Source organism: Schistocerca nitens, chromosome 4 (assembly GCF_023898315.1).
Source record: "Schistocerca nitens isolate TAMUIC-IGC-003100 chromosome 4, iqSchNite1.1, whole genome shotgun sequence".
NCBI lineage: Eukaryota > Metazoa > Arthropoda > Insecta > Orthoptera > Acrididae > Schistocerca > Schistocerca nitens.
Window position 1 is genome coordinate 50859254 of NC_064617.1, and position 144179 is coordinate 51003432.

The following is a 144179-nucleotide window of genomic DNA, read 5'->3' on the forward strand; positions in this document are numbered from 1 at the left end:
GTCTGAATTGTTCCGAATTTAGCCTAGCCAGTTTGTGTAGTATCTTTCTGCTTTGTTTGTGCATATACGCATGTGTTCGTGGAAGTTCAATCGTTCATCAATGTATACTCCTAGATAGCGTGTGACTGCTAGTCTTTTTATGTTTGTGTCCCCGATTTTGACTATTGGGTTCATGCGCAGGATACCCTTTAGCAATGTATAAGTTGTTTTGTTTCCTGCTATCTTTAATTTATTATCTGTGCACCATTGGGTTATTGTCCTAAGTGTTCCATTGGCTCTTTCTTCTAGCTGGGCACGGTTATTTGCTGAAACTACGACGAGTAGATCATCAGCATAAGCGACAGCTCCATCTGTCAAGATGTGCTCCTCTAGTAACTGTAGGAGCGGTTCTATAACTATGTCCCAGAAGATGGGGCCGCAGATCGACCCTTGTGGACAGCCTTTTGTAATTCGTTTAATCACTTTCTGGTTGTCCATTTGCCAAACGACCGTTCTGTCTCTGCAGTAGTCCATGAAACTATTATGCGAGGTACAACGGTATAACGCATGCTAGTAACTGTGTGTTGCTGGGCAGGTGGAATATGCTGCAGGCGACTTCATGTCCACAATCACAGCTACAGCCATCCACCTCTAGAGCTGGAAACATCCAGGCACCTTTTCAGCAAGCCAGAATAGAGGATGTGGTCACACTCTAAAATAATTTTTTTTTCTTAGCTTTCCATTTTACTTAGTCTATTTCTTATCTCTGGGTGACACAAGTTAAAAAACGCTTGCATACTGTTTATTAATTTTGTAGTTGTTCGAACACTAATTGCTCTAATTAAATGTTCTGGAATTATTTTGGTTTATGTGCAATGTGATACTCGAGTGCTGTTTAGTAGTATAGAGTTGCTGTCTCCTATATCAAGAAATCGCAGTGTCACAGTTTGCGTGTCTTCTGCACGTATAGCATTTCTCAAGAGAGTATTCTGCTTTGTAATATGAGAAGCCACTTTACTGAGCAGAAACTGAAATACGCTCTCATCCACTCGTAAGTAATTTATATATTAAGATCTGACTTCCTCCACTTGCAGCTCTAGAAACAAATTTTGCTGAATGCTTTTACTATCTTGACGTAATACCTATGGCTTCACCCAAGTATGCTTCCTTTTTTTCCGTCGCTTTTCTTTCAAATACACCCAATGCAGTTGTGGTATTAACAACAGCAGCGCATGATAACAAGTTGTTGTCCACCATCTTGAAATTTGACGAAAAATATGACGACAGAGTAATACCCCTTATCAGCGCCACGTCGAAGATTTTTGTCAAAAAAATTTGACGAATGTTTGATCATATTTCTTTTTCAAGGAAATATGATATGTGATACCGGCCTTGGAGCTGTGGTGTTCCGTAGTATGCCACTGGATTTCGTCAGCATAGTACTTCACACACTAGCACACTTCCACCACACGCCGACAAGGTGTCGGTTGAGACGTAACGTCTACCTGATAAATGAAAATGATTTGTGTAAGACCGCTGCAATTGAAACTCGACGAAACATAGACAGTTGAGATAGCTAGTGTAGCTCTGGTACTTCGCTTTTTATTACACGGTACCTGGAATTCATCACAAGACTTGGATTTGGATGTATAATCTATTCAGAGTGCTGAGTGAGTTGAGTAAAAGGTACGCCATTATACTTTTTATAACATTATATATCTCGAAGTCAATACAGGTTGTCCGCCGCAAACATCAGATCGACATTGAACCCCCATCCCCACAGCTCGCACGCTTACACGGAGTGTCCCAAAAAGAGCACCGTCAAACTTCAGGGAATGGTTCCTTGAACGAAAACAAGAAAAAAAAGGTCTGGTGAACAAGGGTTCTAAAGCGCACACCTTAAGAGATAAGGGCACTAGTTCATCTTCAATACTATGAAACACATCTGAGTTTCGTGGTTTGCTAGGAGGTGGTATGGACCAAAACAGCAACACAATCCCTAATAACATGGGCTCTGAAATACACTCCTGGAAATGGAAAAAAGAACACATTGACACCGGTGTGTCAGACCCACCATACTTGCTCCGGACACTGCGAGAGGGCTGTACAAGCAATGATCACACGCACGGCACAGCGGACACACCAGGAACCGCGGTGTTGGCCGTCGAATGGCGCTAGCTGCGCAGCATTTGTGCACCGCCGCCGTCAGTGTCAGCCAGTTTGCCGTGGCATACGGAGCTCCATCGCAGTCTTTAACACTGGTAGCATGCCGCGACAGCGTGGACGTGAACCGTATGTGCAGTTGACGGACTTTGAGCGAGGGCGTATAGTGGGCATGCGGGAGGCCGGGTGGACGTACCGCCGAATTGCTCAACACGTGGGGCGTGAGGTCTCCACAGTACATCGATGTTGTCGCCAGTGGTCGGCGGAAGGTGCACGTGCCCGTCGACCTGGGACCGGACCGCAGCGACGCACGGATGCACGCCAAGACCGTAGGATCCTACGCAGTGCCGTAGGGGACCGCACCGCCACTTCCCAGCAAATTAGGGACACTGTTGCTCCTGGGGTATCGGCGAGGACCATTCGCAACCGTCTCCATGAAGCTGGGCTACGGTCCCGCACACCGTTAGGCCGTCTTCCGCTCACGCCCCAACATCGTGCAGCCCGCCTCCAGTGGTGTCGTGACAGGCGTGAATGGAGGGACGAATGGAGACGTGTCGTCTTCAGCGATGAGAGTCGCTTCTGCCTTGGTGCCAATGATGGTCGTATGCGTGTTTGGCGCCGTGCAGGTGAGCGCCACAATCAGGACTGCATACGACCGAGGCACACAGGGCCAACACCCGGCATCATGGTGTGGGGAACGATCTCCTACACTGGCCGTACACCACTGGTGATCGTCGAGGGGACACTGAATAGTGCACGGTACATCCAAACCGTCATCGAACCCATCGTTCTACCATTCCTAGACCGGCAAGGGAACTTGCTGTTCCAACAGGACAATGCACGTCCGCATGTATCCCGTGCCATCCAACGTGCTCTAGAAGGTGTAAGTCAACTACCCTGGCCAGCAAGATGTCCGGATCTGTCCCCCATTGAGCATGTTTTGGACTGGATGAAGCGTCGTCTCACGCGGTCTGCACGTCCAGCACGAACGCTGGTCCAACTGAGGCGCCAGGTGGAAATGGCATGGCAAGCCGTTCCACAGGACTACATCCAGCATCTCTACGATCGTCTCCATGGGAGAATAGCAGCCTGCATTGCTGCGAAAGGTGGATATACACTGTACTAGTGCCGACATTGTGCATGCTCTGTTGCCTGTGTCTATGTGCCTGTGGTTCTGTCAGTGTGATCATGTGATGTATCTGACCCCAGGAATGTGTCAATAAAGTTTCCCCTTCCTGGGACAATGAATTCACGGTGTTCTTATTTCAATTTCCAGGAGTGTATATACCTTGAGAGCTATGACTACCTGTTCGGTGGAACAGATGTGTTTCACGCAAGCGAAGCTGAATAAGATGAGTAGTAATTCTGTCGTTTCCACAGAAAGTATCTTTTGGTGATTTGTTTACATAATTGGGTTCGTTGTTCACAGAGTTTTACAGTTATTTCGAAAATTAGTGATTTTAGTTACATACTTAGATTATACGGATGAATAACAGCTCTACATTTGCTAATTCAAACTTTGTTTGTTGTATTTTGGCTGACAAACGAAAACGAGTACATGGCATAACACGACTTTATTACCAGCTAATGAGAACAGAATGACATTGCTAATCCTTATTTTGTACATGTCATAACACGATTTCATTACCAGCTAATTAGAACAGAATGACATGCTTTTAGATGTTGTTACCAATTGTCCGATTTTAATAGGTCAGTTTTCTATAATAATTTACATATTATATTAAATGAAAAGCTCTAGTTTACTTTTTTCTGCAGTGTAATTTATGTATTAACCGGTTTTCCACTTACAAGGCCATCATCAGATGTTTACTTACTGACTATTGTCCCCAAAGAAGTTACAATCTTTGTGAACGACACTGGAAAAGAAGCACAAACGCACACCTAGTGACATCTTTGACAGCGTGGTGGCAAGCAATGTAAAAAGTAAAAAGTTGAACAATAAATAAATCCGAAGCGAGTAAACAGGTAAAAACTTTGACACAAAACTGTAAAAGCGTTCCTACATAGGTTTATATTAATAAACGAAATCAATAAAATAAAATAAAATTACTACTTAACAAGGCTACTTCAAGTGGTATAAAATGGAGAGTGATACACAAACTAATTAAAAGAAAGAACTGCAGAATGTGTGAAGAACTTAAGCAATAGCAATAAGAGAAACAGGAGTGAATAAACAGAAAAATACAGGAATGCGGAGCAATGTACGGTAAATACAACCTTTGAAAGTGTGGTGGTACCGCATTTTCAAAGTAAAAAGTTGAACAATATACAAACACAAAGGGAGCAAACAGGAAAAACATTAACACTATACTCTAAAACTATGCCTATATAACAATTTGCATCAAATAAATGAACCAAGCAAAATGAAAACAGTACTTGATGAGACAACGTCAACAGATATTAAACATGGAAAGTAATACAAGTACCAATTAAAAAATAACTTAACAGTTGTAACTACAGACTGTACGGATATGGATTACATAGACAATTTCAGTAAAATAAAAGAACTCCATGAATACAGGAAAATGGAGGAATATGAAGGAACAGACAACGTGGGAACGAATTACAAACTGAATTATGTGAAGATTAGAAGAGGGGGAACTGTTGAGCTATGTCTGGTCAATTAAGATTAGATCTTGGACGTGAGCTAGATGTTTGTTGATTTCCAGAGCTTCTAACAGATTGAGTTTTTGGCCTTTGTTTGCTAAGTGAACGACATGAGACTCTGGCTAGTTGTGGCCCTCACTCAGTACGTGTTTAGCAAATACTGAGTCAGAATTCTACAACCCCCAGCTGTGTTCATGTTCAGCCAACCTAGTTGCTATGACCAATGATGTTAAACAGACATTCTATATAAATATGAACTTGGCCCTCTAAGGCGTCTAATATCATGTGCAGAACGTAACAAAACCATTAGAAATGCTGCTGTCACTTAATGAACTAATAAAAGTCAAAGTTTGGGGTCTATTCTACAAAGACAAAACAGCTATTCCCTTTTTTTCTACATATAATTTGTCAACTGTGCTTTCAGGGGTCAAGTGATACACAAAAATCATGTTCAGTTACTTTTGACACTCAATAACAAAATATTTAACTCTTGGACATTCTGAATTGACGATTATTAAAATCTTTATTTCTATATAGATGAAAAATTTCTTATTACATGAAAGAATGATTAAAAATCTTCATCAACTCATTTACATCTGCATTGTCATAGCTGGTCAATGCACTGAGTTGGTGGAGAGTAAATTTACTTTTTAAAACAATGAAAAACTCTCATATACTCAATGTGAGGGTAGGTTAGTATCCTAGCTTTTGATATTCAATGGTCAAAGCGTACACAAGTTGGCGTGAGTAAAATCTTGACCTAACATTTACTGTGGCCTAATGCATGATGGTACTTAACCAAGTAGCATCTGCAACTGCGTTGTCTCCATGCTGGATTTGAAACGCTAATTCCCTACTTTGGCCTTAACAGAATTCACTCAGTCCCAACTTTCGTGCATTCCATAGAATATTAATTTTTCCCAGGATGAAATAGTGGCTATTGTACACTCGCTAAGGGTTGGAGCAATGTGCACAATTTCTTTGCCTGCAAGAATAATTGACTACCTCTTTGTTATCTGTCGCCACGATAAGTGAAGCGTATCGTCCACTCTTTGCAGAAAGCAAAACTCTCAACGCCCACGCTATTTTCCACATGTTTATGCGGTCTGCCACGAGATGGGAGAGAGATCTAGAAATTTTAGTTCTAAAAATGCTTTTATATAATGGGGATCTTCCCACTGTGTAGCGTCTGTGTCACCCAGTATGGCTTCAGCCAATCGCTGTCTCGTTAGTGGTGAATTTTATTTTTCTTGTCAGGTCTCAACCTAGCCCTGTTAAAGCCGTCCAGCCACTTACCCTTGGTCCCAGCTGTATTTACGTTGAAAGGAATAGTTATTGTTATGGCCTTATCCCTTTCTGTGGTGAAGCTCGCCATCCTCTTGTCAAGTGGGGTTTTCCGATGCCATTAACCACCTGCTTGGTTCGTCTCCAAAATGAGTTTCACTTTAACTTGTTTATTCGTGCCCAGTCCATATATTGGTAGATATTGTTTTGTTAGTTTTCGGTACATGAGATTACTGCAATTGCCTTTTGTTGATATAATGTAATTATTATTTTCTGGGGATCTCATACTGTATCGTACTGTCGTTATGGATCAAGCTCACGTAAGGTCCATAAAATCCGGTCACCTTACAACCCCAGTGTTGGCTTATAAATGGGTCTCATCTTTGCTACTGAAAATACACTGAGCTGTGGTGTTCTTCACATACTATGTTTAGTAAATTTGTTGATCAAGTGATGCTTTAATATTCAAATTAGTTGTAAATAAGCGGCACATTCCTGTGGCAATGGTTTGTATAAATTTAAACGAACCTTTTTATCAATCTTGTAATAAAGTGAACTAATATTTCGTATGTTGTATTCTCATTTCACCATCTCCTAGAGCAGTCAAAGAACCGCCAGTTACACAGGACGACTGTAGTGTCGTCAGCTCATAACATTTTGGGCGCACCCAAAGCTACTTCTGTGTTTGTCGATGATTTTCCATGCAAGGTAACATGCAGCGTCCTCATTACTCAGAAATTTTCACACAGGTTACAAATTTCGCTTGATATTCCATACGATCGCACTCAATAATATGCATACATGTGGTACTCTGCGAAGTGCTTTTCGGGAATTCAAGAAATATTTCCTCCATATAACTGTGTAATCGGGTAGCCTCTTGAAATAAGAAAATAATGACGAACAGATTAACAGAGTAGGGTCGTCGTTGAATGACTGTATGAGCTTAATAAGGTGACTATACAAGATTTCTGCTTGGTATGATGAATCGCAGCTGGTTCGAAATGTACAAAAATTTAAGTTAATGCAGATGAGTCGGGAAGAGAAACCCATAATGTTCGAGTACAGCATTAGTATTGTTCTGTTTGACACAGTCGCGTCATTTAAATACGTTGGCGTGACGTTGCAAAGCGATATGAAATGGAACAATCATGTGAGGATGGTTCAAATGGCTCTCAGCAATATGGGACTTAACATCTGAGGTCATCAGTCCCCTAGAACTAAGAACTACTTAAACCTAACTAACCTAAGGACATCACACACATCTATGCCCGAGGCAGGATTCGAACCTGCGACCGTAGCGGTCGCGCAGTTCCAGACTGAAGCGCCTAGAACCGCTCGGCCACACAGGCCGGCAATCATGTAAGGATTGTGATAGTGAGGGCTAATGGTCGACATCGGTTTATTGGAAGGATTTTGGGAGTGTAGTTCATCTATAAAAGAGCCGACATAAAGGACGCTAGTGCGATCTGTTCTTAAGAACTGATTGAGTATTTGGGACTCGCGCCGGGTCGGATTAAAGGAAGACATCGAAGCATTTCAGAGGCGGGCTGTTCGATTTGTTACCAACTGGTTTGAACAACACGCAAGTATTCGAGAGATGCATCGGGAACTGAAATGAGAATCCCTGGAGGGAAGGTGCCGATCTTTTCGAGGAACGCTATTGGGAAAATGTAGAGATCGGGCATTTGAAGCTGACTGCAGAACGATTCTCCTGCCGCCAACATACATTTCACATTTCACGTAAGCCCTATGAAGATACGATAAATTGGGGCTCACACGGAGGCATATAGAGTCACTTTTCACTCGCTCTGTTTGTGAGTGGAACAGGAATGGAAACGACTAGTAATGGTACAGGGCGCCTTCCGCATACTCCGTACTGTGGCTAGCGGACTGAGAATGTAGATGTACAAGGTCTGTTCAAAAAATTCCGAAACATCTGTAAAATTGCGCCAATGGTGTGTTGGAGCGAAATGGTGTTGGTACCCCTACACACGCTTGTGTTAAATGTGTAACTACCGGAAGTTTTATTGTTGTATGTCTGCTCTTGTTCAGTGCTGTACTGAGTGGAACGTTGTTTCGCACAGTTTGCGAATTTCGAGATGGAAGATTTAGAGGAGCAACATGTCTGCATTAAATTTTGTGTGAAACTCAAGAAGACCTTTGCAGAGGCAAACGAAATGACGCAGGAAGTCTACGGTGATGAGTTCTTAAGCTGTACTTAGTGTCACGAATGGTTCACACGGCTTAAAAATGGCCGAACTGAAGTTGAAGATGACCCTCGTTCAGGACAGCCTTCGACGTCTACCGACGACTCACATGTCAGAAACGTCAGCGAAACTTTGCGTGCCAATCGAAGACTGATTGTCCGAGAGATTGCACAAGAATGTGACATTTCAGTTGGATCCCGTCACGAAATCCTAACACAGCACCTGGGAATGAATCGTGTTGCCGCCAAGTTCGTCCCCAAATCATGAGTAAAGCCCAGAAAGACCTTCGTCTCGCAATCTGTGAAGAGCTTTTGGATCACGTAATTGAGAATGAGATGTTCCTTAAGAGAATCGTAACTGGTGATGAGACATGGGTTTGCCCTTATGATGAAGAGACCAAGGTTCAGTCTTCACAGTGGGTCGGGAAAGATTCTCGAAGACCAAAGAAAGATCGTCAGGTCAGGTCAAACGTCAAAGCCATGCTGATAGTTTTCTTTGACTTTGAAGCATTAGTTCGTCATTAATTCGTACCACAGGGCAAACTGTTAATCCATGGTACTATCGGGACGTGTTGCGACGCGTGCGAGAAAATGTGAGAAGGAATCAGCCTGACATGTGGCTAAACAAGTCACGGCTCTCGCATCACGACAACGCACCCGCACATTCGTCCCTGTTGGTGCGAGACTATTGCACAAAAAACGAATTACTGTGCTGCCTCATCGTCCGAACTCTACACACCTGACCCTGCGGACTTACGTTGAAAACTTCTTTAGAAGGACGAAGATTTGCAACGATGGCGAGATAAAAGAAAATTCGCGGACGACGCTTCGCCCTATCCAGCAAGAAGTGTACCGAAAATGTTTCGGGAGGTGCAAACGGCATTGGGAGCGGTGTATCAGTTGTGGAGGAGAGTATTTCGAAAGAGACAGTGCACAATAAGTAAAAGGTAAACGTAGAAAAAAATTTGTGGACGAAGTTCCTGAATGTTTTGAACGGACCTCGTAGATGATGGTGGGCTTTGTAAACATCTGGCAGCTGAGGAGTGCAGAATAGAACGTAGCGGCAGACGGGATAAAGGCCGGTGTGCGGCCGCGGCTGGCGCCTGGCGCTCGATAGCGCATGCGCTTGGCGGCCTGCGGCGCCACTTGCTCACCTGCTCGCGCCCAGCGCACAACAATGGAACGCCAGAGTCGCCGCGGGCTGCGACGCCACAAGCCGGACACGCGACCGGACCACGGTGAGTCGGCCCGCCTCCGTCTGCCTCTCACCTCCCCCCTCCCCCTCCCCCTCCCACTCTCACTCTGTCTCCTTACATACTGTGAGCTGACTAGGTCGGACAAAATATTCTCCTCAAAAATTCCCAACAGGACGGAATGATTTCCTTGGGTACTCGCTCGTCTACGTATGGTTTGGTTGTCGCAAGGGATGTGCGCTGTTGACATATCATCGGTGCTGATTTCGATTTCATCATCGACGTGGAAAAATTGTTATTTTTAACAAAATGTTTCTTCATTGCTAAATACACAACTATTTAACATTACATTTCTTATTGTTGTTGTTGTTCTTCTGCTTCAGCATTCGTCCCACAACGTGGCGGTAACCGCTCCTTTGACCCGCTGTCTCCACTTGGCGCGAACTTGTGTTTCGTCATGTTGGGGGACCGCTACTTTGAAGTCTATACGGAGGTTATCTAGCCAACGTTGCCTTTATCTCTCAAAAGGTCGTTCACCATTTATCGTTTCAACGTAAAGCGACGTGTTGCTATTATATCTTGGTGTGCTCGAAGTACGTGTCCATACCATTGTAGGCGATGTTTTCTCATCTTGTTAGCGAGAGGTACCATTCCGTACCGCATGCGTGTTCGTCATTGGTCCATGATCATGAAGCGGCTGGCCAGATGTCAACCGAAGCATTTGGTTTCCATGTCAAGTCGCTACCCTGTATCGTTTGTTATCATCCAGCATTTTGCATCCCGTCCACATTTTGTGGTCTAGTGATTTCTGTAATTATGTCAGTTTCTTGTGATTTCGCCTTGTACATCAAACGAAGGGCTTAACAGTAGCAGAAAAAGCCTGTACGATAGTTCAGCGTGTTCGATCAGGAGACTAGCCCCCCACCCTCCCATCATCTCCTACCCTCTGCGATGATTGAGTTTCTCATCTACATAATTTGTACATGTCATGCGACATCCGCATAGAACCAGTGACGAAGAAACGACGAAGATACAGGTCGACAAAAAAATACTGTTTAGCGTTGCTGCCTCTAGAGCGCGGAGTCCCGGATTCGATTCCCGACCGGCTCGGAGGTTTTATTCGCTCGGTGACTGGGTGTTTTGTGTTATCCTATTCATTTCATCCTATCTTCATCGAAGCGCAAGTCGTCGAAGTGGCGTCAAATAGGAAAGTCTTGTACCATGAGAGATCTCCCAGGCAATAATGCCAATCATTTCATTCTGCACCGTGCAAGGCAATTGGCAGGATTGGAAAGTGGTATATTTCGACTTGTGTCGGTGCGAGATTTAATTATCACAGAGCACGCCAGTCGTCGTCCGCCATTTAAGTCATACACTGCGAACACAGTGATTTCAGGAAAGAGTGAGCCTTTGGCAGTGTTTCTTGAGCCAAAATACTTGAAGATGTTTCTGTTTGGTACATCGGTACCGTCGGTCGTAATTGTGTCCGTATTATTTGTATTAACGGTTTTCAGTTTTCTTTATATTGAAGCGTAGTCCGGAGTGTTCAAGCTGCTGAAGGTTGTTCTCTTCAATAGCCAGTAGAACATCGTGAGCATGCGGCAGAGTCCAAGCTAATTTCTGAAGATAACTGGCGGCCGTGTTCATTATTATGATGAACAGAAAGGGAGAAAATTAACGCCAGCTTTTGCCAGCTTTTAGCTGCGAAGCGCCAACGGCCGCAGGAGAAAACAATATTCGGCTATACGGTTGTGACAACACTGTGACTTTAACATAGACGTTTACAAAATCGTACTGTGTGGTTGGCTGACGTAGGCGCACGAAGCTGTAGCGCCCAGGCCAGTGCAACTGTCAAGTTTCAACTTATGACGACTCGACAATAGTTTTTGTCAACAGACGAAAAGTAAAGATTTGGAGAGAAGTTTCCCCTTCAGTCTATTGCACTGTTAACAGAGAACATAATCTTGCTTTAGGAAACAATCTTTCACATGCTGTAGCTCTCAAATACTTCAGTCCCTTTTATTTTGTAGATTTGGATGGGTAGTATCGATGATGTGATTCCGTACTTCTATGGATCTTGCTTAAGATATAGAAGACCAGCTTTCAAATAATAACTGAAGTGTGCTGTTAGGTCAGATTCTGTACCAGTCAGACAATTTTTGTTTCTTGCGCTATTTTATATTGTTCACGCCACAAATCGTAACGATGTTTCCATTTTCCTGTGGTGCATCATCGTGCTGACCATCTTTACTGACAGTCGTTTCAACAGCAGCAAGCAAGTCCTTGATGACAGTTCTGATTGCCATCGACCGTGCTGAAGCATCTTGAAAGTGTACGTTCTTGAATACTGGACCGAACAACCTCGATATCACCAATACGTTAACAAGTTCAGTTAGTAGTAAGCGCTTTTTTTAAAATTTCTGTTATGATGGTACTCCTCAGATTGTTTCCAATGCCCGTATTTGTTGCATGCCAGGTTTATGGATATGCCAATTATTGGGATTAATTTCACATGTTCTTTTAACTTAGAACGACATTTTCTACACAAATGTCCGAGTATTCACTTCTTTAGACTGCCAGATCTACAACATCTGCCAGTGTTAACATGAGCGATGCTCTAGCAAGCCAGCTCGTGGTATTATTAACCAATGGACGCACCTGCAGAAATCTGTCAATCATGTAGGACCTTAATTCTATCCAGTGGACACTTCTTGAATTAGTTTGAGGTCTGCCTCTTTTCGTAGGTTTTCAGTTGCTATTACATTTTGTTTGGACGACAATACAATCTTTTTACAGCAGCAATGAACTCCGAGAGTTGACAGAATTTTCAGTAATTTTTTTTTTTTTTTTTTTTTTTTTTGCTGATAAGCTGTGTAAGTTGGTAAAACGCAGTATATGACTTCTTCTTCCAACTGCTATTTTTATTACTTTGACGACTGCATTGATGCCGTTATCATACATGGAGAACATCCATCAATCTGATACTGCATTATTTTGACACATTATAAGAGGCAGAACGGTTCAAGTACGGAACAGCTCAAAAAGGGGCTAAACTATCCTCCTTTAGAAGTGTCATCAATGAAATATGGGCCAATGATATTTTTTCATACAATACCACACCATACATTAACACTCCAATGACGGAATACGTCAATAACAACACGATTACCGACAGCGTGAGGTGCACACTTGAGTCTCAGGACGTGCACTTCATTTATTTCAAGCGTCAACTTCGCTTCGAAATTTCTCGGGATGTAATTGACGTATTGCGATGCAACCGACGCCATTATTTTTTCCATTTTTCATGCTACTGATATCATACGAAATAATAGGAGGTGTCCATTTAAAAATACACAAGTTTGTATTGAAAATAGTATTTGTTTACGTTTTAAAATTTCGCATAGTATTTGGTTACCTAAGCCCCTGCCGTACGTTCATGGTGATGAAAACCGTTTTTGAATATGTATTGTTGTTCCAGAGATATTTGAGGTGGCAGAGTAAGGTGAGACACCGTATATATATATATATATATATATATATATATATATATATATGTGTGTGTGTGTGTGTGTGTGTGTGTGTGGTGGTAAATCTCTCACGAAATAAGCATCAAACGAAAAAACTACAAAGAAGAAAACTCGTCTAGCATGAAGGGGGAAACCAGATGCCGCTATGGTAGGCCAGCTAGATGGCGCTGCCATAGGTCAAACGAATATAAACTGCGTTTTTTTAAATAGGAACCCCAATTTTTATTACATATTCGTGTAGTACTTAAAGAAATATAAATGTTTTAGTTGGACCACTTTTTTCGCTTTATGATAGATGGCGCTGTAATACTCACAAACGTGTAAGTGCGTGGTATCACGCAACATTCCGCCAGTGCGGACGGTATTTGATTCGTGATACATTACTCGTGTTAAAAAGGACCGTCTACGAATTGCGGAAAAGATCGATATCGTGTTGATGTATGGCTATTGTGATCAAAATGCCCAAAGGGCGTGTGCTATGTATGCTGCTCGGTATTCTGGACGTCATCATCCAAGTGTCCGGACCGTTCGCCGGACAGTTACTTTATTTAAGGAAACAGGAAGTGTTCAGCCACATGTGAAACGTCAACCACGACCTGCAACAAATGATGATGCCCAAGTAGGTGTTTTAACTGCTGTTGCGGCTAATTCGCTCATCAGTACCAGACAAATTGCGCGAGAATCGACAATCTCAAAAACTTCGGTGTTGAGAATGCTACATCAACATCGATTGCACCCGTACCATATTTCTATGCACCAGAAATTGCATGGCGATGACTTTGAACGTCGTGTACAATTCTGCCACTGGGCACAAGAGAAATTGCGGAACGATGACAGATTTTTGCATGCGTTCTATTTAGCGACGAAGCGTCATTCACCAACAGCGGTAACGCAAACCAGCATAATATGCACTATAGGGCAACATCAACGACCTTGGCGGGTTAATGTACGGTGCGGCATTATGGGAGGAAGGCTAATTGGCCCCCATTTTATCGATGTTAATCTAAATGGTGCATTGTATTCTGATTTCCTACGTAATGTTCTACCGATGTTACTACAAGATGTTCCACTGCATGACATAATGGCGATGTACTTCCAACAAGATGAATGTCTGGCTCATAGCTGGCGTGCGGTTGAAGCGGTATTGAATAGCATATTGTATGTCAAGTAGATTGGTAGTCGCAGCACCATACCATGGCCCGCACGTCCACCGGCTCTAACGTCCCCGGATTTCTTTCTGTGGGGAAAGTTGAAGGATATTTGCTTTCGTGATCCATCGACAACGCCTGACAACATGCGTAAGCGCATTGTCAATGCATGTGCGAACATTACGGAAGGCGAACTACTCGCTGTTGAGAGGAATGTCGTTACACGTATTGTGAAATGCATTGAGGTTGACGGACATCATTTTGAGCATTTATTGCATTAATGTGGTATTCACAGGTAATCACGCTGTAACAGCATGCGTTCTCAGAAATGATAAGTTCACAAAGGTACATGTATCACATTGGAACTACCGAAATAAAATGTTCAAACGTACCTACGTTAGGTATTTTAATTTAAAAAGCTTATCTGTTACCAACTGTTCGTCTAAATTTGTGAGCCATGTGTTTGTGACTATTACAGCGCCATCTATCACAAAGCGAAAAAAGTGGTCGAACTAAAACATTCATATTTCTTTACGTACTACAGGAATATGTAATAAAAAATGAGGGTTCCTATTTTAAAAAACGCAGTTGATATCCGTTTCACCTATGGCAGCGCCATCTAGGGGGCCAACCATAGCGCCATCTGGTTTCCCCCTTCAAGCTACACAAGTTTCGTTCTTTGTAGTTTTTTTCGTTTGACGCTTATTTCGAAGATATTTGGCCCGGTCACGATCAAGGGACCACCCTGTATATGCCAACTAGCTCCGCAGATGACGAAGAGATTGAAGAAATGTATGATGATGATGAGATAAAAGACATAATTCCGATAGTGAAGGGAGACGAAAATTTAGTTGTCATGGGGGACTGGAATTCGATAGTAGGAGAAGGAAAAGTAGTAAGTGAATATCGAATGGGGGTAAGGAGTGAAAGAGGAAGCCGCGTAGTAGAATTTTGCACAGAGCACACCTTAACCATAGATAACACTTACTTAAGAATCATGAAAAACGCGACACTGGAAGGTTTCAGATAGATTATATAATGGTAAGGCAGAGATTTAGGAACCAGGCTTCAAATTTTAAGACATTTCCATGGGCATATGTGGACACTCACCACAATCTATTGGTTATGAACTGTAGATTAAAACTGAAGCAACTGCAAAAGGGCGGGAATTCAAGAAGATGGGACCTGGATCAACTGAGAAAACCAGAGGTTATAGAGAGTTTTACAGAGAGTAGTAGGGAACGATTGACAAGAACGGGTGAAAGAAATACAGAAGGAGAAGAATGGGTAGCTTTCAGATATGAAATAGGGAAGGCAGCAGAAGATCAAGTAGATAAAACAACGAGAGCTAGTAGAAATCCTTGGGTAACAGAAGAGATATTGAATTTAATTGATGAAAGGAGAAAATATAAAAATGCAGTAAATGAAGCAGGGAAAAAAGGAATACAAACGTCTCAAAAATTAGATCGAATGGCTAAGCATGGATGGCTATAGGATAAATGTAAGGATGTAGAGGCATGTTTCATTAGAGGTAAGATAGATACTGCCTACAGGAAAATTAGAGAGACCTTTGGAGAAAATAGAACCACTTGTATGAATATCAAGAGCTCAGATGGAAAACCAGTACTAAGCAAAGAAGGGAAAGTAGAATGGTGGGAGGAGTATATAGAGGGGTCTATACAAGGACGATGAACTTGAGGGCAATATTATGGAGATGGAAGAGGACGTAGATGAAGATGACATGGGAGATATGATACTGCGTGAAGAGTTTGACGGAGCACTGAAAGATCTAAGTCGAAGTAAGGCCCCGGAAGTAGACAACATTCCATTAGAACTACTAACGGCCTCGGGAGAGCCAGTCCCGACAAAACTCTACCATCTTGTGAGCAAGATGTATGAGACAGGCGAAATACTCTCAGACTTCAAGAAGGATATAATAATTTCAATCCTAAAGAAAGCAAGTGCTGACAGGTGTGAAAATTACTGAACTATCAGTTTAGTAAGTCACGGCTGCAAAATACTAACACGAATTCCTTACAGACGAATGGAAAAACCGGTAGATTCCGACATCGGGGAAGAACAATTTGGATTCCGTAGAAATGTTGGAACACGTGAGGCAGTACTGGCCCTCCGACTTATCTTAGAAGATAGATTAAGGAAAGGCAAACCTACGTTTCTAGCATTTGTAGACTTAGAGAAAGCTTTTGACGATGTTGACTGGAATACTCTCTTTCAAATTCTGAAGGTGGCAGGGGAAAATACAGGCAGCGAAAGGCTTTTTACAATGTTTTTACAATTTGTACATAAACCAGATGTCAGTTACAAGATTCGAGGGGCATGTAAGGAAAACAGTGGTTGGGAAGGGAGTGAGACAGGGTTGACGCCTATCCCCGATATTATTCAATCAATGTATTGAGCAAGCAGTAAAAGAAACAGAAGAAAAATCTGGAGTAGAAATAAAACCCATGGAGACGAAATAAAAACTTTGAGGGTTGCCGATTACATTGTAATTCTGTCAGAGACAGCAAAGGACCTGGAAGAGCAGTTGAACGGAATGGACAGTGTCTTGAAAGGAACATATAAGTTGAAGATCAACAAAATCAAGATCAGGATAATGGAACGTAGTCGAATAAAATCAGATGATGCTGAGGGAGTTAGATTAAGAAATGAGACACTTAAAGTAGTAGATAAGTTTCCTATTTGGAAAGCAAAATAACTGATGATGGACGAAATAGAGATGATATAAGATGTAGACTGACAATGGCAAGGAAAGTGTTTCTGAAGAACAGAAGTTTGTTAACATCGAGTATAGATGTAAGTGTCAAGAAATCTTTTCTGAAAGTATTTGTATGGAATGTAGCCAATGTGGATGCACTGAACGTAATTTGGGAGAAGAGAAATTTGTGGCACAACTTGATTAGAAGAAGGGATCGGTTGGTAGGACATGTTCTGAGGCATCAAGGGATCACCAAATTAGTATTGTAGGGTAAAAATCGTAGTGGGAGACCAAGAGATGAATACACTAAGCAGATTCGGAAGGATGTAGGTTGCAGTAGGTACTTGGAGATGAAGAAGCCTGCACAGGATAGAGTAGCATGGAGAGCTGCATCGAACCAGTCTCTGGACTGAAGACCACAACACCCACAAATACCTTTGCTGCATTGTCTTGTATGAGTACTATCGAGACAAGAGAAATTTAGTTAGAATCTCAGGCATGTGCTAGAAATCAGAACAATATTGGCGAAAACCCGCCTCAGGGAAATGAAGATAAATTTCTACAGCGCAACTGTAGTCCCAGTTCTTCTATGAATGATGAGCGTAAGGAACCGAATTCAGGACACAGGAATGAAGATTTTAGGAGGAGATAAAGGCTGCAGCAGATCAAATCACGTCCACAATGAAGACGAAAGGAGAGAATGGAGAATCTTCTCAACAACACAAAAAAACTGAAGAATAAAGGCAAACTATGCCTAGCCATGTCCCTCGAAAAGGCAACAAGGAACTGCCAAAACAAGCCCCCTCAGCATCAACCAATAGGGAACAGTAGTATGAGAAGACCAAAGACGGACTGATGGACGGCCATTGGCCCAAGGATCGGTGAAGTAGCTGACGATGATGATGATGATGATGATGATGATGAATAGCGGAGGAAAAATGATTACACCGTAACTTTCCGTAGACGTCGATGAAGTGATGGGCAGAAGGTCGAACTCGAAAAAGGAAAACGAAGATAGGCGTTCAACGCCATGGTTACTGGTGTCAGGGAACATGCTCGGTTTGGACAAGGATGGGAATGGCAAGAGGTCATATCCTTTTCAGAGGGACTAACAAACCATCACGGAAGTCGCCAGAGCCGATTTGGAGGAACCATGGACAACCTGCACCTAGGTAGCACGATAGGTATTTGAACAGCACTTCTTTAACGTAAGACAGTTCAGTATATTACTACAGCATAATAAACTAGGCGCATCTTGGGAGCAACGAATCATTTTTTGTTTAAATGCTTAACAAATTAGTATTTTCACATGGTAGATGGCGAAAAAGTGCCTGGCAACCCCTAAGAAATCGCTTGTTTCTAAAGGAGGAAATACGATTCGCCTTAGATTCGGAGGTATTTTGTTTCAGGCCTTAAGAACTTTGTACAAAAACGTAATATTTTTACATGATACAAGATTGATTACGAGATGCTTGGGGAAAGAAGGAAATCAATGTTAGGCTATGTAATGCCAAATTAAAAAAACAAAGTGATGTAAGTTCCTTTAGGAGCAGTTACTAAATGGCCTGCGATGTGGTCACAGGAGGCAGGACATCGAACAGAAGACGTTCTGAAAATATCGACTTGCGACATCAGTTGAAATCCGGAGTGTCGGTCATCAAGCTAATACTATTCGTAAAACTATGCAGCAATCACAGATGAAAGAAATGTGTGCAGAAACTGGGCCAGCCTTAATGACGCACCTAAGATATTCTAGAAGCACCACGTCAGTAACTAAGATGAGAACAGACCACGTCACGATAACAGCTGATCTTCGAAAAGCATCTGGAGGACTGTTAAGAAGCGATGTGAGTGTTACATTGCGTTAATCCTCCTGGAGAATCAAAGAACGTGTTATGGGGTCCACGAAAGAAGTCCCCTGACTCCTGGCAGCGCCGTTGACAGCTTTCAACTGCGAGGAGCAAACGGCTAAATAAATTTTTCACTTGGCTTTTTTTCTTTTTTAATGTTGCGATGTAAGAAACGACTATTCAGAACTAAGCGTAACTACACTCATTGATATAAGTAGATACGCATTTTGAAGCAATATTTCGGTGTAGCTGAAAAATGCTCCTGTAAACGATAAGAATTGCAATCATCCTAGACAGTTTGAACGATCGTTTGAGTGTGTTATTATGGTCACCATGTGGTGATGTTGTCATGTCTTACAGAGTGTACACTGATGAGCCAAAACATTATGATTACTTACTTAATAGCTTGTTTGTCCGTCCTTGGAACGGAATACATTGATTCTGTGTACTGCGGATCCGACAGTTTGTTGGTAGGTTTGTAGGGGTATGTTGCGCTCGATAGCGGCCAGATGGATTCTGTACGATTTACATCAGGCGAATTTGGTTGCCGAGACATCAACATACCTTCACTATAACGCTCCTCAAACCACTGTAGCACGGTTCTGGCTCCGAGACGTGGGCAATTATATTGCTGAAAGATGACATCACCGTCGGGCAAGACATTAAGAATAAAGTGATGTCGGTGTGTTCGGTTACTATGACACGCAAGCGCGGGAGAATGTCTCACATTCAATAATACTGTCCTCACCATGTAAGCCGGCCGCTGTGGCCGAGCGGTTCTTGGCGCTTCAGTCCGGAACCACGCTGCTGCTGCGGTCGCAGGTTCAAATCCTGCCTGGGGCATGGCTGTGTGTGATGTCATGAGGTTAGTTAGGTTTAAGTAGTTCTACGTCTAGGGGACTGATGACCTCAGATGTTAAGTCACATAGTGCTTAGAGCCATTTGAACCATTTGAATCAAAAACATTACCTTGAATTGGACGTGTTACGTGTTTATTATTGTGGATTGTGCACACCTTCCCATTGTGTGAGCCCCTGACACAGGCAGCGTGAGGTGCACGCTTGAGTCTCAGGACGTGCGATAGCTGTGCACTCCATTTATTTCAAGCGTCAACTTCGCTTCGCCATTTCTCAGGGTGTAATTGACGTATTTCGATCCAACCAACGCCATTATTTTTGGGATTTTTCATACGGGGTGTCCATTTAAAAATACACAAGTTTGTGTTGAAAATAGTATTTGTTTGCGTTTTAAAATTTCGCATAGTATTTGGTTTCCTAAATCCATGCCATACGTTCATCCTGCTGAAAACCCTTGTTGAATATCTATTGTTGTTCCAGAGATATTTGAGGTGGCAGAGTTAGGTGAGACACCCTTCATATATAGGATAGTTTTATTATGGGCCTAAGAATATACCGCTAATCCGCTTCGTTAAGGAAGACACCTGATCTTAACAATCAGTATGCCGTATTGACGTATAACATTCCAACTTCATTTACAAGATGTGGTAAAACTTCGTCACCACGGACGAACGAAAAATAACAATAACCAGGAAGATGCAGTCTGGACAGTACTGTCCGCTGGCGAGAATTATTATGATGACCATAGGAGCAGTGCTAAAGGGTACGACTATAGCGGACAGCAGAGCATGCAACGCGACTGTTTCTTAAACTCCCTCCTAGCCCTTAACTTCGCTAGGTATTGTTCCTTCCGTGCCATTCACAGGACACAGAGAATACGAGGCAGTGTCATTCTGTGCGCAACACGTCCCGTGAGAGCGAACGGCGCTTGATTTGTGGGATTAAGGCCGCGAGAATGTGTATGCCATTTCATTCGCGTGATGGCCCAGCATTCTTCATTGTCTGTAGAGCTCGGACTGCTCCACGGGGACTGCCGTTGTCGATCTTGGAAATGAGAAGTCGTGGCCTGGTATACTACGGGCGAGACGAAAATATCTCTTATCGCTCTCCTTTCTCCTTCGAATTATTTCCCTTAGATCGACCACGCCGTGCACATTTTTTATGTAAATCGTGACAGCAGCTGCGATAATTGTCTAACGTCCATCCTAATGATAACTTCCAGGATGTCTCGAGCGTGCTGATGGGTTCATCCTAGTCACACGCCAGTGTCTAGAATAACGCGTAAGAGGCGCGATTCATTGATCAATATCACGATACTACAGTCTGCAATGTGTTATATTTTTACTTCACGAAATTTGTCGCTCTGCAGCGGCTTTGAGGATCGTATCTATCACTATAGAATATACAGTGAGGTGACCAAAGTCACGGGGTAGCGATATGGGCATACACAGATGGCGGTGCCGGTCGGGGTGGCCGAGCGGTTCTAGGCGCTACAGTCTGGAATCGCGAGACCGCTACGGTCGCAGGTTCGAATCCAGCCTCGGGCATGGATGTGTGTGATGTCCTTAGGTTAGTTAGGTTTAAGTAGTTCTAAGTTCTAGGGTACTGATGACTTCAGAAGTTAAGTCCCATAGTGCTCAGAGCCATTTGAACAGATGGCGGTAGAATCGTGTACATAAGGTGTAAAAGGGAAGTGCAATGTTGGAGCTGTTATTTGTATTTCGGTGATTCATGTGAATGGGTTTCCATCGTGATTATGACCGCACGACGAGAATTAACAGACTTTGAACGTGGAGTGGTAGTTTGAACTAGACACATGGGGCATTGTATTTCGGAAATCGTTCAGGAATTCAATATTCTTCGATCCATAGTGTCTAGAGTGTACTGAGAACAGCACAATTCAGGCATTACCTCTCACCATGGACAACGCACTGGCCGACAGCCTTCATTCGATGAGCGACGGCAGCGGCGTTTGCGTAGACTTGTCAGCACTAACAGACAAGCAAAACTGCGTGAAATAAGTGCAGAAATCAATGTGGGACGTACGGCGAACGTGTACGTTAGGGCAGTGTGGCGAATTTTGCCGTTAATGGAGTATAATAGCAGACGACCGAACGAATGCCTTTGCTAACAGCACAACGTCGCTTGCAGTACCCATATCGATTGGACCCTAGACACTGGAAAACCGTGGCCTGGTCAGATGAGTCCCACTTGCTATTGGTAAGAGCTGATGGTGGGGTTCGAGTATGGGGCGGACCCCACGAAGCTATGGACCCAAGTTGTCAACGAGGCACTGCGCAAGCTGTTGGTGGTCCATAATGGTGTGGGTTGTGTTTACATGGAATGGAATGGGTTGCTCTAATCCATCGGAACCAATCATTAAGTGGAAGTCTTTTATGTTCGGCTACTTCTAGACAGTTTGCAGTCGTTCATAGACTTCATGTTCCCAAACAACGAGGTCATGTCACTGGGCCACAATTGTTAGCGACAGATTTGAAGAACAGTCTGCACAATTCCATCGAATGATTTGTCCACCCAGACCGCCCGACACGAATCTCGTCGAGCATTTAGGAGACATAATCGAGAGGTCAGTTGGTGCACAACATCATGCACCGGCAACATTTTCGCAATTATGGGTGGCTGTACAGTCAGCATAGCTCAACATTTCTGCAGCGGACTTCCAACGACCTGTTGAGTCCATGCCACGTCGAATTGCTGCACCAAGCCGGGCGGAAGGAGATCCGACACGATATTGGGAAGTGTCCCACGACTTTTGTCACCTTCGTGTTTCTACGTATTTGGTTTTCAGTCACTGTCCTTAGCCATCGCCATATTCATTATTATTCATTTTCATATTTCTTATTAGCTTATTTTGAATTAGGACCTCTACACAGCGATGATGACCGTAACATTATGATTACGATCACCGTGAGCTCGGATGCTGCCTGTTGGCGTTAAGGGCTCGTGACGCTGTAAGGAAAATACAAGGTGACTCAAAAGTCCCGTATCATTTGAAAATTCACTGATTCGTGGAGAAAAGCAGACAATTGGTGAAAACAGACACACATGGTCGAAATCAGATGAGGTTTTACTGAAATCAAAAACGACTGCAAAATCTGGCCAACGGATGGCGCTGGACAGCGACACGCCAGTGACGCTGCATGAGAAACGTGTATAAATTGATCTGGTTGATAAACACCTGCTGGAATGTGCGACTTCTATGCAGGATGGCGCTCCACCCCACATTGCTGCACGTGGAAAACATGTCTTGCGCACACCTTTTGGTGAGGATCGCGTGCTGAACCGCCACTCCGTCCCGCTTGTCCTCCCAGGTGCCCAGACTTCAGCTCGCGTGATTGTTTGTTGGGGGGTCCCAAGTCTGCCACGAATGTCCGGCCTCATTAGCGATGCTAAAGGACAATAACCGACGGCTGTTTTTCACTATATCTACTGATATCCTGTACAGTGCTGCTCACAACATTGTCCTTCGACAATGAATGACGGCCAACATGTTGAGCATTTGTTATAAAGAACACTGTCTTTGCAGAAAATAAGTTGTTACGCTAATTGTTGCTTTTTAAATCATATGAAGCCCCATCTCTTATTTTGTACACGTTTTTGGTTCTGTAAAACCCCTTGTCATTTCAAGGATGTTTTTCAATTTTTACCTCTCTATCTACATTATTGCGTGAAGTATCGAATATTCAGATGTTAACGATCTGTATATAAGCGGAGCAGACACGAGCGGGAAATTATTGAAGGGACGTTACGGGCCGCAAAGGTGAAATCCACTGACTAGAGCGACTTCGACAAACAGCAAGTTGTTGTGGCCCGGCACCTGGGAATAAACTCCCCAGAAATGGCAAAGCTGATCGGCTGTTGGCGTGCTACTATCGTGAGCATGTACGTGAAGTAGCTGAGGAACGATGAAATCACGTTAGGCGAAAAGGTGCATGTCCAAAGAAACAGGCACTGCGGTGACTGCAGCCGTTACGAAATACATGAAATGAATTCGCAATTGCGAATATGGACCACACTCAGCTGTATAATGGAATAACGACAATGAACATTTGTACCGGACCGGGACATGCATGTATGTCCATAGGAACATTCCATCGTAATTCAGAATTACACGGGCACTACAATACTGCATTTATCTGCGGACACCAGGGAAGCGACTTTCAAATAAAATGTCTCCCCTGTGGGGGAATATAAATAATGGATGTACGAGTATTAGTTGCAGACTTGTGGTTGACGACATATGGAAGTTTGGCTCTGACCATGAGTCGTGCTCGGATAGCCTCATAGTAAGGCGAAAGCTCGCGATAAGCGGGAAATCCAGGTTCGAGTCCCTGTTCGGCACAAATTTTCACTGTCGCCATTCCATTATGCAGCTGATGGTTGTTCATATTTGTAACTGTGAATACATTTCATGAGTACAATGCTGGTGGAGACCAAGTGATTGCGAGCACAACCCTGAGATCACATTGTCGAGCGTGGGGCACCACAACAGACGACTCCAAAGTTTTCTTAGCTTGACTGTACGACATCGTCAGTTACGATTGCGAAGGGCACGGGATCACCTGGGTTGGACAATAGATCAATGGAAACGTATCGAATATTCGTTGAATCATATTTGTGGCTACACGCAGTCGATGGTCACGTCCGGAAACATCGTCATCCAGGCGAACGGTTGATGCAGGCGGGTGTTGGTAGTATTATAGTATAGAGGTAATTTACCTGAGCTTCTCTGGAATCAGTGGAATTAATTGAATGTACGATGACAGCTACGGACTACGTGCTTAATATCTTCCACGACGACAATGACATCGTCAAGGAGGATAACTGTCCATGTCATAAGGCCAGAATCGTACTACACTGGTTTGCGGTATACGATAGGGAGACCAGAGTGAAGTCTTGGCTGTCAAATTCGTCTGATCTGAGCCCGATTGAACACGTCTGGAACGCTGTAGGGCCCCAGCTCCACGTTCTCAAACTACCGGCCCGTAGTTAACGGGACTTGGACGAACCTCACGCAGACATCTGGTGTCACATGCCTCCGGAAGCGTACCAAGGTCTTGACGAATCTAGTCCACGCAGAATCGCTGCTGTATTGCGCCCAAATGCGGACAACAGGCTATTAAGTACGGGAGAACCAAGTAAGTTACACTTTATTTTGGCAGGCCAAGTAACTTTTGTTGAAATGCTTCAAAATGGCTCTGAGCACTATGGGACTTAACATCTGAGGTCATCAGTCCCCTAGAACTTAGAACTACTTAAACCTAACCAACCTAAGGACATCTCACGCATACATGCCCGAGGCAGGATTCGAACCGGCGACCGGAGGGTTCCCGCGGTTCCAGACTGAAGCGCCTAGAACCGCTCGGCCACACCGGCCGGCAGATGTGTTAACACCTTACAGCTGATAGAGCTCACTACGAAAAGGGAATTAGGGTCAACTCATAAAAAATCGCCAATATGTCAAGCTGTTTTAATTTAAACGTCTTTGAAACTACCACGTAAGTCGAAAAGCTAGCTCCCTTTTTCACGTCACGTACTCCGCTATGGACCTATTCGCCTTTTTTGTTATGACAGGAACATTTTTCATTTTGCTTTCCAACTTTTCATTAAACTACCATAGTTTGGCAACCACTGTAGATTCTTGTTGAGTCGGGCGACGATTCATCCAGTATATGCTTTTTATTGTCTTTCGAACGATGTTGCTTACATAGTGGCAACAGATAAAGCTTTTTTTTCGTACAAATAATCAACTGTTTGTCGTACTGCGACACAGCTGGCATTGTCATAATGTAGAAAATGCGACGTTTTACGTTGTTTTTCATGGTTTTATCTGGAGGGATCGCCCGCTCCCGTGCTGTAAAACCCTACTGTTCCTCATGATGAAGATTGAGGAACCAGACGCAATAAAACAGTATTAAATAGTACTTCATTTATTTCTCTGAATACATCTCGTCGCCGTATCTTCGGCGGCCGTTGGTGGCTTAGCAAGCCGGCGAGGAATCGGATAAACCCAGAGCTGTTTGGTTCAGCCCTGTGATCAGGCCGGTGACTTCCAAGCGGGTTGCTGCCCTTGGTGTGGAAGGTACGCCCTGTCGGAAGCTTTGCACGGAAATGGAAACGACGACAGCGCATGTGTGTTGTGACCCACACGCCATTCTGGGATACATTTCACACTGCCCGTGTTGTCCCATTAGATGGACCGCGATGTTGGATGCCGTGAATTCGTGTTGAATTCTGATCCTGGCCCGCCAGTTCGGTAGGCCGTCTGACACAAGCGATTCTGGAGTTTAGGGGAGTTTGTGCCCCAAGCTGGAACGATGTTGGTAGGCCTCTGGACTGCGCATCTGTGACTGTTGGTACTGGAACATGGCTTCCATCATACGTGGCTAAGGATCGGTGGTTATCTCATAACGATCTGCGGTATGACCTCCAGAAAACTGATGAATGATGCAGCCTCTGGCAGTTGACCCTGAACGTAAACAAATGGAACATATTGCACACACATCGTGTATAGCTACACAGTTGATGACAAACAGCTGGAAACAATATCTGCCGTAAAATATCTGGAGTGACCTTAAGTGGAATGACCATATAAAATAAATAGTAGAAAAAGCAGGTGTCATACTCAGATTCATAAGAAGAATCTTAAGGAAATCATGCACGAAGGAGGTGACTGTTAAGGCGCTTGTTGGACCCATTCTTGAGAACTGTTCATCTATCTGCGATCCCTACCAGATAGGACTGATAGAAGAGATAGAGAAGATCCAACGAGAGGGGCACGTTTCGTCACGGGATCGTTTAGTCGGCACGAGAGCGTTACGGAGATGCTCAGTAAAACCCATTGGCAGACGTTGCAAGAGAGGCGTTTTGTATCACGGAGATATTTACCATCGAAATTCCGAGGGAGCACTTTCCGAGAAGATTCGGACATCATATTACTTCCCCCTGCGTACGCCACACGCAATGATCATGAGGAGAAAATTCGAGAAATTAGAGCCAGTACCGACAATCATACTTCTCGCGCGCTCTTCGCGAGTGGAACAATGTTGGAGGGCTTAGTTAGTGATACAAAAAGTACCCTCCGCCACACACCAGTAGGTGGCTTGTGAAATGTGGTAAGGTGGCAGGAGTATGACCGGTATTGAAACAGTCTCATAGACACGATGTTACAGTACAATAATTAGAGAGTCGAGTCTGGACGACATTAACGCCATCGATCCTACTGATAGACTGCCTCTAGCCTAGTAGGGTGCAGTGTTTATGGCGTCGAGGAGAGGCACCATTCTTTTATGTCATTCATCATCAGCGAATCATTTCTTCTCTTTACGAGTTTCAAAGGTCTTCCTTTCTGCTACATTTCCTTAACCAATCTGTTTCAGATTACATAAATAGAAAATCTTCTACGGAACAGGCGCTGTCAAGGACAGACATTTAGAGTTTTCGAATTTAAGTTTGCTGTTTGTCAGACAGTTTATAGCATGGGGTAGGTGGTAAGAATTTTTGATTACATCACTGTGCACCTTTTCTGTGATACAGAAAAACTGTTGGTACTGGAGGATGGGTTCCATAGTACGTGGCTAAGGATCGGTGGTCATCTCATAACGATCTGCGGAATGACCTCCAGAAAACTGATGAATGGTGCAACCTCTGGCAGTTGACCCTGAACGTATACAAATGGAACATATGCACACACATAGGAAAAGAAATCCTGTGATGAAGGTCATTTTTTCTTATTGTATTGTAATTATGTACATCATAGTTGGTTTTAACTGTAGCGAGTTATTTAGAACAATAGCGAGTTATTTGGAACAATAGCGAGTTATTTAGAACAAACTTCATAGTGGAATAAATATACTGCGAAGGAGTAGTCAAAATGCCTAACCCTTTAAATACATATCTACAAGATTATCGTGAGTACACGCCACACGTTATTCCTACAGTGCGTTTTTGAACAAAGGAAATTCCTTTCCTCATAGATGGGTTAATATTCGTTTGTAGTACACTGTTCTAAAAATGCAAATAGCTACCTTTGTAGTTGAACGCGTAGTCTGTAGAGGAGCCTAGAGGAAGGTGGTACGTAACAGTGTATGTCAAATGGCTGCTGATAATTTTGTCTTCCCGTGAAAGCCAAGCGAATGTACTTTTGGACGCTTAGTCTCCAGCGATCGCGCCAATATCGGTCACATGAGCGTAGCGTGTTGCACAAAGTACAGTACGTTGCTACGCTTCAATTATTGGTCTTCTTTTAAATTAAATGTGTTAAACAACATATTTTAACCATTTTATTCGCAAAATAGAAGCTGTTTTGCGTATATACACACTATGACAAAAATAAAAGAATCACGACGAACGAATTATCCGAACGGGATAGATATGGTAGATATGCTGCACATGTACAGGCAAACGAATGATTACAATTGCAGAAAGATTGGATGTTTTATTCGAGAGGAACAGCTTCGCAAATTGAACAAATCAATAGCCTGTTGCTCAACTTATGGCTCTTATGCAAGCAGTTATTAGGCTTGGCATCGACTGATACTGTTGTTGGATGTTCTTCTGGGGGGATATGGGGTCACATTCTGTCCAATTGATGCATTAGTGGTCGGTGTGGCCGAGCGGTTCTAGGTGCTTCAGTCTGGAACCGCGAGACCACTACGGTCGCAGGTTCGAATCCTGCCTCGGGCATGGATGTGTGTGATGTCCTTAGGTTAGTTTGGTTTATGTAGTTCTAAGTTCTAGGGGACTGATGACCTCAGATCTTAAGTCCCATAGTGCTCAGAGCCATCTGAACAATTTTTTCGATGCATTAGATCCATAAAATCCCGAGCTGATAAGAAGACCCTGCCAATAATGGTCCCCACTTTCTCAATTAGGGCGAGATGCGGCAGCTTTGTTGGCAAAGGTAGGGTTTGGCAAGCACGAAGACAAGCAGTCGAAACTTAAGCCGTGTGCGGGAGGGCATTATGTTGCTGAAATACCGCAACAAAGGGGTCAGAAGGAGCAGACAGGAAGAAGAATATTGTCACGAGGAGTAGCTGGCGTCAGTATTCCGAGAAGTTGACCAGAAGCGATGAGCAGGTAAAAGAAGCCAGGTGTTGTACGACGCACGACGCAACCGGTAAAAGGAAAAACGAATGCTGCACGCGTGTTTAGAAAGCGGCACGAAAAATCTATTTCGTTCTTATTGTTTCGCAACTGCAGGGAAAACCGCATTTGCTCCGGTTTCTCCGTAACTGCTGCGAAAACAAGCGCACAGTGGGACGTTTGTGGGGCGCGCGGCAATGATACCGCCACACGACTCCGCGAAGGCCAGCAGAGGTAAACACGGCGCCGGTGTGTGCGGGCTGTCCGGCAGCACAGAACAGAGCGGTGTCAGCGCCACGGAAAGGTTTCAGTCTGCCGCCGTGATCCGCCGCTCGACGTCGCTAGATCGCTGCGGGACTCGTCCATCCGAATTCTTCCGTCATAGATCTTATCGTCAATCCCATCGAACACACAGCGCAGATTCTAAAGCACCTCGCGAAGCACGCCGTATTTGCTTTCCGTCCTGGTTCGTGCACGCCCAGAAACGAGCTCTCCTGCGGCAGTTGTTCGCTGTACAGTCTGCTTACGAAAATGGTCGTCAAGTCGCTACGTTAGCTCCAATAAAGCGCACATTTCTACCCTAGTCTGCATACTAGCTATGCTCTCTCTGTCGTATATATAAGTTTAAAAAATGATACAATGCAAAAAAATGGTTCAAATGGCTCTGAGCACTATGGGACTCAACTGCTGTGGTCATAAGTCCCCTAGAACTCAGAACTACTTAAACCTAACTAACCTAAGGACAGCACACAACACCCAGCCATCACGAGGCAGAGAAAATCCCTGACCCCGCCGGGAATCGAACCCGGGAACCCGGGCGTGGGAAGCGAGAACGCTACCGCACGACCACGAGATGCGGGCACAATGCAAAAATAATAACACAAATTTACAATAATGTTCCACATAAATTAACAATTATTTCATTAATTTACCCCGCGTGTTTGTGCACACATTTGTAACAGTAGTTTTTATAAAGGAGTGGGTAGCCTACAGTTTCTTAGATGTTTCCATTAAGACTGTTGATATTTTGAAAAATATCGGGAATCCGATACATCAATATTTGAAAAAAATACCGTCTTCGGCTCCCGATATATCTGAAAAATGTATCGACACATGTTTGGACAAAATACCGACACATCTGCTTGTAAAAATATCGGCTCCACGTTGTAAATATACTGCCAGTTTTAGAGCTGTGTATTTAAGTATTGATTTATTATTATATATTCTGTACATCAACAAGCTAGAAGCCCACCTATCCTTCTTAGAGCAAGAATTGAAAGGAAAACGACACACGTTCACGCTTGGCGATAGCCACTTTGCTAACAATGGTAACTGCATGTAAGTACCACAGTGAAAGGTGTCCGATAGGTCCGTCGTTCAATTTAGTTGCATATCAGATTTGTCTGCAATACTTAAAGTCGATTTCCCTGTTTTTTTTTGTTTTTTTTTTTTTTTTAATTTTTGCCATGGCCAGCGACCTATGAGTAGTAGTGCATAACTGCGTGGTGAAGCTAAACGTTGCAGTTTCTGTTTCTAGCGCCGATTACGTCAGCATTTCTCCTCGCACGTCTCCGCCCATCGCAACTACCAGCTTGTCATTTAGATTTTTGTTCATTTTGAGCAACTGCGTTTGAAGAATGTCGATGTGAGGAAACAGCACACTAGCAGCACGTGTGCTGCTTCTTGACGCCGGAAATGTTATTCCATTTACACCGCCACACCTCACTGCAATCGGAGTTCTTCTTCTGTGTCACATATACTTGCGTCACTCAGTCAGAGGGAAAGATAAGACATGGTGAAAGCTAAAAAAGAAGTAAGACTCCTTCACAAAGTGAAACTAAAATTATGTCCTACTACTATTTCAAAAGAACAACTTCAAACATTTACCGAAAATTGTGAAAAAAATATAATATAATATAAAAGTATCGGCGCTCGATACAGCCGGTTTGATATCGACATATTGATACATCGGGGGAAATATAGCACCGATATATATATCGTTACTTCTTAGGAAATCGTCGATATATGATACATCGATATTTTACCAACAGCCCTAGTTTCGATGAGTAAATACATACAAAATTGCGAAGGGATCAGGCAGTGACATAGACGGCAGTCTTGCAATTGATTGGTCCATGTTTCCTGGCCCGTTCACGAAATCGAACAAACTCACTTCTGAAAGGAGAGTGCTGTTATACAGGGTGATTCTTGTAACGTTTAAAAACCTCTGAAGCGACGTAGGTGACGCCGAGACAAGCAATTTAATATGAGACAAACGAGGTCGCAAACGTTGGGAAATACACCAAGAATGGATGAGGACTATTGAAGATGTGCCGTCACCAGATGACGTACCTCGTCGCTCGTGCTTATCGGCCTTTCGCACACGATCATCCCAACCCAAGTGGTGGCCCCGCGCCTACGTACGCGACTTAAGCGCGTGGGGCTAAGGGTTCGAGTCGTGCGTCTAACAGCCACTATTTTTTTCATTGTGTGAGACAATTATGTGTTTATACTGAGGTATCAATGTATGAATTTATTTAGCGGCCTCGTGGTCTCCGTTGGTTTATTGCAAAGTGCAGTACAGCAAAATGCTATCGTATTGTGCCACATGTAAATGAGTATAAGCTATGAATTGCGTCATTACCAGTAAATGATCTGCGTTTTCTTTGCTGAATAATCTCTGTAGGCAAAAAGAAAGAAAAGGAAAGGAACACAAAATAAGAACAAATTTTTCTTCGTTACAGAGAGGACAATAATATTGTAACTTCTACATTTACAACATCTCACATTTTCAAAAGGTGTTCGAAATTTACACCGTTTGTTTGAATGGAGGTATTGCATCGCTCAGTCATTCTTTCACGCACTCTCTCGAAAATACGCTTTGCTATTTTGGATACGATTCACATGTTCAACATGTCAACCAGTTTAAGGGGAATTCCCGGACATTTCCTGCCGCATATGCCTTATATTAAATTACGTATCTCGGCGTCACCTACGTCACTGCGGGATTTTTAAACGTTAATAAGAATCACCCTCTATACAGCGTGTTTCACAGTTCATGTTAAACGCTTCTAGAGGAAACTTCATCCAGTCATCAAAGTTACAGGCCCCGGCGCCTGTAAATGTATGTACACTCCTGGAAATTGAAATAAGAACACCGTGAATTCATTGTCCCGGGAAGGGGAAACTTTATTGACACATTCCTGGGGTCAGATACATCACATGATCACACTGACAGAACCACAGGCACATAGACACAGGCAACAGAGCATGCACAATGTCGGCACTAGTACAGTGTATATCCACCTTTCGCAGCAATGCAGGCTGCTATTCTCCCATGGAGACGATCGTAGAGATGCTGGATGTAGTCCTGTGGAACGGCTTGCCATGCCATTTCCACCTGGCGCCTCAGTTGGACCAGCGTTCGTGCTGGACGTGCAGACCGCGTGAGACGACGCTTCATCCAGTCCCAAACATGCTCAATGGGGGACAGATCCGGAGATCTTGCTGGCCAGGGTAGTTGACTTACACCTTCTAGAGCACGTTGGGTGGCACGGGATACATGCGGACGTGCATTGTCCTGTTGGAACAGCAAGTTCCCTTGCCGGTCTAGGAATGGTAGAACGATGGGTTCGATGACGGTTTGGATGTACCGTGCACTATTCAGTGTCCCCTCGACGATCACCAGTGGTGTACGGCCAGTGTAGGAGATCGCTCCCCACACCATGATGCCGGGTGTTGGCCCTGTGTGCCTCGGTCGTATGCAGTCCTGATTGTGGCGCTCACCTGCACGGCGCCAAACACGCATACGACCATCATTGGCACCAAGGCAGAAGCGACTCTCATCGCTGAAGACGACACGTCTCCATTCGTCCCTCCATTCACGCCTGTCGCGACACCACTGGAAGCGGGCTGCACCATGTTGGGGCGTGAGCGGAAGACGGCCTAACGGTGTGCGGGACCGTAGCCCAGCTTCATGGAGACGGTTGCGAATGGTCGTTGCCGATACCCCAGGAGCAACAGTGTCCCTAATTTGCTGGGAAGTGGCGGTGCGGTCCCCTACGGCACTGCGTAGGATCCTACGGTCTTGGCGTGCATCCGTGCGTCGCTGCGGTCCGGTCCCAGGTCGACGGGCAAGTGCACCTTCCGCCGACCACTGGCGACAACATCGATGTACTGTGGAGACCTCACGCCCCACGTGTTGAGCAATTCGGCGGTACGTCCACCCGGCCTCCCGCATGCCCACTATACGCCCTCGCTCAAAGTCCGTCAACTGCACATACGGTTCACGTCCACGCTGTCGCGGCATGCTACCAGTGTTAAAGACTGCGATGGAGCTCCGTATGCCACGGCAAACTGGCTGACACTGGCGGCGGCGGTGCACAAATGCTGCGCAGCTAGCGCCATTCGACGGCCAACACCGCGGTTCCTGGTGTGTCCGCTGTGCCGTGCGTGTGATCATTGCTTGTACAGCCCTCTCGCAGTGTCCGGAGCAAGTATGGTGGGTCTGACACACCGGTGTCAATGTGTTCTTTTTTCCATTTCCAGGAGTGTATATACAGGGTGATACCGTGATGATGTTACAAACTTTCCATGGATGATAGAGAAGGATAAATGTATTAACTTGAGGTATGGGTTCCTGTAACGGAAACGAACGAGTCGAAACTTATAAGCGAAAACCGTGGAATACATGTACCGGTACTGTTGGTGTTAAGACTGTAGGATAGGCAACTTTCAGAGGTGGTAATGTGGACTAATACCAGAAAAAAAATGGCCAGTAAATATGGGCTCTAAACTGGATACCTGAAGAGCTATTAGCAGTTAATCAATAGAGGGGACGTGTTTCACACTAGCGAAGATGAACAAGTGCTCATAGAACCTCGTGTATGAATTTACTAGATATTTTTTCTTGTCTTGGTCCATACTACCACCTCTGAAAGTTGCCCGCCCTACAGTCTTAGCAAGGACAGTACAGGTACATATATTCTGCTTCCAGAGGTATCACGATGATTTTCGCTTGTAACTTACGATTTTTTCGTTTCTGAACCAGGGACCCTTATCTCAAACTGATACATTTATCCGTCTCCATCATCCTTGAAAGTTTGTATGCCGGCCGGTGTGGCCGTGCGGTTCTAGGCGCTTCAGTCTGGAACCGCGTTCTCGCTACGGTCGCAGGTTCGAATCCTGCCTCGGGCGTGGATGTGTGTGATGTCCTTAGGTTAGTTAGGTTTAAGTAGTTCTAAGTTCTACGGGATTGATGACCACAGATCTTAAGTCCCATAGTGCTCAGAACCATTTGAACCATTTTTTTTTTTTTAAGTTTGTAACTTCATCAAAGCATTACTCTGTTTATATATACATTCACATGCGCCTTCGCTGGTATCTTTGTTGCTCTGTAGCGTCATTGTATGACATTTCCCGAGATGGATTCCTATGTAAAACTTGATCTACTAAGTCCCCTCTACAACCTCTAGCAGTTTGTAATATGAATTGCGAAACACCTTGAATATGCAGAACATAACATCAGATATTACAGAACTTTTTCTATTAAATAACTGAATTAATAATAAATTTCTATAACGTTCAGGGATTAGTAATAAATTCCCATAATCTTCAAGAAAACCTGCAGGTGAATAAAAAATATTCTCAGGGAGCAGGATGCAAAAGTCAACGTTTTGGTCTACACTTCGCCTATCTGTTCACTACGCAAAGGGTTTAAAATAGCGAGTGTTGCCTGTTTTCCGTCAAACTATGTTTTTAATACTTTAACCATTAGTATGTCATCAACCTGCATTTGATTATAACAAATTGTACCAAGAAGACGTGTTTTTGATAAACTTTGAGTGAACCGGCGTCTTGAAAGGCATACTTTCACAGTGCATAAGTCCTAATAGCAAAATCACAAAATACGAAAACCTTTTTAGTACCAACATATCTTTTCCCGAAAATTTACTACAAGAAATCGTACCAAAAATTATGGGTTTCCGGGAGAGACTCTCAATATGATGCTTTGAAACAGCATCTATTAATAGCGCAAGTTATAATATACAAACCGGCAAATACGTGCTTCAACTGCAAAGGACATAATGCAATATAGAGTCTCCTAAAGCACGCTTCTGACATAAAAACGATCTTTCACCTCACTGGGCATGTTGTCTGATCCTACCTTCACGCTTGAAAACGCATCGCAACGTGGAATTTCTTGTTGAGATATCACAAAACTCCAACAGTAATACGTCCACGTTCCGTTTAACGGCCCCTGTGGGGGCGGTTTAACCACTGTGCTCTGTCACACCGCCTTCAAATACATACCAGTCCGACACACGCTATGCAAAACTAGTGTACAAGTTACAAAATGACGTTGCAACATCGAGATAAATGAAATGAGCATTCTTCGTAATATTATACGAATTACAATATTTGAAATATATACTCGTAGAAGCAGACACAACATTTGCATCCGAAACCGATTCATCGTGAGATATACTGGAGTATGAGCCGGTAGATTTCATTTTCCTAGCATTTCGACAGGTGTTCCACACGATAACGAAGACGTGATCGTACACACTAGCTTCAAAATGATCCATTGTCTCGAGAACTGCATCACCCAGTACGTCGCATTCTGTTTTGGAGGGTATCACAGGATCTCTCCCCACCCCCGGCGCCCCCTCTCTCCCGATTAACTTGCAATTAGTAACAATAAAATATTTAAACTGTTTTCATACATCGAAATAGTTCACGGGCGAACTGCCGGGTGTCAGCGTCCAACGGACACAATATTTCGGCAAACGACCGCGTTGCCCTCATCAGGTGCGTTGACGAACTGACTCTTGGGGGCCAGGTGCCGCACTTAATATAATAATGATAACAGTAATTTGCTTAGATCAGTATGTAGTTAATCACGGTAGCAAAATTTCTGGTAATTGCAGTCCAGAAAAGATACGGCTTTTGAAAAGCACTCATACGAAATTCGAGAAGTACTCGTATGTGTTTAACGCAGTTGATTTAAGAACTCTCACAGTGTTATGGTTTAGACAGTATAAAATCGAAGTGTGCCCTCATCATTATCAATATCTCATTTAGCTCTAAGCTTGTAGACATAAGTCTGCAGATTATGGTTTTGTGTGCGTGTAAACAACGGTAATGTTGTTTCATTCGACCGTTTTCGCATACGTCCATTCAGAAGGAAACCGATTGTGTCGTAATAAACATACCCGAAATAGAGAAGTTGTGGTTTTTATTTTAACATTTGTATGTATGTATGTATGTATTGAACTGGGGACCTAGAAACGACGCAGAGATTTCGTTCCTACCGTAGCCTCAGTGGTACACGACCCCACAACAGGATACAGCAGTCCACTCACCCCACCGCCGCCCCACACCGAACCACTCTTTCAGGGTTATTGTGCTGTTCGGCCCCCAGTGGAGCCCCCTGTGAACGTCTCATTCCAGACGAGTGTAACCCCAATGTTTGCGTGGTAGAGTAATTATGGTGTAAGCGTACGTGGAGCCAATGTTTGAACAGCAATCGCCGACATGGTGTAACTGAAGCGGAATAAGGGGAACCAGACTGTATTCGCCGAGGCAGATGGAAAACCTCCTTAAAAACCATCCACAGGCTGGCCGGCACACCGGACCTCGACACTAATCCGCCGGGCGGGTTCGTGCCGGGGACCGGCACCCCTTCCCGCTCGGGAAGGAGTGCTTTAGACCGCGCAGCTAGCTGGGCGGGCATTTTAACGTTTACTTGATTTAAGAACAAAGGAGATTTTATACGTGGAAGAGACCAAGTGACGGCGGGAGGTTTCGGAAGGACTACATAATGGCAAGACAGGAATTTCTGTAACGGATTTTAAGCTCTATAACATTTCAATCGGCAGCTTGCGCACTCACCGTAATTAATTAATTGATAACTGCAGATTAAAACTGAAGAAATCGAAGAGAGGTTAAATTAAGAAGCTTGAACCAGGATAAGTTGAAGGATCCAGATGATGTTGAAAATTTAACTGAAACAGAAGAAAGGACTACAATACGAGTTGAATGGAGAAGTGTTACATTAATATAAGCATTACATTGATGAAATTTTTTTTCCCAATCTAAGCTGTTGTTCTTCACAATACCATCAAATACAGATGTTAAGGAATTGAAGCAATGTATCGAACAGACTTAAACCATCCCCTATTAAATAAATCACTGGTTTAAGCGCAGTTAATATATTATATGTTACCTACCAAAAAGAAATTTGGAAACGAAAAAAAAAACGTCAACTGATGTTTTTGGGAAATGAAGACTGGAGTTTGCTATTAGAAAAAGAACAAGCCCTTGCAGATGTGCTAACAAAGCTAACAAATTATTTTAAACACCGTAAACGAAAAAATCAGGACACGATTGGCTAATACAAGATATCAGCATATATCGTAAATACCAATGGAATGTTGCCGTACATTGGAGTACTCGCAGGAAAATGTGGATCCCAGTACATTTACCAAGTTAGAGGTTATGCTATAATTTTTTTATACATATCCATTGCCATTTGCATCCACTTAAAAAGCATGGTTACATTGCGCCTCTATGTGATGGTCTCGACGTGAGGGACGATTCCTAGGACGGTTCAAATGGCTCTGAGCACTATGGAACTTAACATCTGGAGGTCATCAGTCCCCTAGAACTTACAACTACTTAAACCTAACTAACGTAAGGACATCACACACATCCATGCCCGAGGCAGGAGTCGAAATTGCGACCGCAGCAGTCGCGTGGTTCCGGACTGAAGCGCCTAGAACCGCTCGGCCACTGTGACCGGCGATTCCTAGGGTCAAACGTAAACAAAATTAATTTGCGTCTTACGATGCGTTGGTAGTGATAAAAGGGCCGAATTTGAACAGGGTTGAATAATAATCTTACGCTGCACTAACACGCGGGTTGTTGCTAATGCCAAGTGCGCAATAGTACGTAATCATTTGTGCCGATGTGTTGTCGACGAGTGGAGCGCTGTCATCCGCAGTCACACGGTCACACTATCCGTGATAAAGCGACGCCTGTACCGACGGAACTGGCACATTCGGGAGGACGGCGCTGTTAATATCTAACCAGCCATCCATTGCCCTAAATCGACTGAGGCAAATGCTGTGTTCGTACATCTGAAATGAGACGGTTAACATCCTTAGTTAGCCTTTCTAAGTCCGAGCTTGTGATGCAGCTCCAATGAGCTTACCGTCAGCAGGGTGCTAAACCTTAAATCGTTCGTGTTTTCCACGATACTGGCGAAGAGGAGCAGTGGGCTCATTGCTTTTAACAATAAATATTATTTGAGCCAAATAATCCTGTAATATCTTCAATAGCTACACCGCTTTCAAGTGAGAAGCTGTTTTCAGTAGTCAGTGGATAACATAACGGCTAAGGCTTCCTCAGAATCTGCGGGAAGTCGCTGTCTGGGTGAGGCTCCCACCAGAAGACTAGTCCGCAGTTCGATATAACCCGCCACTGTTTGTTCGAGCCAATGACTGCTGGGCTGAGCGTAGTTTTCGCTCATTTTGCTTGAGTTTAGTGATACAACCCACAGTCAAAGTGTTTGGGTGAAGTTGACGATACCTACAAAACCATCCACCGCCAATTGCTGACTTTTCTGTCTGGTATTACCCTTCCTTTCCCCCGTTGTGCACCGTAATGGTCGTGCGGTGGTAGCTTTTGTGCCCGTGGAGACACGAGTGCCTGAAGTGGTCGCCTGTCACACCGTGAAGTGGTCACCAGGACTTCTGCTGTCTCTTTCCCGTCAATGCGTTTATCAATGGAAAGCATTAGAGATTGCTCCATATATTCTCGGGTAACAATGTTAGCAGCAGAAAACGAGTAGTAAATCAGCGAATACAGAATATGATAGCACAGAAAGAAAAAAAAATTAAAAATCTGTTGATACAATGATGAATCAAGATGAAAGCATGTACCTCCCACCAGAATGCTTCAGTTCTCTCAATTTTCTCGGCATGCCCTCTCAAAAAGATTCCAAAGAAACATCATAGAGGCGCAAATATTAACCGGGAAACAAAAGGGCAAGTTAGTATTAATATCACCGATTCCATTCATTTCAACTAACTTGCCATTCGGCTATAAAAGGGTGCAATTTTCGGGAATATTAGCGCGCAGTATGACTAACAATAAAGCACACGGGCAAGAGTGCTCGCTTGTTGGACAGGACGCAAAAGTTGTTAGCTTTGTACCCGAAAGCAAAACACCAAATGTAAGACTATACTTTGAATAAGACGCTGTTAGAATAAGATAATTAATTTCGCATTTTTTCAGTTCAGAACAGAAATGGAAAACGTACCAAGCGAAGCGGGGACCTTTTCGGCTAGTACATCACAACAAGAAGAGTCTGCACAATCTGGCCGACACGTGCATAGAAGTGTGTGTCTCGCACAGTGGCAGCTATTTACATGGCACTCTCAAACTCTTTATCGTGAAGTTGTACCACAAGAGGCTGATAACTGTTCTGCATAACCCGAGCAATAGGCATTGTTTTTGACATTTCCTAGGAATGTCGTAACCAATGATTCTGTAATATCTTTAGTTTCCAAGATTTTGTTTCTTGCTCACTTGTGACTTGTGCACGCTAGCTATTTGTCATCTTATGTTGGCTTAATAAATCGAAAACCGTTTTGTAACAGACAAATTTTAGTGGAATAATATGCATTTAATTTGCTTTTTATCCTTAAATATGAGTTACCCTACCGAGAGGCGACGGAAGAATCCATTGTATAATATCAGTTATTTCACATACCTCCTCCAAGAGCGGCTACTGCTACAGTGTCAGCAAGAAAGCGACACCTAGGGTTTTGAAGGGATGGCGAATTGTATTTTCAGGTCGGTCTGTGAGACGTCCACGATTGGCCCTACTGGACAAGTTATATCCCAGGAAGTCACGAATACTGTTTCTTTTTCCAGTTTTGGATTACCAGAGCTGTTTCAACACATTGTCTGGAATGGTAGCTTTATTTTGCACACGCTTTCTTTCCCGACAGAGCTGTCACGTTCTGCGAGACAAATAATTCACAAACTGCTCGCAACTATAAGTACGCGCCGACCATTCTGGCGAACAGAAACGTGTGACAGCTGAGAGAGCCCGGTGCTTTCTCTCCCTGGACGTGGGCCAGACAACGCGTCCAGCACCTGCGGCCGCTTTTGCCAAGCCTGTCCCAGCGACCCGACCGCGACACCTTGCTACTGACATTCACTTCGTTCGCGTTCCTTCTCCTTCGTTTGTCAAACACTCAGAGACTGGGTGTGCTGCACGTAAAATTAATTCACTCTATTCTAAAACTAAGTTCCGTTAATTTATTAAACGAGCGTAAGCAGGTTAAGAGGTCTTTCATTACACACAACCTAAAGCTACAACAGTCAGATATTTTTCTACATAACTGGGAGTTCATCACTGCCCACGTTTTTGAATTCTGCCGCCTCTCAGCTAAGACATGTTTTGACACACTCATTTAAATCGTCATTGTCTTAAAACAGCTGTGACTCCAGCCATTTCTTTTATCTTCGCAAACAAGCAAAAATCATTGACTCTCAAATCGGGCTTGTACGGCATATGATCAGAAAATCTCCAGCTGAAACTGTTAAGCAACAAGTGTGTGCTTGCGGAATTATGAGGGCTAGCTTCATAGTGCACAAAAAGGATACCGGAACTACATACGTTACGCCTTGTGTTCTACACGGCTCTCCTGAATTTGTTTAAGATGTCACGGTAAATTTCGGAGTTTATTTTAGTGCCTCTTTTCGTAAAAACGAGAAGTGGTACTGGCAATGTTTTTGTGCAGGATACCGCTGGGCCATATATCACGGGGCGAACGGTCCCACGGAGATTCCGAGGTTATCCATTAGGTCATTTTCGTATATGTATATATTGTGAAAAGTAACAGTCCTGTAACACTCATTTGTGCTACACTCGGAATTATTCTTACTTCTGAAAATTTTTCAATCTAGTTACAAAGGTAGTTCGATATTGCGTACGCTCGTATTTTTTTCACTAGCCGTCAGTTCAGAACTGTGTCCGTAAGTCTTCTGGAAGTTGAGGAACACTGCATCTATCTTAGCGCCTGTATCTACTGCTTTCATGGTCTCCTGGACGAACAGAGCCTTCCTGCTTTCACACGCTCGTCGATTTTGGAAGCAATGTTGATTCCTACAGAGTGGTCCCCATATTTTGACAGAAAAGTACATCTACTGTTACTGATAGCTTTGCTCTTTCCTACATTTATCTGTTCTCATTCTTTATTGTTTTCGTACATTTAAGATCTTCTTTGTCATAAACTGTAGTTCTTCCTCTGAGTCAGCCAGCGCTCAGAATGATCAGCGATGTGCAGGATTTCACCTGAGCTGGTTTGGTTAAGAGAACCTGCAGGAAACATAGTCGCAATGGGGATTTGAACCTAACTCCTGCCGATTATCATTCCTGTGCGTTAACCGCCTCCCCATCTTACACACGATATCGAGCATCAAAGTCAACTTATTAACTTCTGGAACATTTGAACTTTTTAGCCTGCTGTCGTAGTGACACCTGCATCAGATGATTCCCCGACGACCGACATCGGCCGAAGAAGAACAGCGTTTTACTATCATTGCGCCAGTACGTGCACGTTCTCAGTGTAACCGATCTCAACGCTTTGACGTAAAGACTTCGGACACTGGTCGGCGGAATTCAAATCAGTCTTCTTCAATCGAATCAGACGACGTTCCCTCATGCAAAATACGTATTGTGAGAAACTTATAAGTTAGTGGCTCCCTAAGGATGAGAAAACCGTAGAAGAATACACAGTTATATCGGAATCTACGGTCTGAAACCGCAACTTTATTAATGACAGGTTACAAACACAGGTAAATTAAACGTATTGGCTTACAATTACCTGATTGCAGAAATAAAAGGAAGAAAATGATTTGCGAGTAAATACATTTAAAAAATTGTATCGTGCGCACTATATAATTCACCAGGCATAGTGTGTGATCCTCTTATGAGTAGTACTATAGTAGAATTGAAGTTTATAGCAGGTATAGAGCAATCTCAATTTTTCTGAATGAGGTATTAAGTAAAATGAATAGGGAGAAGGTACTGGTCGGTTAAGACTAGCCTGTGTTCGGCTGAAATGCATTTTATGAAGTGGGATTGCTTGTGAGTGTCATTATGTATCATCTCATGTATATAACAGGAAGTTTCTTTCTCCGTTCTTTTACACGGTGGTCAGAGACAGTTCGAGAAGTTTGTAAAGGAGTTGCAGGGCAGGATGTCGTTGTGCCGTTTCCTAGTTAATTAGAAATGAAGTTAACCAATCAGGCCGCTGCGCGCACAAGTTGAAGCAGCCTTCCTGAGACAGTGTCACCAAATGTGTTCTTCGAGATACAAAACTTGGACTTGGGGCGGTATTAAGCATCGAACCCGAGCCAAAGAGCAGTCTCGTGCGCTGTGCTGTCATCTACGCTATGAGAGCAGCTGACACTGTATCTGACGGGGCGCTTGAATTTGCACGCGCAATGGCTTTATTGGCTACCTTTAGTGCCTGTTAACTCGGTAACGGCGCAACGTATCGATTTTTTTTTCTTAACGTTTATTTCTCAGGACAACAACCTCTGCAATACCCTAACAAGCTCTGCAGGCTGTTTGTGTTTACCCTTCATATTTGTAAAACTTACGTGACGGTTGCAATAGCTAGAGAAAGAGTGCATGGTATTCTGCACGTTCACCTAGAGACGGATATAGCTCATCCACAAGCATCCAGCGTCTTTTGGATAGCAAATCCTACAATTAAGGACTCGTCTGTAAGAGAAGAAGCGTCGTGGCACGTACCCTGTCAAAAACAGACGAACGAGATCGGTCGCACTGAGAGCAAGCTGTCAGGCGATGTTGTCGGGGGACATGTGGCGATGGCGCCTGGGACCGGTGTCAGGGCCACTGTCACCGCTAAGTTTGCTGATACTACCTCCCGTCTTACCGTTAGGGAATGCACCTCTAAATACGTATAAACTTACCATTTCGAGCATTCTCTGGTTATACTCGTCAGAATGGGCTCCGCCTTTTCAGCTGTCGTGTCTGCCACTGACTCGGTAGGCCTCACCAGCGACGAGCTGACCGAGGGAAGGGAAGCGAGCAGACGATGGCGGACACGGACAACGCGTACGACCAAGAGTTCCGGCGCCTGCGCAGGCTCACCAGCCGCTACGAAGTCCGGCAAATATCCGTGAGTCACCATAAATAACTCCCTTCTAGTGCTACTAACACGGACGACTGTTTTGCAGTTCCACTAACCACGCATTGTGCTGTTCGTGTGTCGAAACTAACTCTCGTGGAATAATTCTTGTGCTTGTTTTATACTAACGAAATGTAGTGGGTGCAAGACATATGAAACTGAAGTTGCTTGTGTCGCGAGCGAAGAGCACGCTAAGGGCCGACTGCTCCAAAGTCGATTAAAAAGAAACATAACCGAGGGTCTCGTGATCGCGCTTCAAGCTTATCCCGATTAATTTGTGTCTGCGCTGCACCAGCGTTAAATGTCGGTTAGAAAAACAATTTCGGCTAACCGGGAATTTGACCGTGATTATCTCCGTTTGTTACAAAGGAAAGCGAGAATTATACAATGAAAAAATAATGACAATCGATGTCCTAGGTATTTACTTCTAATCCCCTTGGTACTTATATACGTTTTCAGATTGGTATCTTAATCAGGGCATTGTTATTCCCTATGAAGGGAAAGAAAAGGACGCCAAATTTCTGAAAATTTGAATTTGATATGCATTTAGAGCTGGTCGGTTATAAATCGAAAATTTTCGGATGTAAAAAACGGACGGATGTAGTGTTCGGAAGAAACTGGAAGCGTGCCCAAATGCAGGAACACAGTTTAATTCTGCTCCTGGCCACCGCGCAGCAATATCCCATATTATTAAATTTTTGTCACTGGTGGTCTGGCAATTACATGAGAAATGTGATTTTCTATTGCAGAAAAGTCCGCATTAAACCGCAGAATCCTTATGTAAATACAATCCACTGGAAATTCATCACGTAATGTAATTTTGCTGGAGAAGGGAACTTCACGTATTGTGGAGACATTGCTGGTATGATCCCCCGATACATCACTGATAATTCCTTGCGCTGATGCACTATGTACGTTAGCACTGTCAGCAATAACTACAAGGGCTATTCGCAAAGAATGGGCCGATAGGTCACGAAGTGGAAACGACAGTAAAAATCCGATGAACCTTCGCACAGATGTTTTGGGCTGTGTATGTACTCAGCCTGTCGGTGGCGTCACGTCGCTCTTTGCAGTTCTGAGCACACGGTGAGCACGTAAAAATGCCTGAACCGAAAGTGTCTTCCGCCAAGTACTGATGCCCGCTGCGAGGTTTAGCCTGATTTCATGCAACTCCACGTAACGTACCTGTCATGCATTTCCTTCCTCACAACTTTTCTCGGTCGCACATTGCAGATCAGTGAGAACGGCACTGCAGCATTTGCGATGCGAAAGGTTTGGTCAACCACCATACAGCCCGGACTTGGCTCCCTCTGATGTCCGTCTTTGCTCACATGAACCGCTGGCTATGAGGACAACATTTTGGCACAGACAACGAACTATAGACCAGCGTGGAGAAGTGGCGGAAAGCACAAGCGGCCGCCTTCGACGACAAGAGTATTGGAGTTGGTACTAAATTGGAATGGTGACTATATGGAGAAATAACTCGAACATGTAGCAGGCTGTTACAAATAAAACATTTCACGACGTATAGGACCTTTCCTTTCAAATAGTCCTCGTATATTTAATGCACCAGTTGCATATGCACCAAATGTCATTAGAACTCTGTTCATGGGACTAGAAATCTACTCTGTAGGAATCAGCATGGGTTTCGAAAAAGACGATCGTGTGAAACCCAGCTCGCGCTATCCGTCCACGAGACTCAGAGGCCCATAGACACGGGTTCCCAGGTAGATGCCGTGTTTCTTGACTTCCACAAGGCGTTCTATACAGTTCCCCACAGTCGTTTAATGAACAAAGTAAGAGCATATGGACTATCAGACCAATTGTGTGATTGGATTGAAGAGTTCCTAGATAACAGAACGCAGCATGTCATTCTCAATGGAGAGAAGTCTTCCGAAGTAAGAGTGATTTCCGGTGTGCGCAGGGAAGTGTCGTAGGACCGTTGCTATCCACAATATACATAAATGACCTTGTGGATGACATCGAAAGTTCACTGAGGCTTTTTGCGGATGATGCTGTGGTATATCGAGAGGTTGTAACAATGGAAAATTGTACTGAAATGCAGGAGGATCTGCAGAGAATTGACGCATGGTGCAGGGAATGGCAATTGAATCTGTAGACAAGTGTAATGTGCTGCGAATACATAGAAAGAAAGATCCCTTATCATTTAGCTACAATATAGCAGGTCAGCAACTGGAAGCAGTTAATTCCATAAATTATCTGGGAGTACGCATTAGGAGTGATTGAAAATGGAATGATCATATAAAGTTGATCGTCGGTAAAGCACATGCCAGACTGAGATTCATTGGAAGAATCCTAAGGAAATACAATCCGAAAACAAAGGAAGTAGATTACAGTACGCTTGTTCGCCAACTGCTTGAATACTGCTGAGGAGTGTGGGATCCGTACCAGATAGGGTTCATAGAAGAGATAGAGAAGATCCAACGGAGAGCAGCGCGCTTCGTTACAGGATCATTTAGTAATCGCTAAAATGTTACGGAGATGATAGATAAACTCCAGTGGAAGACTCTGCAGGAGAGACGCTCAGTAGCTCGGTACGGGCTTTTGTTGAAGTTTCGAGAACATACCTTCACCGAGGAGTCAAGCAGTATATTGATTCCTCCTACGTATATCTCGCGAAGAGACCATGATAAAATCAGAGGGATTAGAGCTCACACAGAGGCATACCGACAATCCTTCTTTCCACGAACAATACGAGACTGGAATAGAAGGGAGAACCGATAGAGATACTCAAGGTACCCTCCGCCACACACCGTCAGGCGGCTTGCGGAGTATGGATGTAGATGTAGATGGGCAAGACATGATTATTCCGATAAGTATGAAATTCCAGTCGCTCGTTGACTGGACCTAATAACAACCACTCTGTTTCTTTTGAAAGATGAAATTTCTCTTCAGATTTTCTGTCCCTGTAATCTTCAAAAGGATATCCCACTTTCCACAAGTATACCCCTACGCTTGCAGCGGAGATTTACATGGTCAAGACATAACATTTCTTCATCGTCTGTGCCATCTAACACATCAAAACGCGACGCTGTCTTAATGCGGTGTGCGTTTAATTTCATGTTAACTTTGATCAGTTCAAGATAAATGAGTCTCCAACCTCAGTCAACATAACCACAATGAACTCCCTCGTTCAACTTTAACCGAGGTTGTTGCAGTCGAATTTTGATTTAATCGAGTTTGGTGCAGTCAGCCCTAACTCACACATTTCACGTTTTATACAATGACATGCAGCAAGTCACTAAAGGTATAAGACGAATCATGGCCCTTCCTGCAGCTGGTACAGACACAGGGTTCTTCAGCTTTTTCGTGAGATTGTGGGATCACATCCGTGTAGATATAGAGTGGAAATGCGTCTGGTACAACTGAAAGCTAGTGGATAATATTTTACGTAAATCAGGTCGCAGCTAGGAAAGCGCAAAGGTGAAGCTCATTAACAACATATGTAATGGTCCAGTTAGAAATATTGTGTTATTCCTCGCTAAAACATTAATTTCAGATATAAGGATGAGGAAATGAATATCAGCCTGCTTTTGAGTAGTGGGGGAAGGACGACAAGTACTCCATTAGCACCATCAACAGAACAGCCTCTGCTAACGGTATACTACGCCTTCCACATCGCTGCCAACGGGTTCTACACAATGCTGGTGACTACTTTGAAGGATAGCAACAGGAGCAAACAAGTAACTCTTTTGTATCGGTTGTGAATAAATAGTTGCCACTATTTGAGTTCCAACCCTCGTATACAAGAGAACGCAATGAAATTTTTCTAAACTGACTGTATCTAGAACATTTTTTGTCTTACAAAATTTTCGTGGATATTGAATTTTGCATTTATTTGTACTTCAGAAAGAACAACATGGCTAGCACATGGACAAGGGAGGAAATGTGCGTTTTGATATAGCTGGCGTAGGCATTTTGCACCCGTCCATTTTATAAACGAATTGTGTGATGATTTGCGAACCACATACAGCCGACAACAGCTATTGGAGTGCGTTGCGATTGCGTATAACATGTTGAGATCTTCTGCAAAGCCGCATCGTTTCCGAGCGTCCAGCAGCACGGCGAACTCGCTACGCTCAACGTTGACGTTCGAATGCACGATCCGTGGGCTGACGCCTTAAAGATGTCCTGGCAACGTCCACGTGATTTTCACATTTAACCACTTACAACACGGCGGCTTCATCTTCACTATGGAATCCGTGCCTCTGTATATTTCTCTGTTATGCTTTGATGCGTCATTAATCGACGTTTTATATCGGTGTTTTAATAGCGCTGAAGTTTTGTTTCTGGCATTGGCAATTCTGTCCGTTGTAGCAGTGGCATGCTGAAGTTTGTTAACGTCTTGCTAGAGTGCAGCAGCGTAAGTGGCGACACGCAGCGAGAGTTTCACGACTGATTGGAGGAAACAGACCGCAAAATATGTCTCATCACCTTCAGTTGCTGACAATTTCCTTCCCTACTGACGGCGTTTGCGGGATAAAGTGCGTTGTTAGCAAGTTTCTTTTTCTGTGCGTATTGTTCGTGAGCTCTTGTGAGTTTTATTTTCTTGCGATTAACTGTTGCACACCGCGAGTCTGAAAATATCACAATATGAATTCACTGCGAAATTTATTAGACAAAAGTTTGAAACATAAGCTTAGGGTGAAAGTGAAGTAAATTGCAGCGATCAGACCCAATCTAAGTATAAATCAAGAACAAAAACAGAGCAATCAAGGCAGTGGTATGTGTATAATTTCAGCGGAGCAGTGTGCCCTTGCACGGTTGTCAAACGACGTCACATTTCTTAACACTTCAGCAGAACTGAACATAACTCAAAATGACGCATATCGGAGAGATCTTTAATGGGGTGTACCTCTTTAATTGTATATTTTTGTATTACGCAAGTATCAACACGAATACCACGAAATACGGCATGTGACCTTCGCAGATGTTCTGTGACGTCACACGCCCTGTGCTTTATATAACTAACATGCAAACGGAGCAGTCCCTGAACTCAATAAACGCCTCGGAATGAGCACACAAAAAACATTGAACGTCCCAAGTTCGGAATCGAAAACACGATAAACATTAAACATGCACCGCAGATGACATGTATCGCATTAAAGATCTCTTGGTGCTATTTAGTAGTTGATTACGAAAAGGAAATCAGACGAGTTGATATATATTTTAGAGTGTCCTGGCACCACAGTTTTGATTCGTAAGGGTCGCAGTCTTCCTCATTGTGGAAACCACGAGCCACATCTGCAGATGAATGCATTTTCGGTTTACTATTTCAGGAAAAAAAAAGCAAGACTGTTTGCGTAACAAGTAAATCATCTGTCGTGGCGTATTAGTGTGCGCCTGTTTTTTAGCATAGGCATTACTTTGTGCTCAACTCCTGAAGGATCTCGAGGTTTGGACACGCAGAAATGTTTTGAGGTAGCAGATGGAACGAATCCAGACCTTTGGGGACTCAAACGGGCGCTACGTAGATTGCGACTACCACTAATTGAACTTAATTTAGTAAGTATACCAATCTGCATAGACAGCCTCTTTTCCTTTTGCGTCTATGCTTGCACACATTTTCCGTTTGTACCAAGGTAAATATTCTATCTCGCTACTTTTGAAACTTTCCATCCGAGCCTGAGTACATCTGCGGATGAACCTTCGGAATAGATTACCAATTAACTTCTTAAGACAAGCATGTAACCTTTTTATAGAATATTTAAAAAAATCGATGATATTCTAGAGATTATTAATGACTTTGTCTTTCAGATATATCATTATAGCCTACTTGCGTCGGGCTTCATGCTGTAGTGCTACAGAGATCGGAACGGTTGCTCAGCGTGTTCAGTCAAAGTGCTGACTGCCGTCTGGAAGGGGGAAAAAAACTGACAGAAGTATTGAGCGCTGAAATTTAAGGGCTGTCATGTGACATCCGCCAGACCAAGTCATGAGTACAACGACGAACAAAATGAAGGGGGGGGGGGGGGGGGCGGGGCGGAGGAGTGCGGTAAAGCGCAACTTTTCGAACCTGAACGATAGATGCGATGTGCGTGTTAGTCCCAATATTCCGTCAGCAGTACGAAACAAAAGAACACAGACATTGTTTCGTGAACTTTTACCCCATGATGCCCTCAGAACTCTACTAAAGGTATTGATTGCATGTAATACCATCAGCCTCAAAAACTCTGATACGAAATAGTTCATGATTCATCAGCAACGTTGATGGGACCTTCGAGCGATAAATGCTGCATAGAAAAATTTATAATTTCATCACATATTAGATATTCCGCCTTCGATATGGTTTCAGATTTATAGAAAGTAACCCAGTAACTATTGACCAAAAGTATATCGCCTCCAGAAAATGTATGTCCGAGACTGTTTAATGTGGCGTATTACGGGGTCATAGTAGTTAGGTAAAACTCGTAAATCAAGGGACTTGAATATGAATCAGTCTAGTAATGTAAAACTACAGGCGTTTTAACAGTTGTCAAAGATCGTTTGTATTCTGTATTTCAGGTATGAGCAAAAGACTGCATGTAACCCTCACATGGCACGTCGCATTTCCCCTCACTGGGTGGTTCAAGCAGCTTCCAGCTCAGTTGGTTTTGAATATAGTAGCTTCGAACAGCGCGTCTAAGGCAGCAACATTGCCAGCTGTTACGACAATAATTGCTTTGTGTTTTCCCGAGCCCTTACTCTTGTATGACATTTTTGTAATTTGTGGAAAGAAAAATATTTAAGAGGCATGGTGGAGAAGCTGTATCTTCAAAATCGGGTTGATAACGGCTCTCATTGGTACACTCCACAATGAAAGAGTTGCGATTCTCCTTGGAACATTTAGGAACATGATTGTTAATAATAATAGGACCAAGTAAGGATCGAGGCTATCTGCCCGACTATCACATCAGCAAACGCAACTATCTGATCCAGCTAAATAAAACATGATATTACCTGGAACTGACTTTCAGTCGCAAGCTGACCTGGAAACTTCGCTCAACAACCGTCAGACTAAAAGTCCACAACGAACTTAAACTGCATGCTGTAACCCTTCCGTCATGATCCATACCTTTAAAACCCTTATCCGACTCTGTCAACGATGCTAGGATTTCTGCCTCCCTCACTTTATGTCAGTTCATACAAGTGCTTGAACATCAGACTCCCAGCATAGCATTCGGCATCCGTTTACCCTCCCTTTTACCACCCTTAACCAGCTAATTAAATGTCCAGTCCCACTCAATTGTTAGGAAGATATCGGGAAATACTACACACCCCGTAATGGTGGGCAACAAAATGCCATCGGGTCCCCTCCCTTCTCCTCAGTCATGCAGAGGAGCGTCACCAGTTTACTGTTACAACCACACGCTGTAAAAATTAGGCTCCAGCGGGAGACATAGCGTTAATATTGTGTCACAACAAGTGTGGCCTTGTTAATGACCTCAGGTCGGTGACCTAGAGAGCTCTAAACTTTCTTCAGCAAAACCTCAGGCTCAGCTTCAGCTGAAGCCAGTCATTGTTTCCAGGAAGTTTCATATCAGCGTGCACTCCGCTACAGAGTCAAAATTCATTCCGAAAACAATCACACGGGCTGTGGCTAAGCCATGGCTCCGCAATACCCATCCTCCCAGGAGCTCTAGTCCTGCAAGATACCCACAACTTCTGTAAAAGTTGGTTCATAGGAGATGAGGTGCTGGCGGATATAAAGCTTTGTGGGATGGCTCAGTTGCCCACGAAAAGCAAGTGTACTGGCTTCGAGCCTGCCAGGAAGTTTCAAATTTCGTTTTGACTCATTGTAGAGCTATCGAACTGAAGGGATGAGTCTCTCTGCCATCACATACCGCGTCGTCCTCACCTCAACGCATTCTGTCCCAATATAACTTAAATCAGTCCCCCATTTTCTCATCTGCAGTTATGTATGGAGACGGAGGTGGAGGGGTTCGCAACACACTCTTAACTTACTGATAAGATATGACAGGAAGGACGATGACAGGAAGGACTATAAAGGGTATCCTTTCTATACTTTATAGTCTTTCCTGTCATATTTTATCAGTAAGTTAAGAGTGCGTAGCCAACGCCTCTCATCTCCCTCCCAATACGTAGCTGCATTTGACACCCACATCCACTGTTACGAAACCTCCAATAAAACAGACACAATGACCCTGCTAAGCGTATTTAATTTGCTCTCCACTTAGACTACCCCCTCATCCATCCATCAACACTTACTCATTCACCAACAGTGTGCCGCCATCAAACTGTGAACAGCACTGTAGAATATCCATCAACAGAATTTTATATATCTTAAATCTCATGACTGACCTCTTTCAAAATCCTAAAACAGTCCTGTAAGTTTTAAATATTCGTTTTGGCTTAAGAGAGCCGCAATGGCAGAAATTCTGCATGAGACGGATCTGACAACAGTTGTAAGAGTCGCTTTTGGACGCTTTTATCTTTACTTGTCCATTGCTTATTCGTTTTTTTTTCATGGCTTTCTAGATAGCTTTTTAGGAAAGGTACTTTCAGATACTGACACACGTTTACTATGGGATTTACTGAGCTTCATATTAGCATCTCTTCCTATATATACCTCATCCCACACCACCTCTTTCAACTTATTCTTAAGTTATTGTATCCTGTTCTCATTAATTAGACTCCCTGCTTTCTGTGACCAGGCCTCAGATCTCCGAGTTGCCACATCGTTTATTTCATTACTTGTGCAGCATGATCTGAAAGTCCGTTAACAATTGGGTACGCACTGATTATTTCAGCCAGAGCATTGACAATAAAGATGTTATCAATCAGGGTCCTGCTATTTTGCCGCAACAGAGTAGCAAAATTTACCATTGAAATCAGATTGAAACAGCAAAATAATAATCTCAGTTCATTTTTCGTGCCACAATGTTTTAAGAAATCTGCACTGAAATCTCCACAAAGTACTGTTTCTTCTTGTCTGGCACGTAGCTCAACAATACAACTATATTTCACATAAATAGTCAATTTTTCCCGAGGGCATTTAGCTTTACTGTATGTTTCAATGATGATGGCGTCCTCTTGGGTAAAATATTCCGGAGGTAAAATAGTCAAATGGTTCAAATGGCTCTGAGCACTATGCGACTTAACTTCTGAGGTCAGCAGTCGCCTAGAACTTAGAACTAATTAAACCTAACTAACCTAAGGACATCACACACATCCATGCCCGAGGCAGGATTCGAACCTGTGACCGTAGCGGTCGCTCGGCTCCAGACTGTAGCGCCTAGAACCGCACGGCCACTCCGGTCGGCGGTAAAATAGTCCCTCTTTCGGATTTCCGGGTGGGGACTACTCAGGAGGACGTTGTTATCAGGAGAAAGAAAACTGGTGTTCTACGGATCGGAGCGTGGAATGTCAGATCCCTTAATCGGGCAGGTAGGTCAGAAAATTTAAAAAGGGAAATGGATGGGTTAAAGTTAGATATAGTGGGAATTAGTGAAGTTCGGTGGCAGCAGGAACAAACCTTCTGGCCAGGTGACTGCAGGGTTATAAACACAAAATCAAATAGGGGTAATGCAGAAGTAGGTTTAATAATGAATGGGAAAATAGGAATGAGTGTTGGCTACTACAAACAGCATAGTGAACGCATAATTGTGGCCAAGATAGATATGAAGCCCACGCCTACCATAGTAGTACAAGTTTATATGCCAACTAGCTCCGCAGATGACGAAGAGATTGATGAAATGTATGATTAGATAAAAGAAATTATTCAGATAGTGAAGGGAGACGAAAATTTAATTGTCATGGGTGACTTGAACTCGATAGTAGGAAAAGGAAGACAAGGAAACATAGTATGTGAATATGCAATGGGATTAAGGAATGAAAGAAGAAGCCGCATGGTAGAATTTTGCACAGAGCATTTTTTAATCATAGCTAACACTTGGTTCAAGAATCATAAAAGAAGGTTGTATACATGGAAGAAGCCTGGAGATACTGATAGGTTTCAGATAGATTATATCATGGCAAGACTGAGATTTAGGAACCAGGTTTTAAATTGTAAGACATTTCCAAGGGCAGATGTACACTCTAACATAAAGCTGAAGAAACTGCAAAAAGGTGGGAATTTGAGGTAGTGGGACCTCGATAAACTGAAAAAACCAAAGGTTGTAGAGAGCTTCAGGGAGAGCATTAGGGAACGATTGACAATAATGGGGGGAAAAAATACAGTAGAAGAAGAATGGGCAGATTTGAGAGATGAAATAGTGAAGGTAGCTGAGGATCAAGTAGGTAAAAAGACGAGAGCTAATAGAAATCCTTGAGTAACAGAGGAGATATTGAATTAATTGATGAAAGGAGAAAATACAAAAATGCAGTAAATGAAGCAGGCAAAAAGGAATACAAACGTCTCAAAAATGAGATCGACAGGAAGTGCAAAATGGTTAAGCAGGGATGGCTAGAGGACAAATGTAAGGATGTAGAGGCGCATATCACTAGGGTAAGATAGATACTGCCTTCAAGAAAATTAAAGAGACCTTTCAAGAAAAGAGAACCACTTGCATGAATATCAAGAGCTCAGATGGAAACCCAGTTCTACGCAAAGAAGGGAAAGCAGAAAGGTGGAAGGAGTATATAGAGGGTCTATCTTGAGGACAATATTTTAGAAATCGAAGAGAATGTAAATGAAGATATGAAATAGGTGATATGGTACTGCGTGAAGTGTTTGAAAGAGCACTGAAAGACCTAAATCGAAACAAGGCCCCGGGAATAGACAACATTCCATTAGAACTACTGACAGCCTTGGAAGAGTCAGGCCTCACAAAAATCTACCATCTAGTGAGCAATATGTATGAGACAGGCGAAATACCCTCAGACTTCGAGAAGACTATAATAATTCCAAACCCAAAGAAAGCAGGTATTGACAGATGCGAAAATTACCGAACTATCAGTTTAATAAGCCACGGCTGCAAAATACTAACACGAATTTTTACAGACGAATGGAAAAACTGGTAGACGCCGACCTCGAGGTAGATCAGTTTGGATTCTGTAGAAATGTTGGAACACGTGAGGCAATACTGACCCTATGACTTATCTTAGAAGATAGATTAAGGAAAGGCAAAACCTACGTTTCTATTATTTGTAGACTTAGAGAAAACTTTTGACAATGTTGACTGGAATACTCTCTTTCAAATTGTGAAGGAGGCAGGGGTAAAATACAGGGAGCGAAAAGCTATTTACAATTTGTACAGAAACCAGATGGCAGTTATAAGAGTCGACGGACATGAAAGGGAAGCAGTGGTTGGGAAGGGAGTGAGACATCTCCCCGATGTTATTCAATCTGTATATTGAGCAAGCAGTAAAGGAAACAAAAGAAAAATTCGGGGTGGGAATTAAAATCCATGGAGAAGAAATAAAAACTTTGAGGTTCGTCGATGACATTGTAATTCTGTCAGAGACAGCGAAGGACCTGGAAGAGCAGCTGAACGGAATGGGCAGTGTATTGAAAAGAGGATATAAGACGAACATCAACAAAGCAAAACGAAAATAATGGAATGTAGTCTAATTAAATCGGGTGATGCTGCGGGAATTAGATTAGGAGGATATAAAATGTAGACTGGCAATGGCAAGGAAAGCGTTTTTGAAGAAGAGAAATTTGTTAACATCGAATATAGATTTAAGTGTCAGGAACTCGTTTCTGAAGGTACTTGTATGGAGTGTAGCCTTGTATGGAAGTGAAACGTAGACGATAAATGGTTTAGACAAGAAGAGAATAGAAGCTTTCTAAATGTGGTGCTACAGAAGAACGCTGAAGATTAGATGGGTAGATCACGTAACTGATGACGAGGTATTGAATAGAATGGGTGAGACGAGAAATTTGTGGCACAACTTGACTAGAAGAAGGGATCGGTTGGTAGGGCATATTCTGAGACATCAAGGGATCACCAATTTATTATTAGAGGGAAGCGTGGAGGGTAAAAATCGTAGAGGGAGACCAAGAGATGAATAGAATAAACAGATTCAGAAGCATGTAGGTTGCAGTAGGTACTGGGTGATGAAGAAGCTTGCACAGGATAGAGTAGCATGGAGAGCTGCGTCAAACCAGCCTCTGGACTGAAGACCACAACAACAAGAACAGCCCAAAGTGTCCTAGAGAGGGTTTGTATACTGTTATAATTTATCATGAGAGAAGTATTCTGCACTAACAACTCACAGGCACATTCTTCTAGGTTCTGATCTACACAAAAGCTGCTTGTTTCAATATTTCTGACATTGTGTCCAACTTTTACATATGTTGCATCTCATTCTTCTTCCGTGTTAACTCTGCACATAAATGATGCTAGTGTATAAACCCTTATTTCCTGTGGTTACATGTTTATCGGAGAGGAACAGAATTTTCCAAATCTCCCAGACATACAAAAACTCACTTACATTATTTTTCAGCCCCCTACTACTGTGATGAAACAAGCTAATTTTATTATTCAGTTTATTGAGCCCTTTCGGAGAAACCAATTAGGGGCGGATAGCCGTTAGTTATTATCAGCAACATTCTTCCTTTTTTCCATTCGACTGACGCATGTGACAAGATCACCTCTCACAGCACGTTTCCACAGTACGGCTGTATTAAAATACAATGCTTCTACAGATAAACGGTAGTCTGACAGCATTCGGTTGTATGTAAATTGCTGGTATGAGCTTGGAAACCTGATAAACAGACAGATCCAATTTGTGTGTGCAAACAAAGCTGAAATATTCATACGCCCAGCGGAAACTCGATGTCGTGGATATTTGCCTCTCAGTTAAGCTTAAAAGCGCTAAATTAATATTCAGGAGCGTACATGTGGATCAAAGCAGTCACTGGGCCCATCGTAAAATCCTTTTTGATGCGCACGTCTAAAAGTAAAATCCATGTAATACACTGTTTGTGATTTCTCCAGAGAGGCAAGTAAATGTTTTGGAGAGTATTTTTCTTAACCAAAAGGAATAAGGACAGAAAAAAGGTAAAAGTGCACAGACAAGATGTGCCACTCACCTGATCAAATCACGGTACAATAGTATGTGAAGCCAAAACAGTTATAAAGTACTAAATATCAAACTAATTGTATTTAAGAATATTAAAACGTTGAATAACGGCATTTCATGGCAAAATGGGAAGACTGTGTACATAGACCTTGCCTTGACCACATTGATGTGAAGATGAAGAGTTAAGCCTAACCGTAGCTGAGTTATATTGTGAGTGGGTAATTGTAATATAGTGTGCCGAACGACCAACAGAAATTCAGAAACAACAGTTGCGAGTGTTATTTATTTGGGGAAACAAATCTAATTTTGCGGTTTCGCCTCGATAACCGCAGTACAATGTTTTTAGCTTGAAATTATGCATTCCCACTCTATTTTCACAGCAAAAATGGGTGATTCAGTATTTAACCCCAGATAGCGCTTTAATAATAGTTGATGGCTACCTCACAGCTTCCCCAGAATTGCTATGTATAACGTTCAGGTTTTCTAAACATTGTTGCAAACACGTGGGACTGATTACTAGGATCAAAACAAGATGAGAAGTTATCGATAAATACACGTCCTTCCGTGTGTTGGTATGGTATTATCTGCACCTTTCGCAGCACATTATGGCGACCTATTTGCTGTGGGGTGGCTGCAACACATCACTTGCAGCGCGAAACAGATGTGTACATAATCAAAGATGGGACCTGTTTTCATTCCTATTCAAAGAATTTACCATAACACCGATATTGAGAAGCAGTCCACCTTGCTGGTGAGCCCAAAACAATGGTATTGGAAAGTATGTGTTACAGTACTATCCGCCGAGACAAAAGGTAATTATTTAAAAATAGCCACTTGTGTTGTCTAAGGGTTCACTAAAGTAAGTGAAAAGTAAAGTGATACACTTTGTACAGATATATCGTTAAGTTAAAGTAATACTTTTACTTATATATGGATTGTTAGTTACGGTTTCAAACAACTGCTTGAAATTTTTGTGATAATGAAATATAGGTTCGTGAAGGAGAGCGCAACGAGAAACTTGTGGATCAAAACATTTCGACGAGAAGACTAGAAACCAATAAAACATAGCAAAAACATGTTAATATAGTTTCTACGATATTGACACTGATTATTTAGGCTCACATCCCGTTAGTTGTTGAAAAATCATTTTTACGGACTTCGCTGAATATTGTACTCGTAAACGTTAAGTTTTAACCGTGGCTTAAGTGTGTATCCCTGAGTATGCAAAATTTCGAAACGAAAGTGGTAGCGGTCTTAGGAGAAACAAGTGTTTCACATGGAAAAAATCAGAGAGAAAAGAAAGTCTACAACGACATTACGTACACGTATTTGAACGGTTAATTTTCGTACGAAGTTGCTTCATTCCTCTACGTATCAAGCACACTTCATTGGCGACATTATGGAAGCCCTACATATTGGTAGTGACATAATTTACTGCGAACTACATCATCAGGCAGTCAGATTTTACTTAAACCAGTAGTAAAATGGTTGGTTATTTGATTGCGTTATAGTTCATGTTTAACTAACGAAATTTCAAGTCAGCAAATACGTTTTCAACTGTTTGATGGCACATGTTCCTCCACGTAAGTACACAATATACAGGGTATAACGAGTATAAGTGAAAATCTGTTAGTGACTGAGGACGGTGTGCTGAACTATATTAAATCAGTATTTGCGTCATTAGCACACCAATAATTAAGCTACAGCCTATACATGTCGTAAATTTTTAGGTTTGTTAGTAGCTCCAAGTACATGTGGCAAGGGCAAGCCATTAATACTTCTTTTACCTTGGGCAGCAGCTCAGCTGTCGAAGTGTGGATATGTGGATGCGAAATCGTTAGTCGATACTGACAGGCGTAGTGCTGCAACTCGACCTGTCATGGGCCCAACAAAAAATACCCTACGCAAATATTAAGCCGTGCTGCCTCTGTAGCTCTCCATAATTGCGTAAGTGTTGCCGGTGCAAGATTTAGTGCACGAACTGACCTCTCGATTATCTCCCACAAATGTTCGTTGGGTGGCCAAACCGTTCGGTCGAGTTGTCCAGAATGTTCTTCAAACCAGTCGCGAACAATTGTGGCCTGGTAACACAGCGTATTGTCATCCATAAAAATTCCATCAGTACTTGGGAGCATGAAGTCCATATATTGCTGCAGATGGTCTCAGAGTAACCGAACATAACCATGTCCAGTCAGTGTTCGGTTCAGCTGCACGAGTGAACAGTCCATTCCGTATAAACACAGACCCCATTCATTCACAGCCACCGCCAGCTTGCACAGTGCCTTGCTCCAAGGCATCGTGTGGTTTGCACCACACTCGAACCCTACTGTCACCACTTACCAAGTGAAATCTGAACTACTCTGACCAGGCCACTGTTTTCGTGTAGGGTCCAGCCGATATGGTCACGTGCCCAAGAGAGGCGCTGCAGGCGATGTCGTGCTGTTTACGTCGGTCGTCTCCTGCCATAGCCCATTAACGCGAAATTTCAACGCACTGTCCTAACGGATGTGTTCGTTGTATATACCACATTGATTTCTGCTGTTTTTCATGGCAGTGATGCTTGTCTGTTAGCACCGACAGCTCTACGAAAAGGCCGCTCCTCTCGGTCGTTAAATGAAAGCTGTCGGACGCTGCGTTGTCCTGGGTGAAAGGTAATGCAGAAAATTTGTTATTCTCAGCACACTATTGACACTTTGGATCTCAGGATATACAATTCCCTAACGATTTCCGAAATGTAATGTCACATGTGTCCTGCTCCAACTATCATACCCCGTTCAAAGTCTGTTAATTCACGTCGTGCGGCCATAATCACGTCGGAAACCTTTCCACATTAATCACCTGGATACAAACGACAGCTCCGCCAATGCAATGCCCTTTTACACTTTGTGTATGTGATACTAGCGCCATCTCTCTATGTGCATATCCCATGACGTTTGTCACCTCAGGGTATGTTACCACTTCGTAAGCTTAATAATAAGTGATACAGATAAATGAAGCTGTGAATGCTACGGATTTTCCCCATAGTTTTAAGAAAACTGTGGTTCACTTTAAACAGGTGAATGTCCTTAGACACCCGAATAGAAGGCGCCAATTGAGGGAGGAGGTAACCCGTCCTCATCAAAGTCTTCAGAAATACCGATCGTTCATCGTCAAATTTGGGACACGAAAAGAAGATGGGGTTTGTTGTGTCGATTCCCTAAGGTCTCGACACAATGAGTGGCTAGGTGCACGCGAAACTAACGCAGACGGGCGTAAATTCTGAAACAGGAGACTGGATGAAAAACTATAAAGAAAAGAACTTGTCTTGTATTATACTTAACTTTTAATGATGTTCTTCTTGTTGAAATACATCTCGTGAGTAGTAGTAAGCAATTAGCACTGATACATATGGCGCCTTGCTAGGTAGTAGCTATGGACTAGCTGAAGGCTATTCAATCTGTCTCTCGGCAATTGAGAGGAAGACTTGATACGTCTGGTCGCAAGCTATGTCGTCCGTACAACTGGGCGAGGTCAAGTCCGTGTCTTGTGACCTGCCCTGTGGTGGCGCTACGTTTGCGAATACACAGTGGCGACACGCGGGTCCGACATGTACTACAGGACCGCGGCCGATTTAAGTTACCACCTAGCAAGTGTGGTGTCTAGCGGTGACACCACAGGGTTTTCATCAGCTTCTCACTCAGAAGCACACTCGCATGTAGAGAAACCGTAAATCTTAATTGTATACAGATGTGCAGGAAAAAGGCATGGTTAAAGGGGAGTCGAATGATGGTGGTTCAAATGGTTCAAATGGCTCTGAGCACTATGGGACTCAACTGCTGTGGTTATCAGTCCCCTAGAACTTAGAACTACTTAAACCTAACTAACCTAAGGACATCACACACATCCATGCCCGAGGCAGGATTCGAACCTGCGACCGTAGCAGTCCCACGGTTCCGGACTGCGCGCCTAGAACCGCGAGACCACCGCGGCCGGCGAATGATGGTGGATATCGTAGATAGGTCCAATGCGTCCTAGTAAACCACTTCCTTGTAGGACTTTGAGGTTGTAACGCCGCATACGTATCATCTCCCTTCCCTTTGTTGGGACACATTCCACATCTCTAGCAATCGCTGGTTTCTGTGGCTTGACTTCATGTAAGTAGTCTGTATACGGTAATTTCAAATCGAGAACAATTTCTGCAGAGGCAGCTTGCTTTGCTAAGACATCAAGTTTCTCATAACAGCAGATGCCAGCATGGGAATACACCCACAGCAGAATGATAGTCTGTCGTCTCCGTTAACTGCGAACATATTCCAGAACCACATCCAAAATATAACGATTGGTTGTTTTATTCCATCTGCAAATTAGTTATTAACAGTCCGTTCTGAAGCTGATTGATCCCAAGAGTGAACGAATAGATTTCGGACATTGTTCTCCACCTAGACCTATACGGAGAAAAAAATGAAAACATTCATCGAAAAGTGTTTCTTCACGTAACTGTAAACAAATTGTGCCAATTTGCGTGCTGCAATTGTTTCAACTATAAAATAAAACCAATATTTAAACAATGGTAATGTCACACCTCAGTTGCATCTTCTAGCGCTCTTGTTTAAAAACTGCGACCTTCGTACTTTAGGAAACTGTTCTGCAGATCAAGTTGACATTGCGCTTTCGAAATTCTGCAGCATTTACCAACAGAATGAAATCCAGATTTCATTGACATCAATTACAACCGTGTGGTAGGACGGAATTTTGTTCGCCTGAAGTGTTTTTCTGCGGATTTTTGAGGAGACAGATGCGGTATCACAAATTCTACACGACCATCAGGTTTCTGTTTATGCAGCGCCAGTCTCATAGCAGAACTTCTCGTTGTGTGTTACTACTTCTGGACAGGACTCCTGAATCCGGTTTTCGTAAGCCAGTTTCCCGACACTGTTGTGGTTGTTCACGTAAGTACTTTAATATCGATTCTGTAAATGAGGTTCCAGCTGCCAGATTTCTGTTCCACAGTCTACCTTCGCTCCGACGTAACAGCTCTGCAGTTTTTGAAACGTGGCTGAGTTACCAGGTTCGTATTTGTTCAAAAAAATGTTCAAATGTGTGTGACATCTTATGGGACTTAACTGCCAAGGTCATCAGTCCCTAAGCTTGCACACTACTTAATCTAAATTATCCTAAGGACAAACACACATACCCATGCCCCGAGGGAGGACTTGAACCTCCGCCGGGACCAGCCGCACAGTCCATGACTGCTGCGCCCTAGACCGCTTTTTTTTTGCCAACTTTTTTTTTTAACGACTCGGGACCTTTGCCTTTCGCGGGCAAGTGCTCTACCGACTTTTTTTTAAAAATGAAACAGAAGAAAAAAAGTGCTAGAGGAGGAATCGAACACGAGACCTCTGGTGTAAGAATCCGAGCCCTAAACACCTTTTTTTAATTATTATTTTTTTTTTTGGTAAGTGCTCTACCAACTTGTTGTTTTTTTCCGCTGCCAACCTTTTATATATATATATATATATATATATATATATATATATATATATATATATATATATATATATATATATGGACAAAAGGCGTCTTTCAGTTACAACAAACAAAATTAGAAAATTACAGCCGTAGCAACAACAGAACAAGAGTTCCTTCTAAACTATGAAAAAGAAATTGAAACTAATAGTGTGAAGATAGATAATAACGAAAGAAAAATGTAACCAAATCCCGCACGCCATTCCATGTGCATGGCCCCTCGGCGTACAGATTCCATGTTCCAAATTGTTACAACATTTCGCGGCGTGTGGAGCCCCATGTCGGCGGTCATCGTCTGCTCGGTACTCCCCAACTGTGAGGGGGGTTGTCGAAGACACTGCGCAAATAGTTCGCAAATAGCTGTCGGTATCGGGGTGTACACTCAAGTGTGCTATGACTGTCCTGGAGAAATTGCCAGTAATCAAGCACCATCTTCTCATCATCGCCAAAGAGGTAGTATATGGACATGCCTTTAAACCATGTGAGAGCGTGAGTCTTCGCAGGTGGGAAATAAGTATCCTCTGGACAAAGGAGGAGCCGTGGCTCAATTGTGCGAGGCGCGATACGTAGGTAGCAGGCGAGGATCTTCTGCACTAGCAGCCATACATCTAACGCCGATCCACATGTTAAACGGTGTTCGTCAGTATCCACGAGGTGGCAACGTGGGCAAAGGGGGAATCCGTCATCCCAATAGCGTGCAGCCGTTGTCGTGTTACAACCTTCCCGTTCACCACCTGGTACCACGCGGCTCGTTCCCGCGTGGGGAGGAACGGCTTCTGGACCGCTCTCCACACCGCCGGCCATAGGGTCGTAGGGCTCTTCCTCTCAATCACATTCCGAGGTATGGACCTTAGCAGCAGTCTGTAAACGTCTCTCGCCTTGGGAGTGCGAGTGTTGGGAAGGTCTGGGTGCACGTAACTATATTCAAGAATAAATGCCGAGAGGTGCGAGAGTGAAGGTGTAATGTGCGCAACCGTGACAGGTGGCAGAAGAGACGCCGGCAGCAATTCCTCTAACAGACGTCCCGTAAGGGAAGCATCTTTGTGGGTCCACAATTTCATCATTGTGCACAAGTATAACGCTGTAGATCTTGCTCGTACATTTATAAGTCCCAGTCCGCCATCACGCGGAGGGGGGGTGAGTGTTTCGTAGCGGACTTTGAATAGGTGTCCGGCGGTAAGGTAATATCCAAACGCTGCTTGCAGTCTGTGTGCCATCGCTGTCGATATCGGTAGGACCTGGGCCATGTGGATCATCTTAGTCGCCACGTGAAGGTTGAGGTATTCCACACGCTGTAGGAGGTCCATCCGCCGAAGTAAGTTCCGGCGAACTTCTGTGCGTATGGCCTGTAGTAATCGAGCATAGTTCATTGCAGCCGTGCGGCGCACATCCTGTGTAAATGTTGTGCCCAAGAACCGGATCTTGTGAACTAGTGGGAGTGGGGCTAAAGCGTCCTCCTGTAGACCTCTCCCAATCGGCATCGCTGCCAACTTGGCCACATTCATGAGGCTGCCCGCTGCCAATCCATAGCGATTGATCCATTGTATCACCGATCGTACCTCGTCACCAGATCGGACAAGTAATAGAAGGTCATCGGCATATATCCTGCAGTGAAAGGTGTGATCCCTCAATGACATTCCCGAGAGCCTGTTTTTCAACCCTCCGACAAGTGGTTCGAGTGCGATCGCGTAAAGGATCATGGAGAGTGGGCATCCTTGGCGAACTGACCGTCGGATAGGAAAGGGACCCGCAATCCGTCCATTCACCAGTACACGGGATGCAGCTCCACGGAAAAGGCGCTGAAAGATGTCGAGAAAGTCAGGCGGGAAGCCCATACGGGCCATAACGGACAGAAGGAACTTGTGGCGAACTCTGTCGAAGGCGTGGTCGAAATCGATGGAGATCAGAGCGGCTCGAAGGCGACAGGATGTGGCGATGGCTATTAAATCCCTGCATTCGCTGGTTGCCGTTTGCATGTTGGTCACTCCGCCCTGTGTCGTTTGCTCCATTGAGAGGAGTAGGGGCAGAACCTGCTTTATGCGGCTGGCGAGTAGTCGGGCGAAGAGTTTATAGTCCGAGTTGAGCATTGTAATGGGCCTGTAGTCCTCGACCGTCCGACCTCTGGAAGGCTTGTGTATCGGTATAAGGATACCTTCCACGAATGCAGATGGCACGTGGGAACCGGGGGTCATCAGTTCTTGGTACATGCTGATCCATCGGGGCATCATTAGATCGCGGAAAGTCCGATAAAACTCGAGCGGCAGTCCGTCTGATCCCTTGTTAAGCGCGTCCTCGATGTCGTCCCGTGTAATTCCACCTAACAGCGTCGCCGCTGCTGCATTGTCGAGGGTGTGCGACACGTGCTGCAGTATGTCGTGGTCGTCCGCTTCCTCTTCCTCTGTATTCACCTCGTCGTAAAACTGGCGATAGTGATCTGCAAAGGCTTCTGTAACCGCGGCCTGAGTCAGTACGACCCTACCACCCGGCAATACGAGGTCCGTGATCAGCTGCTGTCGGCGTTGGCGGCTGTCGAGCACGATGTGATGCATAGACGGGTTTTCTCCTTCCGCTCGGTCGTGACGTCGCGATCGCACGACGACCCCCTCCAAACGTTTCCTCGTAAGAGACAATATTTGACCTTTAATTCGGCGGCTTTCCATTTGTCGGTTTGGAGATGGTGGTTGGCCGTCGAGTTCGCGAAGCATCGTGTAATAAAAGTCCAATGTGTGACGATGCCAAGCTGCGATATCTTTACCGAATTGAGTTAGCACACGCCGAAACGCTGGTTTTGCACAGTCCACCCACCATGCTAGAGTCGAAGGATATCGGGGAAGACGACGTTCGCAATCCAGCCATGTGTTGGCGATAATTCGACGGCATTCCGGGTCTTGAAGATGTGCCACATTCAGCTTCCAGGGTCCTCGGCTGCGCCATATTCGCTGCTGTTGTAGAGTGAGTGTGCATATGAAAGCGCTATGATCGGAGAAGGCAAGCGGCCAACGTTCGGCGTCCAATACTCCCGGCGCTAGAGCTCGTGAGACATAAATGCGGTCGAGGCGACTGGCCGAGTGACTAGTAAGGTATGTCGGCCCGGGACGGTCACCGTGCATTGTCTCCCACGTGTCAGTGAGAAGCAGATCGCGAACCAGGAGCCGAAGTTCTTGACAAGTCGAGAAGCGTGGGACTTGGTCTTTGGGGTGGAGCACACAGTTAAAGTCGCCGCCGAAGATGTATTGATCGTAGCGGCTGATGAAGAGGGGGGCGATATCCTCCGAGTAGAACAGCGATCGTTCGCGGCGTTGGTCAGTTCCTGATGGAGCGTAGATGTTAATGATGCGTGTGCCCAGTGCTGTGATCGCCAGCCCCCTTCCTGACGGAAGGTAAGTCACTTCTTCGATGGCAATTCCGTCGCGCACTAGGATTGCCGTACCGCTGCCATTCCGGTCCGCCGGTGACATATGTGTCACGTAACCGTAGAAAACGGGGAGGGCCGCTATATTCACTTCTTGCAACAGGGCAATGTCAACATCCGAAGAACGAAGCATCTCACGCAGCAACTGGATCTTCACTGCCGTTCGTATCGTGTTGAGGTTAAGCGTGGCGATGCGATATGCTTGTTGCCGAACCGCAGGTGTTAAGTTATCCATTAAGACTGGAATTGCCTATGGCGCTTCTGACTCTATTGACACCTCCGCATCCCCACAAACCTCACCTGCCGTCCTTTCTAGAGAGCCGGCGCCAATGGCGTGGGCCCTGTTGGCGGAACTTGCATGGTTTCCTCGTCGTCGCGGTCATCCGCCCACGTCGGGGAACTCAATGCAAGATCTGCTTCCCTAGCGTCCTCAGGACTCGGCATGGGTGCTTGCACTCCAGAAGGTGGTGGGCAGCATCTGTCCTGCATATCGGCATCCGATGTTGCCACTGTAGGTATAAGTGGTTTGTCCTCAGTTCCGTTCGGTGGTGCCACACTGCAGCAAATGGCGGCTGCCTCTGTGGCAGCGTCGTCATTGAAGGTGGAGTCTTCGTCCTCTGGAGGCTGCGTCGCATCCCGTTCGGAAGTTGCTCTACGCCTCCGCTTCCGCCGCTTCGGGGAGCGTTGCTTCCTGGAGTGTCCTTCTGTGTCAGACGACGGCAAAGATTCCCGACGTTCCGGCACAAAGGCAGCTGTAGGCACAATAAGCGAGTCTACGGCCATGCTATCGTCATGTGTGTTGTTATCCGTCGACGGGGGCGGCGGCATCGGAATTGAATCCGGAGCTTGTGGAACGGGTGTTTCGTCATCGCCCTGTATTGGAGGATGGAGCCGCGACCCAACAGTGGATGTCGGCTGTCGTGATGAAGTGGTAGCTGTCGTGAGGGCTGCTGCATAAGTCACGGGAAGCAGCGTCGGCTGCGATGGCGGGTCTGCGTCAGCCGGCGGCAGTTGCGTGATTCGACGTTGGAGACATTCTGATCTAAGGTGTCCCTCCTTCCCACAACTAGAGCAGGTCTTTGGTTGCCCATCGTAGATGACGATGGCACGGCAGCCACCGATAGTCAGATATGAAGGTACATGTCTTTTAAGTTCTATTCGGACCTGGCGGACTCCATTCGGCACAGGATATGTCTGGAATTGCGTCCATTTTCCGCAATATGATCATGGACCGTGCCGTAGGGGCGCAGCGCTGTCACGACGTCCTCCGCCGGTAATTCGAAAGGAAGTTCGAAAATTCTGATCGTGCGAAGTCCCATGCCAGAATAATCGACGTGAACAGTCCCCACATTGCCATCAGCATGGCAGAAACGGAGGCCCTGTTTCGTGTCCCGAAGGATCCGTTCACATGTTGCGTCGTTGATGATCTTGACATATACGATACTACTCACAATGGACAAGTGAATGCCGAGAATGTCGGTCGCCGGGATTTTAACTTCTTCTCGTAGAAATCGTTCGACTTCGAGTGCTTTGGGCCGTGCAAATTCGTTGCGGAACGTAAATTTGAGCGTCGATTTTCTGTATTGGTGCGCCATGGTGATCTATATGCTGAGGACGGCACGCGCGAAACGGCCGAGTACGATGTAAACAACACAAGCGCTCGCTCCGCGGCAGGAACACAAACAGCGCGTCCTCACCGCAGCACAGCCAAAGGCCAACTAACCGCTCGGCTAATCCCGCGCGGCTGTTCGTATTTGCTTATAAAATGAAAATGTTAGTTAATGTGAACGGAACGATTTTATGTGGAATTAAGGAAAAGGATTATTTGAGCTGGAACTTATTCTTCTCCTTAGCGTTGAACCCTTCTTTAAATGGAGTCACAAACGATGGCGGTCAAGTTGAGGGTTGTTCTGTGCACCTACGTCGCGCGTTCTCCGACACCCAATGGGCGTTCAGTAGTGTTCTGAGCGTTCAGCTCTGAATTTTGTAGCCAGTGCGTGCATTAAACGTGGTCGTAGTGAGTTATTTAGTGAATTTTTATTCCATTTGTTGCAAGTTGTCATCGCCGATGGTGGTGGTAAGCCACAAATTCTACACGAGCAAACAAGGGATATAGTTTGCAAGATACACGCTTCCTTGAAGCGCAAATCACTTCCATGCACGTACCATAGCTTACTGTCACTTGAAACCGGCAACAATGCAGTCCCCGTACCTGCCTCGACCTACGCTAACAGCCATCGTTCGTGAAGAGGACTATTGCACGGGGTCCGCTGTACTGAAGATTTGGAAGGTCTTTTTTTCTTTTAATTAATCCTTCGGCAGGATGCCCTTCCTGTCGCCACAGCCATCATTTACCTGAGGAAGAGAAGTCGACCGCGTCACGTGTTGGTCCGCAGCTCGTGGTCGTGCGGTAGCGTTCTCGCTTCCCACGCCCGGGTTCCCGGGTTCGATTCCCGGCTGGGTCAGGGATTTTCTCTGTCTCGTGATGACTGGGTGTTGTGTGCTGTCCTTAGGTTAGTTAGGTTTAAGTAGTTCTAAGTTCTAGGGGACTGATGACCATAGATGTTAAGTCCCATAGTGCTCCGAGCCATTTGAGCATCACGTGTTCGCATTGTGTAAACTTCATTGTGTGTGTCGTCAGATTTTAACTGTATCGTATTTTCTGGGAAAAAATTAGGAACCAGCCCAGCGTTTGCCTAAACGAGCGTGTGAAATTGCCTAAAAACCACGGTCGGGCTGGCCAGTGCTCCAGTCATGACCACTGCGCCGCAAAGATTCGATATAGGTCTGGCTCCTGTTGCTGTTGCGCTATACGAGCAAGTCTGAGCTGGAAGTTATCCATTTCCTTTATTTAACTGATTTAACTGACGTGCGTTATATGTTTATTAAACGGAAAGAGACACATAAGTAATTATACATTTGATGGGCTGGATCAGCAGTTTATTAGAAACCAAGACTGCTTCATGTGAAGTAATTTCACAACCAGTTTCCACAGTAACTAGCTGTCATTATCAGATTCTCAAATCTCCCAGAAATATAACTATATATCAGTCTCGTCGACATAATGAGAACATGCTCCGTTTATAATAACACAGCTCCACGCTGGTTTGTCAAATGTATGAAACTTCTTAAATAAAAATTCCATAGTCGTCGACGCATCATATTTACTGATGCACCTGTTTTTGCTCCTGTTTTGCCTATTGGTACTGTGGGTATTTTATTTGGCAAGTTTCACATATCTGACAAATCTGTGTGGAGCTGTATTAATACGACTGGAGCACATTCTCAGTATGTCGACGAGACTGATATGTAGTTATATTTCTAGAAGATCTGAGGATGACATCTAGTTACTATCGAAACCAGTCATGAAGTAAACAATTTCACTCTAGCGATCTTTGCTTCTAATATTACAACATTAGATCGGCCCAACAACATGTGTAAATTATATCAAACTTCGACATAAAAGTTTTCTGGTTATGGTACCGCGTCTAATGTATAAAACTACTGCTGCTGAAGAAAAACCAACGTTTCGGCCACGGTTGCAGTGGCCTACTTCTGGGTCTAGTGACCCAGACCCAGAAGAAGGACGCTGCAACCGTGGCCGAAACGTTGGTTTTTGGAGGCCGATGCAACCGTGGCCAAAACATTGGTTTTCTGTAGCAGCAGTAGTTTTATACATTACGACGCAGTACCAAACCGAGAAAACTTCTATGTCGACGACTCTGGCCTCGGAAGCGTACGCAATTATATATAAAACTTTTTTGAGGACGGAACTCTTCTGAAATTCTAAATGTTTTACGGAGCCATAAAATAAGAAAAACCTGTTTCTACGTTCACCCTGTACTTATAATTATTCAATGAAAATCATACAAAAATGTATACATATTGACTTCTACAACAATATACGAAACAGCACACAATAATACATTACACAAAATAACGCTGTATTGATTCGCTGTAAATTGAGAATATTGTTTCCTTTTAATGGGAAATAAAGAGTTTTTTTTATTATTTTTGACCAGTTGTTTAATGACAGCCTTGATAGAAGAGAGCTGAAGACTCATGTCAGGTTCAGCATCCCGTCTGCCTGAAGTAGCTCTGGAGGGAAATGATACCATGAAACCTGTAGGGCTGTCCATAAATCCGTAAGAGTACGATGGTGTGGAGATCTCTTCTGAAGGGCACGTTGCAAGGCATCCCAGATATGCTGAATAATGTTTATTCTGTGGAGTTTGGCGGCCACCGGAAGTATTTAAACTCAGAAGAGTGTTCCTTGAGCCATTCTGTAGCAATTCTGGACGTGTGGTGTGTCGCATTGTCGCTTTTGAATTGCCCAAGTCCTTCGGAATGCACAATAGACATGAATGGATGCAGGTGATCAGACAGGATGTTTATGTATGTGTCACCTGTCAAGAATCGTATCTAGACTTATGAGGGGCTCCATGTCACTCCAACTGCACACGCCCCACACCATTACAGAGCCTCCACCAGCTTGAACAGTCCACTGATGACATGCACGGTGCATGGATTCATGAAGTTGGTCTCCATACTCGTACGCATCCATTACCTAGATACAATTTGAAACGAGATAAGTCCAACTAGGCAACATGTTTCCAGTCATCATCAGTCCAATGTTGGTGTTGGAGGACTCTGCTTAAAGCTTTGTGTCGTACAGTCATCAAGGATACACGAGTGGGACTTCAGCTCCGACAGACCATATCGATGATGTTTCGTTGTATGGTACGCACGCTGACACTTGTTGATGGCCCAGCATTGAAATCTGCAGCAATTTGCGGAAGGGTTGCACCGCTGTTACGTTGAACGATTCTCTTCAGTCGTCGTCGGTCCCATTCTTGCAGGATCTTTTCCTGACCACAGCGATGTCGGAGATTTAATGTTTTATTGGATTCCTGATATTCACGGTACACTCGTGAAGTGGTCCCCATTTCATCACTGTTTTGGAGATGCTGTGTCCTATCGCTCGTGCTCCGATTATAGCACCACATTCGAACTCACTTAAATCTTGATAACCTGCCACTGTAAAATCAGTAACCAATCTAACAAGTGCCCCAGACACTTTTTGTCTCATATAGGCATTGCCGACCGCAGTTCCGTATTCTACCTATTTATATATCTCTCTGTTTGAATACACATGCCTATACCAGTTTCTTTGGTGCTTCAGTGTAGTAAGCCATATAGCACAGTCAACACAATGACTAGGTCACCTCAAAAATCTGTGTATGAGGGTGCACGTGAGAGCAGGGTAAGCCGATCAAGTGTGAGATGAATTCTGAAGGCTGCAAAGTGGAAAGTTTAATTCCAAGACAGCTGCAAACTATGAATGAGGATGATCCAGATTGAAGGATGGAGTATTCTGAATGGTCTGAAGGCATGCTTCATGAGGATGAATGGTCTGCGGGCATGGTTGTCTGGTCTGATGAAGCACAATTATAACTTTATTGTAACAACTGTGTGTACTGGGCTCCTGAAAATACTAATGTTCATGTGGACAAACATATTAATTTACTGGGTGTCAGTGTGTGATGTGGTCTGTCATCATAGTCTGACTGGCCCCTTCTTCCTTGAAAGTAATGTAACTGGTGAGATGCATCTTCATATGCCGCAAAAATCAATTTTATCTGCCATCTGACAGGTGTTTGGAAATGAAATATTTTACCTACAAAAGATGGTGCTCTCCCTCACTGCCACATAGATGTCAGAGCCTACTTGGATGAAAATTTACGTGGACAATGGATAGGTCAAAGAGGAGCTGTTGAGTAGCCACCATGGTCTCCACCTTATGTCTCTTGTCTTCTACCTATGGGGAACTTTGAAAAATGAAGCATATCAACAGAAACCAGCTACACTGAATGAACTACGGGAAACCATTGAGGCATCCTGTGTGTCTGTCACACCGGCAACACAGGCAGCTGTAATTCCGTTAACAGCAACACTTCAGCAGCATCAATGTTGTTTGGCTTCTAATGGTGGTCACTTTGAATCCATAAAAATAAAATCCCCCCCCCCCCCCCCCCCCCGGGGCAAGAATTGTAATGGTATGTCATTTTGTTCCATTAATATTGATTATCAAAGAATGTCTGCATTTTTCTGAATGTTTCTGTATTGTTTTAATGATCACTGGTTACGTCATCCATTGTTACACACAGACAATTTATGGATAACAACCAAAAACATGTTGGTGTGTACAGACTGATATCAGGAAATTAATTTTAATTTACTCCTATCATATTGCACCATTAAGTTTTACATGGGTTTTAGCTTTTAGTACTGAAGTTTGTAAAATCAGTTCATCAACAATGTTTTTTGTTATAAAGTTACTTGCATCATGAGGATTATTAGTTGGAAAATGTTCCTAATGCTTACTTGTATTCTTTACATAAATCCTAATGAAAAGCTAGTTTCACTTCTTGTGAAATTACAAAATGAGAATATTTTATGTTTTATGTTCAAGTATCATTTAGTAACAGTTGAATAAGAGCAGAGGTCAGTATAATAAATTGAGGTTTAAAATGATTGGATAAGCGAAAAGAAATACGAATATTACAAAGTTTATATAAGTCTGTAAATGTCGCACCCTGACACCTAGGCTCAACACTTCATGTTATACTTACCCTAATGATCATATTGTACTATGACAATAATATCAGTTAGTTACAATTGGAATTGATCAATGCATGAAAATACCTGTATGTAACAAACAAAAGGAAGTGATTTCAGCATCTTCTGAGGAGCAGACATGAAAAGATTTCTCAGAGCACAAAGAAACTCTCTGGGACATTTTCGTTACATTTTCTTTCCAGTTTAAGCCTTGGTCTGCATATATGCCCAATAGTTTTGTGCATCATACTTTTTATAACTCATTACCACACTCTACCAGCTGGAGATCTTGATTTTGATAGTTTCTTTTCCAGAGTCAATGTAATGTTTTCTTCACATTAAGGGACAGCCTGAACCAAAAATGTGTGGACTTCAGGACTTGACCAGTCATTGTAAATGGAGATTCCTTCAAATCACTCACTATTACAATAGTGTCATCTGTGAACAAAATTACCTTAGCTGGACTGCCTGAGGTCTATGTATCATTACCTTACAGTACATTTATTCTGACTTTCTTTGCATCAGATAGTAATTTGACTGTATGATAAAATGAGTTAGTATGATTCCCACTACCCATGTTCTATCCCTTTAATTCCTATGCCTTCCAGGTTATCCGAAATAATTCTGTAACCAACAATTTCAAAAGATTTAGAAAGATCTACATATATCCTACAACACTATTGTTTTTTAGGTTTCTAATTATTTCAGGTGTGTAACTGCTGCTTGTATACTTCCACCCATTTGAAAGCCAGGCTGAGTACTATTCAGTATATTGTATTCATTTAAGTATTTGATGATTTGTTGCTTCATTAATCTCTCAAATACTTCAGAGAATGCTGACAGGAGTTTGATAGTTTTTACCTTTATGCCTGCTACCTCTTTTGAATACACTGTAACATTCTTATGTCAACTTAGGAAATGATAGACCAAATAGGCATAGAAGAAAATGACTAAATGTTATTCATTATGTTTGACAGACAATAATAGCTCTCAGATAAGTGTAGCACCTACCTGCAATGCTGAAGCATTGGAGTTTGTTACATAGCCTTGTGAATAAATAAATATTAGAAAGAAACAAAATGAAACTATAAAAAACTCAGGATGGAATAATGACAATATTATGGAAAGGATAAATTGCTACTCACTATATGCAGGAGATACTGAGTTGCAGACAGGCACAGCAAAAAGATTGCTGCATTTGAGATTTTGGTCAAAAGGCATTCTTCTAAAGTAGCAAATACACACACATGCACACAAGCACAAATCACTCACAAATGAGGACTGTATGGCTGCTGAGGCCATACTCCACACATATGTGCCATTTCCAAAATTCACTGCAGGAAAGGCTCCTTGCTTTTCTTTTTTTACTCATAATTTTGTTACACCATACAATGCTGAATCACTGTTTCTGTTCATCAACTTCAGTTAAAGTACTGTCATAGCTTGCCTCATTCAATTGGCACTACTGTGAAGAAATTTAGAGTTCAGAAGAAACATCTCATCAGTGACCATTTTGCTCCCTCTCTTGTGTGGAAAAGGTTGTAACAATATCGTGTTTTTTCCATTTTTGAATGATACCCATCTCTTATTGAGTTCAATATTCAAGATGTGCCACCCCAAAGTTTAACAGATATTTCTCTGCATGGTGCACTGAATATTAGTTTTAATACTGCATTCTCAACAGTATTATTTAAGTGTGTTAAGTAAGTAATTGTAACAATTTGTCCATAGACTGCATGCCACAAATTTAGAATTAATTGGTCATTAGGCTGTAATAGTCAATAACGGTTTGACAAGAAATAGTCTTTGATTAGTAAATTATTTTGAGATTAAATAGTTTCATGTATTGTATTGACAGGAAGTCTATTTAGTGTATAGCACCACAATTTAGAATTTTCTGACTAAATTTTGTTATCATAACATTGATTGCATAGAAAAGCTTTCTGACTTATACATTCATTACTTTAATTTCTTATGTAGCGAGCAGTCTTTTCATTCTTTGTCCTTTCCTTTCAGTCTGAATATGGATTAACAGAAGACCAAGTAGCAGGTGAGCAATCAGACCCCCAACCTTTTTTTCATAGTATATTCCCTTTGATCTATTATGGGAGCTACTTCTCCTAACCTGACAATCATTTCTCACACTTACATTACTTGCTTATCAAGTTCAACATTTATAATGCTAAAACAAATAAAATGGTCACAATGGCCTACCACATTCATTGAAGTTTTTGTGTTCTTTCCTAAAATATATTTCCCTTTTTCTTTCATATGGTTCTCTTCCTTTATTATAATTTGCTACTAGTTACTGTTGCAAGTGACACTTTGATATTTATTCTAAAGAAACATTTTTTTTCTCAGTCACATCAAAAATAGACTTAATAAACAAAGCTGAGTTACTTATTTGGTCTGTGAGAAGCTTTAATGTCCTGGTGGCCGTCATTTAACCTTTCGTGTTGCAGAAGAAATGTAACTATTATGAATTTCCTTGCAATCTTTCAAAAGATTATATTTACATACATTGAACCATTTGGGACCAGGCATAAGTTTAGACACATGAAATTGTCAAAATGACAGGCATGGGTAGCTCTTATAAATTAGAAATGACAACTATTACATCACACGTGTAAGTTTAATCGACCCACAACAACCTTAATGTTCCAATAACAAAAAAACTCAGAATACTTTAAAAACATAATGTAGATAACAGGACACCTGCAGGAAGTTGGGGAGCTTTGAACTGGGGAAATCAGCTCAAACTCACCAGCCAAGCATGAGAGGCACCCAAAAACAAAACAAAATTATCTCTCATGAAGTAGGACCTTGAAAATACCTGCAATAAGATCTCCAAAACACATTGCAAAATTAGTGTCACTGTCTTCAGTTCATCCATGCAGCTAAACTGAACACCACAATACGCACAAACACCATAACAGTGATTCACAAAAGCATCATCAACGCGCACACAAAAAAAGGATGAAGGATGAAAACTTTGAAAGCTTTTGGAAGAAACCCTTTGACAAGATAGAATATCCTCCCTCCACCCTACCCACTATCTCTCTCTCTCTCTCTGTCTCTCTCTCTCTCTCTCTCTCTCTCAAACGCGCGCGCGCACACACACACACACACACACACACACACACACACACACACACACACACACACACCTGTGCTACTGTCATTGTGTGTCCAACCTGCACTATGTAGGTGCATAGGTGTGTGTGTGAAATACTTTGACAAGCTAGAATATATATATATATATATATATATATATATATATATATATATATATATATATATATTCTAGCTTGTCAAAGTATTTCTCTGAAAAACTAGCAAAGTTTCCATTCTATTTTGCATGTCTATCAGCAACAGAACACTTACGCTATTTAGTGCATGATCTCCATTACTCCTAAATTACTTACACTCTGCCAGAACTACTGTATTGATAATAATGGTAATAGTAAGACTCCATTGCACTGTTTACAGTACAGTTTGTTCACACTGCAGAGGATCACTAATCTGCCAATGTAGTTGAACTGATTGATGTAGTAGATTGTTGCTCCGTTATGACTGGGATCAGCACCGCCATCAGTGTCCTGCAAATTACAACCATTCAGACATGCACAGTGAACTGCAGCAGTAAGACTTCCCTGAATACTACACATTAATTGTCACAAGTAAAATAGCAGATATCTGAACACGTATTGGTTTCCAGACATACAATTATAGGAATTGTTCTTGTTGTTATGACCAATACTTACTTCCTGTAGGAATATGTGACACTGTCTAAAATATCCTTTACAGGGTGAACCAGAAACTCACTGACAAAGTTTCAGGAGTGGTTGTTGTTGTGGTCTTCAATCCTGAGACTGGTATGATGCAGCTCTCCATGCTATTCTAAGATGTGCAAGCTTCATCTCGCAGTACCTACTGCAACCTACATCTCTCTCTATGATATTGACCCTCCATGCTGCCCTAGAATACTAAATTAGTGATCCCTTGATGCCTCAGAACATGTCCTACCAACCGATCCCTTCTTCTAGTCAAGTTGTGCCACAAACTCTTCTTCTCCCACATTCTATTTGATACTACCTCATTAGTTATGTGATCTACCCATCTAATCTTCAGCATTCTTCTGTAGCACCACATTTCGAAAGCTTCTATTCTCATCCTGTCCAAACTATTTATCATCCGTGTTTCACTTCCATACATGGCTACACTCCATACAAATACTTTCAGAAACGACTTCCTGACACTTAAATCTATACTCAATGTTAACAAATTTCTCTTCTTCAGAAACGCTTTCCTTGCCATTGACAGTATATATTTTATATCCTCTCTACTTCGACCATCATCAGTTACTTTGCTCCCCAAATAGCAAAATTCGTTTACTACTTTAAGTTTCTCATTTCCTAATCTAATTCCCTCAGCATCACCCAACTCAATTCAACTACATTCCATTATCCTCGTTTTGCTTTTGTTGATGTTTATCTTATATCCTCCTTTCACGACACTGTCCATTCCATTCAACTGCTCTTCCAAGTCCTTTGCTGTCTCTGACAAAATTACAATGTCATCGGCGAGCCTCAATGTTTTTATTTCTTCTCCATGGATTTTAATAACTACTCCAAATTTTTCTTTTTTTCCTTTATTACTTGTTGAATATACAGATTGAATAACATTGGGGGGAGGCTACAACACTGTCTCCCTCCCTTCCCAACCACTGCTTCCCTTTCATGTCCCTCGGCTCTTATAGCTGCCATCTGGTTTGTGTACAAATTGTAAATAGCCTTTCGCCCCCTGTATTTTACCCCTGCCACCTTCACAATTTGAAAAAAAAGTATTCCAGTCAACATTGTCAAAAGTTTTCTCTAAGTCTACAAATACTAGAAACGTAGGTTTGCCTTTTCTTAATTTATCTTCTAAGATGAGTCGTAGGGTCAGTATGCCTCATGTGTTCCAATATTTCTACGGAATCCAAACTGATCTTCCCCAAGGTTCTCTTCTACCAGTTTTTCCATTTGTCAGTAAAGAATTCACGTTAGTATTTTGCAGCCGTGACTTACTAAACTGATAGTTCGGTAATTTTCACATCTGTCAACACCTGCTCTCTTTGGGATTGGAATTAATATATTCTTCTTCAAGTCTGAGGGGAATTTCACCTGTCTCATACATCTTGCTCACCAGGTGGTAAAGTTTTGTCAGGGATGGCTCTCCCACCGTTGTCAGTGGGCAAGGACCAAAACAAGAAAAAAAAGTCAAACATGGGCTCTAAATGCAGACCTAAAGTGCCATGAGAACTTGTTAATATCTGATACTATGAAACATATCTTTCTGCTACAAGCTGTTTGCTTTCCATCATTGGGAGGAGACAGTATGGACCAAAACAAGAAACACATTCCCAGTAACACATGGTCTCTAAAATGTATACATTAAGACCTATGAGCACCCACCTCTGAAAGTTTGTTGCGGGAGTTCTGGTTCACTTGTAAAATTGATGACATTGTCTTTGCTTAATTTAATTTGCATAGCTAAACACAATTCAATTATCCCCACTAGTTACAAAACAGCAATTTACATAAAAAAGGTCAAAAAAACAATACTGTTGTTGGAATGCCTTGATTTTGCAGACTATATGCCCCACGAATTGACCTCCTTCAGTTTTCTTTCCATCAGCATGCAAAAATCTGTCACTGGTGCAGACAGTAGAAATTTTTATCCTTATGTTAAAGTGATTGGCCATTGCATCATACTTCCGCAGAAATGATGTACTAAGCATTTTGCACATTTTCTTGTTCCGGATTTGGCTGTTATATTCATACATTATTTCAAAAGTCAAAGCTAATGCCTGGTACCAAAAGTTCAGTGATCCAAATATTTTTGTGACATTTCATTCATTGCCATTTCACTATTAGTTTTATGCTGCAAACTCCAAACTTAAGCATGAAATAACTGGAAGTTATCTTTTATAAGTGCTGGGTGGGAAAGGAAGTATGATTGGGATGGAGAGCAGCCTAGGTATCTGTAAATAATGACTACACATATTGAAGATTTGTGGTGGGGACTGAAAAAGTACTATTTTGAAAGGAAACTCATGTCCACTAGACGTTAACCATGCCTGTGCTACATAAACAAATATCTAAAACAACATATTTCACTCTCCAACTTCTGATGGCTGGAAAATCAACATGAATTAATTCATCCTTACTTTGATAATTAATCACTTTGTAACCAACAAAATATTGTGCTTATAAAAACCACAGCAATTTTTTTTTAGTTGATCAGTATATGGGCCATCAGTGAAATAAGATGCAATGAATGTATAATGTGACTCAAGAACTAGGTTTGATCCATACTATCACCTCTGAAAGTTCATTGCTGGAGTTCTGGTTAACATGTAAAATTGCTAACAGTGTCTTCACTTAATTTAATCTGCATTGCTAAATAGAATTCCATGATTATCACCAGCCACAAAACAGCAATTAACATAAAAACGGGACTCAGATTATGCCTTTGACTTGACACTTTTTACTTTGGTTTATCATGCAATGTACCATCACTTGCTAACATAATAAAAGTATGAAGCATTTCATAGAAAATAAAATCAAAACAGGAGGGAGTATAAAAATGTCAGACGGTAGTGCTGTTTTCTCTTTTTCTGCTTTTTTTTTTTTTTTTTTTTTTTTAATTCTGTGCTTAGGGTTTCATATTATATGGAAGTATTTTAAGAGGAGATATAGATCCTTAGATGTTTATGATATCAAGAAATCAACAAAGAATGGTCCTCTTTTTAAGCCAGTAACTGTTTGCCAGGCTGTCCTCTCAGTACATGATTCATGTTAGTAAATACATTTATACCATTCATGTTCATTAGTCCACTTATTCTTTTATTTTTAATACTTCATCATATTACAATGAGTGAACCCTCAGTTGCCATTTTGCAAAAGATTAGTGAAAAGCGATTGAAGTAGCCTGTTACACACAGGTTCAACATCACAACCGTTTTGAATTATCATGAAATAGTTGCACTTGCAGTGCCTTATTACTAAAAATGCAATCGTGGTTGTAATTTTCATTTCAGTAAAGTGCTATTGTTGCATCTTCCATTAGCTTTATCAGCATTTTTTTGCAAAGTTTTACGGCTGATAAATTACATTTTATAATTACTTGCCTCAGAAATGTGTCATGTTCTTACCTTTTCAATATTTATTTATGCCTGACAATAATATTTCTGTTCAGTTATTCCTGTTATACATGATCACTAATGTTTTTAGTAGAACTTGGCAAATGATAGTAATCTGACACACGCATAGAAACTTTGTTACTAAAAGTAGAGACGGGCAATAAGTAAACCAGCTTTAAGAAGTTAGCAAGAACGGTGTATTAGTTATTAGTGGAAACAGAAAAAATATCATTTTATGTGTTTTTGTCTGTGTAATATGATTAGTTCACTGTAGTAAAGGAAAATGAAATACATGTGTAGTTTAACTTGCATGAGTCAAAAGGAAATACATATGTAGATTCACTTGCATGATTCAATTAGGGGGAAGTATTTTTGTAATATCTTCTTTAATTTAGTTCCTGTTATTGGCACACACAAAGTACGAATTATATATTTGTGAATAATATTTCATGTAGGATGTGTCAAATAATACTGACAGTGTCATGTAGGACTGCAAATTGGTCTCTTTTCAGAATATATTCCCTTAATTTGGGTACTATGGGCATCAAAGTTAACATTGCTTTGGATAATATTTGATGTCATAGTTAAATATGCAGTCCCGTAATGGAGGCATAGGCAGCATCTAACTGGTCTCCTGTGCCAATGCCTTATTAATTTCATAGTTAATGGTTTTCATACTAATTAAGTAATTTGTGTTTTGTTACAGGATGGTAGCATTGTTGACAGCATTACAACAGAGCAGTGCACAAAATATGGAAATTGGCTGACAAGCAAATTAATTGCCAACCAGGCTGCAACTATAGTACCATTTCAATTTTTTAAGAGGTTTTCCACCTGTCTTACTGGGTGCCGTGCCATTTGCACAGTGCACATTCCTATCTATTGGGGGAAACTGTATTAATTTCAAACCTAAGAGCCTTACTTTTGGAATGAGCAACTCTCAGCCAGTCACCTCTATTGGTCAGCACTTAGCTCAGCTATTTATTATGTGCTACTGTCCTTTATACATGACCCTGCTATTAGTGTCATTGGTCAGTGTCTTTAACCTGGTCATCCATTGAGAGGTAGACAGTGATTGGTTATTTATAAAATTATCCAGAATAACATGTGAAGACAGTTATTTAAGGGAACAGTTTTTAATGTGTTGGGTTTCACAGGTGTGTTTCTACAGATAACTCTAATAACTGGCTGGACTAGACACATCTTTGGTTCACTTTAATATCTTTGATCATCACTTAGCACAAAAAATGCAATTCCAGTCTGCTGCACATAAATCTTTTAGCTCTTCCTAGTCCTCCTTCATAACACAAGTTGATATAAACTGTCTTGGTATTAAGAGCAATTTCGATTACATGTTGCGCAATGATGATGTCTATTGTCACATTGTCACTACAGTTCAGCATTGCACATTTCTAAAGAGGAAGAAATCTGACACTTTTATTTTGTTTGCTAGTGAGTTGCCTTCCTATAATTGTCAATGACCATGAACTGTGACTGAACAAAGAGACACTGTGATTCAGACACTGGACTAACATTGGGCAGGACAGTGGTTAACATCCCCACCACTCATTTAGGTTTTCTGTGGTTTCCTTAAATCACTGAAAGCAACTTTTGGGTTGTCCACAGGAAAAGATATGGTCAATTTCTTACATCATCATTCCAGAATTTCATGTTGTGCTCATCTCCAATGACTTCACCATCAAAGGGACATTAAAGACTTCCCTTCTTTCCTTCTTTAAACTGTGAAATGCATCTTATCAGTGCTAGTCTGCTTCAGAAATTTTTATAATACAACTTTTATAGTACAGGGGCCTTGTGTTCACATCTGTTTTCCATAGGCAGCTTCATGGAACACAACAGATACTCTGGTGTGATATAAAACATTACAACTAAAGGTTTTTTTAGGTACTGTGCCAGTAAGATGGCAATTCCAGCTTGCTTGGATCTGAACATTTGGCACTCCAGAACTTAACACCATTTGACTGGTGTAGGTCAGTGTGCTTTATGCCCATGGTAGTCTCAGGACCTTACACCTCCTGGTTGTTTTCTGTGCAGTCTCATGAAAACTTTGGCATATGCTACTTGATTGACATAAGAGGAAGACCTTATCATATGAATCTATGCAGAAACTGTAATCCTGTGTGCACAGCCACATATATTTGGTCTTGTGTGTGTATGTTTGCAGTGACTTTGTACAAAATTGGTAATTTTCATGTAATAAATTACTGTATACTGTGCTTCATTTTTGGTGCATTTAACACATTGTTAACTACATGCCCATCACTTTGTCCAAATCATTTTCTAACTTTGATATCCCATGGAGGAGTAGACAAGAATATTTGGACAAGGGTTCCCTTTTGAAAGGTAACCAGTTTGACATACTGCACAATACTAACGGTTCACAGTGTTATTTTGATACATTCTGTATGTAAAAATAAAGTAAATTTGGCTATTTGCTTCTTTCTGTAACTCACATCACATACAACTGATCACATTCTTACTTATCTGTGTTAGGTTTCATTGTTGCTCCAGTGACAAGAAACATATTTTTTTCAATTATAATGTACTTGTCCTTAATACCCAGACTGTAAAGTCTTATGTTATAAATGAAATTCCCTATCAGTGTTTCAGAGTTTAAAGAGGCATTCATGCTGTTTGACAAGGATGAAGATTGTTGCTCCAGTGACAAGAAACATATTTTTTTCAATTATAATGTACTTGTCCTTAATACCCAGACTGTAAAGTCTTATGTTATAAATGAAATTCCCTATCAATGTTTCAGAGTTTAAAGAGGCATTCATGCTGTTTGACAAGGATGAAGATGGCACCATAACTATGGCAGAACTGGGGGTTGTCATGAGATCACTAGGGCAAAGACCAACAGGTGAGTTTCTGTTATTAGTGTAAAATTGTATTAGTGGTTCCTTGATCCACTAGATCATTTATGTGAATACTGGACTAGACACTTACTTTGGTGCCATCAGCAGTCTTTACATATGACCAGAATTTCTTTGGGTTTTGTGAAATATCATTTGACAATATTCTGCTATGATAGTCATTGAAGGCATCACACATTGCCCTTTTGACATATTTGGCTGCCAAGAAGGCAATGTGTGATGCCGTCAATGACTACCATTGCAGAATATTGTCAAATGATATTTCACAAAACCAAAAGAAATCCTGTACTTACATAAAGGCTGTTAGTGGCACCGAAGTTAGTGTGCGAATGAGACAGGAATGACATTGCGGGGAGCAAAGCAAAAGCTGAAATGTTTAACTTCATTTTCAAATGTTCCTTTACAAAGCAAAGCCCAAGAGAATTTCTTGAATTTAATCCTAGTACTTCTGAAAACAAAATAGTGAAACATGTATTAGTGTCAGTGGTGTTGAGAAACAGCTGAAATCGTGAAAACTGAACAAAACTCCAGGGCCCAATGGAGTCCCTATCAGATTCTATACTGAATTTGCAGCTGAATTAGACTCTGTTCTAACTATAAGCTATCATAGATCTCCGGAACAAAAAACCATGTCCAGTTCTTGGAAAAAAGTGCAGGTGACACTCATCTACAAGATGGGTAGTAGATGTGATCCACAAAACTACCATCCAGTATCCTTGACATCAATTTTTGCAGAATGTTAGAACAGATTCTGAGCTCAAACATAATGAGATATCTTGAACAGAATGACTTCTTCAATGTCAACCAGTGTGGCTTCTGAAAACATCGATCATATGAAACCCAACTCACACATGACTTACTAAAAGCTTTGGATCAAGACAGTCAGGTAGACACAGTATTTCTTGATTTCTGAAAATCGTTTGACTCAGTGTCATACCTATAGTTGTTGTCAAAAGTATGAGCTTATGGGGTATCAAGTGAAATCTGTGGCTGGATTGAAGACTTTTTGGTAGGGAGGATATGGCATGTTATCTTGGATGGAGAGCATCATCAACTTCAGGTGTGCCCCAGGGAAATGTGTTGGGACCCTTGCTGTTTATGTTATATATTAATGACGTTGCAAATCATAGTAACTTTCTGCAGTAATAGTAACTTTTTGCAGATGATGCAGTAATCTACACTCCTGGAAATGGAAAAAAGAACACATTGACACCGGTGTGTCAGACCCACCATACTTGCTCCGGACACTGCGAGAGGGCTGTACAAGCAATGATCACACGCACGGCACAGCGGACATACCAGGAACCGCGGTGTTGGCCGTTGAATGGCGCTACCTGTGCAGCATTTGTGCACCGCCGCCGTCAGTGTCAGCCAGTTTGCCGTGGCATACGGAGCTCCATCGCAGTCTTTAACACTGGTAGCATGCCGCGACAGCGTGGACGTGAACCGTATGTGCAGTTGACGGACTTTGAGCGAGGGCGTATAGTTGGCATGCAGGAGGCCGGGTGGACGTACCGCCGAATTGCTCAACACGTGGGGCGTGAGGTCTCCACAGTACATCGATGTTGTCGCCAGTGGTCGGCGGAAGGTGCACGTGCCCGTCGACCAGGGACCGGACCGCAGCGATGCACGGATGCACGCCAAGACCGTAGGATCCTACGCAGTGCCGTAGGGGACTGCACCGCCACTTCCTAGCAAATTAGGGACACTGTTGCTCCTGGGGTATCGGCGAGGACGATTCGCAACCATCTCCATGAAGCTGGGCTACGGTCCCGCACACCGTTAGGCCGTCTTCCGCTCACGCCCCAACATCGTGCAGCCCGCCTCCAGTGGTGTCGCGACAGGCGTGAATGGAGGGACGAATGGAGATGTGTCATCTTCAGCGATGAGAGTCGCTTCTGCCTTGGTGCCAATGATGGTCGTATGCGTGTTTGGCACCGTGCAGGTGAGCGCCACAATCAGGACTGCATACGACCGAGGCACACAGGGCCAACACCCGGCATCATGGTGTGGGGAGCGATCTCCTACACTGGCCGTACACCACTGGTGATCGTCGAGGGGACACTGAATAGTGCACGGTACATCCAAACCATCATCGAACCCATCGTTCTACCATTCCTAGACCGGCTAGGGAACTTGCTGTTCCAACAGGACAATGCACATCCGCATGTATCCCGTGCCACCCAACGTGCTCTAGAAGGTGTAAGTCAACTACCCTGGCCAGCAAGATCTCCGGATCTGTCCCCCATTGAGCATGTTTGGGACTGGATGAAGCGTCGTCTCACGCGGTCTGCACGTCCAGCACGAACGCTGGTCCAACTGAGGCGCCAGGTGGAAATGGCATGGCAAGCCGTTCCACAGGACTACATCCAGCATCTCTACGATCGTCTCCATGGGAGAATAGCAGCCTGCATTGCTGCGAAAGGTGGATATACACTGTACTAGTGCCGACATTGTGCATGCTCTGTTGCCTGTGTCTGTGTGCCTGTGGTTCTGTCAGTGTGATCATGTGATGTATCTGACCCCAGGAATGTGTCAATAAAGTTTCCCCTTCCTGGGACAATGAATTCACGGTGTTCTTATTTCAATTTCCAGGAGTGTATGATGGGTCCATTCTGGTTCCCATAGAGCTGCCTCTGGTTTCTTTGTAGGCCTGGCTCTCGAAGGAGAGGTGGTTCAGGGTGCAGGTAAAATGGGCTAAGGTGGTGGCCTCTCCGTCATAGAGCACTAAACTCCCAACAGCGATATGGCTCACATGCCTTTATGTGTTAGTTCTTTTTGTTTGTTGTGTATGGAGCAGTGTGCTGTGACTTTGAAAGTCAGCATTTGCCTGACATACTTCAAGGTAGGGCTCAATATATTAGGCTTTCTGTGCATGGGGTTGCAATGTGTCTGTGAAGGACAGTGTGTTGTTATTCCAATAGCCCTCTTCTGTAAGAAAAAAATTGTTTTTGATGGCAAGTGGTGGAAGCCCAAAGTATTTTCCATATGTTGCAAGAGACTTAAAATAACCAAAGTATACAGCCCTAGCACCTTCTGAGACACACATGTTTGTGATAACTCTAAGGACAAAATAGACAGAATTGAATTTCTGTTCGAGTCGTATTACATGGTCATTAAAATTTAAGTTTTCATCAAAATGTATGCCCAGCAATTTCATGGATGTTACTTTGTCTGTGGCCTTGTCACATAATAGATAATAATGTACTTTTACTGCATGTTTGATTAGCTGTGGATTTCCAAGCTCCTGCTTGATGTCTACTGGCAACATATGAACAACTTTTGCACCAATATATAGATGTCTTGTTCAAAGCAGCTGATTTTACATGAGATATACATCTACATCTAAACTATGTGAATGATTTTGCGTGATTCCATTGTTGATCCACAACTGGAAACCTATACCTATTCCTTCTTTATTGCTTCAGATTACACAACGATAAATTGTGTTGTCATACATCCAATTGAGCAGCAGTAATATAAAATCTAAAGTGAGCAAGGCAAGAAAAAATTTACAATCAATATAAAAAAATGACCCCGAACTAGCAACATAATTCTAGGTTGAGGCATTTGTCTATGAGATAATTAGTGATTGAATAAGGTTCTGCCTGGGATCTGGTGCAACTGCACTGCTTAATGCTTCGAATGGGTCATTACTGGATCTGTGTCTGTCAACACATGTCCTTGGCAGCAGTGTGTTATAGTGAAAATTTATTTCATTATTGTTTAATAAAACAGTGGTGTAGCTCATATTATGTAAGTTTATTTTCTCATTGTTTAAATAAAGTAAGATTAAACTGTTGTTTTTATCATACATGACTTACCTTTGTAACATAAAGAAAGCTATTCTATACATGCGTATATGCCCACTCTTGTTATGAAAAATGACACACCACTTGAGGTTTAAGGGAGAACATGTTCTGAGATTCTAGAACAGGTGGATGTTAATGATATTGGACAGTAGTTTTGTGAATCACTTCTGCTACATCTTTTTTATGCGGGTTTGACATGTTCTTTCTTCAAACTTCTGGGAACAGTTTTTTATTTGAAGAAAGATCTGTGATATGGTTGGCACAGTTTTTTGTTTGAAGAAGGATCTATGGTATATTATGGTCAAAAGATGGGTTAACTCATCCTCAAATTCTATGTAGAATATGTAGGGATTCCGTCATGTGTTGGTGCCCTGTTTAATTTTAGCAGTTTCAAGTGTTTCTCAGTGCCACTGATGCTAATATCTACATCACTCATATTAGGAGTGATGCAGTAATTAAACTAGGGCTGTACTCCCAGATCCATCTTTGTAAAACATTTGAAAATTGAGTTCGGCATTTCTGCTTCTGGTTCACTACCCTTAATTTCAGTTCCTATGTAAGCCGCAGATGACTGGGCACTAACTTTAGTGCCACTAACAGCTGCTTCATATGAGGAGTCTTTCAATAAAAGTTTTACAGTATGAGCTTCCAATTTATCCATTTGAATGGAACACAAACAATATGACTGCTTTAAAAGCTGTGCTATGAAGTGATTTAAAACGTTACTGGATTTTTGTCCAAGTTAGAACTTCACTATACATAACTTCTTCACATGCAAAAAGTGACTTTTGAATTACATGTTTTGAGATCCATGCTGGTTGCTATGGAGACTGTTCTGTTTGAGATACTTCATTAAGTTTTAGCTCAGTATAGACTATCTTATAAAAAATATCCAGACACCTATTAGTGGACATTAATATGGGGTGTATCCACCATTCACCCTTATCATGGCTGATTTCTGGTGGAGACACTTCCATTGAGGTTTCTGAATCTCTGTGAAGCAATGGCAGGTGACATCAGACACTGGAGTCTGGAGTGGCATCAACATTGTAACTCATCCAAAAGGTGTTCCATTGGGTTTATGTCCGGACTCTGGGCGGGTCAGTCTATTTCAGGAACAAAACAATGCCTCACTGCTATTGTTGCTGGTGCTGCTGATTGTGGATTTAAGAAGATCAAACATCTAATGTCATCAGTCTCCTAGCAACCAATACTCAGTGGGATGTGGGAAAATGCAGAGAAATCACATCCACACTGGGCTCCACACTGACCCTTATTGTTAATCCACGAGGCAGATTTGAACAGGGTCCAATGCGCCCCACTATCCTGGAAGCAGGCACTTTAACATGCACATCTATTTGGGCAGATACAAATGCTTTGTAGCTGCTGCTTTATGACAGAGTGCATTGACATGCTTATACAAACAGTCATTGTCTCTGCACTGTTCCTCCACTGTACACATTTCTCTACTGTTCACAATACACAAAGAGGCAAAATATCTTCATATGCTTCCACAGTTATGATTTTCTTAAGCACAATAAGGGTACAATAACCTAATCGTGAAAATCTCCCTTATACTGTAACACCACCTCCTCTATACTTCACTGTTGACACTACACATGATGACAGGTATAAAGGTCTCTATGCTTTGCTTTGGAACATGTGAGGCAATACTGACCCTACGAATTATCTTAGAAGAAAGATTAAGGAAAGGCAAACCTATGTTTCTAGCATTTGTAGACTTAGAGAAAGCTTTTGACAATGTTGATTGGAATACTCTCTTTCAAATTCTAAAGGTGGCAGGGGTAAAATACAGGGAGGGAAAGGCTATTTACAATTTGTACAGAAAGCAGAGGGCAGTTATAAAAGTTGAGGGGTATGAAAGGGAAGCAGTGGTTGGGAAGGGAGTGAGACAGGGTTGTAGCCTATCTCCGATGTTATTCAATCTGCATATTGAGCAAGCAATAAAGGAAACAAAAGAAAACTTTGGAGTAGGTATTAAAATCCATGGAGAAGAAATAAAAACTTTGAGGTTCGCTGATGACATTGTAATTCTGTCAGATACAGCAAAGGACTTGGAAAAGCAGTTGAACAGAATGGACAGTGTCTTGAAAAGAGGGTATAAGATGAACATCAACAAAAGCAAAACGAGGATAATGGAATGTAGTCGAATTAAGTCAGGTGATGCTGAGGGAATTAGATTAGGAAATGAAACACATAAAAGTAGTAAAGGAGTTCTGCTATTTGGGGAGCAAAATAACTGATGATGGTCGAAGTAGAGAGGATATAAAATGTAGATTGGCAATGGCAAGGAAAGCGTTCCTGAAGAAGAAAAATTTGTTAACATCGAGTATAGATTTAAATGTCAGGAAGTCGCTTCTGGAAGTATTTGTATGGAGTGTAGCCATGTATGGAAGTGAAACATGGACGATAAATAGTTTAGACAAGAAGAGAATAGAAACTTTCGAAATGTGGTGCTACAGAAGAATGCTGAAGATTAGATGGGTAGATCACATAACTAATGAGGAGGTATTGAATAGAATTGGGGTGAAGAGGAGCTTGTGGCACAACTTGACTAGAAGAAGGGATCGGTTGGTAGGACATGTTCTGAGACATCGAGGGATCACCAATTTAGTGTTGGAGGGCAGCATGGAAGGTAAAAATCATCGAGGGAGACCAAGAGATGAATATACTAAGCAGATTCAGAAGGATGTAGGCTGCAGTAGGTACTGGGAGATGAAGCAGCTTGCACAGCAGTAGCATGGAGAGCTGCATCAAACCAGTCTCAGGACTGAAGACAACAACAACAACAACAACAACAACAACAACAACAGCTACATCAACATGCTTTGCCACACCCAAACCCTTCCATCAGACTGCGTGATTCATCAGTCCAGATCACTCATTTCCAGTCATCCACTGTCCATTGGCATCGCTCTTTACACTATCTCAAATGTTGCTGAGCATTGACTAGAGAAATGTGTGTTTATGAGGAACTGTTCAACTATTGTATCCTGTTCTTCTTAACTCCCTACACAGAGTCATTGTATTAGCTGGACTGTTGGTAATGCTTTGGAACTCACAAGTGATCCATTCTGCTGTTTTCATGTGATTTCTTACAATCACTCTCCCTGTCTATCAGTACATCAGACCTGTCTGGTCTTGGTTTAGCTATAGCTGCTACTTCAAGTTTCCACTTTACTATCACATCACAAACAGTTGACTCAGACAGATTTAGAATGGTTGAAATGTCCCAGAATGGCCTGTACTCAAGTGACATTCAGTGACTATTCCACATCGAAGTCACTGAGCTCTCCTGACAGGCCCATCCTGCTGTTAATTCTTCTTTTCTGACTACACAATACTTCCACCTTTTTTTCCTGGCAGATCCACTTTTGTGATATTTAGTGGTCAATTCTACATTACATGTTGGTGTCTGGATACCTTTCATCAGATAGTGTATGTTCTGAGATTCTCTACTGGACACATGTCAAGGATATTGGATGGTAGTTTTGTGGGGCACTTCTGTTACCCTTATTGTAGATTGATGTGGCCTGTGTTATCTTCAAACCAAAGGATCTTTGGTATATTATGTTTACAAGAGGGGCTAATTGAAATGCAAATTTTGTTTGTGTACATTAAAATTATGGTATATTCTGAAATGTAGTTGAGTGAAGGAACCTACATTAACTGTAAGGAATTGCTGGAGTGAAATGAAACAAATCTGTTTAAAAGACAGATTTCATTTCATGTGTGGACTTTTTGGAGCAGGTAGATGCCGTTTACATTTGTGAACAAAACTGAAATGAAGTTATGGAAAACTTAAAATAAATACCAATGATTTTATGTACAAGTTAAATTAGTGTGCCAGATATATATTTGAATATCCATCACATGCAGTGAACTACCAATTCTCTATCCTGTCATGCCTTAGTCTGACTCAGACATTGAACTTATCTTGACAAGTTCCTCCTCTTCCTTATCAAAGTTTGCGGGAGGCTCTCCCACATTGCTGTCACATAGACCAAAGGAATTAAGTTCAGACACAACCCTAAGGTTGCTGTATCGATTCTCTCAGAAGTGCTAGTTTCACTGTCTCATGATAGAGCTTCTGGAGAGTTTGTAAGATGGAGGGAGGGGGGTATATGATGTGGTGAAGCTTTTATTTTGTCACTGAGGCATGCTCAAATGGTATAACTGCTACTGCACCACCACTGAAATGTGAAAACCTATATGGGAGACAGTCCTGCCCACTGACTTAGCTTATCACACGCAGCCATCACAGCAAATACACTGCTGAGGGTGACTTAGTTAATTTTCAGTAATAATACTGACAGCATAAATCTCATAAATAATTTTCAACTAATGTGTCTTGACATCATTTGAGAAATAAATCTGAAACTCTCATTTCTCAATAAGTTTCCCTATAAATACTTGGAGCTCCCCTTCTTTAAAGTTCCTCTTAATATATTATTTCCACGAGTGCTGGTTTTGACTGTAATCTGCTCGACATTCTGCACAATTTCACAGTTGTTGTTAACGATGCTATTTTTGTAATTTCTAAATTCTGTTTTTGCCTTTTCTAATTTCCTATTTTCTAGTATGTTGTTTCATGTCACCCCTTCAGGTCTTCCATTGCACTACCTTTGGTAGTAGCTCAAGACATAATCAACAAACATTTTCAGAAGGTTCTTTTGGTATTGCTAGATTTAAGTCCCATACTTCTTATCATGTTAAGTTTGTGTGTGTGAGACCTCAATGAGTGACAACACTCCCTGTCAGCATTGTATTTAAAATTAACTGTTCTTAACTGCAACTACAATCCAAAGTTCTCTGACATTGAGAAGTGACATTTTCTTCTCTTTTGAATCATTTTGATAAATGAAAGTGATATTTTATGAATTTGATTCTGATTGTCATGTTGTAATTTTTGTGTGCAAACCATAAAAAGTATTTTTATTTCACAGAGACAGAACTGCGTGATATGGTGAATGAAGTGGACCAGGATGGAAATGGAACCATTGAGTTTAATGAATTCCTGCAGATGATGTCAAAAAAGATGAAGGGTGCAGAGGGCGAAGATGAGCTCCGTGAAGCATTCAAGTTTGTATTTTTCAAAATCAATGCATTTTTAAAATATGATGTAGGGGTGACTTATTTGATGACAGCAGTAGTGTTTTGAGAGGCTGTGAAACTGACTTTAAGAAAAACTGAACATCAGATTAACTTGTTTGGGATAAAAAAAAAATTATCACCGGGTTGTAAACAAAACTGAAATAGAAAAAAAATTATGCTGAAAAGTTCAGTGAGATAAACTAGTGTTCTTAAACAACTGGGTGACTAACAGGACAAATGAAGGAAGGTAGAGGGACACAACAAGGATATGTTGGAACTTTTAAAATATATGGGGCATCCAGGTTGTTTTGGATTTAAATTATAAGGAGTTTGTCAAGTGGAGTATATGGACTGAATAAATTGTGTATAATGAGGACAGTGGATGTGGAATAACTATGAATGTATGTAATCAATAATTAATTGATTTTCAGTTGATCATTTGTCTAATTTTGAGCCCAATTACAATTAAAATTGTGTGGATCTTAACACAGTTCCTCCCCATGGCCAAGAGGAAACAGTGTCCTTCATTTTATGTAGTGGCTGGTAAATTATGACAGTATTAATATATTGTCTCGTGAATAGGAGTGAGGTGGTGAATAGATCAGTACTAAAGTAATACCAAAGTTAAACAGCTGGCAACTCAGATACTAGCATACATCCTAGCAGAGTGCTGTGTTCCATAAAATGGCATGTTACACCTCAGTACCATATTAGGCTGTTATAGTTGGAGACTGTCATTGAACAAATACACAAAAACAGGAGTTAATTATGTGGTAAGAGGAAATATTTTCAATGAATGGCATTAGGCTACACAAGGAAAGGATGATGATGGTTAATTTGTCATCAACACTGAAATTTGTAGCAGTGGAGCACTAGCTCAGTTAGGACAAAGTGAAAGAGGGAATCAGTTATTGTATTGTGGAAGAAACTGATACAACATTTGTTGCCAGTTACTAAGGAGAACCAACAAAAAATCTAAATCAAGATACATGCAGAAATTTTGAACCTTAGCATTTGCAAATATTCCAGAGCCCTAGTGATTTTGCTACCCTGCTTACTATCTGCCCCCTGTGGAAGGCACATTATGAGCACTTATTCATGCTTCTAACAGGAACCATGACTGGTCAGTTAATTTGGAGCTACACATGTATGTATATATATTTTGTACATTACTATTCTTGATAATCAGTGCTCAACTCAGTATATTAGTTGATGTTGCCAATTAATGTGATAATGTTCCATGATTATGGAGATGTACAGTTTTCAGATGCACTACAGTTTGATTGTCATACCATGTGTCTGATGATGAAACCATCAAGAGCTTCAGAATTAGTCTTAATAAATGACTAGTGTTGAATATAGGTGTTTGGAATTAATTTCAAAATAAAGAAAATAAATGATATGAAATCATTGTATACCATTATCAGAAACTTCAGGATTGTTCATCCGCCTGGTGCAAGTCTTTCTGTTTGACACCACCTCACTGACTTGTGTGTCAATGAAGGTGACATGAAATGATTAGAACAACTCAGGGACCAAACGAAGAAAACCTCCGACCTGGCTGATAATCGAATCCGGGACATCTAGATCTAGAGTCAGCTTTGCTAACTACTAAATCATGTTCTGTGAACTTAAAGGAAATAAATTGTTCCTCTGTGAAACAAATGTGAATCTTTTAATAGTACGTGGTATCACATAAATAGAAACACAAATAAATGTCAAATAGAAACACAAAAAAAATGTGTTTAGTAAATGTAGAGGTCATTCATAAATAGAAATATATAAAAATGAATCCCAAAAAATTTTCCCTGCTCTTCATGTAATATAATTTTCACTTGTGAAATAAACTCTGAAAATGTACAAATCACACACTTAATGGAACAAACACTGTTGAACTGAAAATGAATTAAACTAATTTTAATATCAACTAATTTTTTTCAGTTTTTTGTTCAACTTCATCTTTCCTTCCCCTTTACAGGACATACACTTTTTTTTCTTCGTCTTTTTAGATACAATGGAAAGTGCAGGTAGGAACATCAACAGTATTATGAAAAGAGTAGGTTACTACTCATAATAAAGATGACATATTGAGTTGCAGCAATCACAAGAAAATGACTGTTACACATTTAGCTTCTGGCCAGAGCATTCTTCAAAGAAGAAAACATGTGTATATTCTCACAAGGAAGCACACCTCATGCACACAATACTACTACCTGTGCCCAGAGCAGCTGAAGATAGTGGTTGTGTATGTGAGGTGTGCATGTGTTTTCTTCTTTTAAGAAGACTCTGGCTGAAAGCTATCTTGTTGTGAGTGTCTGCAGCTCAGTGTATCATGATTGCAATCTATCCTTTTCATGATATTGTTGATATTTCATCTTATGTTTAGAGCTTGCATATTTAAGCAGGAGCAATGTCAGTAGCTTACTGGAGGATGCTGTAGTTGGTTTCAAAGCCAGCACTGCAGCAAGAAGTAATTCTTTTCATGTTCTGTAGATCACAGTAAACCTTTTATTCTTTAAGAAATTGAACTACCATCTATAAAACTGCTTTGAACACCTGTTACAAGTGAGTTAACATGTCAAATACTTGATGTTAAGTGTGCAAGTGAGGGTAAGTTTAGAAAAGGATTGAATTATTTTTAAAGTTTCTTGGAAATCACTAGGTACTCTCATTACCAAACACTGGATGTGTATGATCTAGGTAACTTGTTTCAATGTTTATGGCATCATAGCTCCTGCATTGTGTGTTGTATGACAATATAATTTTGCTGGTACAGTCAGTGGTATATATGGATACTGTGTGCAAAATGCCTTGCAAATAGAATTCCTAGTAAAGAAGCAATAAATTAAAATGTCATGCCAGATGCTGAAGTTTATTCGATTATCAGCAAAAATGTAGTAAGTGATAAACTTTCTACCTTTCATTATGTTGTGGAGGCTTTCGGTGAGAAAAAGTTTCCTAAAGATTTGAAATGGTGCATAAAGTTCATTGGAATTACTAAGTGCCGTTGTTCTCAAATAGTGGAGGAACACAGTCTGGGTAATTTCCACAGTGTAAGTTACCCTGTCGCAAGATATACAGGATGTTCAAAATAAAGTATCAAATACCTTGAGAGGTGGTAATACTCTCTGAAACAAGGAAAATAAGTCCAATAAACATGGTTTTAGAAACACAGAGAGATAAAGACGTGTTTATAGAAAGGGCTTGTGGTGTTTGGTTGTAGATATTAGCACAGTCATTGCATTGGCACTCCATCAAATGTGTTGGCAGGGTATTGTGATATCTTACTCACAGTACTCTGTGTGCCTTTTGCACAGTTCTGTCAAACCTGGATATCAATCACGGTGTTTAACCTTCTTCCAAATGCAAATTCATTTATGTGTTTCCTGGTTGTACGTACAAATGTTTCCCTTCCACCACCTGTTAGCAATGGAAGCCTACTACTCGACAAGTGAAATGGTGGATATGATATTCTGCCATGGTTTAGCAAATGGGTGTAGCCTGTGAGACTGTGCCCTCTATACTGAAAAATATCCACAGCACAGAATGCCCTCTGATAAGCTGTTTAGCCGGCCGAAGTGGCCGTGCGGTTAAAGGCGCTGCAGTCTGGAACCGCAAGACCGCTACGGTCGCAGGTTCGAATCCTGCCTCGGGCATGGATGTTTGTGATGTCCTTAGGTTAGTTAGGTTTAACTAGTTCTAAGTTCTAGGGGACTAATAACCTCAGCAGTTGAGTCCCATAGTGCTCAGAGCCATTTTTGATAAGCTGTTTGGCAAACTTTTCTAGCCTCTGAGAGATGCAGGTACCCTTGCACCTGGGAAGACTGACAGTGGAAGGCTCCACACAGTCCGCATGCCTGACACGGAGGAGGATGGGATACGTTTGGTGGAAGAAACCCCTGGGGCCAGTGTGTGATGATTAGCAGCAGCAGAAGGCATGTCTCTTTCTCTTATCTGGGGAGTACTTCATAAACAGTTGCTGTATCCATATCATCTACAGTGCATTCAGGCCCTAAGGCCACAGGATCATCACGGCAAGTGCTGGTTCTGTTGATGGCTGTAGCAGTAGTGTGCTGCAGATCCTTGGTTGACACCCAAGATTTTATTTGTGAATGAGGCAGTGTTCACAAAAAATGGCATGAATTTCCTTAACCATCATATATGGGCACATGTAAATCCCCAAACAATTCAGAAAAGCAAGCATTAACAACAATTCTCAATCAGCGTATGGCGATAGATTAATAGGGCCATACTTGCTACTGCAAAGGTTAACTGGGACACACTATCTGATCTGTGTCATTAATGCACCTTGCTGGCGGCTGTGCCATTGCATTAACAAGTAAAAATGTGGTTCATGCATCATGACATACCAGCACAATTTTGTCACAATGTGCGTGAACATCTGACACAGATATTTCAGGACTGCTGGATTGGTCAGTGGAGACCCACACCTTGGCCTGCTCATTCCCCAGTCCCCAGGACTTTTGTTTATGGGGAACCTTGAAGGAATGGATCTATACCACACCAATCAGTTGTGTGGACACTACAGGGTTGTATGTTCAATGCATGGCAGCATGTACAACAACAACTGGGTATACTTCAAAGGGTTCCTTAAACTTAAACTGGCAGGCAAAGGGATGCATTGTCATCCACGGACATCTTGTTGAACACCTCTTGTAAACACTGGTTTATTGCAGAAAGTAGCATTTCCAGACTCATGTTTATTGGACTTACCTTAGAAATTATTCATTTTCAGACCCCTGTTTATTGGATTTATTTTTCTTGTTTTGATGAGTACTACCACTTCTCAAAGTGTTCAACACTTTTTTGAACACCCTATATTCACAGTTTCTAACTATAATAACCATCTTACCTTTAACATGAGATTATACCTCTTAATGAGTAGATCGTGATGACATTTTCAATTTTTAAATTTGGTCAATAACTGTACAAAATGCTGATTTTTTTTCTCTGAAAGCTGTTAGATAGGCAACTTGCAGGAAGGAATACATAAACTATGAAATGCAAACTGGGTTAGCCATTTAGTAACATAGATATTAATAGTAATTATTATGATGTCAAGCACATCAGTCCTTGACATTTTTTTTTCTTTGTGTGTTTGTTTGTGTGTGTGTGTGTGTGTGTGTGTGTGTGTGTGTGTGTGTTAAGAATATGGAATGAATGCATAAGAATTTCTGTGAAACCCTGATGAAAATAAACAATGAATGACACTGAGGAAGGAAAAACAACAAAGAGGAAGGAATTAAACATGTTTTCCTAATTTTGACAAGCTACCATTGGTGGAAGTGTTTTGTATGCATATCTTGTGCTACAAAAAGAACTGAAAATGAAGGAAGAACCTGCCATAGAAAATGATACTGTTCTCAAATGAAGCATAATTTCACTCCACAGATAATATGAAAAGATTAAATGTCCAGACCATTGCAACTAAGCAGACATGTGAATGACAAAAAGACTAAACTAGTTAGTAAAATCCAACATTTCTGTGTGATGTTGTAATAAAGTATATAGCTTGTTTGTCTTAAATGAGGCAGTTATCAAGAAAACTCTTGTAAACATATTAGAAGAGTAGTGTTTGTGAGAGTGATTACTACCAGTACTTTGTTCACATACTCAAAGTGGAACAGAAGCCTCTACATTTTCATACTAATCTACAAGGGCTTGGAAACTGCATTCTTGCTCAACACTTGATCACCAACATTACTGATTGTGATAACAACATTCTGCTTTGCCCACTTTTATTTATTTTGATTTATTCAACAATGTTTCTATTTTCTTGTATATACTAAAGTTCTGAGTGAAACAAAAATAAGACTGAAAATATGGCTTAGCTTTTGGACAGTGTTCTTCATATATGCTGACCAATTACATTACCCTGGTTCCACAACCCAACTGGAGCTTCAGAGAAGAAAGCTTAGAGTTGCAATGCCAGAAGAAAGTAGTCAGCAAGGACAATATAGCTGTGAATGTGTTGTAACTTACTGACCTGTTGTGTATGCATCTTAACCCGTATTGAATTTATTTTTTTCCATACTACTTCTGTAAATTATATACACAACGAAGATGTGATTTTCTTTCATAATTATTTTGGATGATCAGTTTTCTTGTCATGAAGTATTTCAATTTAACATCACAGGTGTAAAAAACCACATAGACTATTATTATCCCAGTGAACATTAACAAGTGGCATTGCAATTGAACATAAAGTTTTGAATGGAATTTTACATATTTATTCCGATGTTCAGACTGATTTCGAAGTTCACACATCAGTCACACATCAATTGCCTTGTGTGGTCTGTCTGTGGCCTCGTTCACAATCACTACATACCGACGAGCAGACTACATAAATCACAAAATAGTAAAATATGAGACTATTACATTTCGGATATTAATGTAAAAGACAGAAAAAACGACTGGTACAGAGACATAATAGGCAGCAAAGTAAATACATTTAACATAACGGTAATGATTTTCTTGGCAAGATAATGGCTACTGTTTTATGAGAACAAAGTTTTAATGTGCACTGGCATTTCATTTTGAGGTTTGAATATTCTTGAATACAAAAATTTGGAATATGAATAACTTTTGAAATATTTGGTTTTTGGGAAAAGTAACAAGTTTGCTTGAAAGAGGAAAATGAGAGCTTTCAAAGAAGATATGTCAACATAAGAGGAAGCATTTTTAGCAGGGTTGAACTTTAAACTGAATGTGGTTTATAAGTACCTATTGTAAATTATGAATCTCACATCAAAGAAAATGTTTCTATGTGAACTATTACATTATTTTCAGCAGCAGCCAGTTAACTATACACTGAATAATACAGTTTAGCAAAACATAGTGTGTAATCATGGTATATCGAAATGTATTTTGAATGAGAATAGATTAGTAAACAAACGAAAAGGAAATTGTGTTTGCCTCGTGTGTGTGTGTGTGTGTGTGTGTGTGTGTGTGTGTGTGTGTGTGTTTCCTGACACAGGACACTATCCAAAAGCTCAACTGTCTTCAGTCTTGTTTATGTGGCTGTTGCATTTTCAATACCTCAACTGTATGGTGAGTGCTTACCTTTTGTCCATGTATTATTTAAAGACAGCATTGTGATTCACTGTTGCCTGTATCCAGTCAACAACTTGATGATCATATAACACACACTTTTTAGACAGTTACACTTAATTCTTGTTCTGCTACCAAGTGCATAAGTGTCATATGACCTATGAGATGTACATGGAAGCCCTGAAGTTTTGTAACACACACATTAGCCTCTTGCACAGTTACTGCAGCTGAAAGTGCATGACATAACTAAGTAAAGCAAGATTATTTTTCTATAACACTTTTAGAAATTCTGAAAGAAGTAGTGTCTCAATTTCTTCCTTTTCTGTGTTAGTGAAAGAATTAAAATGAAATTAGAGCAATATCTGGATATTTTCTGAATTTACCAAGTGAAAACAATGAAAAGTTGTTTTAATGATAAAATTGTTTACGTTTCAAATATCATGAAATGGTGATTGAAAATTAATGTGAAATATAATAATTTAATATTTGAAATCCCTTTTTCTGTTGTTCTCCAGAGTGTTTGATAAAAACAATGATGGTCTGATCTCGAATTCGGAGCTACGGCATGTAATGACAAACCTTGGAGAGAAGCTATCTGATGAAGAAGTTGATGATATGATTCGAGAGGCTGATCTTGATGGGGATGGCATGGTCAACTATGAAGGTTAGTCACTTATATATTATTGTATGATTTTTGAATTAGTGGAAATTGTTGTAGCAGCTGCCTAGGCCAAGCATATAGGTTTGTAAAAGAATAATCTGTCTGAATGCCACTCACATTTTGGGATGAAAGAAACAGAATAAAATTAGGAAATGCTTAATTTATGTACTGTAATTTACATTGTTCATTATGTCTTCCTGTGAAACTGGATTCCACATTATGAAATAATATACACTGAAGTTACAAAGAAACAGTTATAGGCATGTGTATTGACATACAAAGATATGTAAACAGACAGAATATGGCACTGTGGTCAGCAACAAGTGTCTGGCACACTGCTGCTACAATGGCAACTTATCAAGATTTAACTCAGTGTAAACACATTTTCATAGTTGGCACACGAGTGATGGAGCACAGCATCTCTGAGGTAGCGATGAAGTGGGGATTTTCCCATACGACCATTTCACAAGCATACGATAAGTATCAATCAGGAATCTGGCAAAACATGAAATCTTTGACATCGCTGGACCAGAAAAAGATCACGCAAGAACAGGACCAACGATGACTGAAGTGAACCATTCAGTGCAACAGAAGTGCAATCCTTCTGCAAACTGCTGAAGATTTCAATGCTGACCCATCAACAAGTGTCAGCATGTGAACCATTCATTGAAACATCATCAATATGGGCTTTTGAAGCCATAGGTGCACTCATGTACCCTTCATGACGGCATGGCACAAAGCTTTACACCTCACCTGGGCCCATCAACATTGACATTGAACTGTTGATGACTGGAAAGATGTTGCCTGGTCAGACAAGTATCATTTCAAATAGTATCCAGCGGAAAGATGTGTACAGGTACAAAGACAACCTCATGAATCTATGGACCCTACATGTCAGCAGAGGACTTCTCAAGCTGGTGGAGGATCTATAATGATGTGGGTGCAGTTGGAGTGATATGGCACCCCTGATACATCTAGATACGACTCTTGACAGGTGACGCGTATGTAAGCATCCTGTCTGATAACCTGCATTCATTCATGTCCATTGTGCATTCTGACAGTCTTGGGCAATTCCAGCAGGACAATGCAACACCACAAATGTCCAGAATTGCTTCAGAGTGGCTCCAGGAATACTCTTCTGAGTTTAATTATTGAGAATTTCTGGAACACGTTGCAATGTGATGTTCATAAGAGATCTTCACCCCTCATAATCGTAAGGATTTATGGACAGCCCTGCAGGATTCATGGTGTCAGTTCCCTCTAGCACTACTTCAGACGTAAGTTGAGTCCATGCCAAATTGTGTTGCGGCACTTCTGCATGCTTGCGGAGGCCCTACACGGTATTAGGCAAGTGCACCAGTTTCTTTGGCTCTTCAGTGTTGTACATCACATCTAATGGGTTATTAATTGAGTTACATAAAAATAAATGTTTAATAAGAAGGAAGGTTACAAACTAATTAATACTGTATTTTGTTGCTGGAACATCAGCTTACATGGATAAGATTGGTAGGAATTTGACCATGAATTTGTTGAAGGAACCACATAAACATTCTCATATGGAGGTTCCAGGGAATACGTCAATACATGGACTGCTGAACCCTTTGTTGAGAGGCACCTATGAATTATGAGTGTGGAAATTGAGACAAAGATCTTTGCCTTCTGTCTTCTGCAGGACAGCTGACAAAGCCCTTCATTATTCCTTGATCTTGCAAAATACATGTCCACTGTCTTCACATCTGCATCATCTCATTTGATAGGGAGGTGTTCATTTTATTTGCATAAGGGAATGTGATATACTTCCTTATATGAAATTAGTTTATTATTTATTTTTCAACAGAATATCTATATCAATGACACTAGGTAATACAAAATGCTTTAATGTGTATACACGTGATAAGGGAAGCAGTCAGCACAATAAGACCTGGAACTATTCAACTCTTGAACACTTTGTTTATATGCTCCAAAAGACAAAATTCACTTGAGAAACTTGTAAAACTGATTGGCTGGTCTGTACTTAACTTGATGTAGTGCTGCCTGTGATGGCAGGAAAGGGTGGTGGGCTGTTTGGAGCAGCATAAAGAGAGCTGTGCGTGGGGTAGGGAGGAAGGAGAAGTGGCAAGCAGAGAATGGGAAATGATTATGTAGGTACGTTAGAGTGGTAGAAGGAATTGTGAAGTTGGAGCAGCAACAGGGAGCTAAGCCTACAGTGGGCAGTATCTTGTGCCATGCTCTTCACTCTGGTTTGCCAGAGTACGGATGTAAATGAAAACATGAAATAAAGAAATGAATGTAAGCAACTAGGACACACAAAACTCAGAACTATGTGGAACACAGTGAGGGTAATTCAGCTATAGAATTAGGGGTAAGGCATCCATCTGTTTTCATTCTTATCTGAGCATAAGAATTAGAAAATTACTTAACTGCACATAACAGGAAATGAGCTGCTGCTGTACAGTTACAAGGCAATTCCTCAGGGTTCCATTGTAGGACTCTTTCTTTTCTTGATGTGCTTTAATGAATTGCCATTAACTAGTAGATAGCTCACAAACTATTACTGTTAAGATCAAAATTTGAATGATATTGCCAATCATATCCTGGACAGACGTAACTCTGCCTTCAGTTTCTCTCAAATGACACTGTTCACATCGACAATGGACTCAGTAGAATGTTATATTCAGTACTGTCAGAGCCATTTGACAGTTCTAAAAATATCCTTGCCTAACAGTTACCATTGTCTAGTGCATAAATCACCACTTTTATTATCTCCACTATAGCCAAATCTGTATATCTAGTATTTTGGAAAATGGAGTGTTCTTTGCTGAGGTTATATTTATTCTAGTATTCATTAAAATGTCTTTTACAGTTGATTTTGGAGAAGGACTACTGCAGAGACACAAATATGTAATTTTCTTTGTCTTCTTCATTACCTTTCTTTGCTAGAAGCGCAACCATTGGCTTTTAAAATGCCGTAGAAAATTAAGTGAACTGAAATTCTCATTTATCACATTGGCTAAGGAAGCTTGTTTGCTGTATATGTATTCTCTTAGTACACAGACCAGTACTTCATCCATGCCTGGTAACATTTTTTCCAGTTTTTGGTACCATTTTTCCTGGAATTAAGCTCTAGTGTGTAATATCATTATTTTACCTGATGGATAGCATTTTTAGAAGCTATAACTGTTTTGGGAAAGTTTTATTGTACATTTTCCTTCAGTACTGCAAACATATTCATTCACAAAATTTACCAGTGTGATTAGGTCATCTATTGCCCTACCCCTGCCTTTTGCTGAAAGCTGTTATATTTCTGTTTGTTTTTCCCTGTTCCCTGTTTGAAAGCTTTCCAAACTGCTTCACATTCATTTTTACCATTAAATATTATTTGGTCATTTGAAGACTGTTTTGGCACCAAGTAGTACCCTCTGTTGCACTTCTTGTCCTCATGTTGCACTTTTTGTAATAGTGATAACGCCTAGAAATTTTAACTATCTCTCTTTTTTAGTGATGCATAAAAGTAGCATTCTTTGCTAACTGGAGAATTATCTAAAACTTTGAAAAATGTATAAAAGTAGCATTCTTTGCTTACTGGAGAGATATGTAAAACTTTGAAAAATGCTACATCACTCTCTGATGAGAGTTGTGTAGAGGAATACAGCATATTGTTTCCAAGGATAAAATTATACATTATAGAGAACTATGTAGTGTCTGTAATATTTTGTGGAGTAGAGTGTTGGGCCCTGACAGGAAAACAGGAACAAAGAATCCAGGCAGCAGGAATGAGATTTTTATACTATATTTTAGGGTACATGAAATCTGATTAGTAAAGAAAATGATTTGAGACTCAAATTAACTGCAGAGGAAGTAGAGGAAGAAATTGAACATGGCCAATATTTAATGTCCTAAAATAACATATAATTACAAAGCTATACGGCAATGCAGTGGACTAGTATCACAGAAAAAAGGTGAAAAGACCAATTCTGAGAGCCTTCAAGATTAATCTTTGATGTTGTTGTACAAGGAACATTGCGACAGAATGAGTATGACGTGTGGCTATAAAATAAAGGGATTGATACTGTCACAGGGCAAGTATGCATGTGCCAAATATGAATGACCAATAACTGTCCAGTTTGAAGTCTTCCAAGTGTAATCTGGCAACTGTGATGCCTAACAAATCAGTGTGGCTGTGGTTTTGGTCTGTGGGAGAGCTGTTAGTTTGTTCCTGGAAAATGGTAAGTGTAATAATACAGCAACAAATTGTCATGAAGTTTGACATGCAACTTGGAAAATCTACCACTGAAACTTATCATTTACTAAATGTCCTTCAATGTAAAAAAAATGGATGAAAATATTGAAAAAGTAATCCAATCTGATGTGATGTGACAGTCAATTGGGTGTTCAATCAATTCCAGGAACTATTGCAATTGACAAAGAAAGTGTATTTTACACAACCAATTTAACATGAGGAAAGTGTGTGCAAAACTGGTCCAGAAAGTTCTCTGGATTGAACAAAAAGGAGGCCAAAAAATATTTATAATGACACCTTGAATAGCATTGAAAATGATCTGAACTTCCTGAAAAGAGTGATAACTTGTGATGAATCTTGCTTTTTTATGATTCAGAAAGTAAGTGCCAATACATGCACTGAGAGGGCCCAACTTCACTGAGAGCGAAAGAAGCTTTAACGAGCAAATCAAGAAATCTTCATGGAATTGTGTATCTTCACTGGTTTCTGAAGGTCAAATTATTAATCAACAATATGATCTTGAGTCTCTCCCCTATGAAAAATTTCCACTGATGGAAAAGAGTGCTGGAAATCTTCCTATGTGAGCTCCTTGATGACACCTGCTGCTTTGTCTTCCTCTGCTTCACCAGACTGAAATCTTATTTCTTTTAATGCAGGTAATAGATAAAAGTCACAGGGAGCTAAGTCAGGTGAATAACACGTGTGGTCTCAAAAAATGGTTCAAATGGCTCTGAGCACTATGGGACTTAACTTCTGAGGTCATCAGTCGCCTAGAACTTAGAACTAATTAAACCTAACTAACCTAAGGACATCACACACATCCATGCCCGAGGCAGGATTCGAACCTGCGACCATAGCGGTCACGCGGTTCCAGACTGAAGCGCCTAGAACTGCATGGCCACACCGGCCGGCTCGTGTGGTCTCAGACTGTGATGCTGTACATCTCTAGAAACCTCTTAATGGAGAGTGCAGTTTGAGCCACTTTTTTCTTATCTTCTCCTGGGGAGAGGGAGGGGGGGAGAGAGGGAGGGGGGGGGAGAGAGAGAGCACCTGCATGGGAAGAGGGGTGGGGAGGGCGATTGGTGGGAGAATGCAGTACACAATCAGAATGTTTAAGGCTGGTCTAGACAACAACAGAAGAGGAAAGAGTTAAGATATGATAAGGTGAGGCAGTGGGAAACTGCTGAGCAGAGGTTTAGGCCAAGGGGACTGTGAGAATGCAAGATATGCTGCAGAGGCAGTTCCCATCTACATAGTCCAGAGAAACTTGTGCTGGAAGGAAGTATCCAAATGGCATGCGTAGCTAAGCAGCTTTAATGTTATTTGTGTTGTTGTATGTAACATGTTCAGCAACTGGATGGTCAAGTGGACATGTGATTTCTTGTCATACCCACACTGAATGCTGCACAGTAATTGCAGCATAACTGCTGTGTCTCATGGTTACTGTGGTATGGGGTGGCAGGTGAGTGTATGGAGTAGGATGTTCACAAGGGATTGACCCAACAGGTGAATGACTGGAAGCAAGATGGGAATATGGATAGGTAAGGATATTCCATAGATTGAGTGGATAGCAGTGATGTGGGTAGGATTTCAGGTAGGATATTATCATCTCAGGGCTTGATGAGAGATAGTCAAAGTTCTGGTGAATGATGTGGTTGAGCTCATCAAACTAAGGGTGATATTGGGTGGACAGAGGAGTGCTGATTGGAGGCTGGTTAACAGGTTTATCCATGTCAGAGGAGGACATGGAATAGAGGTTCGATTGACAGGATCAGGTAAAGCTATTGGTATGTTTTGTCAGCTTCTGTTTTCCTTTGCAGTTGCAGCATTCAAGAGAGGTGAAGCTGTGGGAGAGAGAGAGATTTTGGATAGAATGTGTGACAGCTATCAAAGAGGAGGTACTGTTGGTGCTCATGGCTTGGTAATGAACAGACTTATTTATGGAACCATCTGAGAGGTGAAGATAAACATCTAGCAAGGTGGCTCATTGACTTCAGAAGGACCACGTTGAAATGGATTTGGGAGTAGGTGTTGAGGTTATGGAGGAAACAGCAAAGGTTGTCCTTGTCATGAGACCAGATCATGAAAATATCATCAATCTGAACCAGACAAGGGATCCTAGGTGTTGATTGCATAGGAAAGATTCCTCCAAATGGCCAATAAATAATGTGGCAAATTATGGTGCAGTGCAAGGAGCCATTGTAGTAGCATAGATATGTGTATTGATTGGCCTCCAAAAGTAAAATAATAGTGGGACAGGAAGAGGTTAGCCAAGACCACCAGGAAAGAGGTGGTGGGTTTGATATCAGTGGGATGCTGGGAAAGGTACTATATGAAGGCTATAATGCCAAGGGCATTGGGGATATTCATACACAAGGGTGTTGTATGCACAGTCACCAACAAGGAGACTGGTAGTAATGGGACAGGAACTGGGGAAATGTGATGATGGAAGTGAACAGTGTCCAGGATGTTGGATGGGAGGTTACAGCAATAGTTGGAGGTGCTGGTCAATTACAAATTACTACTTCAGTGGTAGGGTGGCACAGATTTACATTTTCAATGCTGAATGTAGCTAATTCATGAAATGAAGTGACATGTCACCCTGATGCTGTTTGTAGTACTGGTTACCTTGAATATCTTCTTATGGTCTCCTTTTCAATGATTTCTTGATGCAGTGGTCCTGCTATGCAGTGCCACTAATTGCACCATGAAACTTTTAGACACTGTTATACAAGAGATTTCGATTGGCTGTTGCTAGTGGGGTGCATTGTGTGAAGTGCTTCCACTGTAGAGGATGAGTAAAGGAAAGGAGGTCATCTACAAGCTGAGCATGATTGAACTTAGTATTTGGGTTAAAGGGGAGCCCTTTAGAAAGTACTGAAATTCCTCCAGGGGTCAGAGCTTTGCAGAAAGGTTGGCAATAGTTTATGGAATGAGTAATCAGGAGCAGTGTGCTTCATGGAGGGTGGATCAAGTTTCTGGAAATGTGGGATGCAGAGTAAGCAAGAAAGGCACGGTTGGGGAGCTATGACGGATTGACAGGAGGGTTGCATTAGAGCGGTAGGCTCTATATTGGCTACAGGTAGTCCCATGTGGGCATAAGACAGAGTAGCTAAGACAGCTTCCTCAAATGGTGCTGGGAATGCTATTCCAACTGTTGAAGGGCAAAAGTTTATAGCATTCAAGAAGATGAGGTCACAGAGTAAAAGGATTTTCCAAAAGGAGCAGAGGCTATCAAGTAAAGTTTGGAATTGGATTGTATGATTATGAAGGATGTGACAGGGTGACTGCCCGAGACACTTTTTAAAGGTAAGCCCATTTGATAGGTTATCATGTGTCACAAAAGATTTCAGATGGAGGATGTGTGTGACTGGAGCTTTTCTAGGGAAAAGAAAAGTCTTTGGAACTGGCTACTAAAAAAATAGCTAAAACCAGTTAGAAATAAGTAATGAAGGACTTATGTCTGAAGTGATACAATGGAAATAACTGGCAACTCCTATATAGAGAGCTGTGTAGGAAGTTAGAAGGAAAGGTATAAAAAAGGAATAAACATGCTCATAAATAAATGTTGCAAATTGTGAGTAAAAATGTATGATCATACAATGTGATTTTAAATAAACACAAGTGAATTTAAATAAACATGCACAGTTGGTTCACAGTTAAGGTGACCAGCATATGTTGACAGTGGAGAGTACATTAAAATATTTTAGAGTGACAACTGCACTAATAAAAGTTCAGAAAGCTTGTAAGGGTGTTGTAGGGTAAGTTGTGCTAAGAAATAATTGTTGAGAAAAAATTTGGTACACTGTGCTTTTTCCGAGCTTTTTGTATTGAAGTTACCCAGTCAGCAAATTCCAGCAGCCCAACAGTCAGTTGTTCTCATAGCAAAGATGACAGCACTTGAGACTGCTCAATTCTGACTAGCAATTCTTGAATCTCTCTCCTGTTTGATTTTAGGAAACCAAAAAAAGGACATTTGGTAACAACATCTCTGGCAGGCTGCTTGAATTTGCATGCACAATGGTCTGATTAACTTCAATGCTAATTAACTCAGAAATGGTCCAACATACCAAATTTTTTTCTTTACAATTATTTCCCAGCACAACCTACCCTGCAATGCCCATTCAAGCTTTTCAGTCTGTATCTGACCACCCTGTATAAAAAAATGTGAAGGGCATGATCTTAATGCAAAATTAAAATATACTGATGGAAAAAATAACTGACACCAGGAAGGGATTGTGCAACATAAATGAAATATGATATCTCTTCAAATTCCACACCAGTTGCATAAGAGTGGCAGTAGTAATGCCACTATGAGGATCAAAATCAGGCTTGTTTTAAATATGCACTGTAATGGTTGTGTGTCAAAATTAGACACGGTGAGTTAATGCTGAAAAAGAATGTCTTTGAGGTGACAAAGGTGCCATTATAAACACTCACTGAGATTGGATGGGGTCACATAATAGGGCTATGAGGATGTCCTCCTACAATATTGCACAAAGACTGGGCAGGAATGTAGTGACTGAAAATGACTAATCGTGGCTTGTTCACAAGAATGTATAGTTGCAAGAAAAGCAGTCTCCAGAAGGCCTTACGTGGCACTACCAAGAGGGAAGACAACTGTGTTCAGCATGTGGCTCTGGTGCATTATGCTGCATCTGCAGCAGCAATGTCAGCAGTATGACATAATGAACTGTTAAACAGTTCCCAGCCAGGCGCACTGTAGCACGCATTCCACTGACCCGAAACTGCCACCATTTGCGATTTCAGTGGTGTCAAGTGAGAGCTCATTGGAGGGCAGTCTAGTGATTTGGCCTTTTTGTGCTGCCATTCATAAACAGAATTCTAGGAGGTGTTTTCCAAGAGCATAACTCTCGGCCACATATTGTTATTGTAACCTAACATGCTCTATAAAGTGCTGACATGTTACCCTGGCCTGCTCAATCCGCAAGTCTGTCTGCAATTGAGCATATATGGGTCAACATTGGATGACAACCCCAGCGCCATCCACAAACAGCATTAACCATCCCTGTATTGACTGACCAAATACAACAGACAGGGAACTCCATCTCACAAACTGACATCCAGTACCTGTACAGCACAATGCATTTAAATATGCTTGCTTGCATTGAACATGTGGTTACACTGTTTATTAATGTACCAGAATTTCACATTTGCAATAGCTTATCTTGCACTAAAATCAACCTGCGATCCTGCAATGTTAATCACTTAAATATGTTACCTAGATAGAAGGATTCTTGAAATTTCATTACTCTATATTAATTAGTTTTTGGTGTTGTGATATTTTTCTGTCAGTGTAATTTGTGAGAGAAAAATGGATGAATTTTAAAACTTTTCACTTAATATGAGCCAATAACATATCAGATACAAAGTAATAACAGACAACAGTAAAAAGAAAAGGAATAAGAGTTTAGTGTAAATCTAAGAGCAAGATGGAGTGAAATAATGTGAACAGAAGATACAAGTATGAATAGACATGAGAAGGAAACTTAAGTATAAACAAGATGTTTCCTTGTGTAGGTTACAAGAAGGTTCAAGCTTTACTAAGTGATGCCACTTAGTCAATTTACATGTTATGTGTCATAACTAATAGTTTCTTATAGGTAATGTGGTAATACCACATATAGTGTATTGTTAAATTGGTGTTGATGATAACGGAAGGCAGAGTATGAAAGTAAATGCTAATACATAGTCTGCTCCTCCCAAACTGCATCAATGAAGCCATTGTGTTTATTATTCCTATCTGACTGGCCAATCATCGACAATGTCATATGCCCTCACAGTATGAGACACTGGGAGAGGCCTGGAATTTAACCCAAGACATTGGCACAAAGTACAATGATCAAGAATTATACACCACCACCTCTTCTCGTTTTGCTGACAAAATCCTGGTGATGAAATTTTCTTCTATCACCAGGAACCAGATACATCTGAATGATGGAACATTTAAAGGAAGTCCTCTAATGAAAAAAACTAATGTAGCAAAAAACTGAAAAGAATAATGATAAAAATAGAGATATATCTAAAAACAAAGATGATGTGACTTACCAAACGAAAGCATCATGTCTGCTTGTGTCTGTGTATGTGCGGTTGGATATGGGTGTGTGTGCGAGTGTATACTTGTCCTTTTTTTCCCCCTAAGGTAAGTCTTTCCGCTCCCAGGATTGGAATGACTCCTTACCCTCTCCCTTAAAACCCACATCCTTTTGTCTTTCCCTCTCCTTCCCTCTTTCCTGATGAAGCAACTGTTGGTTGCGAAAGCTTGCATTTTGTGTGTATGTTTGTGTTTGTTTGTGTGTCTATCGACCTGTCAGTGCTTTCGTTTGGTAAGTCACATCATATTTGTTTTTAGATATATTTTTCCCACGTGGAATGTTTCCCTCTATTATATCCATATAGATAAAAATAGAGAGATTGATATGTGTGCTGAAATTAATAATAGATGCAAAAAACAACAAGTAAAGAAAACATAAATGGTTTTTCAGTTTTTGTAGATTTGAACATGTTCATTGTTGAGGAAGCAAGCTGTCTTAATGTACACCCCAACTTCAGAAATGTTAGCTTCAGTAGTCTGGAAGAAAGAATCTGTAGTATATTTACTGAGTTTAATGTCTGCCCTGATGTCATCTGTACTTTATGTTTGGATTATGTCATTGCTCAGTTTTTGTCAGTAATTCTTCAAGAACAAATAATGAAGAACAGTTAATACAAGGGGACTTCAAAAAGTATTATGGCTGGCCAAGTTTCTTTTACTGAGTGCTGCATTACACTTCAAAGTTATGCACATACAAGACAATATAGTTGCCAAGTTTCCATAAATTCTACCAATCATTCAGTTTGTGGACAATATAATTCTGCTCTATGGTTATGGAACCAATCAAAAACTGTTGTGTGAATGTCATCATCATTGGGAAATGTGCAACTGTTGCAAATTAGTTACTCAATTCTCTTGACATTGTCATCTATAGGTAAAGTTGGTGGCCTTTCTTCCTGATCAGTATCACCTATTTGTGCATATCATTTGCATGTGTTCCATATACTGTGATAATTTCAAAGTGAATCTGTGTGCAAATTAGGTGTTTTGTCCACAAGCATCATACAGTTTTGTGTACTTCAACTTTGGAGTATGTTTCTAGTTGCTGCACCATGTCACTTCACATTGTGATACACTTGTTATCCATAGCACAGCAGAACTGTCTCAAATGTGTAACATATATACTCTCCACTGACAATGCACTATTCTTGTTGCACAGTGGTCTTAACATAACTTTTTGAAGTCCCCTCATATATATCATCCTGACATCTGTACCTTTTGAATGACTTTACTAGAAAGCACTAAAATGTTTAATGCAAGTGCTAATATTTTAAAACCTTTTTATTTCTGTTGCAGAATTTGTAACTATTCTGACATCAAAGAATTAGTCCAACTGCTCAGAAAGATGTCATGGAACTTGGACAGAAAGAACAGCAAGGCTCTCAGGAGGCACTGGAGTTTGTCCTGAAGTCACATATATCTACCAGAATTATTAAGGAATTATGATGCTATGTTGTGTTTTAGTTGGGTAATTCCCTTTTCTTATGGATAAGGGACTTAACATTTTCAAGAGCTTCTGTGGTGGTTATTGTACGACACCTTGTATCAATTAATATGAATTGTAAATGAAATAAGTTTTTAACAATACATGAAAGTGTTTATTATGCTGCTATATTTTTTCTTACTGTGAGTGATACCACACACAGAGCAAAGAATAAGTTATTAAACTACTATGATTTTAGATTTTATAACAAAAAATAATAGGCCAAACAAAGTTGTTTAACAGTGTTTTGTACAGTTAGTGCTGCAAAATTTCAGGCAATTTGACCAGGATCATTATTATTTTTAATACATGTAACTTAAGCTGCAAAATATACATAAAAATAAGATACCATTTTTAAATATGGTAACTGTATGTTAAACACTGAGAAACATGGAAAGTGCTGGTCACTACAATACTGTGCTTGTGTTGGAGCCAGTGACAGTGTCACTCACCATCTGTAAAAATGTGGGGGCAACACAGTTAAAGGGATGTGAATGCCTCTTCTGATTCCGTATGGAAACTAGAGATCAACACAGATCTCGAATGAGACTGAGTTATCGCTCCTCATCTGAATCTCCAATAGCACATTTTACCATTTCTCATAGTTGGCATGTGCCAAAGTTTGTTTGTGTATTGTTATTCCCTGAATCATTTATTTAATTAATTTATTAAACATATACCTCTTGAAAATTTGAAACAAGAGCTCTGACAAAAATATGTTGTAAATGTATCATTCTTAAGCAGTTAAAAGTAACTGAATAGTTGTTGATAGATAGACAATAACATTGTTGAGGTTTTCTGTGGATTTTGTTGAAAATATAATGGATGTACCATTTTATAGCTATATACATATGGCATTTAGTTTCTAGTCTTTGGCTATATTTATACAGTTGAAAACAGAGTTGATTTACTTTATAATATTGTACCCTGTTCCTTTAAGATACATGTCACTGTATCCTGAGCAATTGCTGATGTGGATTACATTCTATATTTTAAGACATTCTTACAGTCATTTCTTTGCTCAAGGTATCATTAATATTTTCAGATAAATTGTGCAGGGATATTACGGGTTAATTCAAATTTTTAATTGTTTAAAACCTTGTACCATTAGCCATTTAATGTTTATGTATTATACCATCTTTATGACACTTTTTAACCTCTGAAACCAAAAGATAATATAAATTTGGAAATTATCAACAGATTTCTGCAAATTCATCTGAAATCCAATTTTAAGGGCTTTCTGAAAGGCATTGTTATGGAACACAGGGCAGGCATTCCAGTAGTACACACACAGTTCTTGTACTTTGTTTATGATTATTGTATTATATAGCATTTGAAAATTTATTAACGTAACCTTTCCTGATGCTCACAAGCAGCAATAATTAATTATGATTAGTTTTTATGTGTTACATATATCAGTTGTAAATCACTCATAATTTACATTCTTCTGATTATGAGTGGAAGATCATACTATACTGGGTATAACATTTGAGCTTGGCATTTCTAGATGGTAATTTAGAGGCAGATCAATATGTTAGTGGCAACAGTTAGGGAGTAATGTGTTCTTAAATGTACAGTTATATTTACAGGATGGATCAGCATGGTAACATACACCCTTAGCACCCTTTTAAAGCTACCTGTAGAAAGATGATCTAATTAAGAAAATGTACCCATCCAGCTTGTATGCAACTTAATACCCTATCCCTCCATAATGCAAGATATTTAAGATATTTTTAAATGTATACTACAAAGTAGAAAATGTGTGTATGTTAAACGTAAATTGTGTAAAAATATTGTGATGCACTTCACTTCAGTCTTCAAATAGTGTCCAATTTCAGTTGTTATTCTGTTCATTCAAAATCACTATCCTTAATCTGGTGGTCACATGACTAACGTCTCCTTATGATTTTGATGTAGTTGTCTTATAGAAACAAGATTGGTGTCCCTTCATAAATTCTGTTTCTAGTTTGAATTTAGCTGTGGAACCAATGAATCTGTTATTTGTTAGTGCAATTGTGTTGTAGTCAAGTGTAGATTGATGTGATATGTTAGGCAGAACAATGTGTACTTTTAAACAACATATATTAATTTCAGCATGGACAAAGAAAGCACACTAATGAGGAGAGTTGAACAGTTACTTGAACATTTCTCCCATTTCCACTTCAAGAGGGGGCACCTGTTAAAATGATACAGAATTATAACTTTTTGCACATAGAATTTCATTTTAAATGGGATAAACACTTCCACGTTAGTGTTTCATGACAAAATCAAATCCCTTTTCCTACGTTGAAAAATTTTACTTTCTTCTTTGCATTATTTCTCTGTTTTGTTTAGTCCAGTTTCAAACTAAAACAAATACATGACAAATACTTGCTGAACTGATGAGCAGAACTCTATAAATTAGCTGGAATTTATAGAAATAATTCACATTTCCATTTAGCATAAATAACTATATTTTGGTTACATTTTATGAAGGTCATACCATAAAATATACATCTGTGGGGGAATAGTTTTAGAATCCAGTACCACATTATAACAAAGGCATTATTCATAGACATACATAAGTGCATCCACTATTTTATCCTAGTAGTCTTAATTAATATAGTTTTATTCTGTTCAGAAATACTTCAGCTACAACATACTCAGTTCTACATCAATGCAACTATAGAGAACAAGACAACATCTATTAATTGGATTATAAGTAGATCAAATTTACTATCTACTGATTTATTTTCTGTACCTATATGAGAATTTCATTAAATGATAGAAAATTGTATCTAGCAGGAAGCATACTGAACTGGCCAAAATCTTTTCAGTGAAGGCCTCGGAATGGAACACCATCTACCACTTTCACTTTCTTCCAAATATTCAATCTTTTTAAGAACATGTTTGACAGTCAAAAGTGTTTTATACTTTGTTAATTAGGATGTGGGTACTATAACCAATTGCATATAGGGAACTGAACCAAATTTCCAAAACATGAAAATGAGAAATTCTGTTTCACACTGCTCCTTTTAACTAATTCTCTGAATTAGTCCACTTTCAGCTGAGCTGTAGATATCTATTTTCAACAAAGTGTTGGTAAGTTTCACTTTCTGTGTGGAGCAGTTGTAAAACAGACTGAATGTTACAGATCAAATGCATGTTTGTAATGCATATTTTATTTCTAAAATCTTTGTTACTATGTTAAATCATTATCATTACATAATTGTGAGTACATATATTTTGTTAACTGATATTTTAGTGTGAAATCATACAAGATTATATTTTGCATATATAAACTGCATTAGTTCAGAATATTAATGTGATGATATAGATAACATACTTTTATAGTATCTTGGCACAAAGTCCATATAAGTGACCAGGCAGCCAACATAAAAGTATCCATTCTCCCAATTTATCATGGCAACAGTAAGAGAAGAGGATTTCAGCTTAAGATATCTGTAGCCTTCTTTCCAATGTCACCGTCCATGTTATTTTCTGATGCTTACTATATTTCTTTCTTGGAATATTCAGGTCAAGAAACATATGATTTTACAATGTTTCATGGAAGAGAATTTATTAAAGAAGTGTGTTATTCTGTAAAAGAAGTGTGTAACAATTTGTGGAATCCTTATTCGTAAAAGATGTACAAGAATTTTTTTAAGTTTTCATTTGGGATAATATGTAAAGATATGGAACTGTATGTAAAATTTTTGGGATGTTTGAAAGTAATTTTTATAGAACAGTTCATTGCAGTCAGCCAGGAAATATAACAGGGAATATACATAAATATAATAGAACATGATTTCAGTACTTATATATAAATTGCAGTAAGCATTAAGTTTGACTACAGATCTCCTGCTGAAGGAATATTGTTAGTTTACACAGATGAAAAATCTTGGAAACTGTTTCTCAATAAATGTCCTGCCTGAATTGCTAAATAAGGCAGCAAATAAAGCAAAGTAATTGAAATACATAAATATTATCTCTATTTGTTTAGTTTTGCTAAGGGCACTGTCATACTTATTTTTTTGTTGGTGTAATTCCTAGCAATGTCTTCCAAAAATTAGTTTCTCCATGGGTCTTTGTTTCTTGATTGCAACATGCTACCAAATGTCAGTGTTATTCACATTTGGTATTCCCTGTTAAAAAAGTAACAGACATTTCCCACACCAGAAAAACTCTTGGAAAGAAACGCTTAAACCAGGCCACGGAAAAGAGCTGATACTATTGCATTACTACCATTGTACAGTTTTCAGTCATTGTAAATTTCATACTGTTTCATTGTTCATTTTTAGTGTGCAAAAGAAAAAAATACACATGAAGTAAACTTAATCAGTTTGTTTGTGTATTTACACTGAGGGAAAGAGATACCAGTACTTCATAAGGCAACCCCATACAGAACATTACTTTGAATGCGTAATATGCACTCAAATTTTAGTAGCCGTAATACATTTTCAGTCTTCTGAAACAATAATAATAAATACAATTGTAAGACATGTTACAGATGATTGCTAATGTTTCAGAAATAACACAAAATCAGGGATGCAGTTTAAAGTCAAATAAATTATAGAGCATATACTTATATGTAAAAGCATATCCTTTGAGCAAACACATATGTGAATTATTTCCTTAACTTCTTTTTAATTTAATTTAATGGTTCCAGAAATAAGACAGACACAGCTCAGCTACCGGATATAGCTGTAAACACTAAAAAAAAAGAGCTAATCAATATGGAAGTAAACAAAAAGTTATGTTTCATTCTAGCTAAATTTACATTGTTCTATTTATGTAGCTACAATGCCTGCTTATATTTCTGACACCAGATGAATGAGTGAGACATAGTACCAGCTAAAGATGAGCATTATATTAAAAACAACAACAAAAACAGAACTATAGCTCATAAAATATTTTGCTGTGGAACATGTAATGTTAATTATGAGAAGTGGTACTACAATGAGCTGGTATTCTATACACACTGAACCTTCAATCTATTATGTATTTGACAAGTCAGATCTTTATTAATAGGTACTAATATCACCTGTCGAAAGCTATGACCACCTAGTCATCAACTCCTGAAACTTTGTGTGAAAACAATGAAATCATTAATATATTGTAGGGCTGCTAAATTAAAAGACAGTTCTGCTACTGCCAGATTTCACATAAACTTTATGTAGATCTCAGTCAAGTTGTTGTATTGCCTCAAATAGTCAACATGAAAATTACTGAGGCAATATGTACATTACGTTGTCTTACAACCAATCATGGAAATAATCTGGACAATGACTCAGATGCCCTGTATTCCAAAATATTTACATCTACATGAGAGGTCTGGTGTGAGACTCTTGAATAATTCCATTCTCATGAAAACTATCTATCTTCTCTCCCTTTGTAGTTAATACAGAGGTCAAAGCCCATACCATTCTTCAGAGATAATACAGTTCCTCATGTTAATGTACCAAAGTAACCAGAGCACTCACTATTTCACAAGAAAGTGCAAGCTCTTCTGAACAACAGTTTCCGTCAGTCATTAAAACATCAAATATGGTTATATCTGAAACAGACTTACCTGTTTCTCAGTGTTTCACTTAAATTTTCCACCATATGAGAAGTTATAGAGACTCTACTGTCTGGTGTCAGTGATACAGTAGGTATGGAAAGCAATTTGTTTCCATAGCATAACATTTATTCTAATTTTATGTCATTTTACATCTGTCTCTTCTGATTGGAATGAAAATTTAACTGTTTTGTTGCAAAATTATTGTTATTGTTCTTACTCATTATCAGATTTGTTCACTGATATGTAGATTTTGTGAATGTCCATAAAAAACAAAAAAGAAATAGAACAACATTAGTGTAGCTTTTACATGGAATGAAAATCCAAACAGGAAATGCTGGTCGGAGAAAATGACTACTAGATCAGCTTTCCAGATAAATAATGCTTGTATAAAACTGCATGTTTTCCTTATTTTAATAAGGATTATACATAGTCAAGGTAATAGATCAATCTATATTCTGTAATTAATAGAAGTAAATGATCAGTTGCTGGCTTATGTTAAATATGTTACAGCATTTTTCTCATCACTAGTCACTTCTGTGAACTTTAACTATCTAATTATGAGTGTATGTGAATTATTTTGAACCTCTTTGGAAATACATATATTCAAGTAAGAGGTCTGCAGGTATTTGAAAAGTAAGTTGTAATGAGTGTGAAACATAGATTTGTACCTGAGGTGTGCATAATTCAGGTTAACTTGTGAACAGCTGGCTTTGTATAATCAATTGAGTATTTTTAAATGACCACATTGTAAAATATAAACTTGAGACTAAGATCTGTTAAGTGGCTTAACACATTAAAATCATGAAACCTATAAACAGGATATTTTAAGAAGGAAGCTTTTAATAAGAAAGGTTGTGAAAGTTAATTTCATGAATGATCACTGGATTATATGTATTTAGTGAGAGGGGTCTTCCTTTTACTAAAATAATGTTGCATCAGAGGTGCAGTATTTTGTAGCAATGGTAGACAAAGAAGATATTATTACCATAGTACTACTGCTAATATATCAGTCCTATACAAGAATTGCTTATCTCTGTCTAAAAGTGTGATTTAAAAATACTAATAAATTAAGAATGAATTAAAATAACTCACCAATGAATAAATTATTTTAAAAATTTTCCTTTATTCACAATAGAACTGATTTAACATAAACCTTTACTAATACTCAATGAAATTCAAATAAAGATTTATCTAAATTAATTGATAAAATGTATATAAATGTTATGTGTGAAACAAACTGTTAATAGAAACAAAATATAATTAAAACTGATGCAAACATTATAGAGATGATATATCAAATATGTTTTATAAATGTCAATGAAGCCCATTCCTGAAATTGATATATTAGCCCATATACAAAAACATACATGTATATACACAATAGCTATATATACAAGAATATTTACTTGTACATGACAATGTTACTTTGTGATAGAAACTTTACCCCACATTATCCAATGTACATTCTAGAGCTGTGTTACAGAACAGGGAAATATAATCACTTTTTTTCTAATAAAACTGATTTCATTATCAGACCAACTGTCCTTTAAAACTCTGAATGTTTCTGATAAAACAATTACAGTATGAAGCCATTTATCATAGACCTATTATTCTGCCTCAATGTCATACTGTAATACAAATATTTTACCTAACATTTTATAGTAAGTAGTATCTTAAACCGACAATGAAATGGTGTACTGGATGACAAATGGGTTGTGGGTCTTTGAAAGTTATAAATTCTAAGAAAATGTCTACATGTATTGCAGTTTTGGGTTACACAATGCCTATATAGGCAACAGGAGTAGGTACCAAAAAGATAAAAGATATTAGAAAGGAACAGAATCATTTCGAGGGTAAAAGCAAAAGAACTAAGAGTGGAACATCTGCAAGTTACAAGAAAGAGACAGATGACGAAGGCATGTGTTTTGGAGCAGGAGTAATACACGAGAGATCGACGGCAGATGGCTTAAGCTATTTGCCACACAGGAGTTGCTGAATGGAAGGGGCAGATGTTTCAAAGCCATTTTTATTCTTCATTTCGAACATTGGTTTTATGCAGCTCACCATGCTAGTCTGTCCTTTGCAAGCCTCTTTATCTGTGAACAATTACTGTACACTGCATCTATTTGAACCTGTTAACTGTATTTGAGCATAGGTCTCCCTCTACTATCTTTACCCCCCACACTTCCTCCATTACCATATTGCCTATTCCTTGATGCCTCAAGATGTGTCCTATCAACAGTGGTCTTCTATTAGTCAAGTTGTCCCGTAAATATCTTTCTCTTTAATTTGATACAGTAGCGCTCCATTTTTTATCTGACCTGCCCATCTAATCTCCAGCATTCTTCTGTACAACACACTTCAAAAGTTTCTATTCTCTTCTTGTCTGAACTGCTTATCATGTACATTTCACTTTTCTACATGCCACACTGAAGACAAATACCTCCAGAAAAAGGCTTCTGTACACTTAAATTTGTATTAGACAGATTCCTCTTCTTTGGCTATTTTGAGTCTGCTATTTCTATCCTTTCTACTCTGGCCCTCATCAGTTATCTTACTGCCCAACTAGCTAAACTCATCTACTACTTTTAACATCTCATTTACTAAAGTACCTCCTTCAGCATTGATTGATTTAATTTGACTACATTCCATCACATTTGTTTTACTTTTTGATACGGATCTTATAAACTATTTTCAAGATGCTAACCATTCTGTTCAATTGCTCTTCCAGGTTCTTTTCCATCTTTGACACAATTACAATGTAATCAGCAGACCTTAAGGTTTTTATTTTTTATCTCTGAACTTTAATTCTCTTTTTCACTCCCTTCTCAACTACTGCTTCCCTTTTATGTTCTTCAACTCTTATAAATGCAGTCTGGTTACTGTACAAACTGTATATATCCTTTCACTCCCTATACTTTATCCATATCAGAATTTCAAAGACCACAGTGTAATTGACATTGTCAAAAGCTTTCTCTAAATTTACAAGTACTATAAAAAAACTGGATCAACATGTTTGATGCTATCTATGAAAAGTATAACTTATAAAAATTTATATATGAGAACATAGATATTTATGCTCCTGAAACATAAAAACATTTCACATAAGAAGATTGTTTGATTATGGTATTTTGATGATGATGTCCATAAAAAATAATCACATATAAAATATTATAGTGATGGAAATTCTGGAATAGGAAAACAAACAAAAATCAGGAATGCAAGCACTCATCTACAGGCGGTTGATGGGTGCTTCATAGACACATGTATCAGTTCAGAAAAACTTTCCCTCTTATTTAAGTACACAATATTGTACTCATATATATATGCACACAAGCCCAAATGCTCAGTGAATATGTCTACTTAAACTGAAATAAGTGGAACTTTCTGAGCTGTTACACATGTCTAAGCACAACCTGTCAATTGTCTTTGGTGGTGTTATTGTCATTTTTTATAATTATCGACATTATTTTTTTATATGCTGCAGAATGTGTCCAATTAAAAAAATTTGGAAACACTGTGCACTCAACAGCAAAAACAATGTGACTTGGTTGTCACCTGAAGTACTGTATATCTCTTTGGTCACTATAATTTTTCAGCAAAGTGGGTAAACTAAATTTTCTTATGTGGATGGTGAACTCATCTGCTTCATCAAATAGTAGTTGGATGGTCTTCCTCAACTTGCCATCATTGTCCCCACTTCATGCAGTATTTAATCCTTTGACTGAAAAGTTAACTTGTCATAATCTGCTGCTCCATAGATGCTATTGATGAGTTGAAGCCTCTGGTTTCTCCTTTGGCACTGGTGCTGGTCTAATTTGGGCATTCTTGTTGACCCCTGAGTGCTAATGAAGAATATACACAGACCTGTGTCCTGTTGACAGGTTTATGCATACAATGGAAATTCTGCCCCATACATCAGTAGCTTTCTATAGTTCTGACAACTAAGTTGTATTCTGATACTTTACCTATTGTGATATCCTTGCCATCATCTTCACTTTACGTCTTACTGTTCTTTAGGACTGGCATCACAGTGTTTTCCTCCTTGTCTATTTTACAAAGAAAATAGAAAATGACAAAGCATCATGGCTCCACTGACCAAGAAATCATGAAAATATGAAGAGTGACAGTGATGATGAATTATTTGATGATGACACAAGTAATAACTACTGCATAGATTCTGAAATCAGCAGTTCTTACCTGTCTACATCATCCAAAGAATCTGAAAGAACACTTATGAATAAAACCATGGTTTTGTGATAAAACTGACTGGAAAGGAAATATTTTATCCAGTGAAACACACATTTTATGATTTGCCTTTAGGACATAATTGTCAGCAGGGGAATGATACAGGCATTCTATCATCCCTCCTGTGTTTTTGGCAAACAATTTAATGAAATTTACAGCCTTGAAACAAACCGGTTAGGGAACCATTACACAGCTGGTGCATTCCTGATTAACAAGTTGAAAAGGTAAATTATATGATGAAATGTATCGTTTGACAGCTGTATGTCTTCTCATGAAACATGTGGAAAAGTTAATAATTTGAAAATACTGGTCCAGAGATGCTCGTCTGGACATTTCAATTTTCAGTGACTCTATGCCTACAGACCATTTTATGTTCATCTTCCAAATACACTGACAGAAAAACATGGCAACACTAAAAAATAATTAATGTAAGGTAATGACATTTTGGGAATTCTTTTGTCTATGTAACAATAGTTAAGTGATTAACACTACAAGATCACAGAATAATGTAAGCATGAGATAAGACATCATAAATGTGAAATGCTGGTATACTAATAACCAGTGTCACCACCAGAATGTTAAATGAAAGCATGCAAATGTGAATGCTTTGTGCTGTAGAGATGCTGGATGTTAGTTTGTGGGATGGAGTTCTATGCCTGTTGTCCTTGGTTGGTCAGTACAGGGTTGGTTAATGCTGTCTGTGGCTGGCCCTGGAGTTGTCATCTAATGTTACCCCTATACTCAACTGGAGACAGATCAGGGGATTGAGCAGGCCAGGGCAACATGTCAACACTTTGTAGAGCATGTTAGGTTACAATAGCAATATGTGGCTGACAGTTATTCTCTTGGAAAAAAACCTCCTGTAATTCTGTTTATGAATGGCAGTACAACAGGTAGAATCACTAGACTAATGCAGTCAGAGTGCGTGGGATAGTCATGAGAGTGCTTGTGCGCCCTAGACTATAACTCCAGGTGCAGGTCAAATGCGTCTAGCATGCAGACAGTTTGGTTGCAGGCCCTCAACTGGCCTCCTCCTATCCAACACACACCATCATTGGCATCGAGGTAGAACCAGCTTTCATCAGAAAACACAACAGACCCTGCCCTCCAATGAGCTCTTGCTTGACACCACCGAAGCTGCAAATGCCAGTGGTTTGGGGTGAGTTTGAATGCATGATAGAGGGCATCTGGCTTGGAGCTGTCTCTGAAGTAACCAATTTGTAACAGTTAATCATGTCACTATGGTGCCAAATGCTGCTGAAATTTCTGATGCCAATGCAGTATGATCACCAGAGCCATATGCCTGACATGATCTTCTCTCTCCTTAGTGTCACGAGACCATCTGATGCCTGGTCTTCTTGGAACCATACATTCTCGAGACCACTGCTGCCAGAAATCAATACTGTGGCTACATTCCAGCAAAATCTTTCTGCAGTACTGCAGAAAGGACATCCAGCATATCATAGCCCTATTACATGATCTCATTCAAACTCAGTGAGGTGTAGATAATGGCATCTTTATCATCTCAAAGGCATTCTTGACTAACATAAACTCACCATATCCAATCTCAAAGATAACTAACACTCATGCTAATTACAGGGTGTATTTAAAGAAAACTTGATTTGCATCCTGAATGTGAAGCTACTGCACCACTCTTACGTGAATGGCATAAAATTTGAAAAGACATCATATTTCAGATGTAGAAACAAACCTACCAATTTCTGTTTATGTCAAATAACTCCTTGTTATTGCAATTTTCAGTGTAGTTCATTTCATTGCTAGAGAGTAAGTTTCAAATAAAAACATGTCTTGTGGCTATCTGACTGGCTATGCCCTAGATTTCATAGTTTATACAGGGCCAACAATAGAAACTGGGTCTACAATTTGAGGTAACATTTTTGTCACAGTGACAGTACTTAGAATTTATTTTTGGGTTGTGGAGAAAGCAGACTTGTTTTTCTGGCTACTGTTCTTAGAAACAGACTCAGCATACTGCAGTTACAAAATAAATTGAAAAGAGGAGATATTCAGTTTACGCCAACAAGTATGACACATGCCATTAATCGAGTGAGGTGGCATAGTGGTTGGTACACTGGACTTGCATTTGGGAGGACAACGGTTCAAACCTGCATCCTGATTTAGGTTTTCCATGATGGTTCTTTTGAAAGGGCACGGTTGATTTCCTTCCCCGTCCTTCTCTAATCTGATAGGACTGATGACCTCACTGTCTGGTCCCCTCCACCAAATCAACCAACCAACCAACATGCCATTTAGTGCTGTGACAAAAAGGAAGTGTAGATGTTGACCACATGTAACAGCACAAAAGTGCTTCAGATGGAGAAGACTGACAGAAATATTGAAGAGAAAATTAAGAAACACAAAGCATTGTAGAGCATGACTTGAATATGGGAGCAGGTGCCTGCTCTGATATGCTGCTAATCTCTGTCGGACTGATATGAAAGACAGTGAAAGAGTTTGTTTTTATGTTTGTAACTTGTGCATGCTCATGTTCTGTACAGGTCAGTAACAGTCTGAAAAATATCAATAGCAGAGTTTCATTTGCTGATGGCAAGAAAACTTTTAGAAACATATGCAGAAAAGTTGGCAGGTGAAGATGCAGTGATGATAATCTCCTACAATTTGTGGGAAGACATTTTCCAATTTATAACAAATGATTACAGCAAGAAAGGTACACTAACATGTAAATGCACTTCTGCAAAGAGTAAGTGCATCGAGAAACCAGATACGAATGCAAAACTCGTATGGTACAATTGTGTGTTGTATCATGTTTTGAGTCCTACCACATAAAGACAAAATACTAATCATCAGTTCAAGACAGATGAAACTCAACTAACAAGAATCAAAACATTACACCTATTTAAAAATAATTAATACATAAGAAACCAAATAAAATGTACTTTTAACTTTGCCAAAGCTTGGATCAGAAAAGAGGATTTAAAATGCATAGACAGTGTGTCAAAATATTTGGACCTCTACTTTAAAGCTTTGGAGGCTCTCTTTGGATAATTACAGTGCTGACAAATAACACAGATTGGAAATTTAAAGAGTTTTTATGAAAATTTTGTGTTTTGATATGTATTTCATTAAATAAAGCATGTACTCACAAAAATAATAAATTATCATCAATTTATGATATTGTATTGTTCATATATCAACACAAATTATACATGTACCATGATTTTTGGTTCTTGCAAATTTTATTGCACAATTGGACACATTTTCATACACTGTTCAGGCTCACAAACATCTTGTCTTCTGTGGCTGTCTACAGAACAATTGTTATGCCAGAAAACACATGGAGAATAATTAACTCTTTGGATTGTGTTCACCTGATTTCAAAAGCTACATTAAAGTTATCAACAGTATGACAGAAAAATAAACTGTCTGTTTCTGATGGACAAGTAGTTACCAGAAATGAAAAAAATTTCATTACCCAATTTCTCAACAAAATGTGAACTGTGCCATAGATGTACGGGTTACATGGTGTACTTATTACAGACAGGCAGTTGTCCTCCAGTGATTAAACTCTCAAGTAATCTAAACAAAAATCATTCATGAAGCAATCAAATAAATTTCATGGTAGAATGAAAGTGAAGTTACAAGTTTTTGATGTGGTTCACAATGAACACCAACCAATACATATGCATGGTGTTCTGGTACCAAGTGCCGCAGGTTTTGAATCCACGCCAAATGGTATGGACCTCAATTAGCACTTGAGGTCTCTACAGCTGTCCTGCCATAAGCCGCGGCTGCACGCGTTCTTGGCTTGCGTATAACTTGAGAGCACCACGGTGGAGCACGTGGTCCCAGCAGCCAACAGCAACGTACCGTATCCTGTATATAAGTGCCTGCCTCTCGCTCAGGTAAGCAGTCTGATATTCGTGTGAGTCTATCGACATCTCGGCTACAGACATCATGTCTACCACACTTTGTTTTCATTTACGAGTAGATGTTGTGGATTCATTTGGCTGTCACTTGTGAACCTGTTGCTTCTCATGTGTTCTCATTGTAAGGTCTGCTAGGTGGTCTGCTATTGTTCATGTCCATCCTTTCCCGGTCATTTGTTTGTTCACAGGCCGCTCTCATTTGGTCCTGCCACGCTTCGTTCTCAGCAACCCCATGACCGTTCCGGTAGCGGTTACAACGGATGTCACAGATGATCAGTATACTTTGTTTTTTTATGAAGTAACAAGATGCTTTTGATTATAAATATAACATAAAGGAAAACTGTTTCATTCATGGCCCTCATTTCCCATGTGTGATGCAAAAACTATAATCTACACACCAGCAGATAGTATGATGTAAAAATGTCTGCTTAACTGTAATCAGATTGGTTTATTTTTAGTGGAGCAAATAATATATGAAGTTCAGTAGATATTATGGACATGTAGTTATGAATGTTGATGGTGTTGACTACTTACACACCCTTGTAGTCACTGCCATGGGATGTTGGCAGCTGGGTGTGCTTGAAAACACTCGATGCTCTTCATCATTTGGCAATGGCCTTGCCGCAGTGGCTACACCGGTTCCCATGAGTTCAACAAAGTTAAGCGCTGTCGGGCGAGGTTGGCACTTGGATGGGTGACCATCCAGGCCACCATGTGCTGTTGCCATTTTTCAGGGTGCACTCAACCTAGTGATGCCAACTGAGGAGCTACTTGACCGAATAGTAGCAGCTTTGGTCAAGAATACCATCATAACGACCAGGAGAGCGGTGTGCTGACCCCATGCCCCTCCTATCCGCATCCTCCACTGAGAGTGATACGGCGATCGGCTGGTCCCGGTAGGCCACTCATTGCCTGAAGATGGAGTGCTCTTTATTATTTCATCTTGGCACAACATGGTACAGAATGGCAATGATATGGCCAAGGAATGCTGCTGCCTCAGGTACTGCTGATGTCCAGAACTGCTGACTGAGCACAGCGTCAGCATGTCAAGGCCTTCATGATGCAACCTCCTCCACCGGTGACACTTCTCCTTGCCCAGAGGCCCCTGCAAGTCCCACGTAATGTGGCAGCACACTCCTTCCCCCCAACCTCCCCGTGTTGTCAGAAGGTGGCAGACTGATGACATAGCAGGCAGTGACCCTCTGCCTCTGTGCTGCCCTGGGATAGCACCGGCTGCTGCAATGGCAGCTCCAAGACCAAACAACTTCAGAGTGTGCAGCCCCAGCATAGATTCAAACTGTGATTTTCGATCAACATCCCATATAGTGGCCAAGCAGCAAGCAGCACAGCCTCTAAGGTGGTAGAGCTGTGGTGCTGGCAGAAATTATTTCAGTATAAATGACTTGGGTATATATATTCTTTCAAGCTGCACATTTTTGACCTGTGCTAAGCTTCTTGGTGATGGTTTAGAAAGGCCTGTGATACCTTGCAGCTTGAGTACTGCTGTGTTAACTATTTCCACACAGTGCCAGACTGGCCCACCTCGTAACATTTTGATGGCTCTGTTGTATTTTGCAAAGCATAACACACATATTTGCATGTGGCCGCCACTGCTACAATCCCCTTTGTAACTCCACACATTTATGAACAAATATGGTTGGTGCACTACAGTGCTCTTTACCATAGCAGGATCTTGTTCCTCAGGTTGCCTTAAAAGTAGCTTACATTATTACATTCTGAAGTAACAAGTTCTCTAGTGGCTGGTCCAGTTGGATATATTCTACTTTCAGTTTGATATTAGTCTTATCACTATTATTTTCTCATGCACTTCTTGTCCTAAACTTTGACAGTTTCTTCTTGACCCCCTCAGGATTATTTGCACTTCCACACAACCTGCAGTTATGATTTAATCTGTTGCCTTCTACATTCTGGGAATACAGTCCTCTGGGATCTGAACAGCAGGTGATTCTGTCCACATCTTGCAAATGTAAACAAAGACTATGGATAGAAGAGTAAGTGTTGCTGTGGAATTTGGTATGACAATAGTCAATGTTTTTCCATTTTGGTACTGGTCCCCATTTATATGGCTCTACGTACTGCATTATTGTCTCCATAGGAATTCACCTCTCATACTTTGTAATGAGTGTACCTCTTGAATGAATCAAATCTCTTCCCATGATCTGAAGCAGGATACTGAAATTCATATCTGGTAGCTCTGCTATAGTCTCTTCTGACCAATACAACTGAGCCTGAGAATTTCTGTTGTCTCATTCCTGAGATTGTGGCAGGTAGTTTGAAAGTAGTTCCCACTACTTCACATATGTTCCATTTACCAACAATCCACTCCTAACCAGTTCTACACTTTCAGCTGTCATAAGCTTCCCCTGCTCATAGCAACTGGCTACTCTTATTATTTTATCATAGGTGGAGTGCAACCAAGGAGCCTTAACTTGGTGGAAGTAAAATTCAGTCTGACTATTTATTTTATACAATCTTTTCTCCCTCCTTTCCCGACAATAATTTCACTGTGCATGATTTCTGGCCTTCCTCAATACCCTGTTTGCACACACTGTGACTTTTCCCAAATAATACCTGCAACTTTGCTTCCTTCACTGCTGTATGCCTGTTTTATCCTCTGAAATTAACGACAATCACTGTATCTGTACCTGGACAATCCTCCTCATCATTCCCCACATGACTGGATATGCATGGACTGCATAACATTGATACTGTGCCTGCTTCCCTGCTACTGGAGAGCAGATTAATATATACCCTTGTTCCATCAGTTCTCTCTTCTACTGCTGCTATGTCAAAAAAGAAAGATATGCTTCCATGACTAGATCACATGAGCAGATTTAATTTGGATGGTAACTCCTTAAACACTTTTCTTAACCCCTCCAGGTACTGATCTGGTGACAACAAGTTCACTCTCAATTGCCATCGTAATTCTGTTCTACTCCTTGCACATCCTGCATACTGTTTTGCAATTATTGCAACCACTTTTTCATTATTTCCTTATCCAACACCTCCACTCTGGGTTGCAATACTTTTAAATTCTAACAAGTCGTCCATGATGCTTGCATAGTTCATTATCTCCCAGTCAGCTTGTGTAACGTCTGAGTATTATTCAGCAAGTCTTTATCTAAATTCATGATGTCTTGCATGTCACTCATTCTTTCACTCCCTTTAACCCACTGTCTCATATCTCCACCATATAATTCACCCTCCTGATATCTTCCTCATTAGCTTTCCTGAATACAGTTTTCAAAAGTTGACCTCCTGCATTAATCCAACCTCTCTTCTTCCTCGTATGCGTTGTAACCAGCATTGTCTCATTCCGCAGTTCCTCGTAAGTTCCATGTATTTACATGCACTCCCTGAATATTTCCTTGAGCACTCCATATTTCCTTACACCCTACCAGACACGGCCGAATGCTTCCTCTAATCTTCTAACATTGTTCCACATTTCCCATGCATTGAATACTACCTGTATCATCCAGTGTTTACTGCTGACTATTATGTAGTATGGCTGTGGTCCTCATCTTCGCCATGTTGCCTACTGATATACTCCGTCTTGCCCTCACTACAATATATTACACTTATATCCAACAAATAAAATTATAAAAAAAACATAAATCTACTCATATCTCCTAGGTCTTAAAACATACATGCATCCTGTTCGCATCTCTTCATCTTCCCTTTCCCTTTCTCTCTTTTTTTCCAACTTCTGGAATAACTTTCATACTTACCAAAAAGGTTTCAGGTGATCCATATGTATAATTGTCATCCTTGTAGGTAACTCAATCTTGACATTTATTGGCGATGAAGTTTCTACAATTTAATATGGTCGATACCTTGTAATGAATTTTTTTGTCTCCACTTTGGTGTATAGGGGATCATGTAATGTCTGTCACAAGCAATCTGAGCTGAAAGAAAACACAAAAAATCCTTCAGGTTGAATAATGTTCAAAATCAGACTGATTCATTAGTGACTCATGCTTTCAGATCACACAGAATGTCGTCAATTATCAGTGAAAGAGAAAACTATATTGAAGTTTTTGATAACAAATGTTTTATGATACAATATCTTTCTCTTGTGTTGTAACTACCAATAAGTAAATAGAACACAAAATGTTACTTTTGGAGTTAATTGGCTTAGTTAAAAGTTCTATGATCATGAAGTTTTTAAATTACAAGTGTGCTAATTTCTGTTTGCACTGGCAAATTGAATTTCATCAATATAAAACAAGCAGATTCTATGTAACAAGGATAAAGAGGAATTATGTCTGTGAGATGGTCACAAGAGATTGCGACCAATCTGCCTAATTCTGATCAGAAAAAATTACTGCTTCATCCATGAGATGAGTTATTAGAGCATTATGTTGGCCTTAAAATGAAGAAGTGCAGTACAGTGAATTTCATTTATTATTACTTATTTTTCAATAAAACTTACATGGACACTATATCCCTACAGATACAAGCAAGAAGGAGACAATAAGAGCTGCTCATAAGAGAAGAATAAAAAAGTGACAAAAAATGACAGAGATTCTCCCTTTTACTCATGAGCATAAAAATTAAATCAGCATTATTATAATTCAAGTCCAAACAATATGCCAGTCCTTTTCTAATCATAACAGAAAGTATTGTTTTCTGTTCATCAAAGCATCACTGTCTATTCTAGAGAGTTATACACAGGTGAAGAAAGAAAAAACAAATCATTGTGATGTTTCATTGCTTCCTCAGTTGAGGCATGGGAGTTGTTATATTACAGCTCTGAAATCAAAGACACTTTTCACCAAATTACAGTTTTCATGCATTACAAAAATTTTGTATGCTAAGTAGATTATAAATTCTCCTTTATTACAAATGTCATATTTTCCCACCTGAAGTTCTGGATCAATATAATAGACTCAGCAACTTAATTGATTTTTGTCCATCCATTCAGGCAAAGCCAGCAGAAAAACCCTGAGAACAAAAACTACTGGAGGATCTTTAGACCTGGACCTTGATTTATACAACTGATTAGCTGTGAGTTGAGGTCAAGTCTTTCATCATGTTCTTTGTTAATCACACACATTGTTCACATATAGATATATGTAAGTGAGTCTTTCATAACACAAAACTTTTGATTGACAGTAAAAGTTCTTATTCTTACAAGATCTACTGTGGTTATATAGCCATTGCAAGCAAAAGTTTCATTAATTGTTCAGTTTTTGAGCTCACTTACTAACTTAACACACAGGTATGGATTATTTAATTCCTATAATAGTTTTTGCTTTGAAAGAATATTAAGTAAAAAAGAGGTCTTTCATTTATTTCAATTTCAATGGAAATTTTGGTTCTGATGGACTGGCAATGCCTGCATTGCCGACAATGAATAGGTGGCAAAGGAATGCAGACACAGTTACATGAGGACCCAGGAGCCATCATCGGAAAGCAGGACTATCCGCGAAAGGTTTTCAGAATCAGTGGAAACGACCCCTCGAGGCCACTCAGGACAGGTCCATGTTTGGTAGAGTACATGAGAAGATACATACAAGCCAAATAGAACAGTTGCACACAAGAAATATTAATGTTTGCAGAAAGAACAGTTCATGCTAGTATGCAATTGATTTGTTTTCCCATTTAAAAAAATATAAAAAAGCACTTTAACAGAAATACGAGGTGCTATCCAAAATTTCGTGTTGAAAACCTTACCTGTGGACTAATGGTCACCATCATCCTCAAAGTAGTTCCCATCCACACATACACAGTGGTCCCAGTGCTTCTGACACTGGCCAAACATTTTCTGGAAGCCCTGTTCTTGAATCCTCTCTAGAGTGTCGAATCCGATGGCCTTTCAACTTGAGTTTCAGTTTTGGGAATAGTGTGAAGTCACAAGGTGCCAAATCTGGGAAGTATGGTGGGTGGGGTACAACCGTCATGTTGTTTTTTGCCAAAAAGGTCCTGGTGAGCAATGATGTGTGACAGGGCCCCTTGCCGTGATGCAGCAGCCAGTTCTCTTGATGCCAAATTTTGGGCCATCATCACCGCATGTTTTCACAGAGCCATTGCAAAATGTACGCGGAATTCACTGTTTGGTTGCGTGGGACAAATTATTTGTGCACAATTCCCTTGGTATCAAAGAAAATGATGATCATGCTCTTCACTTTGTTCTTCACCTGTTTCACTTTTTTGGGTCCACTGGTATGATTGTTGCTTTGTCTCTTGGTCATAACCATAAATCCAGCTCTTGTCACTGGTGATAACCCGTGACAAGAAGGTTGGATCATCAGATGTGATTTGACTAAGATCTGTGCACACTTCAACACGCTGTGCCTTCTGATCAGCAGTCAAGATCCTTGGCACAAATTTTGCGGCAACACGATACATGCCCAATTCATCAGTCAACATTCATTGATATATCCCATAACCAATACCCACTGCATCCACAAGGTCTTGAATGGTTTGATGATGATCCACATGAACCAATTGTTGAATTCTGGCAACAATGTCTGGCATTGTGTGGCTAACGGACCTTACAGTGTGACCATCATCTTTAATGTCTGTATAGCCGGTCCTTAACCAAGTATGCCACTCAAACAAATGCATATGGATCATGCTTTGTCCCCCAAACACTTGTTGAATCGTTGCAAGGGCCTCTGTAGCACTTTTACCAAGATTTTCACAGAATTTTATACACACGTGCTGTTCTGTTCGCGAATCCATTGTAAAATTGCCACACCCCAAACACAGAGTATTATGGAAATCAATGTGGACACGTAACACATCCTCCCAGCCGAATGACACTCCACACACTGACTCATCAGATATGCAGCTCTCGCCACCTAGTGGTTCAAAGATCTACTACTCCTACTTTGCAGATGGCAGTATCAGTCCTGAAAATTTTGGATTTCATCTCACAGATCAAGATATTTTACAATTCTTCCAAAATAGTTTAAGTGAGTGAATGGCCTGCTCCAAAAGAACTAGGCTGTGGTGGTGGCTACCAGGAGAATAATGGTCTGATTTAATGAGGAACGGAAAATTAAGAAGATCCCCAGGACAGAGTCTCACTTAACTTAATCAACTGTCAACCTGCAACTCAACACGGAATAGCGGTCTCAATGAGGCCCTAATACTGGCCTCCGCCCAGAACCGTGCCTGCTTCCTCTCCCATTTTCAAGTCAGTCAGCTAGTGAGGCATACTGCAACAGTTAGTTGGCTGGTCAGATAACCAGGAGCTGGGTAAACATACAATATGGCTAAACTAGCCAAGCCTGCAAAACTGGCAACTTGCTATTAGTGTTAAGTCAACTTGGACAGTAGACACTTACACACTAGAATAATTCACTACTTGAACCTTCTGCAATTTGTTCCCTTTTCTTTTTTTTAAAAAAAAAATAAGAAAATAAAGAAAAGGAACACACTTAAATAAGATTATAATACTTAAGCCCAAGAAACAATCAAAGATAACTGCAATAAAACTATTACTTGTCCCAGAATTGAAAATATAAGATATGTCCACAAAGTAAGTTCTGTTTAGTTATATAAAACAAATGTGTACAGATACAGAAAAAATATTTATTGTACAAAAATTTACAACTGTTAAACTACTTTTCTACATAGCTTCTGAAATTTTGTAAGCACTTGCCATAGTGTGGAACAAGTTTTTGTATGCCTTCTTCATAGAAGGTTGCCGCCTGTGTATTCAACCATGTGGTAAGGTGTTCTTTCAGCTTGTCATCATCGTTGAAGTGTTGACCACCAAGGACAGATTTTAGATGTAAGAAGAGATGAAAGTCACTAGGAGTGAGGTCCGGGCTGTACAGAGGATGATCCCAGTGAAATTCCGTGAGTTGTTTGGTCACATTTGCCGTGTGAGGTCAGGCATTATCATGGAAGAAAACAACACTTTTTGGCAGTAATCCTCGGTGCTTGTTCTGTGTTGTGCAGCGCAGTTTCTTAATGGTCTCGCAGTAACCATGTGAATTGATTGTTTGGCCTCGTGGTAAGAATTCAATCAGCAAAGTGCCTTTTCTGTCCCAAAAAAGGGTGCACATGACTTTCCAAGGTGTCAAGATTTGCTCAGGTTTAACCTTTGTTGGGGATGAGGTGTGTCTCCATTCCATTGATTGCCGTTTTGTTTCAGGGGTGTCGTATGATATCCAAGTTCCTCCCCCACGACTATCCAAGAAGAAAACTATTGCCTTCTTCATTGTAGCATATCAAAAACTGAAATGCACTGCTTATCCATTGTTTTTTCTGCTGTTAAGTAAGAATTTTTGGTACCCAACATGAGCAAAGTTTTCGAAATTTCAGTTTGTTAGTAACAATTTCATGAATTAGTGATCATGAGATTTGCGGAATTTCCATAGCAAGGGCACTAAGTGTACTTAACTTTCTCTTCGGTTGTGTGAACCAATTCATCAGTAACCACAATGGGTGTCCACTTCGTTCTTCATCGTGCACTTGCTCACGTCCTTCATTGAACAGTCTGACCCATCTTTTAACCACTCAATCACTCATAGCATTTTGTCCGTAAACCTAGCACATTTGCCGATGAATTTCCTATGGTTTAACTTTCTTTGCATTTAGAAAACGAATCATTGATCTGATTTCACACACAGCGGCATTTTCAATTATGGCTGAGATTATAAAGAAGCACTATAAAGCACACGTCAGCAGCAGATATCTGAAAATGGCCCTCCAATGCTAAATTTGTGATTCCTTGATGCCTCAGAACATGTCCTACCAACCGGCCCCTTCTTGTTGTCAAATTGTGCCACAAACTCCTGTTCTCCCCAATTCTATTCAATACCACCTCATTAGTTATGTGATCTACCCATCTAATCTTCAGCATTATTCTGTAGCACCACATTTCGAAAGCTTCTATTCTCTTCTTGTCCAAACTATTTACTATCCATGTTTCACTTCCATACATGGCTACACTCCATACAAATACTTTCAGAAACGGCTTCCTGACACTTAAATCTATACTCGATGTTAACAGATTTCTCTTTTTCAGAAACGCTTTCCTTGCCATTGCCAGTCTACATTTTATATCATCTCTACTTCGACCATAATCAGTTATTTTGCTCCCCAAATAGTAAAACTCCTTTACTACTTTAAGTGTCTCATTTCCCAATCTAATTCCCTCAGCATCACCCGACTTAATTCAACTACATTCCATTATCCTTGTTTTGCTTTTGTTGATGTTCATCTTATATCCTCCTTTCAAGACACTGTTCACTCCGTTCAACTGCTCTTCCAAGTCCTTTGCTTTCGCTGACAGAATTACAATGCCACCAGTGAACCTCAAAGCTTTTACTTCTTCTCCATGGATTTTAATACCTACTTCGAATTTTTCTTTTGTTTCCTTTACTGCTTGCTAAATATACAGATTGAAAAACATCGGGGAGAGGCTACAACCCTGTCTCACTCCCTTCCCAACCACTGCTTCTGTATCATGCCTCTCGACTCTTATAACTGACATCTGGTTTCTGTACAAATTGTAAATAGCCTTTCGCTCCCTGTATTTTATCCCTGCCACCTTTAGAATTTGAAAGAGAGTATTCCAGTCAACATTGTCAAAACTTTCTCTAAGTCTACAAATGCTAGAAATGTAGGTTTGCCTTTCCTTAATTTTTCTTCAAAGATAAGTCATAAGGTCAGTATTGCCTTACATGTTCCAATATTTCTACGGAATCCAAACTGATCTTCCCCGAGGTCGGCTTCCACCAGTTTTTCCATTCTTCTGTGAAGAATTCGTGTTAGTATTTTGCAGCTGTGACGTATTAAACTGATAGTTCAGTAATTTTCACATCTGTCAACACGTGCTTTCTTTGGGATTGTAATTATGATATTCTTCTTTAAGTCTGAGGGTATTTTGCCTGTCTCATACATCTTGGTTACCAGATGGTAGAGTTTTGTCAGGACTGGCTCTCCCAAGGCCGTCAGTAGATCTAATGGAATGCTGTCTACTCCCGGGGCCTTGTTTTGAGTCAGGTCTTTCTGTGCTCTGTGAAACTCTTCACACAGTATCGTATCTCCCATTTCATCTTCATCTACATTCTCTTCCATTTCCATAATATTGTCCTCAAGTACATCCCCCTTGTATAGACCCTCTATATACTCCTTCCACCTTTCTGCTTTCCCTTCTTTGCTTAGAACTGGGTTTCCATCTGAGCTCTTGATATTCATACAAGTGGTTCTCTTCTCTCCAAAGATCTCTTTAATTTTCCTGTTGGCAGTATCTATTTTACCCCTAGTGAGATAAGCCTCTACATCCTTACATTTGTCCTCTGGCCATTCCTGCTTAGCCTTTTTGGATTTCCTGTCAATCTCTTTTTTGAGACCTTTGTATTCCTTTTTGCCTGCTTCATTTACTGCATTTTTATATTTTCTCCTTTCATCAATTAAATTCAATATTTCTTCTGTTACCCAAGGATTTTTACCAGCCCTCATCTTTTTACCTACTTGATTCTCCGCTGCCTTCACTACTTCATCTCTCAAAGCTACCCATTCTTCTTCTACTGTATTTCTTTCCCCGATTTCTGTCAACTGTTCCCTTATGCTCTCCCTGAAACTCTGTACAACCTCTGATTTAGTCATTTTATCCAGGTCCCATCTCCTTAAATTTCCACCTTTTTGCAGTGTTTTCAGTTTTAGTCTTCAGTGTAGTGATAGGATGCTCAAAAATCAATTGAAATTAAATGGTTCTTCATGGAGGAAATTCAAAGAAGTGTAGTCAAAGGAATTTGGTATATTAAGTGCAACTTTTGGTTACACAAGAAATTCACAAACGTGTGAGCCATGTCGGCTTGTATTGATTTCTCCTCCGGACGACTTCCTTTTGCTTGGTTTCTTCTCTGGTCATCCAGTGGTGCCGTCACCTCACTGCAACCAGTGGGCCAAATTTTGTACTGAGTTAGTCTCATTTGTACAGCCATGGGAGGAAGTTGGGTCTTTGAGCTGAAGCAGTCAGGACAATGATTGGCCGATTGTGGGGGACATGACCAAAGCCTCTGTTCTGAGAGAGGCTGATCACTATTGGTTTTCCATTGAAAGTGTGCTGCTTCCACAGCCCACTGTGTTGTCATCCATCGATATGACCTCTTGGTGCTAAGCTGTCAGTTCGCGATTCACTTGCACTCTTTTCTCTTGCCTGTGATTTCATTGAGAATTACCATTGGCTGGTTGGTCAGCTGTCTGAGTGGACTACGTGTATTGGGACTTTTAGCCACTTCTGGGTTCTGTGTGCCCTGATCACTTGCAATTCGTCCCTGTTACTGCACAATGACTGGTTTTTTTGAGTTGCTTGAGGTATTGTTTTTGGTGTATCTGTGAAGGGTCCAACTAATAGAAGTCCTACTGGGATAGACAGGGCAATTATTGTTCTGAGTTGTTAATTCCCTTTTCTTTTAAATTGTGTTTTAGAATCACAGTGGCCCTTCAGTGGGGTGTTTAAATATTACCCTCTTGTTTAAATGTTTGTCAATATATATAAATGAGGGTCATCCACAAAGTAAGTTCCATTTATATTTGTATCCACAGCAGTGCTACAATTGCAGTTCTGAGCATTCACGGCAGTTGCTCTGACTCGAGGAGAAGAAAACTTTTCCTGTTAAGAATGGTCTATCTTACCACGATGCACAACTAGTTACAGTATATGACATAGCTCCATACACTAGTACAAACAGTCCTCCAACACAGTGCATTCAATTAATGATTTAACAACGGCAAATTTTAGGGGAAGCTTGCAAAATTTAGACTGGGATGAGGTGTACAGGAAACCTGATACTAATTAAAAATTTAAACTATTTCTTGTTAGATGTGTGGGTGCATTTGAAAACTGTTTTCCTAAGAAAACAGTGAAACATGATTGTAAGAAAACATCTAAAAATCCATGGCTTACTAACCTTGTACACAGAAAAGAGAAATGTGTCATAGCAAGGAGGAGTAATGATTCAGGAACAGTCAAAAATTATAAAAACAGCTACACTGTGTTCAGAAAAGTTATTAAAAAGCCCAGAAATATGTGCATTATGTCTGAGATTAGCATATCTGATAATAAGAAGGGCAACCAAAAGCACAGGAAGACTGTATTTCCATCATACTCAATGACCAGTTTGTTAACAAAATCAGAAGTAGAAAATATTTCAACAACCATTTTTTAAGTGTTGTAGAGAAAATAGTATCCAGCTGTTCATTAGAAAATGCAAGGCTGTATATGGAAGAGGCAACACCTATGCAATTTGATAAAATTGAAATTCAGCCCATCTCTCCTATTGCAAATCAGGAAAATAATAAATTCTCAATAGTAAAAGCTCATATGGAATACTAAAAGCTTGTTCCCAACAAATAATTGCGATTCTCAGCCACATATGTAGTAGCTCACTGAACAGGGCATTTTTCCACATAGACTGAAATATGCTATTGTTAAACCACTGCATAAAGAAGGGGGTAGTTCTGATACTAACAATTACCACTCATTCTCACTTCTGACAGCTTTTTCCAAGATTCTTAAGAAAGTAACTTTTAAGCTGGTCAAACCTATTTAAATGATATCAATATGTGGTTAACTATGTATATGTATCTTTGACTGTGATTTACATCTTTATCCTTACATGCTGTTCCCAGTTGTTTACTTGTGTGTGTAATCTAAGATATGTAGTGAAGCGTACCAATGTGAACCATTGCAATAAATTATATAATGTGAACAATTTTATTATGTTCTCAGTATCCACAGAACCTCAACAAGTTATGGGCCCAGACACACAGATAACCATTCATTAAAAGTATCAGGAATCGCTGTTTAAAACCCACGTGTTGTGATTCGAAGTCCAGTGTGCTGTTGTTCACAAAGAAGAATCGTTCGAGTCAACAAATATGGTGGCAAATTATCTAATTAATGTACCGAAGCTAAAAGGATGTGAGAACTACGGAGATAGGGTGTGTGCTATTGAAAATGTGTTTACTCTTGAAGGATTAGCGAAGTGTGTCTCAGAAATAGTTTCATCAGAAGATTCGAAGGCCAAAGCAAAGATAATTCTTATGATTGATCCATCTTTATATGTGCACATAAGAGAAGCAAAAACGACAGTGGACTTGTGGAAGAAACAGAAATCAATATTTGGTGACTCTGGAATTGCGAGAAGAGTAAATTTATTGAGAACACTGATATCAACATGTCTAGAAAAATGTGATTAAATGACGAGCTACGTGAACCAGATAGTAGATAATGGTCCGGAATTATGTGGAACAGGTTTTGCTATTAATGATGAATGGATTGGTTCGTTATTGCTAGCAGGATTACCAGAAAAATATTCTCCCATGATAACGGCAATTGAGCACTCAGGAATTCAAATCACAATGGGCATAATCAAAAGTAAGCTTCTTGAGATGGAAGAAGAGGTCCCCATGACTGGTAGTGCTTTTAGGATCAGAAGTTGGCAAAGTAAACCAAGGTTTTCTCACCAAAATGGAAATACAGTCGCGCAGTCCAGAACCGTGTGACTGCTACGGTCACAGGTTCGAATCCTGCCTCAGGCATGGCTGTGTGTGATGTCCTTAGGTTAGTTAGGTTTAAGTAGTTCTAAGTTCTAGGGGACTGATGACCACAGCAGTTGAGTCCCATAGTGCTCAGAGCCATTTGAACCATTTGGAAATACAGTGGGAAACCAAAACAAGGACATTGTTTGTCATAAATGCAAGAAACCAGGACATTTTAAAAGTAAGTGCCCAATAGTGAAAATGATAGAAGACAAAACAAAACTTTGAATGTTTTCAGTGCAGTGTTTATAAGTGACTGGTATGTTGATTCAGGTGTTAGTGTGCATCTCACAGCAAATGAAGAATGATAAAGAAACAAAGTGAATGATGTTAACATTCAAAAGATGATGGCTGCAAATCAGACAGAAACCCCAGTGTTCCGCTCTGGAGAAGTTGATTTAACAACAGTAGTCAGGAAGAACTTTTTTGATATTACTGTAAGAAATGTTGGGTCAATGGAAGCACCCAATTGCACCCATCTGCTTTCACCCGTGACATAATGGTGTTGTGTGTGATGTCATTATGGCTTGGAATTTTTGAGTTGTATGTTTGTAGATGTCGTGTTCTTATGTTTGAGGGTGCCCTCTGTGTATGTTGTATTGGGTTCATTTGAGGTTTGGTTTTGACAGTGCAACATTGCTGTGAGTGTTTGTAGTTGGTAGTGTATTGTGGGTTGGAAGTGTTTTCCAAGAGTTATAAAGGTTTTTTTTGTTGTTGTTGTTTACGTGTTTGGCATTTGTTGTGTGGTAAGAGGTTTAATTTGTTGTATGATTTCTGTTGTTAGGTATGGATATGACCGTGAAATTTAATAGTGCTTCATTGCTTGCCAAAAGGGGGAAGGGCATGTAAGTTATTAAGTTCCTACAGTTGTTTAGGCTGATTGCAGAAAATGTCAGGTGTAGCATCTGTGGTGATCATATGAGGCTGATGAGAGTACTGGTGTCTCAGACCAGGGTCGCGTATATGTGGAGGTGTCAGTGGGATAACATCTGGCGCTTGATGAGATGCAGTACCTGGTTCAAGAAATCTAGGTTAGCCCTATGGGAGATTGTCTTGTTCACTTTTTTGTTATAGGTCCTCTATCAGTTTCTTGTACCCATAAGACTGGAGTGAGTAAGAGAACTGTGTTAGATTTGTTTTCTTTCTGTCGAGAGGTTTGTTCAGAGTCTCTTATGTATCAGGATAAGTTGGATAGGTTGAGGATAGTTGTTGAGATAAATGAATCTCAATTTAGTAAGAGGAAGTAAGGGAGGGGTACTTCTCGGGTTGGTTTGTGGGTGTCGTAGGCTGTTATTTTGGGGTCGGGGGGGGGGGGGTGTTTGCTGACTGTTTTCAGGGGTTTAGAGAGCCGTTTTAAGAGGGAATTTGTGAGTTTGAATGAAGAATGTGTGCCAATGGCCTTGCCACGGTGGTAACACTGCTTCCCGTCAGGTCACTGAAGTTAAGCACCGTTGGGCTGGGCCATTGCTTGGATGGGCACCCACCCTGTCTGCCGATCGCTGTTGGCAAGTGGGGTACACTCAGCGCATGTAAGGCGAACTGACGAGCTACTTCATTGAGAAGTAGCACCTGGGTTATCGTAAACTTACATGCCCCTCCATGCAGGATCCAGTGACACCTGTGGGCTGAGGATGACAAAGCGGCCAGTCGGTATCCTTTGGCCTTCATGGCCTGTTCGGGTGAAGTTTAGTTTTAGATTCAAGAATATATTGAGGAGGGAAGTACTGAAGTTTCAGATGCTTTTTCCTCATATAGAGGTTTGGGGAAGAGGGGTTATGAGCATTTAGCTGTTACAGTATTGAGTTTAAAAATTATGGAACTTGGGTGTGTACTAATATGATAAGAGAGGGGTGGGGGGTGGGGGGGGGGGGGGGGAAGGGAGGATTAAATCAGTCATAGGGAGGTGGAATAGGCTGCACAATGGGTGCGAACAGTAAATTGGAGACAGAGATAACACATCACTTTGCTCAGTAACTAAATCCTCAAATGGCGAAAGTCAGTTATTGTGAGTAAATGAGCCGATGGCTGCATCCTGCATAAAATAATCTAGGTAAGAATACATTACTCAAAATCTTTACAGCTATTTTCACCTTACAGATATTTACAACGAATCGTGCACCAAAAATACATGAAATACCCTTAAAATGCGAATGCATCACTAGTATCATATAGCTTTTATTTTCATGTGAACTGAGTTTATGTTCTTTCATTGTTATTGTTTGCCCTAGCTCAGCAAGTCAATGACACAATAGCTAAGATCATGCTTCATCATGTGGCTTTGCATGTATGTGATGCCAAAATATTATGTTCACATAATTAGCACCATGGGGCACAACAGTGGCATGATACTGTGATGTCACAGATGGAGTGTATAGAATGGACTGGAGAGGGCATTACATGCTATTTGTGTGTAGTCTGACGTAGTGTGTGGTACTTTTGGTGTGGCTGTAAGGTCTTTCTACATGCTGTTGTCTGTGATGGGGCTGGCGGTTGCGTGGCCATCTCTACGTCTTGTTTTAGCTTCGATATTGTCGGCAGCCTTCCCCCGGAGACTGCAATAATCATCTTACAGTAAACTTTATATTTTATGAAAATCAGTCAGCCACCTACAGGGCACTGTTATTTTAGAGGCCATTATTATTTACAACTGTTACTTAGATTGCCAAATAATCTTTCAAATTCTGAAGGTGACAGGGATCAAATACAGGGAGCAAAAAGCTATTTACAATTTGTACAGATACCAGACAGCAGTTAGGAGTCGAGAGGCATGAAAGGGAAGCAGTGGTTGGGAAGGGAGCAACGTAGAGTTGTAGCCTATATTGTTCAATCTGCATATTGAGCAAACAGTAAAGGAAACAAAACAAAAATTTGGAGTACGAGTTAAAATCCATGGAGAAGAAATAAAAATTTTGAGGTTTGCCGATGGCATTATAATTCTGGCAGAGACCAGCAAAGAACTTGGAAGAGCAGTTGAATGGAATGGACTTTGAAAGAAGGATATAAGATGAACACCAACAAAAGCAAAACAAGGATAATGGAATGTAGTCGAATTAAATCGGGTGATGCTGAGGGAATTAGGTTAGGAAATGAGACACTTAAAGTAGTAGATGAGTTCTGCTATTTGGGGAGCATAATAACTGATGATGGTCGAAGTAGAGAGGAAAAATGTAGACTGGCAATGGCAAAGAAAGCGTTTCTGAAGAAGAGAAATTTGTTAATATTGAGTAAAGATTTACGTGTCAGGAAGTCTTTCCTGAAAGTATTTATATGGAGTGTAGCCATTTATGGAAGTGAAACATACAAAATAAACAGCTTAGACGAGAAGAGAATCGAAGCTTTCAAAATGTGGTGCTGCAGAACAATGCTGAAGATTAGATGTGTTGATCACATAGCTAATGAGGTACTGAATAGAATTGGGGAGAAAAAGAGTTTGTGGCACAACTTGACTAGAGGAAGGAATTGGTTGGTAGGTCATGTTCTGAGGCATCAAGGATCACCAATTTAGTATTGGAGGGAAGCTTGGCAGGTAAAAATCTTAGAGGGAGACCAAGGGATGAATACACTTAACAGATTCAGAATGAGGTAGGTTGCAGTAGTTACTTGGAGATGAAGCAGCTTGCATAGGTCAGAGTGGTATGGTGAGCTGCATCAAACCAGTCTCTGGACTGAAGACAACAACAACAACAATGACGATTAGACTGCCTGTTTTATGGGTTTCACAATAGTATTCACGCAATGTTATCGCAAAGAAGTGTGAATAGAAATCACCAACTACTGTTGTCAGTGCAGTAGAGTAACGTGCAAATCATGATTTCACTGTTCTTTACTATAATTGAAGGTATGTACTCAACACTTCCTGCTGGCATAGAAAAAATATGCGTAGTACATCAGGAACACTACCCTCACAAGATTAAATTTGCTTTGTATGTTTCAGAGCTAATAAAATTTAGTGGAAACTTGTCCAGTCAACAACTGGCCTCCCATTTAGTGGTTTATCAAAGCTACTGGAAGTTTTTGCAACCGTGTGAATGGTTCAGGTTCCTTCTTACTGAAATTTGATAGCCATACATTGGGAATGGGGTTTAGAATCTAGGAGCAAGGCAGAAAATAAATATTAACCTATTAATTGTCCAATGTTTCTCAGTGTGTGCACATAGGCCTAGTTTTACTGGAGTGTAAAAATATGTATTTATAAATCTCCTGCTTCAAAAGAGCACTTACTAGAATATTTTCTTATTCGTATTGATGGATATCGTATTTGTAGATGTAAACTTATCTTGGTGTGATGACTCATGATGCCATCAAGATGGCGGCAGTTGTTTTCTCTTGGGACTGTCTGTATATTCGTAAACACTTGCAGGCGTTAGGTTTGGAAACATTAGTAGTATTGACAAATAGAGTCCGATGACCTCAGTAGTTTGGTGCCTTAGGAACTCACACATTTTATTAATAAATATTGTGGCTGTGCAACACGTTCATAATGAAAGAACCTGAAATAGTCCATGAGTAAATAAACATTAGCATTTTTCCGCATTAGGAAAGATGAAATTTTATGATGAATTAGGAGATTTTGTAGCATAATTTCTAAAGAAGTATGTTTTATCTTTGCTTAATACCATAAATGACTGTAAGCCATCAACAGACGTTGCAGGCCATAGTCGTGTTGCACCACAGCATATTAGAGAAATGCCTACAAATGAGTATAACAACCACAAGAATCAACTGAATACAGATCGTGTAAGATGTACATCAATGATTGTCCCACATTTTGTGCTCTGCAGTGTTGTCTTCAGACAACGCAAGGGTTATCTCGTATTGATACAGGGTTTGTCATGTGATACAAACAAACGGCTCAAAATACACACACACACACACACACACACACACACACACACACACACACACACACACACACACACACAAATCAATATATATGTATGCTTTTATGAGAAAAGGACAGTTGGTCAGCTGTAGCCTTGATGATAGAACAATTCTGGCATTTCCCAAAATCAGTTAGGAAAACCACAGAAAGCCTAAATCAGGTTAACGGAACCCCATATTCCTGCGGAATAGAGAATAAGATGTTTCTCTAATGCACTGTAGATCTTGACACTGCATCGTACAGTACTATGAGAGGCTGTTGTAGGAATTCCTTTTCATTGTTAACCACTACTCTGAATCCCACAAGTAACCATTACTTACGTAGTATGAATTTCTTATGAAGAATGCTTTGGTTTTTGAGTTCTTGTTTTTCCTTAGTAAACATAAGTTCAAACTGGATCTTATTCCATGATTATGAATGGAACTATTATTGAAATAATTAGTAATATTTTTCCTGATATGTGCTACATGTATGTGGATGTACTCACTTGATGCAATAAGGTTTTTAAATAGTTCTTTCCAGTGATCATGACTATTATTTCTAGTTGTTATTACAGATCTCTTCTGCAATTTAAAACTGATATCTTTCTCTTGTGCTTGTGAATCCCAGAAAAGAATACTAAATTGAGTGCTAATAGGAAAAGTACGTCACCACAAGACATTGGCTGTCACAAACTGATGGAAAAACCCTAAGAGCATAATGTGCTGATGACGTTCTTTTTGCCAGTATTTTTGTGCGTTCATTGCATGTTCATTAACAATCGACATGGTATTCACCTATAAAAACTTTGTGTTTGTCATACAGTCTACAAATTTATCATGAGTGCTTAATGCGAAAGAGAAGTGTTCCCTCTTTATATTGAAGTGTCCATCTGGTTTGTTTTCTGTATACTTCCCAACTGTTAACATACTTAAAGGTTTCAGTTGTTTTCTCTAATAGGAATTCTGATGTTTTATCAGTGACTGATGTTGCTGTCATCAAAATGAACTTATTGTCCATGCTCTTCTGTGTTAAAAGCATAGCAAATTTTGTGCAACAATTTCTTGTGATTAGATATTGAAATGTACTTTCAGTGCCAGAAATATATTTTTTCATCAGTGCAATGGAGTTATCGGGTTCTTATTCAGTGCATTGATCATCCGTAGCTTTAACATTCGGTTTGTTGTTGAAGAAGCATAGAGGTGGGTCCTGTGTGTTGACTGGGATGAAGCATAGAATTAAATTTCACGTTGATGTACTGGACACGATTGATAGCTCTGTATCTCCAGTTGATGATCGTATTAGTTCCATAATTCTGAGCATTAAGGTTTAGCAGTAAGGAGTCATCGGATTTTAAAGAAAAATTATTTCTAAATAATGTAGCTGAATCACAAGGTTAAATTTCATGTGGCAACTTTAACTAATATACAAAAATTGTTTCTCCCTTAATTTATTCTACTGTTTAATGATAATACACAGGAACCAAAATGAAATGCTAAAAGATAAAATTTTGTCCAAGTTAAACATTCTATAAATATCATTTAGGTGTAGTTTGTATCATGGTAATGGAGACCAATTTTGTGTGTGCTGTACTGGGAGAACTCATTTTTTAATGTCATCTAGTTCATGTGGTTTTGACGTAACTGTACCATTATGACTGGTGGTTCAAGATTCCGTAACTGTTTAGCAGTGTAAGGATTACCCACTCCACATTTTCAATGACACATTAATACTGCACTACTTTAAGTATGGTGTAGTCCTGTGCCGATTTATTTGCATATAAACTGATTGTTAGTGCTGCATTACACTGAGGAGTATAATTCCCTTGAATTCATTACAACATGCATTGTCCGCCCCCATCTCGTATATTACTTCGTTTGCATTCCATTGTGTGGAAATGGCTTTCGTGATTCAATGGAATTTCTAAAGGCCGCTATGTGGACTGAAATTACTGTTAATTCTTTAAGGTGGTTTGCAGTTGATAATGCAGTCACTGATGAAAATTACTTTCTCAGATATAGAATTAGTTGGCCAGCCAATAACCGTATGAGAGTTGTTATTCTAGTGGTAATTTGCTATAGGCTACATT

At 40.7% G+C, this 144179-nt stretch overlaps 1 protein-coding gene across 2 annotated transcripts; it reads left to right on the forward strand.

Moving 5' to 3' along the window:
• Positions 1–9444: 9444 nt before the first annotated feature.
• LOC126251595 (neo-calmodulin-like) lies at positions 9445–114315 on the forward strand. Of its 2 annotated transcripts, XM_049952128.1 has the most exons (7): positions 9445–9498; positions 42728–42884; positions 73435–73468; positions 81387–81488; positions 90281–90416; positions 98015–98163; positions 109812–114315. In XM_049952128.1, exons 2-7 carry the CDS (start codon positions 42801–42803, stop codon positions 109841–109843), a joined length of 537 nt encoding a protein of 178 aa, XP_049808085.1. In that variant the 5' UTR covers positions 9445–9498; positions 42728–42800; the 3' UTR covers positions 109844–114315. The 2 variants fall into 2 exon arrangements, with proteins under 2 accessions (XP_049808085.1, XP_049808086.1); XM_049952129.1 differs by lacking the exon at positions 42728–42884 and having other exon boundaries at positions 9451–9498.
• Positions 114316–144179: the final 29864 nt, after the last annotated feature.

What these genes read in the sequence shown, in the direction of transcription:
- LOC126251595 (XM_049952128.1), top strand. Translation starts at nt 42,801, where the DNA reads ATGGCGGACACGGACAACGCGTACGACCAAGAGTTCCGGCGCCTGCGC. An exon ending in ACGAAGTCCGGCAAATATCC is followed by an intron (nt 42,885 to 73,434) that starts GTGAGTCACCAT and finishes CTTTCCTTTCAG; the next exon opens with TCTGAATATGGATTAACAGA. An exon ending in AACAGAAGACCAAGTAGCAG is followed by an intron (nt 73,469 to 81,386) that starts GTGAGCAATCAG and finishes TCAATGTTTCAG; the next exon opens with AGTTTAAAGAGGCATTCATG.